This window comes from Trematomus bernacchii, unplaced genomic scaffold (assembly GCF_902827165.1).
Source record: "Trematomus bernacchii unplaced genomic scaffold, fTreBer1.1, whole genome shotgun sequence".
Lineage (NCBI taxonomy): Eukaryota > Metazoa > Chordata > Actinopteri > Perciformes > Nototheniidae > Trematomus > Trematomus bernacchii.
In genome coordinates this window covers 6,667,379-6,810,208 of record NW_022987839.1, presented here as the reverse complement: position 1 = coordinate 6,810,208, position 142,830 = coordinate 6,667,379, and the positions used below count along the sequence as shown (strand labels likewise).

Here is a 142,830-nt window from a genome sequence, read left to right as displayed (position 1 = left end):
AGTAAGTATAAATTAAATAAGATTTCTATAATATTTGTATTATTATATTTTCTTGAATGTATTTGACAAAAAGTCAAATAAAATGTAAAGTATTTATATTCAAGATTTTCCATTTACCCAAACACTAATAATAATAATAATAATAATAATAATAATACAAATAAATCAATAATTTCTCTTAAATTAGAGTCTGATATGTTTTGTAAGATTTGGAATAAAATATAAATATATATCTAACATTTTAAAGTGTTAAAAGTAATGCAAATAAAGGGAGGAAATGGGGTTCAATATGCTAATAAATAATTAATTAATTAAAATGAATCACATTAAGATTTAAGAAGTATTACTAATGGTAGGGGGGGAAAGGGGGTTCTACATCCTAGAAATATTAAACGTTTTTGTGATGTAATCTTGTGCTTTCCTGCGTAATCTGTGTTCAGTCCAGGTTTCACAGATTTTCTGTCACGTGGCTGTTAGTCTCAGTCGAATCAATCGTGGCTTTAAGGTTGCGCTGAGGAGAGCAGAATTTAATGTTTTTTACAGGACCTGGTTAGTGCAAACCGTTTATTTTTAAGACATTTAAATCACTGAACTATAAGCTGTGATTCTGTCTCTGTTCCTATAGGAAGCATTTGTCACACGTGTCTCATTCAAAGACTGTGGGAAAGCTGAAAACTACTTGTGTGATTTTGGCGTTTTTTCTATTTTCCTGGGGGTAAACTATCCTTTAACACTTTTGTGTGCACTTCAGTCAAAGGACAACGTACACACACATCATGTAAAGACACAAACAGTCAAAGGACAACGTACACACACATCATGTAAAGACACAAACAGTCAAAGGACAACGTACACACACATCATGTAAGGACACAAACAGTCAAAGGACAACGTACACACACATCATGTAAAGACACAAACAGTCACTATCAGTGTTTCTGAGATTGTACTTACTTGGAGATCCGGTCCATGTTAGCGATTTGTTTCTGGTTTCGGACGACCTCGATGGCCGCCCACACGTACTGCACCACCTTCGGGTCCGCCAGCCTCTTCTTCACCACGCGGGACATGATTTCCTTATTCATCTTCACTGCGGGGAAACAAAGGACAACAACAATCATTAAAATCAGCGTTACATCTTTTGTTCCGTGGATGAAAAGTAGGTTGAAGTATAGTTCATTCTCACAGCAAAAATACTGACAAAAGGCATTTTCTAGTGTTATTAATATCAATTTAAGAATACCAGTGAAGATAATGAATCCACTGTTTTGTTTCCAAGTGATTTGGGCAAGATAGGAGCACACGGTGGTCAGGTGGACAACAGACGGTGAGCATGAGCATCACATGTGAGGGTCTCTAAAGAAACGACTGACCCTCGATCATCAGGTGGGTCAATTAGACATTTGACACTTAATTAGCGTCATGTCAAACCTAACAAGAGTTCCTATTATTAAGGAGCAAAGGATGCTTTGAGTAGTGAATCAGTTGCATTTTGGACAATAGCTGCAATATATCAGATAATTCATTCAACAAATCAGCAAGAATATCAAAATAAATCCAAAATATGTAATAATCAAACTGTCTTCTTGTTAAATGAGATGGCCAGAATATTAAGACACAGAAAACATGATTTATAGTAAGATACAAAAAAGAAAAGTCCTTATCATTTGGATATATTTCTGGAAAGGTTTGCTTATTTATTATTTATTCAGACACCTTGGATTACAGCAAAGAAACTAAAAATACATCTTTCATCATATTTTTTTTGGGTTGGTATTCTGGTCTCTGTCTTTTTTCCTTGAAATTCCTTAAGTTAATTCAGCTATTATAACTGTTGCTATGGTTTTTAATGACTGATTCAATATCAAGTTGTTAGCAGATCCTCTGGTGGTTTTACTGACCAACAACTGACCCATTCAGAGTATAAAAGGAAAGATATTTGAGGTGTTTGTGCCTAACTTCACACAAACGTTGGAGATGTTTTGAAATAAAGTTTAAGACATATGTGTTGTGACCTTTGTTGTGATCACTCATCACATGCTAGGTGTTTGATGTTGGTCAAAATGAAGCTGCAAACACCAGACATACATTCAGATGATGCTTAAAAGTCAGATCAAAGCACCATTTATTTTAAAGAAATCATACATCTAAGCCATAATTCTCCTGGAAGGCATTCAGAGCCATGTTTATATTAAGCATTATTGTCATTACGAGGACATTCTTAATACTTCAAGCCCCCTCTGTGACATGGGGACATCAAAACAAATACATGAACCGTGATGGATGCTGAGGAATATGACGAGTAAAGCCTAGAGACCTTCAAAGCTTCTGAATAAAGCCGGCTGCTTCTTTCCTGTGGTGCTCAGGCCCGGCCTTACTCCTGGAATATCTACGAATCCAATTTAATGCGGTTCTCCTCCAAAGCATCCGTGAAACCTAAGATGTCACTTGCATAAACCGCGGCCAAAAGCTAACCGTAATAAAGCTCGGAGCGTTTTGGTGTACTTTGTAGTAGAAAAGGCGACGACAGATGTTGACAGAGGATGTTCATTTTCACACTTTTTTCTCAGGAGAGTATGAACTGTGGATCCGCGTGGGGGGGGGTAACATGGTCAGATGCAGCAAAAAAAGGCAACTCTACAAATGCACTATTTTGGGTCAAAGTAAAGGGTCCTTAAACTGAGATGGATTGGGATCTCTTTACGCATATTATTTTTAATATTTCTGCTATCTTACAGACTCGTGGATAGACATCATCTGAGCTTGAGTACACATATATCAGCCTGATGCATTTGATATTAAGTTTGCAAGGCAGGCGAACCTAAAGCACTTATTGTGATCATAAGGGGTCCCTTTAAATGTAACAAAAATGCCTGTTTTTACTATTAAAAACAGTATATCCTTAAATAACATCATATAAAACAAGGATCTTGAAAAGGACATAGGGGTCACTTTAAAAACACTGAAATGTAAAGGTTTTGAGGCTGTGAAAAAAGTCGAAATGCTGTTATTTTTATACCTTGGATGTGCACTTGTTTAATTAACACGTGTTTCTTAAGTGAATATGTTAATGAAGTCATTATTTCTGCACTGTTTTTCTTTTCCTAGGATTTCTGATTGTTGGTAATGGTATGATTACATTACAAATATGTAAACATTAATTTACTCAGATTTGGGATGACTGGGGGACGAGTTTTTCCACCGTAATTGGGTTAAACCGACCGGCACTCTCGGCTAAGATAGTGAAATTGTAAAGAAAGTGGTTGGGCAGACTTCACAGTGTCACAACACAGATGAAGGTAAAACAGGGACATGAAGGAGTAACGGTTCATTAGTAATGTGATCCCTCCTCATTCTGTGTCAGGAGGTGTGAAGGAGGGCCATCTGTGCCATAAGGATCTTGAAAAGGACGCATGTGTCAATTTAAAAACATTGCTATTTTAAGGTTTTGAGGCTGTGAAAAAAATGCTGTTATTTGTATACCTTGAATGTGCACTTGTTTAATTAACACCTGTGCCATGATGCCAAAGCAGCAGCAGCATTCTGGGCTTGCATGAATACAGCACACAGCTAACTTTGTCTTGGCTTTTATTATTAGGATCCCCACAAAGATAATGAAAGTCTGAACCAATCTTTAGTATTCTCTTGTGCATCGGCAATGAGTGACCATGGCTCTGTACATGACTGTTTTCTGTATCATATTTGTATTCACTTTAGGCAACATGAACCTTCTTTATGGTGCATATCATAAACAAGTTTGTGTTGAGCGTACCGAGATAAAATACGTTTTACATAATATCTTAATGGATGTGTCACTGTTACAGTTCTGACACATTTCAACAAAGCATAAGTAGATCTCTGCCTAAGAGTTACGCAAGTCAATTGTTCATGCATGTATATTACACTAGTTCTGTAAGAGCAGTATAATGCACATTATTTTAAGCTACATGTATTGTTTCACTTTTCCATAGGACCACATTTCAAAACAGTAATCAAGCTATGACAGAACCAATGCATTTGAACCATATCTAATGACATCTGGTGGTATAACTTTTACAATTCTTCTTGTAATTGACACACTCCTTTCCATTTTTTTCACAATGTTATCCACATCTGTCTGCAGAGGATCACACTACAGTATGAACAAATGCTACCTAAGCAATTAGTCCGACAAAGGGAGCCAATTAGAGGACAGGTTGAGGGGGATTCGGCTCCCAGGGGAAATGACAGCTCCTCAAAAACGTGTCTCCATGTCAACAGAGATGGGAGTTAAGTACTTTAATGTTGTACTTAAGTAGAAGTACTCAGATCTTGTACTTGAGTAAAAGTAGAAGTACCAGAGTCTAGGAATACTCTGTTACAGTAAAAGTAGTCATTGTGCAGATTGGTCCATTTCAGAATAATATATATGATATGTTTTATAATGATTGATCATTAAAGTGTTCTCAAAGCTGGTAAAGGTGCAGCTAGTTTGAATGACTTTGTATACTGCAGGGTAGCTTGTGGATTTACTCCAGGTGGAACTAAAGTCTGATTTAACACTTGATTATATTTCACATCATTCATCCACATCTGTAAAGTAACTAATAATAATAATAATACATTTAATTTATATAGAGGTATTAAATACATGTAGTGGAGTACAAGTACAGGATTTACCCCAGAATTGTAGTGGAGTACAAGTACAAAGTAGCACAAGTTTGAAATCCTCAAGTAAAGTACAAGTACCTCAAAATGGTACTTAGTTACTTTACACCACTGCATATCAAGAATCATGTATATTTGTTATGATATCGATTAAATGACAGTAGCACAGTTAACACAGGATGCAGCATTGTCAATATCAACCATGCTGATGAGGAGAACACATCTGTCTATGACTCCTGGATTACATATATTATATGAAATAGCATCTGGATAATCAGACTTCAAACAACGCATGTCAAAATAAATGCCACATTTAACACAACTGGTAGATTTGGCAACAAAGAGGGAAGGCCACGGGCTTTTGCCAATGTGTATTTTAAATTATCTTTTTTCAGCGACTGTCTTTGTTAAGTGTGCCTTTTGTAAAAAAAAAATGGTCTATGTATATTTAAAAACGCACTATATAAATTAAAAATAAATGCATTATTGTTAAACGAGCTGTATTTAGCTACAAGCATGCTAGATAACGTCAAAGCACATCAAGACAAAATAACCGATTTAACTTGCACTTAATAACACCAAACAGCCACTTTAGATGTAATGTGTCATAATTAATAACATAAATTCCCCATAATAACATTACATGTATGGTTGGCGAGTTATTTATTTTTCAGTCAGCGATGCTACGTTGCTAGCATTAGCTTATCGGTAGCTAAACCAAAGCTAGTCAACTTGTCAACAACAAAAATACACAATAAAAGCGACATAGGAGGTGTTTTTTGGCTTCACTTCAAGCTAAAAAATCCGTCACAAACAAAGTCTGCTAATAAGCAAACGGCTCGCTTGTTTTGGAGGCGCCATGTTCACAATCCTCCATCACGGGATAAGGAGCTACTGCTAAGCTAATGCTAAGCTAACAGTGCTAACTAGCCGCAGTGTTGTCACTTTTTCTTGCCATTTTTCTTGAAAATAATACAAAAATAAAACTCACCTTTTGCTCCGGTGTCACTAACACACAAATCCTTGAAGGATGGAGCACCAGAAAGCTCACATTAGTGATTTTCCGGCTGGTTTGGAGACTGGTGGTTTGTGTGTGAACACTCAGAGGTAAACAGAGGGAGAACTCTAGTGGTGGAATCCGATTTACTGCACCTAAAACCCGGGGAATTAAAGGGGCAGTCCGCCCATCTTCCATGTCAGAGTCAATTTACTGGTCATCAGCAATGGTGAAGAAATTCACAAGAAGAAATCGACTGACTTTTGCACACGTTTACTTAAAATTACAACAATATGGCACCACTATTAAAAAAAACATCACCTGTGGCTGCCAGAGAACTCACTGCCCCATAGTTTTAGTTTTTCCCTCTCAATAACTATGCAGCCACCTTGCACATCTGTCATTTCATTTATATTATATCATATGTATACATGTCTCTGCTCCTGTAGTATAAATCTATATTTCTGTTGCTGCATTTTTTTTGTCTTTTATCAAAGATTTTAACTATTCAGAATATTTTATATTGTATGGGCTTTCTACTGTTATATGTTTATATTTGCTGTTTATTTCTGATTGTGTTATTATTCCACCTTTTAAATAGTGTATTGCCTGAACACTCTGCTGCTGTAACACAAGAAATCCCTAAATTGGGATCCAATAAGTATCTATCCATAAAATACGAAGGAAGTCAAAACCAAATGTGTATCGGATAAATATATTTACCTGAAATGTTACATTTTGTTTTTAATCACAATTGTCTTTATATTTCGTTCTCCATTTACTTATATGTATGTATATACCAGTGGCGGCCGGTCCATAGGGGCGCTAGGGGCGCCGCCCCACCTCTTCCCATATTGAAAAAAAATAATAATAATAATAATTAAAATTAAAATTAAAAAAAAAAAATATGTTTAAAAAAATATATATGTTTTTATTTTTATTTTTAATGAACAAGGTAAATATTATATAATTGGTATCAGTAAAATGTATAATCTACAATAAAATCTCGTTTAAAATTGTGTTACGATGTCTAAAGTTACTGATAAGTCACATGTTTCCTGCCTGGCCTTGCCCATGCACCTTCTCTCGTCTGGGCGCTAAGAGAGGAGCCTTCAACCAGTGCAGCAGCAGCCACCAGCAGCTGACTGTTGCTATCTGTAACGTGTAAACTATGCCGCGAAAATATAATTTCAGCCAATCAGCGTCGTCAAAGATGACGGTCACCGGGCGCCAATGTCAGCGCCCAGTGCAGTCTGTGAGTAGTTTGGACAGTGACTCGTATCCGGTTGACGCAGTAGTTGATGAGGATGGCTTCGTGTGCAGGTGGAGTCTCCGGACCTCGGTCCCCGGCTAATTCTGTTCAAGAGCTAATCTCCAATCCTTTCGAAAGGAGAAGTTTGGCAGATAAATTGTTGCTTAAAGACCTTGCACCGGACCAACCCGATTTGAATATATCGCAGCAATCTCGTGAAAAAGACAACATTTATACACGAGGCTTCACAAGTAGCTGGTACACAAGAAAGGCTTGGCTAGCTGGATGCAAACAGGTAAATGCTGTCTTTTGTTTCCCATGCTTGGATATCACTTTATATGTAGAGAGGAGGTTTCCCATGGTTGTTAGAAGTTTATTAATAAGTGGGCATTTATCACAGAAGTGATTGTTCTGTCTCCACGTTTGTTGCATTGTCTGTGATGTATTTTCCAACGGTTATAGCTCCTGTTCTGTCCCAGCAACACTACACGGTTTGCAGCTCCACCACATTTTTGGTTTATCTTCGGTGTCGCTTAAAATCTGCTTCCCATCGGACTAAAACCTCCACGTAATCTGAAGACAGATACTTGAAGTTATTTAAACCTTTTGCAAACTTTATGTTCTTTCTTGCTCTAGCCTTGCCAGTTACATTGTACATAACACATATATTATCATTATGCTAAGTGGTTGTTCGTGTTAGACGATGTAGCTTTTTCATTTCTGAGTTATTGCTATATGTAAATAAGCCTGTTTGTAAATAATCCTCAGAGAAACAAAGAAAAAACACAATTTATGACATTTTGTGCTGTGGTTATTTTTTTTAAATTGCATTTATTCACAGTTCAGTTTGAAATGCTGTAGTGACTTGTATTGAACCACTTAAATATTTATAATTAATGCTACTGAAAAGATGCTATTAATTTGATATCTCACATGCAGTTCACTGTAAAGCTACTTGGTGAAGGTGTTGGTTCATAAAACATGAACAGTTTTAAGAAAGAAAAAAACAGACCAGTTCTGAGAACACAAATTCCTGGTAAAGTAGTAGATGTTCAGGTTGATAAATAATATTTTCCACACTGAAGATTATGGAGGTATTGATCCGTCTTCTCATATTTTTAAGCCTCGATTTCTCCTTTCCCCCCCCCCCTCTAACATCACCAGAAGTCATCATTTAAGGGGTCATTTCTCGAAAAAAGTTTCCGGGGGGAAACCCCCCGGACCCCCCGGGTAGGTCACTTACGGTACGTCAAGAGCCCCACCAAAAAAAAAGACCACCGGCCGCCACTGGTATATACATATACAACAATCACCTCCAGCTCAACATCAGCAAGACTAAGGAGCTGGTGGTGGGCTTCAGGCGGAGCAGGAAGAGGCCTCTGACCCCCATCACCATCAGGGGGGAGGATGTGGAGGTGGTGAACAGCTACAAGTTCCTGGGAGTGCACTTACACAATAAACTGGACTGGTCAGACAACACTGATGCTCTCTTCAGGAAGGGACAGAGCAAGCTGTTCTTCCTGAGGAGGCTCAGGTCATTCAACGTGTGCACGAGGCTGCTGCAGATGTTTTCCCAGTCTGTGGTGGCCAGTGTGCTCTTCTTTGCCGTGGTGTGCTGGGGGGGAAACACCAACACAAGGGATGGTGAGGAAGGCTAGCTCTGTAGTTGGAGTACAACTGGACAATCTGGAGGAGGTGGCAGAGGGGAGGACGAGGAGGAAGCTCGACAGCATCCTAGAGAACCCCTCCCACATACTCCATGCAGAGCTAGTGAAGATGAGGAGTACGTTCAGCCACAGACTCATCCCTCCACGACACAGCACCAAGCGCCTCGGACAGTCTTTTGTGCCTGTAGCCATCAGGCTGCACAACAAGGGGTCAATAATGCACAGTTTCCACAACCCATGTTAATATATCTAATATGTAATATGTTTATATGACCCAATATGTATGTTCATTTTCATTCATTTCTTACTTCATAGTTTATATGACCCAATATGTATGCTCATTTTTATTTTTTATTCATTTCTTATTTCATAGTTTTTCATTATAATTTGTATCTTTGATTTAATTTTTGATATCTTTAATCTGTGCTGTCCTGTTTTTCACCCTTACCCTGTTGCTGTTTGAACTACTGAATTTAAATGAGTATATGTACAATATATATATATATATATATAAAATATATATATAATATATATAATATAATATATATATATATAATATATTATATATATTTTTCTTGAATAAAGGAGGAAAAACAGTAAAAAAGTCATTTTCAATGTGCTAATTTCCCCCCAAAAAGTATTCATATGTATACATTTATGTACAAAACTTCAACATTGTTTTTATGTGAATTTATTGAAACCTCACGCACTTTCAGGTTGTATGCAAACTGCATTTAATTGTACTTGCAATGGGCAATGACAATAAAGTTGAATGTAATCAAATATCCTATAACATTCACACATTTGTATGACACCCTGGGACGAAGAAAAGGAGACAAAACTTCAATCATTCTTCAATAAAAAAAACGTTATTGATTATGTAAGCCTTCAGTTTTGTTCACACATCCCATCATACATTCAGCATGGTAAAAAAGAACAAAAAACATTAGCACAAATTCAACCAAAACGATAGGCAGTTTGATTGACAGCTGATCTCTGTGGGGTCAGCACTCTCAGCAAAGAGACAAAATGAGTTAAACGAAACATCCACACAACATTTAACCCAAGTACTTTATACGGCTAGTTAGAGTTAGACGATCTCAGCATAGTCTCCAGCATTGTCATAAAATGTAAACCCCAGATAGAGAGGCTCAGTGAAGGTGGTCTGGACTCTGTGGAGGAGGGTCATGGTGTCACCCTTGATCTTGTAGAAACACAGAACACCTGCATTGTGATCCAGGAAAATTCCTACTCTGTTGAACTCAATAGCTGGGTACTTAACGGTCTCACAATTGTGTGCAAAATGGAAGCCCCCTTCGGTACAACGTAGTACCCAAGATTTTTGGTTGAATCCAAATCTAACTTCATTGTTGTCCCCTTTTCTTTCATTACTCCAGTATGCGAGAGCAAAATCAACCATAGACCCTCCCCACTCTATCTCCACGTAACAGCGTCCAACAATCGCCTCTTCGTTCAGGACCTGCTTGTGAACCTCGAATCTGTCAGGATGATCAGCACATGGACGCCGGAGTTGGTTTATGTCTGTGACTCTCGTGTCCTCCATAGATAAGTCCAGATGTGGGTGTGCCGTGTCTGGATCCATGGTGAGTCTACAAGTATGTGTTCTGAATTCAGCTTTGGTCGTGGGCTCTGGTTTCAACATCAAAACGTCCACCTCGCTCACAAGCATTAAGAGATTTGCCGACATACTATCCATGAACTCATCCAATTGTTCAATGGCGGATGACGCCTCTACTGCCACTCCGTCAAAGTATCTCAGAGGACGGATTTTGATGCTGGATGTGTCTGTAGATTCACTGAGAGGTGGCAGGGAGTTGTAGATTTGTTGAAGCTGGTTGAGATCCTCTCCCTGTGAGTTTTTTCAGCTCAGCTTCTCTGCTCTTCAGCTCAGAGATCTCCTTCTCCAGCTTCTTCTGAAGATTTCTGACCCGATTTCGTTCAATTTCCCGCTGGGATATGATCTTCTGCTTCACATCAGAGCATATTTTCATCATGATAATGTTCCACACTGCGAATTTTCCCTGACTGTCCTTCATTGCTTTATTAGCAAACCTGTTGATAGCCTTCTCTTCCTCTTTAAGCAGCTTCACATATGTCTCTCTGTCCTGGATCCTCTTCTGAATGTTCTGTCGACTCACCCCCAGCTCTTTCTGTGTTTCAGTCCTCTCAACATCCAGGAGTCCAGTCTTCTTCAGCTGCTCCACCAGGAATGCTAACATGGTGTTTTTAACCAGGTCAGGTCTGGGTGTGAAGGCCTTCCTACACTGAGGACAGCTCTCCTTTTCATTCTGTTTCTCTCCATCCCAGTAGTTTTTAATACAGCCCATGCAGTAGCTGTGTCCACAGGGAATAGTGACCGGATCCTTCATCACATCCAGACATATCGAACAGGAAATGGAGTCCAGGTCCAGCTGAGCTCCTTTCTGAGACATTTCTCCTCGTTGTAGTCACTGTGAGAGAGTTTCTGAGATCAGAGAAGTAGTGTGCTCTGACACAAAAACAAACACGGGGCCTTTACTTCCCTCTCATTGGCTGATCTGCACCAATGGGTGTTCAGAGCGGGAGGAAGAGGGCGGAGTTATCAAACTTGCATGCGTTTCAGAAGGCCTTCTCTTAAAGGGGCAGTACATCTTTATTATGAGAAGATAAAATATACTCTATTGATCCACATTTGACCGTTTTTTGTCACAGTAGCATAGATAAGACATTGCACATGAGTTAGAAGTAAATCACAAAATAATGTAATTGCCCCTTTCATATTTGAGAGATGTATATATTAGGGCTGTCAAGTTAACGCGTTAATAACGCGTTAACGCAAAAAAAAATTAACGCCACTAATTATTTTAACGCGATTAACGCATGTGTATTTTTTGTCCTCGGCCGCCCCGTAGTTTCAGAGCGCATCGAGTTTAAAATACCATCTACAAGCTGATGCTGACAGCTCCTGCCGCTCGCTTGTGGCAGACCACACTTCCACGCTCACCGGCAGGCCCGGACTGGCCATCGGGAGGACCGGGAGGGAGTGCGTATGCGTGGCGCGACTCGTGCGAGCGAGGCACACCTTACGTGTTGTTGTTGTTAGCATCTGGTGCTAGCTAGCTGCGCTAACGGATATATGGAGCTGTTTCGATGACATTTCGCCGACAACTGCGCCGAGCACTTGACTTTATGCAGGTAGCCAGACAGTGGGACATTGTACGAAAAGTCAGCGCACTCAGCACGGATAGTACGCGCAACATGATTGCAGCGTCCAGGCAGCACACGTTCGAGCATATATGCCTTGAGCGGCACATAGCTCCAACGATCCATCACAGTGTCTCCACATTCTCACACACACACACACACACACACACACACACACACACACACACACACACACACACACACACACACACACACACACACACACACACACACACACACACACACACACACACACACTTTGTATTGTATGAGAGAGGTTCCAGGTTGAATTGAGGCGAATATTTGTAATGTTCAGAGGTTGTTGTGTTTAATATTCATGAGAATATTTGTCATTGTTCAAATGATAATAAACAAACATATAAAGCATATTTGTCCACTCATATGTTGATAAGAGTATTAAAAACTTGAAAAATATCCCTCTAAGGTACATTTAGAACAGATAAAAAATGTGCGATTAATTTGCGATTAATCGCGATTAACTATGGACAATCATGCGATTAATCGCGATTAAATATTTTAATCGACTGACAGCCCTAGTATATATATATATAGTGTAATTGAAGTGGTGGTGGTGTAACTAAGTGCATTAAGTCAAGTACTGTACTTATGTAAAATGTTAAGGGTCTGTATACTTTACTTGAGTATTTCCATGTTATGCTACTTTGTACTTCTACTCCTACTACAATTCAGAGGTAAATGGTTTACTTTTACTCCACTGTACTGTAGTAGTAGTAGTAGTAGTAGTAGTAGTAGTAGTAGTAGTAGTAGTAGTAGTAGTAGTAGTAGTAGTAGTAGTAGTAGTAGTAGTAGTATTAGTGACTTTACAGATCTGGATTATTGATGTGAAATATATTCAACTCTTAAATCAGACTTTAGTTCCACCTGGAGTAAATTCACAAGCTACCCTGCAGTATACAAAGTCATTCAAACCGCTGATAACACGGGCATTTGACTTGGCAGTTTGTCAATATATATAACAATAAATATGCAGCACAAAGCACCAACAGTTTGACAGATTTAAAGTTTAAGAGTTGTATTTATTTATTCAAATGCCTAAACACCATCCTTGGTTCACAGCTCAGACAAATAAAGTTGGAAAAGAAGAGTTTGGAAACTGGGGACAAGTTTCAAATATTCAAATAACAGGTTTAGCGAGGCAGTGAGAGACACTGAACGACTCTAAAGAAACTCCAGCACAGTTCTCAGTAAACGACTCCTCTTCTGTCTCAAAGGGTCTCAGATTGATCACCAAATGCAAACCTGAAGCACCAATAACGACTTGTAGGAAAGCTGAAAGAAATCTGCAGTTATTTTGGAAGACAATGGGACAGTCCTGACTCCAGGGATGATTCTCTTTATTCTGGAGAGGGACGTAAATGGGCTGTTGAAGAGAAGCTACTTTATTCTACAGTTAGTGTGCACATTGATATGAATGTTTAAGTCTGTAGCCTTTCCTTTTATTTTTTTTGCAATTTACCAAAAAACACCACTCTCAAACTTAACATTTTAGAGTAAAAAGTGCAAAATGAACTGTACCATTATCAGTGTGGTCTGCAGAGGTCCCAATGGGATGATAACACTTTAAAATTGTCTTTACGTATGTCAGGTTTTGCAAAGTAAACACTGGTTAGGCAAATATGTCAGATATTGAGTCTGTTAAATGGCTTCTACTTTACTCTGTATGTAAATCATTTATATATATGCCATTATGTTACAATGTGCCTGTGTTTAATATATCTAACTTATTCTATACCAAAGTCTACAGTGATTTCACAAATATGTAACAAGACCGTGTGGTACTTATGGTTAGAATAGTTTAGTTTTAGGGCTTTTTGGTTAGTGTTTTGGTTTGTAATGTTTCTGTATAATACAAGAACTCCATGTCCCATTTCACATTTCGCCTTATTATGAACTTGATTTTTCCACAACCTGGCAAAAATCCCTGTATTATTGTTACTGGCAATTTAAAAGCATCTAAAAAGCCACTATAAAGCAACGTTTGTTTTCCAGAGGAACTGCTTTAAAAATGTGCGAAGGCTCGACAACACTGCTTTCCAAAATAATCTCTGTCTGTCTATCAAATATACACTATAAGGGCCAATTGCATTATTTTTTTATTTACTTCAAATGTATGTGCAATGTCTTATCTATGCTACTGTTACGAAAATAAATCCCAAATGTGGATCAATAGAGTATTTTATCTTCTCTCATAATAATAAAAAAGGACTGCCCCTTTAAGAGAAGGCCTTCTGAAACGCGTGCAAGTTTGATAACTCCGCCCTCTTCCTCCCGCTCTGAACACCCATTGGTGCAGATCAGCCAATGAGAGGGAAGTAAAGGCCCCGTGTTTGTTTTTGAGTCAGAGCACACTACGGGTGTTTCTCAATCGCGAGTAAAGCTGCTCCAGAGCCACTATTTCAAGCATACTACGTCATCGAGTGCCGCCGAAGTACTGTTCCAATCTCCAGCATACTTGGAAATCTACCGAGCCCGGCGTACTCCGTTTGGAGAGATATCGAGGCTGCACATGAGTAGACTCTGCGGTCTTAAAATCCCCACAATGCTTTGCGCACGGACCAATTTCCCCAAATATGTGACGGAAAATGTAAGGCGGGGCCTCTCATATGACGCACACCTGCACACTTGCTAGCCTGTTCCACTCTTTGTTTTCCGAATGCCAGGAAGTATTCTTGACTCGCTTCTGAAGCAAGATGCTCGGCAGACATGTGCTACCAAGCAAGCGTACTCGCGATTGAGAAACACCCTACTTCTCTGATCTCAGAAACTCTCTCACAGTGACTACAACGAGGAGAAATGTCTCAGAAAGGAGCTCAGCTGGACCTGGACTCCATTTCCTGTTCGATATGTCTGGATGTGATGAAGGATCCGGTCACTATTCCCTGTGGACACAGCTACTGCATGGGCTGTATTAAAAACTACTGGGATGGAGAGAAACAGAATCAAAAGGAGAGCTGTCTTCAGTGTAGGAAGGCCTTCACACCCAGACCTGACCTGGTTAAAGACACCATGTTAGCATTCCTGGTGGAGCAGCTGAAGAAGACTGGACTCCTGGATGTTGAGAGGACTGAAACACAGAAAGAGCTGGAGGTGAGTCGACAGAACATTCAGAAGAGGATCCAGGACAGAGATAAATATGTGAAGCTGCTTGAAGAGGAAGAGGAGGCTATCAACTGTTCTGCTAATAAAGCAGTGGAGCACAGTGAGGAAAAATATACAGAGGTGCTCACGGCCATGGTGAACATGAGATCTATGATGAAGGAGCGGATCAGAATCCAACAGGAATCTGAAGGAAATCAGGTCAGAGATTTTCATAAGAAGCTGGAGAAGGAGATCTCTGAGCTGAAGAGCAGAGACGCTGAGCTGAAAAAACTCTCACAGGAAGAGGATCTCAACCAGCTTCAACAAATCTACGACTCCCTGCCACCTCTCAGTGGATCTACAGACACATCCAGCATCAAACCCCGTCCTCTGGGATACTTTAACGAAGTGACAGCATCCGTGACAAAAGACCTGAATAAACTTCTGGACATTGTGACGGAGGATTGGTGTGGAATTGCTCTGGCTTTGAGTAAAGTGGACATGTTACTGCCCAAACCAGAGCCCAGATCCAGAGCTGAGTTCATCCAATTGTCCCGTGTTATCACTCTGGATCCAAACACAGCAAACAGACGGCTGTTGTTATCTGAGGGGAACAGAAAGGCAACAGCCACGGAGCGACAGCAGGTGTACTTCTGTCACCCCGACAGATTCGATGTTCACACCCAGGCCCTGAGCGGAGAGGCTCTGACTGGACGCTGTTACCTGGAGATGGAGTGGAAAGGCCTTCAGGTGTGCTTCAGCCTCGCTTACAAGAGCAACGAGAGGAAAGGGCACCAGGATCTGGCTGTGTTCGGACACAGCGACAAGTCGTGGTCATTGCATTGTGGCACTATCTATTTCTCCTTATGGCACAAAGGTGAATCCACTGCCATCTCAGGTCCTCTCTCCTCCAGGATAGGAGTTTACCTGGATCACAGTGCAGGTGTTCTGATCTACTACAGCATCATCGATGGAAAAATGATCCCTGTCCACAAAGTCCAGACCACCTTCACTGAGCCTCTGTACGCCGGAGTGGGGCTTCCTTACGCTTCAGCAGAATACATTGAGTTCATTAAACTCACATGAAGTCCTTTGAGGGACTGTGTGGTTTTAATACTGACTCTGATACTGATACTTTGATATCTCATCAGTTTGGTAAATGTTTGATAATCTTTAGATGCTACTTCCTCCTGTCTATGTTTACCTATGGGTCTACCATGGGGTCATTTCTCTGCATCGAAATGAAAACAAACTGCTCTTATCATTTCAAGAAGTATGTTTTGATGCATGTTATGCAGGTGTTTCTTACGGTTCTGCAGAATACATTGAGTTCTGTAAACATGTGTGGTTTTAATACTGACTCGTCATGTCGGTGGTTCTTTGAAATCTTCTCATCAGTTTGGTAATGTTTGATCGTCTTTAGATGCTACTTCCTCCTGTGTAGGTTTAGCTATCTCTACCACAGGTCATGATGGTGTTTGTTTTGATGCGTTTTATGTAGGTGTTCCCTTCTGTTCTGTAAACTCACATAGACTGAGGTCATTTCAAAGGACAATGGGTTACACTCTGTGTTTTTAATTGTTGTTTTTTTTCCGTTGAATTCTTCTCATCAGTTTGGTACAAGTTTAATCGTATTAAGATGCTACTGTTAACTCCTGAGTTATGGTGTTACTAAAACCAACATTTCTCTGCATTGAAATGAAAACAAACTTCTCTTAAAATGTCACAAAGTATGTTTTGATGTAGGTGTTTCTTACGAGTTTCTTACGAGTCCTTACCTGAGAATATACTGAGTTCTGTAAACTCACATGGAGTTCATTTAGGAGACAGTGGGTTAAACTCAGTGTTTGAAATCAGTTTGTTTTATGATTGACCGAAAAGTGAAGCTCAGATATCATTTTCTGTATGCACCCAGGGTTAAACCATGATGTATAACAGAGGAATAATTATACATACTTTGGATACCTTATTGGTGTCCATCAACATGTATTGTAGATGTATGTCAACTTGCTGTCACATTTGTGAGTCTTCTCAAAGCAAATATTATAAGGTTCTCTAGTACCACCTTCTGGTCTGTATATGCTACTTCCTCCTGTCTGTGTTTAACTATGGAGTTTACCACAGCTCCTTTTACCTAAACGGACATTTATCTGCCTCAAAATGTAAACAAACTGCTCTTAAACATGTCAAGAAGTATGTTTTAAGCATTTTGTGTAGTTGTTTCTCTGTGACTGCATGGGACACTCAAATGTTCTTCAGTCATTTAACTGTGTGTGTGTGAACTGAAGCTTTACATGATAAATAAAAATAACTTTGCAAAATATCTTCTTGTGCTCTGTTTTCTATTTACACAAGTGTGTACATCATCATTTAATGATATTGCAGCCTAAAGGTGTTTTTTAATGTACCACTAATTAGTAAAATGTCCTTAAAGTGAAGTGAGAGAAGTTATAGTTAAATGTTATTTTAATTTGTTTGCCATCCCTGTTGGTAAAACAGTGTTGACTGTAGACAGCATTTAACTTTAGGCTATTTCCTTAATTTATTTATCAAAAATAGTTTAAATTAAAATAGTGTAGAAATGGGACACCCAGATGAGCTTGAAAATAAGGACCCAGACATTAAACATAAAGTATTATCTTTAAATATAGAATCAGAGAGACTTCATGTACAATACAGAAACATTACAAGCCAAAGCACTAACCCAGAAGCCCTCAAACTAAACTATTCTATAGGTACTAAATGGTCCTAAATGTATTTTTTAAATCAGTCTAGACATTGGTTTAAGTTAGATAGTTTTAACTCAGACACATTGTATGGGAAAATAATGGCATCTATAAATGCATTCCATACAGAGTCAAGTAGAAGCCTTTAACGTATCTCTGACATATTTAACCAGTGTTGCTTGAAGCGCTTTGCAAAAACAGACATAAGTCCACAACCATTTAAAGTATTTAATATCTGACATATTTGCCTAACCAGTGTTTACTTTGCAAAAAAAGATTTTTAAAGTGTTATCATCCCATTAAATAAACGAGGACCTCTGCAGACCACACTGATACACAATAGATTTTGCACTTTTAACTCTAAAAATGTGAAATGTTTGAAGCTAAGTCACTCAAAAACTAAAAGGAAAGACTTAAACCTTGACAAGACTGAACTGCTTTTTCTTCCGGGAAAAGATTGTCCCACTCTTGACCTAACAATCAACATCGGCACCTCTATTGTTTCCCCGACTCGGACTGCAAGGAATCTGGGTGTGACCCTAGATAACAAACTGTCCTTCACTGCAAACATCGCTGCTACAACCCGCTGCTGCAGATACACGCTTTACAACATCAGGAGGATACTTCCCCATCTGACCCAGAAAGCGACGCAGCTTCTGGTCCAAGCTCTCGTCATCTCACGCCTAGACTACTGCAACTCCCTCCTGGCTGGTCTACCTGCATGTGCCATCCCACCTCTGCAGCTCATCCAGAATGCAGCGGCTCGTCTGGTCTTCAACCTTCCAAAATGTTCCCACACCACGCCGCTCCTCCGCTCACTTCACTGGCTTCCAGTAACTGCTAGAATCCACTTCAAGACACTGGTACTTGCGTACCATGCTGTGAATGGATCTGGCCCTTCCTACATCCAGGACATGGTTAAACCATACACCCCAGCACGTGCACTCCGCTCTGCATCAGCCAAACGGCTTGCTGCACCCGCACTGCGAGGGGGACCCAAGTTCCCATCAGCAAAAACACGTGGGTTTGCTATCCTGGCTCCAAAATGGTGGAATGAGCTCCCCATTGAAATCAGGACAGCAGATAGCTTACACATCTTCCGGCGCAGACTGAAAACTCATCTCTTTCGACTCCGCTTCGAGCGATAGAAGCACTAACAAAGAATTGCTAACAAAGCACTTATATACTAATAAAGGACTGGCTTATCTAAAGCCAGTTGAGTAGCACTAAATGTTTTAGCTCTATGAAACCTGATGTACTTATATGATTCTGTTTTCTTCAAGTTTGTATCTTGTTGGTCGAATGCACTTATTGTAAGTCGCTTTGGATAAAAGCGTCAGCTAAATGCAATGTAATGTTAAACATTCATATCAATGTACACACTAACTGTAGAAGCACCTGGTGTATTCCTCTTCCATTGATTGAGTAACAGCTGTTTGTGCAGACAGTGTAAAGTAGCTTCTCTCCAACAGCCCATTAACGTCCCTCTCCAGAATAAAGAGAATCATCCCTGGAGTCAGGACTGTCCCATTGTCTTCCAAAATAACTGCAGATTTCTTTCAGCTTTCCTACAAGTCGTTATTAGTGCTTCAGGTTTGCATTTGGTGATCAATCTGAGACCCTTTGAGACAGAAGAGGAGTTGTTTACTGAGAACTGTGCTGGAGTTTCTTTAGAGTCGTTCAGTGTCTCTCACTGCCTCGCTAAACCTGTTATTTGAATATTTGAAACTCGTCCCCAGTTTTCAAACTCTTCTACCTTTAGACTTTGTCCTAGGTGCTGTATATTTATCATTCTATATTGATAAAAGTACACTTGAAAATGCTTGTTTTCTTCAAGTAAAGAGAGCTCTGGAACAGTAGAAGCACTCAGATCTTGTACTTGAGTAAAAGTAGAAGTACTCAGATCTTGTACTTGAGTAAAAGTAGAAGTACTCAGATCTTGTACTTGGGTTAAAGTAGAAGTACTCAGATGTTGTACTTGGGTTAAAGTAGAAGTACTCAGATGTTGTACTTGGGTTAAAGTAGAAGTACTCAGATCTTGCCATGAGCCATTCCATAATTCTGTATTCAGGTCACATTGGAACTTTTACAAGACTTCTGATCAACATTGGAAATATATTTTAACCAGTGTTAAGAAAATTGGAAATGTCTATGGTCTCAATTCTTCAGTAAATATTTGTACACCATGCCAAATGAATCCTGTCTTTCTCATACATGTATTTGATCAACTAAGGGTACAAAGATTGTGTAGGTTTATATTACATAATACTTTTGAAATATTGTCCCTTTATAGTCAAAAGTCAATCTATGAGCGATACCGAGTTTAAGCATTAGAGTCACAACATGATGCTTTATTCAGATCACATTAGAAAGAAAGACATATTGGTTACATCAGCTTTAAATCTAAAAACATGGAAATGTTCTAAAGTGTTTAAAACAATATCTGTTTCTTATGGCGCGTTTCCACTACAGCGCGGAGCACGGTTTAAGAGGGCTGTGACGTCAGCGGCCCGTCTTTGGTTGCGTTTCCACTTGGCCTAGTACCGGCCGGCGGGTCCTAATTCACAGTTTTTCTGGCCTCATAAAATCGTGGGTCTAGGGCCAGAGACAACGAGGCTGAGTCGGGCTGAGTATGCTAAACTAGAGAGAGAATCGCTGGCAAGGGGGCTACAACTACAACAAGATGGACATATTTGACTGTGATTTAATTGTAATACACGTTTCAAAATGATGCCGAAGTAACAACATACTGATACCGGTTAGTAAAAACCATGAATTAATGCTTTGACAAGTCTGCAGACAGACGGCAGGCGAAAAACCTTTTAAAATGTGTGTTTTCTAAATGGAGATTGGCTAAGCTAACGCAGTATATGCTCCGACCGTCCACACTCACAACAACGGCCTAGACAGACATAAATAAAGCAGCGACTGTATTCGCCATGACACAGGCAGTCTGTGGTTTGTACTTGTTTAACTTTTGTCTAGTTTCTGAACATATATGAGGAGCTGTGAGCTCTGAGTGCTAACAGCTAACGGCTGTGTTGTTTTTCTGGGGTTCTCATTGAAGATGACGTCACGGCTCCGCCTACACTGCGTTACTATAGATACTACCCCAGTTCCTAAACTGTAATGGAAATGCGCCATAAAGTGAGCCAGTCCTAACGAGGCCTAGCCATACCGAGCGAGGCCGAGCGAGGCCGTGTAGTGGAAACGCACGGCCAGCAGCAGCCTGGTCCTCGTCCTTCAGCCCAGCAGCCCGGTCCCGGTCCTGGTCCTTCAGCCCAGCAGCAGCCCGGTCCCGGTCCTAGACCTGCAACCCAGCAGCAGCCTGGTCCTCGTCCTTCAGCCCAGCAGCCCGGTCCCGGTCCTTCAGCCCAGCAGCAGCCTGGTCCCGGTCCTGGCCCTTCAGTCCAGCAGCAGCCTGGTCCTGGTCCTCGTACTTCAGCCCAGCAGCCCGGTCCCGGTCCCGGACCTGCAAGCAGAAACTTGAACGATATAGAAAAACGGGCTAATTTAGAGATGTAGAGTGTAAGATGTGGCACGGGGGAGAATGTGTTGTCTCCGTCGGAGATGGCGGAGCTGATGAAGTTGGCATTTGTGGCTTGTGATGGATTGTTTTTGTGGAAATGAAAAATGTCTACTTGTTGGTATTTATACTGCCCCTGACGCAACAAGTGGGTTACAGGTATTTAGAAAACTTGGAGAGGTTTTAACGGTGGGTTATATAGAATTGTATTGGGTGGAGATTTTAATGCAGTAACGGAAGACATAGATAAGAATGTGATATAGATAATTACAGACGTTTAACTATGAATACTGATTATAAGATACTAGCAAAAATAATAATGAATAGATTAACAGATATACTAGATAAAATAATAGATAAAGAGCAAACATGTGCTGTAAAAGGTCGCCTCATGTGGGACAACTTATCAACGAACTAAGAAGAAAAACCCTGGACAAATGTTGAGTCTCTGACCGAACTCGCTGGAATATGGACGTGCTCTCTGTTTATGTTATTTATATATGTATGCATTGTGAGTTATGTGTATTATTAATGTAACTTGTGTATATCATGTACTGCCAAATAATTTAAAATAAAGTTTTATAAAAAGAAAAAAAAGAAACGCGCCATTAATGTCTGTCAGGCCTCAATGAGACTAAACTAATTAGCCTCCCAGTTTCTTAACATTTGTAGGTCATAAAGGTTTTTGATTTAGTTGGGTGTAAGTAAGATTTGAGTATATCTGTTTATGTATAATATAACTTTATGGCAGTTTTTTTCACTGGAGTCTCACTTATTTCTGTATTCAGGTCTTTACAAGACTTCTGATCTGATCTGACAACATGGAAATACATTTTAACTGGAAACTATACACTTTATATTGACAGCTTTCTGTCACGACTCAACTTCTCTGCGCCTTCCCTTATTAATGATCAGCTTTCCCCAGTTTCTTTAAGTCTTGGTCATAAATGTTCTTTACCAACTAAGGGTACAAAGCTTGTGTTGCAAACAAATAACACCATAAGACAATGTAAAGACAGAAAGAAGATATTTTGTAATGTTTATTTGTCATGTAAAGCTCCAGTTTGTTCACACACACACACAAACATCAGTAAAGTCTGTTAAATGACATGCGGTCACAGACTACTGATATGCTTTAAAACACAATTCTAGACATTTTAAGAGCACACATTGTTAACATTTTGATGTAGAGGAAGGTCCTTTGAGGTAAAAGTCATCATGATAGTCTCCATCAGTTTATACACATATATAATGAGAAAGAAGCATTTTAAAGTAATCCAACAATTACCAAGCAGATCAGAAGATTTCAAAGAACCACTGACACATCTAGCAGTATTGAAAACACTGTTTAGCCCACTTTAAGTCCTTTTAAATGACTTCAGTCGATTTAATCTGCAGGATTGTAAGGAAGCCTACAACTTCTATAGAGTCTGAACATCCAATCAATCTGTCAGGGGGACGAATATAAGTCTGTATATATATCCGTTTCTTCTCCGTACCCCTCTGAGAACAGACAGTTGGCTGTGTTTGCTTTAAGTGTGATTATATCTGAATATCCTGAGACTTCAGCTCTGGTTTTGGGCTCTGGTTTCACGTCCACTTTACTCAAAGTCAGAGAGATGTCTGACCTCAGAGCGCCCTGTAGTATATCTCTCACTTCTGTCACGGCTGCTGTCACATCCTCAAAGTATCTCAGAGGACGGGTTTTGATGCTGGATGTGTTTGTAGATTCACTGAGAGGTGTCACTAAGTTGTAGCTTTGTAAAAACTCAGTGTGATCGGGATGGCCTGGAATCTCATTCAGCTCAGTTTCTCTGCTCTTCAGCTCAAAGATCTCCTCCTCCAGATTCTTCTGAAAATCTCTGACTCGAGTCACTTCAGTTTCCTGCTCGGTTTTGATCTGCTGCTTCACTTCTGATCTTCTTTTCTCCAGGAGACGGATCAGCTCACTGAAGATCGTCTCACTGTCCTCCAGTGCTTTATCAGCAGAGCAGTTGATAGCGTCCTCTTCCTCTTGAAGCAGCTTCACCTCTTCCTCTCTGTCCTGGATCCTCTGCTGGGTTTTCTGTAGACTCACATTGAGCTCTTTCTGCGCCTGAGACCTTTTGAGAATAAGGAGTTCAGTCCTGTTCAGCTGCTCCACCAGGAATGATAATATGGTGTTCTTCACCAGAGCAGGCCTGGGTTTGAAGGCCTTCCTACACTGAGGACAGCTCTTCTTTTTATTCTGTTCCTCTCCATCCCAGTAGTGTTTAATACAGTCCATGCAGTAGCTGTGTCCACAGGGAATAGTGACCGGATCCTTCATCACATCCAGACATATCGAACAGGAAATGGAGTCCATGTCCAGCTGAGATCTTGTCTGTGCCATTTCACCTTGTAGCAGTAACTGAGAGAGTGTTTCTGAGAGCAGATGAGTCCTTGCTCTGGTTTAAATACAAACTCTGGGGCTTTGGTCCCTTTTCATTGGCCAATCTTCAACCAATCCCCAGTGCCCTATCACTTGTTGGTCACACCTATCTTCACACCTGCAATCAGTGAGGAAGAAGGGGGAGGAGTCATCAAGCCTTCATGCATTTTAGGCCCCGCTCACACGGGAACGTTTGCGTTTATGCACAGTATGCGTATTCAAAAAAGTCTTCCGTTCACATGCATTCGTTTCATTTAACGTGTCTGTTCAAACGAGGCCGCTGGAAACGCTGTAGTACATATGCCGGGACTGTAAGTGGCGCTGTAACTTCCGCCACAAAATACACCAAAAGCAGTGAAGAAGACTCCGCAGCAGCCCCGCAGCAATGTTGCCATGGCTACCCTTCTGTTTACGCCCCGCCGTGGATTTAGCAACATGTAGTTAATGTAATTCTCCATGTCCACTTGTTGCTGATGGTTGTGGTAGAGGAGCTGTATATTTTTGCACTAATATCTGTAGCATGGTCAGTAGCAGTAGCACTAGCAGTAGCTACTGACAGGAGGAGGAGCATGTCTCCGTGGAGAGGACTCGCTCAGAGAGATATTCTCTACAAACACCGGGTGAGATCCTCCTTTGTCAATATAATGGATCAATGCATGAAATCTGACTCTGTTTATTTTGTTTAAGGAGTATATTGGGCGTTAACAATTCTGGTTATTTCATTCAAGAACCCCTTGTGCGTTTAATTAACACAGCCATGCTACAGCAGTGAGCAGGAGAGGTGGGGAAAGGTGAGGCTATCGATATTTTTTCAGGAAATATTCGTATAGAGGTGATTACACGGACTCGGTTGACCCCCCAGAGCGTTTCGTTTGCAAATCTATCCACCTTGGGACCCGTTATCGTTTGTGGGGTCAGTTTCTATCGGCCTCGTGTAAATAATAGGGCTATACGCACGCGAAACTATGCAGATACAAGCAGTTTTCTCCTGTGTAAATGGCGCCTTAGAAGGGTTTCTCTTAAAGGGGCAGTACATCTTATCTTTTCTATCATGCTTAACAAAACATTTACTATATTTCTTTGTTTAATCATGTTTAATGTTGAAATACTAGTAGTTACTTGTATCTCAGGGGGGAGATCATATAAATACATGTGATCATGGGCGTAATTTCCACTGGGGACAGGGGGGACATGTCCCCCCCACTTTTCAAAATCCCATTTGTGTCCCCCCCACTTTTCAAATGTGTTTATTTTTTATGCAAGCGGTCCTCGTCACGGAGGAGCATCTGTGTGTGTGGCACGAGCGCATTTTGTGAGAGAGAGATAGAAAGAGAGAGAGACATAGAGAGTTACGGGGGTTGTTGTTAGCATTTGGTGCTAGCTCGGAGCTAACGGAGATTAGTAGCTGTTTCAACAATAAGGAGAGGGAGAGCTCTTTCCTGTCGGACTTTGAGAGACTGAGAGAGAGAGAGAGAAATAGAGAGAGAGAGACAGAGGGACAGAGAGAGAGACTGAGAGAGTTACGTGGGTTGTTGTTAGCATCTGGTGCTAGCTCGGAGCTAACGGAGATTAGTAGCTGTTTCAACAATAAGGAGAGGGAGAGCTCTCTCCTGTCGGACTTTGAGAGACTGAGAGAGAGAAATAGAGAGAGAGACAGAGGGACAGAGAGAGAGACTGAGAGAGTTACGTGGGTTGTTGTTAGCATCTGGTGCTACCTCGGAGCTAACGGAGATTATAAACTGTTTCAACAGTTCAACAGTAAGGAGAGGGAGAGCTCTCTCCTGGGGGACTGAGAGAGATCACGTCCGCTCAGTGAGCTAAAGGACTCTCTGAGGGATTAGATTGTAAACTGTAGTCTAAATTATCTCAGTGGGTCTCAAACGGTTTGGTCATCTATGTAAACAAATATTTCCATCTATGTAATATTAGTTGTATATAAAATAAGTTAAGAAATCCTTCCAATGTGTACTATAGGTCAGTACAAAAATAAAAAACACAGTTTGAAAGAGGAGTGATTAGTCAAATATGCATAAATAAAAAGAAAGAATGCAGACTAGGTAAGATAAAGATATAGAGAGGAGTTTATCAAATATGTGTTATTGCTTGTGAGCATATTATAATGGTTTTTTGATTATTGAAATATATACAGTTCTGTTTCATTTGAGTGTTGAGAGCTGTATCCAGACATCTCTTAATGTTGCCCTCAAAGTGCACCAGATTGATGCATTCAACTTCAATTTAAAGACAAAAATCTTCCCGGGGGTGCATGCCCCCGGACCCCCCAACAGGAGGTAAGGTCATCTCAAATAAAACAGGTTCACATGGATAGGATACTAGATAAGTGTGCACACTCATTATATACACTACACATTTTTCTTGGATTTGTTAACACTATAGTCCCTAATATATTTGTAGAAAGGCAGGAAATGGAATTAAATTGAGAAAATGTTTCATTGCGGAGGACCCCCTGTTTTGTGTCCCCCCCACTTCTCAAACCAAAGTTACACCCTTGCATGTGATACACTGTAACTTTTATTCATGTATTTTTTCTGTAATGTTTATTTTATTATCTTTGCTTTTTAATGACTGTTTTTAAATGCCATTTTCTGATGTCTTTCATTTTTGTAAAGCACTTTGAATTGCCTTGTGTTGAATATAAATATATGTGCCTTGCCTTGTGGTATTGTAATAAAAGAATGCATGTGAAACTGGTAATATAAATCAGCTGGGTTTTTTACTTTATTCAAAACATATTGGCTGAGTTTTGAACATTTCTGAATTAATGGAATGAAGGCCGACACATTTCTATATCTATCTAGATATATATTGTAAATATGTTATCTGCAAGCCACACTGTGTCTGTTTCAATAGGGGCTATTCAAATGAAAAACATCAATACTCCAAAATGGATAGTCTATTTTGAGCTCACAACTCATTCTTTGTCCCCTACCATACATGTTTTTGGGTGGTAATAAGCTAAGCATATAAGTTATATAGACAAAATGTCTGAAGGAGATACAGAAGGAATTAAAAAAGTTAAGGTCACCTCCTTCGCGTAGAAAGGAGCCAGTTGAGGAGGTTCGGGCACCTAGTAAGGATGCCACCTGGGCGCCTCCCTAGGGAGGTGTTCCAGGCACGTCCAGCTGGGAGGAGACCGAGGGGTGGGATTATATATCTTCGCTGGCCTGGGAGCGCCTTGGGATCCCCCAGTCAGAGCTGGTTGATGTGGCCAGGGAAAGGAGAGTTTGGGGCTCTCTGCTGGAACTGATACCTCCGCGACCCGACCACGGAAAAGCGGGAGAAGATGGATGGATGGATGGAAAGTCACCTTACTCTTTACTTGCAGAAAACACAAGCAGTTGCCAGTGCACTTTTATCCATATATCATGATAAATGTGCAGCATATAGCACCAACAGATGGATGAAATACACATTTGTATGCATTTATTCAAACATGTAAAGATCAAACTTGGTTCATAGCTAAATTATATTGGAAAATATGTGAGAGTTTGGGATTTGCAACAGGTTCAAATGCCCCTTTCACACCAACGCAACTCCGGTTCAAGCTCCGTGCTAGAGCTTTTCTGGTTCAGAACCGGTTCTTCGGTTTAGCGCCGGCTCTTTTCACACCGCTCAGAGCCCGACTGGTGCTGCCGCTGCTGCGTCATGACGTCACAGTTTACGTCGCTGAGTTTCTCCCCAACGCCGGAGCTCACCTCACAACAACAACGGGCCGGGGACTGCGTTGCTTTTAATCATACGAAGCCAGATTAAATTAAATAACGACTTCTCCAACCTTATACTTTTCTCCAGAGTGCCGTGGTTCATTGTTTATTAATGTGTTTCAGCGGCATTTACCGACCGCTGCAGTGCTGGCTGCTCGTCAACGGGAGTGTATTCTCCCGTTAGCTCCGGGTTAGCTCACACGGCTCTAAAGTATTCACTGTCTGACTGTCACACAAGCAGCTGTTACATATCCCCAGTTCCCCTTAAGTGAATGTGTGTCAGTCTGAATTGACGCTGTTTGGCATCACAACGCTGTTATGAAAGTTTCTCTGGTATAACATGGGTGATGTTAGCATAGCAACCGAAGCTAAACTGACTACTTGCTAAGCAGTTTTCTACAGGCTACTTTTTACCGACGTATTTTTCATTATGATTCTACTTGTGATAGTCGGACATGACAACCTGTGCAGCCCATGTATTGATTCCATCCGATAGCTGCTATAATAACAAACAAAACGTCTGCCTGCTCTCCACAATGATCAATAACAGCGAACGGATGGTCAAAGTAAGGTACAAATAAACAGAATCACACGAAGCCTGGTTAGTGTTGCCTGACTTTATAAAGTGTGTTTTTTTTAACAAGTGTGTGGTTGCGTTCTAGTCACTTTGCTCAGCACTACTGCTGGTTACAACTTTTATTTGCCGTACTCGCCTTAAGTGTTAGCTCAGGTTAATCTCGCCCCCCTCCGACGTAAGCGTGACGTATGCGGTTCTTGCTTCTAGACGGACAACTTTTTGGTGCTCGAAACGAACCGGATTCCGGAGCTATGACGCTGCTCCGCTGCGGTGTGAACAGGAAAACCCGGTGCTTTTCAAGCACCAGCACCGAACCGGCCCTGAAACACCGTTGGTGTGAAAGGGGTAAAAGAGACAAAGAACAGGTTTTTTTCAGGCAGTGTGAGACACTGAACGACCTTAAGAAACTCTGAGAGGGTCTCAAACTCTCCACTAACGACGTGCACCTGGCCAACGACCTGTATTATTTTAATGAGGGTTTGAGAGCCAATGGGACACAGAGGGACGTTAGCAGGCTGTTCAAGAGAAGCTACACACAACATCTATTGCTCGTCTGTCCGTCCTCTGTGGCTCTCCTTGATGTTAATACCCCATTAACTGTGGGGTTTCTTTGGGAATCTTTCTCTCCATTAAGTCCTTGCGCTGGACACACTTTTTAAATGTATAATTTAAATGTTCAAAAAAAAATAGCGTACACAAAGAAATTCAATAAACAAGAACATTGATTTAGCGTCGAGATGTGCAGTTTGGACATGTTAATAAACTTTTAATAGAAAATGTAAAAAAAAACATTGATAAATAAAGAAATAACAAAATTAATTAAATATATAATGTGTTCTGTTTTATTCTCAACTTATAATTTTGTATTTATACATTTATTTGTATATTTATATATATATATATTTATTCTTGTGTTTATTTATTAATGTATTTTTTTCTCCACATTTATTGATTTATTCCTGTATTTATTTCCATATTGATTTATTTCAGTTTTTTTCACAGTTATTTATTGTTTTATATATTTGTTCCTCTATTTATGTATTTATTTATTTGTTACTCATGTCATGTTCTGTCCTCCATACCTGTGTGTTCTCTGGAGATTTATCAGGGATTCTTTTCACAGAATGGCCTCACACTCCTCACTCCAAGTTCTCCATCAATATATCTGTACCAGTCGCACATCATTTGAGCTTTAAGTGATGACATAATGCTCTTTAACTCCACAGGTTTTGATCAGTCTGTAAACATGTCCCAGTGATCTGAGGTGTTTTAAGAATCCCTCTTGTGTTCGCATCAGTTTTCACATTTCACTTAACAAGCTGCAGGAAGACAAAACTTGATGGAGCAGCTTCAAATAATAGTAATGAGAGATTTCAACATATAAAATAAATCCCACAGCGTCCCCAAGGAGTCTCACTGTTGGAAAGATGTGATTTGGGAATGGGATAATTGAGGTTATCGATAACAATTCCTCTAAGTCCAATTAAAACAATGTTGAAACTAAAATTAACGAAATATAAAGAAACATACAGTATATTCATTTTGTGATTTAATTTTCATTCATTGATCTTGTTGTTATTGTCTTAATGACTCAGAATAAGACTGCACATGTTGTTATGTTATAGAACAAGCAGAAAAATGAACCTGTGATGATAAAAAAAGGAAGTCCTTCACAGTTTTAGGAAGCAGTGGGAATAACTTGGTGGATTGTCTGGTACGTCCTTGGTCAGAACTAATCTCTACTCTAAACGCTGCAGCAACATGACATTTGGAAGTTTGAGCTGCATGGAAAGCCTCTATTTTACAACACCTAATACAAATGTTGTCTTATGTTCAGACACAAACTTTTCCAAATCCTTTCTGACTTTTTGTTTGTCCGTCTCTGTAACTCCTGTTGAAAAAGATGCTGGTTGTAAAAATCATCACAATTTGAAAAAGCTGCTTATATCTCTGTGTTGCAAACCCATTGTTTTAAGAGTAAAAGTATTACGGTCATATTGGTTTCACATTTTGACTGCAGTTTTGTGATACCCTAAAATGAAGACATGAAGAAAATACTTTCTGTTGTTTTATTCATCATGTAAACCACTTCTGCCTGAAAGGGTCTCAGATTGATCACCAATAGCAAACCTAAAGCACCAATCCAATAACGACTCGTGCCGGTCCAACGACCTGAAAAGTTGAGAAACTCCAACAGCATTTCCAAACAAACGACTGTTGAGTGACCTGGATAGAAACCAAAAAAGGTACCTCTGTTTTTATTCATACTTTCAAAAGTGTAAATAGCTAGCTTGCATCCCAGCACAGAAACATAAGGTTGGAAGGGTAGAAGAGTTTGGGAAGTGAGGACAAGTTTGAAGAGTCAAAGAACTGGTTTAGCGAGGCAGTGAGAGACGCTGAACGACTCTAAAGAAACTCCAGCAAAGTTCTCAGTAAACGACTCCTCTTCTGTCTGAAAGGGTCTCAGATTGATCACCAATAGCAAACCTAAAGCACTCCGGTCCAATAACGACTTGAGCTGGTCCAACGACCTGAAAGAAATCTACATCCATTTTGAAAGACAATGGGACAGTTCTGGTACCATTAAGACTTTTCTTTATCATGGAGAGAGTCGTTAACAGGCTGTTCAACAGAAGCTACTGTACTAAACCTGCCCAGCCACAAGCAGAAGACCCTCATGAGAAAGGCATTTCATTGGTTGATTGATGAAAATTGATGAGCCTTTTGTGTATTTAAGTTTTACTGATATTTGTAAGGAAGTTGTATTAAAGTATCCGTATTCTTTAAGCACATCTTGGGAATCTCAATCATTTCAGACTTTGTTAACACACTCTGAAAAATGGTGTATAAGAATCTGCTGCAAAGTATTTCGATTTTTCAACTTGAAGATCACAATGTTAGGAATAAATAAAATTACAGAAAATGGTAAATGTAGCTAGGGAAACCAACCAAGACCAACCGAAGTGATAAATAATTAGTAAAGACATAAGATATCACTTCTACCTTATAGGAATCACAGCTTTTACCCGTACAAAAGACACTGTTTACGAGTAAGAGCTGTACAGCAAATACTTTCTAAAAATATAATTATACATCTGATTGTAAAACTGGCTCGATTCCCCCATGTTAATTCATTTTTCAGTTTCACTTTGTCCCTGCTGTTTTTCACCATAAACTGCCCTGTGTGTAGAAGATGAAGTGTACTACATGTAAAGAGATTTAAATAGTTTTACTCTGAGGAAACATTACTGCTATTTTCTTACAACTGGATGTAGACTTGTTATACTGCTTACTAAAAAAACACTTGTAGGTACACCATGAACTCCATTTAATGTCTATGCACACATTAGTGGAGGTCCGTTCTCTTTGTGTTGAATACTGCTTGATGCACATGCAGCAGATTCCACAGTACTTATTTATTGATATTGACAATTCTGTTTGAATTTCTGTCCCTTTTTCTTGTTATTTCTGATAAAGCGACACTGTTATTAAGTATAATTGGTCATATATTTGCATACGTACCTAGGCTGAGAATCTGTGCTATGTATTATGGATAATATTGGATAATGGAAATGGCTTTGCCAAATTCCCTTCTTCCATTTCTTAGTCTTTCTCATACATTTTCCTCATCAACTATAAAGATATTGTTGTTACATATTTGTATACGTACCTAGGCTGAGAATGACTATCTGTGCTATGTATTATGGATTGCACATCAGGACTGTTTGGCATAATATTGGATAATGGAAATGGCTTGGCCAAATTCCCTTCTTCCATTTCATAGTCTTCCTCATCAACTATAAAGATATTGTTGGTAAGAAGCAACAAAGTTATATATATATATATTTATATTTAATCCCTTTTTAAAATAGAAACCGTGTTGATATTAATGCTAAGGAGAGTTGCATTTCAAGAGAAAATGCTTCAGAGCCTCTTCTAGGAATGAATTGCCTATCTTTGCATTGTAACTTAGCCTAACAGTTAGATAAAACTCAGTGAATTGTCTCCCCATGTAGATAGACAATCTAGTATTTGTTCTAAGCATGAGTTGTATGAAAGCTTGATAACTCCTCCCTCTTCGTCCCCTCTGGCGGCCCTGTTCCCTCCCCCTTAATGATATGCAAGATGGGCGTAAACCATCCCTATTGGTGAATATTAGCCAATGAAAAGGGACAACCAGACCAGCGTGTGTACTTAAGGCACAGCACAGGCATTTCTCAGAATCTCTCACACAGTTACTGCAAGGAGGTGAAATGGCAGAGAAAGAAATTGAGCTGGACTCCATCTCCTGTAAGATATGTTGGGACGTACTGAAGGATCCGGTGACTACTCCCTGTGGACACAGCTACTGCATGGACTGCCTTCAGTGCTTCTGGGATAAAGAGAAACCACCAGTCAGCTGTCCTGAGTGTAAGCAGACCTTCAGACGCAGACCTGACCTGTTGAAAAACACCATGTTAGCATGTCTGGTGGAGGAACTGAAGACGGGACTCCTGCCTATGGAATCAACTGAGATGTACGGTGAGATTAGACGTACTTCACTTGATATCCAGCAAATAATCCAGGAGGGAGAGGAAGATGTGAAGCTACTTCGACAGGAGGTGGAGGCCATCAACTGCTCTGCTGATAAAGCAGTGGAGGACAGTGAGAAGATGTTCACTGAGCTGACCCGTCTCCTCGAGAAGAGAAGATCTGATGTGAAGCAGCAGATCAAAACCGAGCAGGAAACTGGAGTGAGGCGAGTCAAAGATCATCAGGAGAAGCTGGAGCAGAGGATCACCGACCTGAGGGGAAAAGTTGCAGACCTGGAGAAGGTCTTTCTCCAAGCTCATCGACTAAAGAACACTGACCTGGAGGACCTGTTTGACTCTATAGAACTAACCAGCAGCGACATCTCTCCCACGCCAAAGTTTGAGGAGGTGAAAGCAGCCGTCTCAGAACTCAGAGATAGAATTACGGATGCTCTGAGAGAGACAGAAATCTCAAAGATGGAGACTCAGGATGTTTCACTGACCAATCTAGAGCCAGAGACCAGAGTTGAATGCCTTAAATATGCTCGTAGAGTCACCATGGACCCTAACACAATAAATAACAGATTGAGATTATCCATGGGGAACAGATTAGTGACATTAGGGGATAAGGAACTGTCGTATCGAAGCAACGTAGAAAGATTCACCAAAGGTTGGCAGGCCCTGAGCCGCCAGAGTCTGACTGGACGTTGTTACTTCGAGGTGGAGATTTGGGGAGCAGCTACTATTGCACTTTCGTACAAGAGCATCAGCAGAGACTTACTTTTTGAGGACGACAGCCTGTCCTGGAAAGTGTTTTGCTGTAATCATGGTCCTACATTTGAGTTTTTAGACTCCAGGAAAGTGGACATGGGGGACATTACATTTGGATTCAATGACCTCTGCAGCTATTCATTAAATGATCACACTATGCTTGGTGTATTTGAGTCTGAAATCTCAGGTCCTCAGTCCTCCAGAGTAGGAGTGTACCTGGATCACGATGCAGGTATCCTGTGCTTCTACAGACTCTCTGAAACCATGACCCTCCTCCACCGAGTGGAGACCAGATTCACTGAGCCTCTCCACGCCGGAGTTGCATTGTATGGTCCTGGTGGTCCTCATGGTGACAGAGTTGAGTTCAGCAAACTCTCAGAACGAAAGTAATTGAAGGTTTCAAATCTGTAATCACTCTTTTGTCTTCATGGTTGTCGCTGACAGCTGATAGTTGTATCAGATAATAACGGTCAATCACACCAAACGATTGTGTTGAAGAAGTGACTTTGTACATATCATTGAACAGCAAGACTTTACTGATGTATGTTGGAACAAATTAAACTGTGAAAGATGAATAAAAACACAAACAGAATAAACAATGTCTACTTGTCCTTATGTTCTTTCACTGTTGCTTTTTTACCAACACTATATTTATAGTTAATGAATAAAATGTATGAAAAAGACTGCAAGAAAAGGAAAATCTGGCCAATGCATTTCCATTATGCCAAAGCCCCCTGATGGTCAAACACACAATACATACATAGTACACATAATCATTTTCAGCCTGTTTATAAAAAATGATATTCAGGTGTACTCAATAACAGCTTTCTTCAGTGTCGCTTTATCAGAAATATAAAATAAAAGGGACAAAACTCAAACAATTAACCCTCCTGTTGTGTTCGGGTCAAATTTGACCGATTTACTACTTCAATCATAACTCATAACCTCAATAACATCAATCATAACTTTTTTTGTTTTACATTCGATTGCATTAAGGCTTTATGATATCCTTCACAGTAGACATTTGAACATATCAAATTGCTGATCACCACTTTCATTGAATTTTGGATGATTTAGTCAACTTTGTAACACCCATGGTGTTCCCGGTCAAAAATGACCGCCATAAAGAAAAGGAATTAGTAACCATCCACATCAGATAAAACAAACATGCACACACACACACACACACACACACACACACACACACACACACACACACACACACACACACACACACACACACACATACATACACTAGATGTGTTTCCCCCCTTATGTGCCCATCCCCCCACATGGATCACACCTGGCACATGCAATACATGTTCAGTGTCTATTCTTTGTATTTACTGCAGTTTTTCATGTATACCAGTAGTCTGATACAATATGTACAGTTTGAAAGGGTGTTAAATGAAATTTGGTGATGATTAATGGTTTTTATGTTAATGTAATAGCAGTTAAAATAGGACCGGTGAAATTTTACCTCGAACACAGAAGTAAGGGGGGGAAAGCGAACACAACAGGAGGGTTAAACAGAAATGCCAATATCAATAAATAAGTACCGTGGTATCTGCTGCATGTGCATCAAGCATTATTAACTCTGTGATCAGACACTAAATTAATGTGTGCATAGATAGTTTAATGGAGTTCATGGTATACCTACAAGTGTTTTTTTAGTAAGCAGTATAACAAGTCTACATCCAGTTGTAAGAAAATAGCAGTAATGTTTCCTCAGAGTAAAACTTTGAAAATCTCTTTACATGTAGTACACTTCATCTTCTACACACAGTGGTATAGGGCAGTTTATGATGGAAAACAGCAGGAAACTGAAAAATGAATTAACATGGGAGAATCGAGCCAGTTTTACAATCAGATGTATAATTATATTTTTCAGAAAGTATTTGCTGTACAGCTCTTACTCGTAAACAGTGTCTTTCTTAAGGCTAAAAGCTGTGATTCCTATAGGAGTGATATCTAATGTCTTTACTAATTATTTATCACTTGGTTGGTCTTGGTTGGTTTCCCTAGCTACATTTACCATTTTCTGTAATTGTATTTATTCCTAACATTGTGATCTTCAAGTCGAAAAATGTAATACTTTCCGTCTGATTCTTATACATCATTTTTCAGAGTGTGTTAACAAAGTTTGCAATGATTGAGATTCCCAAGATGTGCTTAAAGAATATGGATACTTTAATACAACTTCCTTACAAATATCAGTGAAACTTAAATACAAATAACTTTACAAACGCCACATGAGTCATCAATTCATATCAATCAACCAATGAAATGCCTTTCTCATGAGGGTCTTCTGCTTGTTGCTGGGCAGGTTTTGTACAGTAGCTTCTGTTGAACAGCCTGTTAACGACTCTCTCCATAATAATGAAAAGTCTTAATTGGTACCAGAACTGTCCCATTGTCTTTCAAAATGGACCTAGCTTTCTTTCAGGTCGTTGGACCGGCTCAAGTTGTTATTGGACCGGAGTGCTTTGGGTTTGCTATTGGTGATCAATCTGAGACCCTTTCAGGCAGAAGTGGTTTACATGATGAATACAAAAACAGAAAGTATTTTCTTCATGTCTTCATTTCAGGGTATCACAAAACTGCAGTCAAAATGTGAAACCAATATGAACGTAATACTTTTACTCTTAAAACAACGGGTTTGCAACACAGAGATATAAGCAGCTTTTTCAAATTGTGATGATTTTTACAACCAGCATCTTTTTCAACAGGAGTTACAGAAACGGACAAACAAAAAGTCAGAAAGGATTTGGAAAAGTTTGTGTCTGAACATAAGACAACATTTGTATTTGTAGTTGTAAAAGAGAGGCTTTCCATGCAGCTCAAACTTTCAAATGTCATGTTGCTGCAGCGTTTAGAGTAGAGATTAGTTCTGACCAAGGACGTACCAGACAATCCACCAAGTTATTCCCACTGCTTCCTAAAACTGTGAAGGACTTCCTTTTTTATCATCACAGGTTCATTCATCCGCTTATTCTATAACATAACAACATGTGCAGTCTTATTCTGAGTCATTAAGACAATAACAACAAAATCAATTAATGAAAATTCAATCACAAAATGAATATACTGTATGTTTCTTTACATTTCGTTAATTTTAGTTTCAACATTGTTTTAATTGGACTTAGAGGAATTGTTATCGATAACCTCAATTATCCCATTCCCAAATCACATCTTTCCAACAGTGAGACTCCTTGGGGACGCTGTGGGATTTATTTTATATGTTGAAATCTCTCATTACTATTATTTGAAGCTGTTCCATCAAGTTTTGTCTTCCTGCAGCTTGTTAAGTGAAATGTGAAAACTGATGCGAACACAAGAGGGATTCTTAAAACACCTCAGATCACTGGGACATGTTTACAGACTGATCAAAACCTGTGGAGTTAAAGAGCATTATGTCATCACTTAAAGCTCAAATGATGTTACGACTGGTACAGATATATTGATGGAGAACTTGGAGTGAGGAGTGTGAGGCCATTCTGTGAAAAGAATCCCTGATCAATCTTCAGAGAACACACAGGTATGGAGGACAGAACATGACATCGGCAAAAACACGTCGGTTTGCTATCCTGGCTCCAAAATGGTGGAATGAGCAGTTGAGAATAAAACAGAACACATTCAATCTTTAATGTATTTCTATATTTATTTTGTTATTTCTTTATTTATCAATGTTTTTCTTTACATTTTCTATTAAAAGTTTATTAACATGTCCAAACTGCACATCTCGACACTAAATCAATGTTCTTGTTTATTGACTTTCTTTGTGCACGCTACTTTTCAGAACTTTTATATTATACATTTAAAAAGTGTGCCCAGTGCAAATGACGCCTCTTTCTGCAGCAAATTAGCAAAGGACTTAATGGAGAGAAAGACTCCCAAAGTAACCCCACAGTTAATGGGGTATTAACATCAAGGAGAGCCACAGAGGACGGACAGACGAGCAATATATGTTGTGTGTAAATTAAAAAGAGAATGCATTTACAACATAGGTAGTCCAAGATCAGAAAGATAGAAAGATCATGCGTCTATATATAAGAAGATGAGTGATCCAGGTGGATGTCAACAATCCTCCAGTTGCCCCATTCTGTCTTCAATGTGGACAAATATTCAACTTCACAGCGTTATAGGACAACTAAGGAGAAGACAAAGTATTACCATAAGACGTTATTTGAGTCTTTTGTTTGCAGATGATCATGTGGTGTACATTAGCGTCTCTTGAACAGCCTGCTAACATCCCTCTGTGTCCCATTGTCTTTCAAACCCTCATTAAAATAATACAGGTCGTTGGCCAGGTGCACGTCGTTAGTGGAGAGTTTGAGACCCTTTCAGAGTCGTTCACTTACTGGAGTTTCTTAAGGTACAGTCGTTCAGCGTCTCACACTGCCTGGCAAAACCTGTTCTCTGACTCTTTAAACCTGTTCCCAAACTCTTACATATTTTCCAACATAATTCAGCTATGAACCAAGTTTGATGTTTACATGTTTGAATAAATGCATACAAATGTATATTTCATCCATCTTTTGGTGCACATTTATCATGATATATGGGTATAGGTGCACTCTGCTTGTGTTTTCTGCAAGTAAAGAGAGCTCTGCAGCTGAACAACTGTAAGGTGACTTTAACTTTTTTAATTCCTACTGTATCTCCTTCAGACATTTTGTCCTTATAACTTATAATAACTACCCAACAAAACATGCATGGTAGGGGACAAAGAATGGGATGTGAGCTTAAAAATTGAACATCAATTTTTCACAATTCTGCAAAACCATGGAGTATTGATGTTTGCAATTTTCCAGATATTTGGAGCATAATAACTGAACGCTGCTTTACCATGTTTAGTTTTGACTCTGGGGACAGAAAGCTGACCAGTCGCTGAAGACCTGAGAGATCTGGATGGTTCATAATTTAGCAGTAGATCAGAAATTTATTTTGGGGATAAACCATTCAATGCTTTATAAACTAGCAGCAGTATTTTTGAATGTATTAATATTGGCATTTCTGTTCCCTTTTTCTTGTTATTTCTGATGAAGCTACACTGTTATTAAGTATAATTGGTAACATATTTGTATACGTACCTAGGCTGAGAATGACTATCTGTGCTATGTATTATGGATTGCACATCAGGACTGTTTGGCATAATATTGGATAATGGAAATGGCTTGGCCAAATTCCCTTCTTCCATTTCTTAGTCTTCCTCATCAACTATAAAGATATTGTTGGTAAAAAGCAACAAAGTTATATATATATTTATATTTAATCCCTTTTTAAAATAGAAACCGTGTTGATATTAATGCTAAGGAGAGTTGCATTTCAAGAGAAAATGCTTCAGAGCCTCTTCTAGGAATGAATTGCCTATCTTTGCATTGTAACTTAGCCTAACAGTTAGATACAACTCAGTGAATTGTCTCCCCATGTAGATAGACAATCTAGTATTTGTTCTAAGCATGAGTTGTATGAAAGCTTGATAACTCCTCCCTCTTCGTCCCCTCTGGCGGCCCTTTTCCCTCCCCCTTAATGATATGCAAGATGGGCGTAACCATGCCTATTGGTGAAGATTAACCAATGAAAAGGAACAATCAGACCAGCGTTTGTACTTAAGGCACAGCACAGGCATTTCTCACAATCTCTCACACAGTTACTGCAAGGAGGTGAAATGTGGGAAGAAGAAATCGAGCTGGACTCCATCTCCTGTAAGATATGTTGGGACGTACTGAAGGATCCAGTGACTATTCCCTGTGGACACAGCTACTGCATGGACTGCCTTCAGTGCTTCTGGGATAAAGAGAAACCACCAGTCAGCTGTCCTGAGTGTAAGCAGACCTTCAGACCGAGACCTGACCTTTTGAAAAACACCATGTTAGCATGTCTGGTGGAGGAACTGAAGACGGGACTCCTGCCTATGGAATCAACTGAGATGCACGGTGAGATTAGACGTACTTCACTTGATATCCAGGAAATAATCCAGGGGGGAGAAGAAGATGTGAAGCTACTTCGACAGGAGGTGGAGGCCATCAACTGCTCTGCTGATAAAGCAGTGGAGGACAGTGAGAAGATGTTCACTGAGCTGACCCGTCTCCTCGAGAAGAGAAAATCTGATGTGAAGCAGCAGATCAAAACCGAGCAGGAAACTGGAGTGAGGCGAGTAAAAGATCATCAGGAGAAGCTGGAGCAGAGGATCACCGATCTGAGGGGAAAAGTTGCAGACCTGGAGAAGGTCTATCTCCAAGCTCATCAACTGAAGAGCAATGACCTGGAGGACCTGTTGGACTCTATAGAACTAACCAGCAGCGACATCTCTCCCACGCCAAAATTTGAGGAGGTGAAAGCAGCCGTCTCAGAACTCAGAGATAGAATTACGGATGCTCTGAGAGAGACAGAAATCTCAAAGATGGAGACTCAGGATGTTTCATTGACCAATCCAGAGCCAGAGACCAGAGTTGAATGCCTTAAATATGCTCGTAGAGTCACCATGGACCCTAACACAGTAAATAACAGATTGAGATTATCCATGGGGAACAGATTAGTGACATTAGGGGATAAGGAACTGTCGTATCGAAGCAACGTAGAAAGATTCACCAAAGGTTGGCAGGTCCAGAGCCGCGAGAGTCTGACTGGACGTTGTTACTTCGAGGTGGAGATTTGGGGAGCAGCTACTATTGCACTTTCGTACAAGAGCATCAGCAGAGACAGTCTTTTTATGGACGACAGCCTGTCCTGGAAAGTGTTTTGCTTTAATCATGGTCCTACATTTGAGTTTTTAGACTCCAGGAAAGTGGACATGGGGGACATTACATTTGGATTCAATGAGCTCTACAGCTATTTATTACATCGGGGTGACGATTACACTATGCTTGGTGCATTTGAGTCTGAAATCTCAGGTCCTCAGTCCTCCAGAGTAGGAGTGTACCTGGATCACGATGCAGGTATCCTGTGCTTCTACAGACTCTCTGAAACCATGACCCTCCTCCACCGAGTGGAGACCAGATTCACTGAGCCTCTCCACGCCGGAGTTGCATTGTATGGTCCTGGTGGTCCTCATGGTGACAGAGTTGAGTTCAGCAAACTCTCAGAATGAAAGTAATTGAAGGTTTCAAATCTGTAATCACTCTTTTGTCTTCATGGTTGTCGCTGACAGCTGATAGTTGTATCAGATAATAACGGTGAATCACACCAAACGATTGTGTTGAAGAAGTGACTTTGTACATATCATTGAACAGCAAGACTTTACTGATGTATGTTTGAACAAATGAAAACTGTGGAAGATGAATAAAAACACAAACAGAATAAACAATGTCTACTTGTTCTTATGTTCTTTCACTGTTGCTTTTTCCCAACAATATATTTATATTTAATGAATAAAATGTATGAAAAAGACTGTGAGAAAAGGAAAATATGGACAATGCATTTCCATTATTCCCCCTGATGGTAAAACCCACAATACATACAAAGTACAGATAATCATTTTCAGCCTGTTTATAAAAAATGATATTCAGGTGTACTCAATAACAGCTTTCTTCAGTGTCGCTTTATCAGAAATATAAAATAAAAGGGACAAAACGCAAACAATTAACCCTCCTGTTGTGTTCGGGTCAAATCTGACCGATTTACTACTTTCATCAATCATAACTTTTTTGTTTTACATTCGATTGCATTAAAGGTAGGGTACGTAAGTTTGAGAAACCGGCTCGAGATCGCTAGAATTTGAAAATACACAACCGGAGAAAATCTGCCACTTCCTTACAGAGCCCCTCCTCCAACACACACGAACGCGCACACAACCAATGAGGGCACGAGATAAGTTTGTGCACAGATGGAAGGCTGACAGGCAGGTAGGCCATCCAGTTATTTTAGCCGGGCCGGCTAAAATGATTGGCCGTACTTTTTACAGTATTACAGCTTCCACAGATGACATTTTTTTATGGATTTTTTGTCAAAGCACTTAATATATTCATTGCTATCGGGATGTTAAGAGCATTCCATGGAATATAACAAAAAGTGTATCTCGAGCCGGTTTCTCAAACTTACCTACCCCACCTTTAAGACTTTATGTTATCCTTTACAGTAGACATTTGAACATATGAAATTGCTGATCACCACTTTCATTGCATTTTCCAAACTCTTCTTTCAACCTTATTTTTCTGAGCTGTAAAACATGGTTGATATATCAACATTTGAACCTATACATACAAATAGATGTACATTTTGGGGTTTCCATCAAAACTTCTGTTGGGTGCTACGTGCAGCATATTTCTTGTTATATGTAGATAATTGTGCATTGGTGAATGCTGAGTTTAAAGGACAGTAAAAGTGACAAAAGCTTTGGAAATGGTTCTGGACTCCTGAGTTTTCTCACTCCTTTTGCAATCTTATAAAAACATATGGCACAATGATGGACAAACGTAACGTGGGAGAAAATATGTTTCTCGAAGATATGTAGAAAATAAACGTATTTGAGAGACGTTCATAACAAACGTAACGTGTGGGAGAAAATATGTTTCTAGAAGATATGTAGAAAATAAACGTATTTGAGATACGTTCATAACAAACGTAACGTGGGAGAAAATACGTTTCTAGCTAAACGTAATTGAGAATGCAGTTTAGTTCTGTGGGAACGTAATTTGTAGGAGACAGGGTTGCAAAATATGACCGTAATACTTTTACTCTTAAAACAACGGGTTTGCAACACAGAGAGATATAAGCAGCTTTTTCAAATTGTGATGATTTTTACAACCCGCATCTTTTTCAATAGGAGTTACAGAGACGGACAAACAAAAAGTCAGAAAGGATTTGGAAAAGTTTGTGTCTGAACATAAGACAACATTTGTATTAGGTGTTGTAAAATAGAGGCTTTCCATGCAGATTCAATTTCCAAATGTCATTCAACATTGTTTTAATTGGACTTAGACATTGGACACCGTAATGCTGTGTCCCACCGTCCCAAAGATACAAATATATAAATGTATCTTTATATAAATACATACACAAAATACAAATTAAAAAAAGGCACAACAATGAATATATAAAAGTAGCAGTCTGGTGGACAAAAATTGATGCATATATGGCAGTGAATGAATATGTATGACAACAGTACACATCTATACAAGTAGAGAAATAACTGTCAATAGCAGCTGGTAGAAAAAAAGTGTCTTTTAGGAATGCAACATTTGAGATTGTTTCCAATCATGGTAGAACAGCAACTCTCCTCTGGATCCTCTGTTAACAGGGGTTTCTAAAAACTGAAATAAAGATTGGAGACATTAAAATACAAATAATTAATAACAGAATTGGAAATAAAAGAAAAACTACAATACAACTCAACATCCTAGACAAAGTATGGGCCATTAAAGCATAGAATAGATACTTCTTCAAAATAAACGTAGCGAAATATCAACAATTATACATACACTAAAACATACAATACAAGATTATGCTAATTATTGTGTTCATCAAAAAAAGCAGAGGGAATATGGTTGATGCCATTAAATCAAGACAAATACAATATGTTTATAAAGGTAAAACATGAATTTGATCAATCAAAAATTGCAATGATGTGCTCTGTGAAAAGAAATGTTTTCTGACAATTGTATTGTGTTGGATTCTCATGTTTATAGTAGTTTATAAGAACTGTGTCCAATAGTTAACTGCTGCAGGTCTTGACAGTCCAATCTTAGAACCAGGCCTCTCCTGAATACATATATAGCTCAGATAGGACAAATCAATGTCTAACATAGTCATTTAATTTAAACAGGATTCGAGTCGATATAAATAAGCCTTTTTTCATTAATGTTAAAGTGTGACAATACATTAATTGCAATTCAGACAACCAATAACGATGCTCTGAGAAATCCCTTTCCTGACTATGGAAATACATTTGGACTTAATTATTGATTGATGGTATTTATTTGAGAGCTTTCCAAAGTCACAAAGCACCTTACATTAGCTAATATTAGTGATGTGTCGGTCGCGAACGAGCCGATTCTTTTGAACGGCTCTTTGGTACGAACGAGGGGAACCGAGTCCTACTTGGTGAGAGCCGTTCTTGTTATCGTTCAATCGTTGGTCCGCACTCACTGCCTGCCAAAATCCACTCGCCTTTTAAAAAGCTTGATTTTGTTCCCCAAACGTATTCTGTGAAGATCCGCCCCTACTCTGTTTGGTAGGTTTCAGCACGAGGAGTGAGATGGGGTGGGTGTTAACGGAATACGCGAGAGAGAGAAGTCATAACAAGTGGTACAGGACAGGTAGACGACGTGTTTTTCGGATGGAAAATGAGCCAAACGCGAAAACGCAGCAGCATTTGGATTCACTTCAACCAAAACCCAGGCAGTGATAAAGCGCACCATTTGTAAAGGCAAAATATCCTTTAAAGCAGGATCAACAAATAATCTCCATCGCCACTTAAAAACACAGTATCTAATATTAAGAGTTGCATGAATTTCATTCAAGGCAAGGCAACTTTATTTACTTAACACATACAGAGGGTAAATTCAAAGTACATTCACTGACATGATGACATGGATATGGCGCCACCTTGTGTCATGTTTACAATGCCGATTATTGACATTAGGTCTGGCAATACAGTCAATCATTATCCTGGTGATTATTTTGCAAATAAACCTAGTAACCTTAAAAAAACGGCTCTTTTAAAGGAACGGAGCCATAAGATCCGGCTCCTTTCAAAGAGCCATAATTCCCATCACTAGCTAATATTAGACATGTTATACGTTGATTACTTTGGACATTACCCAGTCCGACTTGTGTCAAAACCCTGTGGTATTTAGAACATAGAATTGATTTGTATATCTTGGATGTCGGATAAAAAACATTGTCCAATAGGTAACATTTTTAATATCAAGTATACTAGCAAGAACTCTGCTTTAGAGATGGAATTTAGGTTTTATATAAATGTTCATAGATGTGTTTTTGCCGATATCGAAAGGAAACAGACTTTCAGTAATTTGGGTGGCTCTTAAAAGAGCCGTTGTTTTTCCAGGTATATCAGGGTGTAGATGTTTAACCTCCGAAGCCGTACAGAGTGCGGCCCTGCCTCTTCAGGGCATACACCACATCCATGGCGGTCACGGTCTTCCTCTTGGCGTGCTCGGTGTAGGTGACGGCATCACGGATCACATTCTCCAGGAAGACCTTCAGCACCCCACGGGTCTCCTCGTAGATCAGACCGGAGATACGCTTCACTCCGCCACGGCGAGCCAGACGGCGGATAGCGGGCTTGGTGATGCCCTGAATGTTATCACGGAGCACTTTGCGGTGACGCTTGGCGCCTCCTTTGCCGAGTCCCTTTCCTCCTTTTCCTCTTCCACTCATTTTCAGGTATCGTTATGTCGGCTCGTACAGAACGAATGGATAGAAGCAGAATGACCGGCAGTATTTAAATATTCACTGCGGACCTAAGAGAAGTCGGAGAGCGGGAAAGCTGCTAGGCGGGGCCAACGCTGCAGCCTCCATCTAGCCTTATCTTTCAACACATTTAAGTCTTCCTTTAAATATTGTTTATATAATTCAGTCAGGCTTTATACTAAGCGTTTGATGATTAAACGTTTGATAATATGTAATAAACCCTCACATGCTTAATAACATTTATAATTTAAATAAGACCCTTTGTGAGATTAACATTACATTTAAAGTTGATCAAAGTATTCAAAAATACTCTTTATAGGAGACATTCATTCTAAACTGTTTCTGATGAGTCAAGACACACATTTGTATATAACATGTCAACAATTTGACATAAAAGTAAGAATTAGTCCAATAGAAACACCTGAATCTATACACTGTATTTAGGTTTGGTTGTGTGGCCATCATCAAAATGATTAAATACAAAAATCCAGAAATGTACCAAATAGTTAATGGTAAATATAAAATATAAAGTAACAAACAAATAACCATGGACTTCTTCAACTTATAACATATTTCAGCTCTCACAAAATGTTATAAGTTTGGTCAATTAAAGCTTTTCATTTACACATTTAAAAGATACTTTTGTAGAGAAAATTATTTATTAGAAAATGGTATTGCCTTATGGAAACATTTTTGACAGAATGTATTTTTAACTACTCTTTGGCTCTGATAATTATACTCAGCGTAATTTATTATTTAAAAGAAGGGACTATGGAGGCATGGGAGCCATAGACCTAGATATTAAACTTCAAATTACTTTTGTTAAAATGTTTACAGCGGCAATATCAAGGAAAGCACCCTGGATTGGGGATATATCAAGGTGGAAAAAAAGGAGAAGTAGAGCAAGACATGGCCCATATTACAAATTAGTATATGCTGATTTCATAAATGAATACACACCTTTAAATGGAATGGACTTCCAAGTATATATATATTTGTTTTTAAATAAATGAATACAAATATGGCGGATAAATTATATAAAAAATCACTTATTGAAAGCACCCAAGTTGTTTCTTCTGCATCCCTTGTATGCAGATATAGAAGACCAGATGCACCGTGGTAATACATCAAACAATAATTAACAGTTGTACCATAACAAAACATATCGGAACCGAGCTAAGGAGAAGAAAAAGCCTCGACAAGTCACAGACTACCATGGAGCATACTGAGTCTGTGATTGAACAAAGGCTGATCGGACTATTCCCTTTCTGCTGTCTGAAATACTGTTCTTTTGTGTTTAAGTATGTATTTATTAGTGATGTGTCGGTCGCGAACGAGCCGGCTCTTTTAAGTGAACGACGGGAGCCGGCTCGCGCCCGCGAACGAGCCGTTTTTTAGTTTTTGTTATTTTTTGTTAAGTAATACAAGACAGAATGATATGATGATCTCCGCGCTACAGCTGCTCCGTGCATGCATGCAGTGACATGTAATATCCAAGGATTAGAGACTGTGGGATGCTGCTGTTTTGAGCATTGCAATACATTTATTTGTATTATGTTTTTTTATGAATAGAGACGTTTGGATGCTGCTGTACTGAGCATTGCAATATATTTATTTTCACTATGTTATTTATTTATGATTATCTTTGGGCTCAGCAAAGATTTGATGTCAGCTGTTGCTGTCTTTTTTCTATAGTTAATACTGAAATAGAGCCCTGCTGTTTTGTCAGGGCCTTTTCTTTAAATATAAATTTAAAATGTCGATACAGTAGCCCCTTTTTTTAAATGTCTATGCTTAAGTTTTTATAGGTGTTGCTATCTGCTTTGTGTAGCGTGGTTCTACAAGCAAGTCTGTGCATTCATTGGGTGGTATCAGAGAGATACAAGGGTCTGTAAATGCAATGAAAACAATTGGCCACATGCAGCAAATAATTGATATTAAAAATGTCATTTTTACTTTTGAATGCTTCAGTACAAAGGATGTATTGAATAATTTAAGTGATATGTGTACACATATAAATCATTAGTCAAAACAGAGCTACATTTGATTGAATTATAAAAGGTATAATATGTGGTAAACTGAAGAGCCGTTTGGGAGCCGAAAGAGCCGGCTGTTCTTGGTGAGCCGAGCCAAATGATCCGGCTCACCAAGAAGAGCTGGAATTCCCATCACTAGTATTTATGTGTCGTGTGTACATTTTTTTATGTAGTGGTTTGTGTATGTCTATTATGTATTGACAAAACAATTTAAAAGTTTTCAAAATAAAAAAAGTAAAATCTTCTAATTGAAGTGGTGTATAAAAGGTTGCCTAGAGTTGTGTGGCATGACACCCAAAAAAGAAAAATTGATAATCTTTCCAGGGTCAATGAAAGCTTACGGCTTTCCTGATGCTGATATTAAATATAAAAATGACCACGTGTTGTATCCTGTTGTAGCCAGAGGGTGCTGTTGGACAGATATATTGCATTGAGATGAAAAATAAAGAGGAAGTAAAGCACGGCATATGTCTCTACGACTATTTAAGTATCAAATATATATTTAATGTCAAGTGATTTACATATGATGTATGCGAATCATGGATCGTGCATAACACTTATTCAAAACAGAGGAACACGTCTATAGATGTAGTGGGTGGCTCTTAAAAGAGCCTTTGTGTTGTTGGTATATCAGCAGCAGAGTTTACTTGGAGCTGGTGTACTTGGTCACGGCCTTGGTGCCCTCAGACACGGCGTGTTTAGCCAGCTCTCCGGGCAGCAGCAGGCGGACAGCGGTCTGGATCTCCCTGGAGGTGATGGTGCGGCGCTTGTTGTAGTGAGCCAGGCGAGAGGCCTCACCTGCGATGCGCTCGAAGATGTCGCTCACGAAGCAGTTCATGATACCCATGGCCTTGGAGGAGATGCCGGTGTCGGGGTGGACCTGCTTCATCACCTTGTAGACGTAGATGGCGTAGCTCTCCTTCCTGGACTTTCTCCTCTTCTTTCCAGTCTTGCTGACGGTCTTAGCGACGGCTTTCTTTGAGCCTTTCTTGGCCGCTTTGACGGGGGGTGCGTCTGCAGGCATGATTAGAGAGTGAGGTTGGTCAGACTCGGTGCCGCACAAGACACAGCGCGGTCTATTTATATCCCCTCGATGCAAATACTGCTGTGCTGTTGCTCGCACGGGATTGGTTATCGTCTGCGCATGACTGAGCCTACGATGTACTTTGATCAGATGTAGCCTATCTACTGTATTGGATTGTAAGAAGGGGAAACAAGTATTTGTATTCGTGTTATTTCGATAGCACATATAATAAAATTGGTTCGATACAGAGAAGATTAGCATGGCCCCTGCGCAAGGATGACAAAAAAAAAAGAAACAAGTATTTGAAACATTATTCTGAACACCCCCCCCGTTTTATGTCTTATCCCTGTAGTTTGGTAGCCGCTGGAATGAGCATGTTAAACACTTTTGTCTTTGTCTGATTGAATCAAGGGATCTTATTTAGCTGTGATGTAATACAACATTATATAATTTAATTAATGATATATATATATATAAATATATATATTTAGTAAAATAGCTATTTACATTTATATTCATGTTTAAATGTTGTTATGGAAATGTCTTCAGTCATTAACTGTCTCCATTTTATTATTCCCATTTTCATCACTCATTGTGTTCATATATTGTCAAAGATAAGACACAAATGAGTGAACTCCAACCCTTTAGCACTGCATTAAATGCATTTATGAAGGTTAATTAATGTTCTTTGGTTCATGTGGTAATATATAGAACAGCGAGAGATTTAAAAATTATATATGAAAGCGCGTTGAGCATCGGGAAAAACGGCTTTATAAAAGAGAGGTATTATTATTATATAGCTAATGTATTAAATGTCTATGTCCCAGCAGAGTGGCTCTACAAGACAGTTCAAACATCAGAATAATGCGCATGGTAGCCTACCATATCGGTGTGGGAATTAAATGTGCAGTAGATATGTGTTCCTTCAGTTGGCCATCATAACAAGGTGAATGATTGATGAACAGTGGGATATTTCTAATGTATAATGGAAGGAGAATTCCCCACGAAACTTTTATAAAACTATAAATAATAAAAGGAAGGCGATCTTTAGTTAGAGGTGAGTGTGGCTCTTAAAAGAGCCCTTGGTTTGTTTGAGAGGATGGTTCCTGTGGTTTACTTCTTGGCGGCCTTCTCGGTCTTCTTGGGCAGCAGCACAGCCTGGATGTTGGGCAGCACACCGCCCTGAGCGATGGTCACTCCTCCCAGCAGCTTGTTGAGCTCCTCGTCGTTGCGGACAGCCAGCTGCAGGTGACGGGGGATGATACGGGTCTTCTTGTTGTCGCGGGCAGCGTTTCCAGCCAGCTCCAGGATCTCAGCGGTCAGGTACTCCAGCACAGCCGCCAGGTAGACGGGGGCTCCGGCTCCGACGCGATGAGCATAGTTACCCTTCCTCAGATGTCTGTGGACACGGCCGACAGGGAACTGGAGCCCGGCACGAGAGGAGCGGGTCTTAGCCTTTGCTCTGGCTTTTCCGCCGGTTTTGCCTCTTCCACTCATTTTTAGATGTACTTTCGAAGTCGGAACAAAATAAAGTACTAATTCGACCGAAGAAACCCTCCTTTATATGTTAGAGGAGCGCGGGATGGTTCGCAGCAGAGGGCGGCACTTTTTGAAAGGATTTTCCTCCAATAAGCGGCGGATTCTGGCTGAGTGTCGCTCCTCTGGGCGGAGCTGAGCTCCAAAACGAGCCTTGACCAATTAGAAGTCGAAGGACTGAAGCTGCGTCACCATTTCACAGCCGGTCCAAAAGCTTAATATAAATAATGAGGCGAAAGTAGCCAGCAAAATAATAGGAGGGTTAAAAAACAAAGCATTTTGGAGCAGTATTGTAAACAGTTCACAATACAGAAGCTAATGAGCTGGCTTATTTAGTACAGGGAGGAATGACCACAGGCCATAACACTATTACACACCTAAGCCATACACATTCATCTGTTTGCATCTTGCAAATTATGTATCTATATCTTATTCCATTTACTTGTATATAGACTCTTCTTGCAATGTTTCTATTTAAAAATAGAAACATTGCAAGAAGTTTGCATTTTTGTCACTCCTTCAAGAGTGACAAGATTAGAAATATATTAAAAATAAGAGAGAAGACTTACTTTTGGTCTACCCATGGTATATCACATGTCATTTTTTTTTTTTTTTTTTTTTAGAAAACTTTATTTTAAATTATTTGGGCAGTACATGATATACAAAAGTTACATTAATAATACACACGACACACAATGCATAAATATATAAATAACATAAAGAGAGCACGTTTATATTCCAATGAGACTCAGTTCGGTCACAGACTCAAAATGCCCCATGGCTGAGTCTGGGATTTGTCCATGGTTTTTCTTCTCCTTAGTTCAGTAAGTATTTGTTTCACGATGGTGCCACTGTTTATTATCGTCTGATTTAGTATCATCTTGCACCTTGTTTTCCAGATTTTCATACATGTTATACAAATTTCCAGCTGAAAAAGTTCCCTGTGTTTATCCAGAATACAATACATAATTGAGACATATTCTACATTGACCTCCAAACCGATGCCCCGTAGGAGCGACCACACCTCCTCGGCTCTGTAGCAGTCCATGAGGAGGTGCTGTAAAGTTTCGTCTTCCTCACAGTTAATCATGGGGCATGTTCTAGTTTTCACATAGCAGCTCCATGAGACTACAGCTCTGACCGCAAGTCTGTTAACCGATATCAGCCACCTCACGTCTCTCATGCTCTCCGATAACTGTTTCCTTTTAACTAATTTCAAGACTTCGTTACCTTTGTCAGAGGCCTGAAGCCTGTACTACGAAGCCGGATTTTCCTAACCTGGATATGTTTGAGTTAGCCGGTTGGCCCAATCCAAAACATACGTGCTCTCGCTAAGCTGTACTACGACGCTGGTTATCAAGTGGATCGCTCAAACCAGCCGTGTCCTATCTAGTTAGGTGCACGTTCACATGAAAGGGGTGGTATTTGGAGCATTCGACCAATCACAAACATGGACAAGCGTACTGACAGCGCAGCGTCATACTTCCTGAATGAAAAGTGAACTTTAATATTAGTCAAATGTGAAGAAGTTAAACTTTAAACATCCATGACTTAAACACTTTATCCAGGATAAAAGCCACATAGCTGCACCTGCAAGGTGAATACAGCTGGTAAAAGAAAAAGCGTTTGAATACGTTCATTAACAGGTTTATGATATCACTGCCCCGTCCAAGACACGAGTGGATCTGACTTTAATTACATTTGACTCGGGTGTTTCGTCAACTTAATGTGTTGCTTAAAATAATACTTCTGCATACAGTATGTGACACTGTGAGTGTTGCAGGGCCAGATACGGCTCAAGAAGCTGACTCAAATAAGGAAATATATGATACATTATGATGTGATATGATATGAATGGGACATATCGACGTCTGCACTCACAGGACTGTACTTAATGTTACTCTGATCCGGTTACTTATGTTGTGGCAGATATTTAAGTAAGCTTTCTTAACGCTAATGTTATAATAGTCAGATTGCTCTGAAGATGGGAGGGGATATTCTATTAATTTTCACGTTCACACAGTCAGTTGATTTTGGCCGGCCGTCTTTCCTGCAATGGCAGTTTTTCTGTATTTCCTCTATCCTGTAATATGACTTGATAGCTTTAAACTCCGCACACGGAGCTCTGATTGGTCAGCAGGCGGTGCTTTCACTGAGTTGATCTCTTAGCCTGCAACCTAACCTCCTCCCGAGGAGGTTAGCCGCTCAGCATAAGTTACCATGGAGATCTAGCCCGCTAAAAAGAGAACCAGCGTCGTAGGACCGGAAAGCCAGAGTTTTCCCTGAAGTTAGCCGGCTAAGCGAAAATACGGCTTTGTAGTACAGGCCTCAGGTGTTAGGTTTTTGTATGTTTACTTATAACACCTCCATATTTGAAATCGTTTACCATTTTAAAAATTACTCTATTCGGTAGTCCGATCCAATCAATCCCTAAATGTTGAACTTCAGTTGTGAAATCACCATAAACTAATTTGTAATATGGCCCATTTCTAGCTCTGCCTCTTCTTTTTTGCCATCCCATTTTTCCATCCTCGACCCAAGGTGCTTTCCTATTTATTGCAGCCGAGATGTTTTTTACAAAGGTAATTTTTAGTTTAATGCCCAGGTCTATGGCTCCCAGGCCTCCATATTCCCTACTTTTAAATAACAAATTACGTTTAGTAACCTCCCTTGTTGTACCCCACACCAAATTGACACACTGTTTGTTTAATTGCATAATTATTTGGGCTGGTGGGGGGAAAATGTTTGCTAGAAAAAGGATCTTGCTAAGTATGAATGATTTTATTATGTTTATTCTTGATTTATAATTTGCATTTTTATTCTCCCATTGTTTAACTTGTTCTTTAACTTCACTTAGTTTGTTCTCCCAATTGAGTTCAGCACAGTTGTAGCTACAAATAGTTATTCCAAGTATTTTAATTTCTTTTTTCACTTGAATGTTTATGTCGCATTTGGCATCGTCGGTGCCGATCCAGACACCTTCAGTTTTGTTGTGGTTTAATTTAGCTCCTGATGCCAATTCATATACGTTTAGGTGATTTGTTAAAACATCCATTTCTTGTTGGTTTTTTATAATAACAGTGACATCGTCTGCATAGGCGATGGCAGTTATTTTGGGCGCATGGCCAACTGGTGTTCCTGATATTAACCTGTCATTGTTTATTATTTTAATTAATGGACTTATGGCTAGCACGTACAGAGCTGCGCTTAAAGGGCAGCCCTGCTTAACCCCTCTTTCAACATTAAATGCATTTGTTAACACACTGTTTACATTTACACAGACACAATATTTAAAATACAGACACTTAATCATGTTTATGAAGGCTTCAGGAAATCCGTAGGCCTTCATCACCGACCATAAATAATCTCTGGATAAATAGTCGAAGGCTTTTTTTTTATCAAGCCCAATAATAAAAAACCTTTTTCTTCTTTTGGTTTATTTATGATTTCTCTTAAAATTGATAAGTTGTCCCACATGAGGCGACCTTTTATAGCACATGTTTGCTCTTTATCTATTATTTTATCTAGTATATCTGTTAATCTATTCATTATTATTTTTGCTAGTATCTTATAATCAGTATTCATTATAGTTAAATGTCTGTAATTATCTATATCAGTTTCATCGTTTTTTTTATATAGTAGAGTTAAGACACCTTCATAAAATGAGTCACCCATACAACCACTGCTGAGACCTTCATTAAACATAGAGGTTAGTACGTTTAAAACATCATCAGATAATAGTTGATAAAACTCAGTGGGCAGGCCATCAGGACCGGGGCTCTTACCGACATTCAGCTCTTTCACCGCCTGGATCACCTCGTCTTTTCTAATTTCACAGAGAAGGAAATCAAATTCTTGGATGTTGTACGGAGGGATAGTTCCCAAAAGAGTTTTAACACAGTCCGTTTCAATGTCTATTTTTTTATATGCTTCAGAACATGCATCTCTTATCACTTCTCGTTTCTGTTTTTCATTATACACAATACAACCTTCTTGATTTTTTATACATTTGATGAATTTACTTTGAATTTGCTTTTGGTTGGTTTTAATGGCTTGAGCCACGTTGCCTCTTTGATCTATTTCAGATGTTGTATGAATATTATATAATGATTCCTGGTTTAATTGATCAATTTCAGTTTTTAATTTAAATACATGTTTCCCCTTCTTACAATCCAATACAGTAGATAGGCTACATCTGATCAAAGTACATCGTAGGCTCAGTCATGCGCAGACGATAACCAATCCCGTGCGAGCAACAGCACAGCAGTATTTGCATCGAGGGGATATAAATAGACCGCGCTGTGTCTGTGTGGCACCGAGTCTGACCAACCTCACTCTCTAATCATGCCTGCAGACGCACCCCCCGTTAAAGCGGCCAAGAAGGGCTCAAAGAAAGCCGTCGCTAAGACCGTCAGCAAGACTGGAAAGAAGAGGAGAAAGTCCAGGAAGGAGAGCTACGCCATCTACGTCTACAAGGTGATGAAGCAGGTCCACCCCGACACCGGCATCTCCTCCAAGGCCATGGGTATCATGAACTGCTTCGTGAGCGACATCTTTGAGCGCATCGCCGGTGAGGCCTCTCGCCTGGCTCACTACAACAAGCGCCGCACAATCACCTCCAGGGAGATCCAGACCGCTGTCCGCCTGCTGCTTCCCGGAGAGCTGGCTAAACACGCCGTGTCTGAGGGCACCAAGGCCGTGACCAAGTACACCAGCTCCAAGTAAACTCTGCTGCTGATATACCATCAACACAAAGGCTCTTTTAAGAGCCACCCACTACATCTATAGACGTGTTCCTCTGTTTTGAATGAGTGTCATGCACGATCCATGCATCGCATACGTAAATCACTTGAAATACATATTTGATATGTAAACTGTTCAGAGGCCTTGTTTACACACCACTTTCCACAATGGCTCAAGCAGAACACAACTTGTGCATGATTTAAAGAGGATGTGGTGTTTTTTCTCTCGCAGTGTAAATACAAATTATTAGCCGTAGAGACATATGCCGTGCTTTACTTCCTCTTTATTTTTCATCTCAATGCAATATATCTATCCAACAGCACCCTCTGGCTACAACAGGACACAACACGTGGTTATTTTCATATTTAATTTTTTTTTTTTGGGTGTCATGCCACACAACGCTAGGCAACCTTTTATACACCACTTCAATTAGAAGATTTTACTTTTTTATTTTTAAAACTCATAAATTGTTTTGTCAATACATAATAGACATACACAAACCACTACATAAAAACATGTACACACGACACATAAATGCATACTTAAACACAAAAGAACAGTTTTTCAGACAGCAGAAAGTGAATTGTCCGATCAGCCTTTGTTCAATCACAGACTCCGTATGCTCCATGGTAGTCTGACTTGTCGAGGCTTTTTCTTCTCCTTAGCTCGGTTCCGATATGTTTTGTTATGTTACAACTTTTAATCATTGTTTGATGTATTACCACGGTGCATCTGGTCTTCTATATCTGCATACAAGGGATGCAGAAGAAACAACTTGGGTGCTTTCAATAAGTGATAGGTTTTTGTATATAATATATCTACCATATTTGTATTAATTTATTTAAAACAAATATATATATACTTGGAAGTCCATTCCATTTAAAGGTGTATATTCATTTATGAAATCAGCATATACTAATTTGTAATATGGGCCATGTCTTGCTCTACCTCTCCTTTTTTTCCACCTTGATATATCCCCAACCCAGGGTGCTTTCCTTGATATTGCCGCTGTAAACATTTTAACAAAAGTAATTTGAAGTTTAATATCTAGGTCTATGGCTCCCATGCCTCCATAGTCCCTTCTTTTAAATAATAAATTACGTTGAGTAACCTCCCTCGTTGTGCCCCACACCAAATGTACGCAATGTTTGTTTAATTGTTTAATTATTTGGGAGGGTGGGGGGAAAATGTTTGGCAAGAAAAGGATCTTTCCTAGTATGAATGTTTTAACGATGTTAATTATTTTTTTATAATTTGTGTTTGAAGTCAAAGAAGTAGTAAAAAAAGGGGAAAATACAATCAGTTTATTCTCCCAATTTAGGTCAGCACAGTTTTCATTACAGTCAAACCAAGTATTTTTATTTCTTGTTTAATTTAACTTAAACGTTAATGGCATAAGTTAAGTTTCCTCTATTATATATTTCAGATATTGTATATGATACTTCCTGGTTTAGTTTATCAATTTCAGTTTTTAAATGAGAAATATTTTCTTCACCCGTTTTAGATTTAACTTTAATCTGTTTTAAAATGATATACTGTTTGATTAGAGTAACATATTTACTATTTTAGCTTTATTTAATTCTCTACATTTGAATTTAAATAAATGTTTTTTCCTATGTTTTAATGTTTCCCATAATCTACAGGATTGTACCATTATCACATCCTGAGAAATTGTGGATTCTTTCACATTTTAGTATCACTAATTCTTATAAATATGTCCTTTATCGAATATGGATCTTTAAGTTCTCTAAGTCAGCACTAATGTACTTTGAACATAGGTTTCCCTGCCAACTGAATTTCAGTGGATACACAAGAGGTATTTTTATTGCTCGAAGCAATCGAAGAGAAATGTCAGTTCAGAATTTTGATAAAATGCTGCAATAACTTACCATTTATATACAATATGTTATACTATTGTCATGCAGTTTAGTAACACTATGGAGTGTCCTTGGCTCCATACTTGCTCCATCCTGTGTCATTCCAGTGCCTTGCAAAAGTATTCAACCCCTCTGGCCTTTTTCTTGTTTTATTGCACAAAAACATTTAATTTAATTCGATTTTTGCAGATGTTGTTTTTATTGATGTACACAACATGCATCTTTGATGATCAAAACATATTTTTCATTGTGGAAAAAACAAGAAATAATAATGAATAAGAAAAAACGTTCGCGTGCATAACTATTCAGCCAAAGTCAATACTTAGTAGATCCACCTTTTGCAGCAATTACAGCTGCAATTCTCTTGGGGTATGTGTCTATAAGCTTGGCACATCAATTTTGGGGAATCTTCAACATGCCTTTTGGCGAACTCCAAACGTGTTTTCTTATTTTTTTCCTTAAGCAATGGCTTCTTTCTGGCGACTCTTCCATAAAGCCAAGCTCTGTGGAGTGTACGGCTTACTGTGGTCCTATGTACAGATTATCCTCTCTCTACTCCACTTGTTAAGTGGTGTGGGAGATTTGGGCCTTCTACAACAAGTGTATACATACAGATATAATCAGACATTTGATTGCACACGGGTTAAGTTAACTTTATATAAATAATGTTTTGACTCTGAAGGTCATTGTTGGGGCTAAATAGCAAAGAGAGTGAATACATGTGCACACACAACTTTTCAGTTTTTCATTTTTTTAAATATGATATTTTTTATTTTCACTTCACCAATCTTGATTGACTTTGTGCGGGTTCATGACATAAAATCCCAATCAAAATATTGAATTATTATTGGCTTTAATGCTAGAAAATAGAAAAAAGGCCAAGGGGGTGAATACTTTTGCATGGCACTGTATGCCCTGTTTTCATTTGGCTCTACTGTAGACTGTGAATCTACCTCCACCCACTGCATCTGAACACCTATTCCAAACATTTCCTTTCGAGGCATGTCCCTATATGATTAATGAAATCGACTTATTTTTCAATCTCATAAGTGACACAAATCATGAATATGTTTTGTTTTTATGCTTCTGTCAGAAATATAAACCGGATAAATAAATACTTTTTTAATCGTAATCATACTCTCAGAAAAGGAGTTTGACCCTTCTCAATTTTTTCTATCTAAACCCTGCTAAAGACTCGATACGATAGCATATCATTATCAGAGCTAAACAGTAGTTATATTGTTTTTATTTTATTTAAAAAAATACAATCTGTCAAAAATGTTTCCATAAGGCAATACCATTTTCTAATAAATAATTTTCTCTACAAAAGTATCTTTTAAATGTGTAAATGAAAAGCTTTAATTGACCAGACTTATAACATTTTGTGAGAGCTGAAATATGTTATAAATTGAAGAAGTCCATGGTTATTTGTCTGTTACTTTATATGTTATATTTACCATTAACTATTTGGTAGATTTCTTGATGGCCACACAACCAAGCCTAAATACAGTGTATAGATGCAGGTGTTTCTATTCTAATTCTTACTTTTATGTCGAATTGTTGACATGTGTTATGTATACAAATGTATGTCTTGACTCATCAGAAACAGAATGAATGTCTCCTATAAAGAGTATTTTTGAATACTTTGATCAACTTTAAATGTAATGTTAATCTCAGAACGGGTCTTATTTAAATTATAAATGTTATTAAGCATGTGAGGGTTTTATTACATATTATCAAACGTTTAATCATCAAACGCTTAGTATAAAGCCTGACTGAATTATATAAACAATATTAGAAGGAAGAGAAAATGTTTTGAAAGATAATGTGGAGGCTGCAGCGTTGGCCCCGCCTAGCAGCTTTCTCGCTCTCCGTCTTCTCTTAGGTCCGCAGTGAATATTTAAATACTGCCGGTCACACAGCTTCTATCCATTCGTTCTGTACGAGCCGACATAACAATACCTGAAAATGAGTGGTAGAGGGAAAGGAGGAAAGGGACTCGGCAAAGGAGGCGCCAAGCGTCACCGCAAAGTTCTCCGTGATAACATCCAGGGCATCACCAAGCCAGCTATCCGCCGTCTGGCTCGCCGTGGCGGAGTGAAGCGTATCTCCGGTCTGATCTACGAGGAGACCCGTGGGGTGCTGAAGGTCTTCCTTGAGAACGTGATCCGTGATGCCGTCACCTACACCGAGCACGCCAAGAGAAAGACTGTGACCGCCATGGATGTGGTGTATGCCCTGAAGAGGCAGGGCCGCACGCTGTACGGCTTCGGAGGTTAAACATCTACACCCTGATATACCTGGAAAAACAACGGCTCTTTTAAGAGCCACCCACATTACTGAAAGAGTCTGTTTCCTTTCGATTTCGGAAACCTCACACATTTTCAGTCGATGAACATTATAACAAACTTAAATCCATCTCCAAAACGGAACTCTTGCTAGGATACTTGACATAAAAAATGTTGACTATTGGTGTTAGAGCCATTTTCCTTGAGTTATTGTCTGATAGTTAGGCTTGATAATAATATAAATTAGATTAAACGCACCATCTAAAGGTATTTTTGTGAGTCATATTATGGTTTAAAATGTATTAATTTAAGGCTCACTTATTATTTGTTATATGTGCGTCAGTATCACGTGCATGGCTATATGCCTATATATGGTAGGTTGTAGTGATGGGAATTCCGGCTCTTCTTGGTGAGCCGGATCATTTGGCTCGGCTCACCAAGAAGAGCCGGCTCTTTCGGCTCCCAAACGGCTCTTCAGTTTACCACATATTATACCTTTTATAATTCAATCAAATGTAGCCTTGTTTTGACTAATGATTTATATGTGTACACATATCACTTAAATTATTCAATACATCCTTTGTACTGAAGTATTCAAAAGTAAAAATGACATGTTTAATATCAATTATTTGATGTGGCCAATTGTTTTCATTGCATTTACAGACCCTTGTATCTCTGATACCACCCAATGAATGCACAGACTTGCTTGTAGAACCACGCTACACAAAGCAGATAGCAACACCTATAACAAAACCCGAGGTGACAGGGCTTTCAGTGTTGCAGCTCCTAGACTGTGGAACAGCCTCCCAGTACATATCCGGACTGCTGAGTCTATTGAACTTTTTAAATCTCAGCTAAAAACTCACCTCTTTGCACTGGCTTTTAATACTAGTTGAACATTACATTTTTACATTTGTATGTGTTTTTTTAAAAATATTTTTCTAGTTATTGTGCTTTTTATCATGTTTTTAATTATTGTTTTATTATTGTACTCCCATTGTGTTATTTAATATGTATTGCCTGTACAGCACTTTGGTCAACTGAAGGTTGTTTTAAATGTGCTATATAAATAAATAAAGATTGAGATTGAGATAAAAACGTAAGCATAGACATTTTAAAAAAGGGGCTACTGTATCGACATTTTAAAATTATATTTAAAGAAAAGGCCCTGACAAAACAGCAGGGCTCTATTTCAGTAGTAACTATAGAAAAAAAGACAGCAACAGCTGACATCAAATCTTTGCTGAGCCCAAGGATAATCATAAATAAATAACATAGTGAAAATAAATATATTGCAATGCTCAGTACAGCAGCATCCAACCGTCTCTAATCATAAAAAAACATAATACAAATAAATGTATTGCAATGCTCAAAACAGCAGCATCCAACAGTCTCTAATCCTTGGATATTACATGTCACTGCATGCATGCACGGAGCAGCTGTAGCGCGGAGATCATATCATTCTGTCTTGTATTACTTAACAACAACAAAATAACAAAAAAAAACGGCTCGTTCGCGGGCGCGAGCCGGCTCCCGTCGTTCACTTAAAAGAGCCGGCTCTTTGAGCCGGCTCGTTCGCGACCGACACATCACTAGTAGGTTGATAGGACACAGCGGAGGGTGATGAGACGGGGAAACGGAAAAGTCTTTTGACCGTGTTCTTTTTGTTCTTTTGGAGACTATTAACTTTGATTTAGGATGAAGCGAAGAAATGTGTCCTGCTGGTTATATGCCGTCTGGACTAACGAATAAAGTTCATCAGACTCAACCATGTTCTCAGCTCATTTGTTTGGAAACAAAGAGAGGCGCGTCAAAACCCACAACCCGATAGAGGTGGCTATTAAATTGTAGACAAGGATTAAAACGCCACCACAATTGGACAATGCTGTTTATCCGACATCCAAGATATACAAATCAATGATATGTTCAAAAGCAGTGGTTCTAAACTGGTCAGGCCTCAGACCCACTTGGTCAATAAATCGCGACCCAACATTTTGAAGCACTCAAATCTAGTCAACAAAAGATAGTGCTGTAATATACGCTTTTCAGCATACATATTAAAGTGAAGTACAGCAGTGGCGGTTCTAGACCAATTTGACTGGGGGGGGGCATGCTGGGGCCAGTTATTTTCAAAGGGGGGCACAATAAATGCAGGACGAAAAAGACGAAGACAGTATGAAGTAATTGCGCATAAGAAAACAATGCAAAACAGTTATTGGTATTTGTTTCAGTAAACATTATATGCTTACCTTTAACCTTTCTGTGCTGTTTGGGTCTGTGGGACCCGTTTTCAGTGTTTACTAAAAGAACATGTATGCAATTTAATTATTTTAACCTGCTTTATTTGGGGGTGGACCTCACCTCCTCTAGGGGGGTCCCCGGGAAGATTTTTTTTTTTTTTTTTTTTTTTTAATAAAATGTTGAAGTTAAATGCATCAATCTGGTGCACTTTGAGCACAACATGCATTTATGGATACAGCTCTCAACACTCAAATGAAAGGGAGCTGTATACTTTTAAATAATCCAAACATATTTAGAATATAATCACAACCAATAATACATAATTTAAACTTGTTCTACACCAAGCCTGTTTTTCAGGTCTCAGGTTCAAAAATGACATTCCCAGAACAAATGACCATATCTTCCCTTTTAAAAGGGTTAAATTAATAATCTTTTTTCTCAAAGTAATGATAAACCTGTGAGTTGGATGTAGAAAAATCAGAATCAATATAGATGTTTTTTATTTTGAAGAAAATTCAGATTGAACATAGTAAAAAAAACTCCACCTCTGGGGTGATTTGGGTGGAAATGGGCGTTTTTACCATTTCTCTGGAACCCATTGGTCGATTTTGGTGATTGACATCTCTTTTTGACCGTTAGAGCCAATAGAATCGAAGGGGAATTTCCACATACACACACACGTTACCATTGAGAAATGAGAGCTATGCACACACAGTTTTGCATGAGAGCGAACCTATCTCTCGCTCTGACATCTGGAAACGGAAAAGCAGGTTTATTGTTTATGGATTATCAGAAATCATTTCAAAGGGACACAGACACTTTGGAATAACCTATGGATTAACCTTCAGCAACGTTTTTATCGTTTTTATGCCATTGAAGACCACTTTTGACTAGACAACGACCAACGACTAGCACTTAATTTCAGACGCCTACCCGTGCGGGTCCGTGATCTGCACGGAGCGGGCCCCTGCTGAAAAGGAAAACCCCCCGCTGGACTTGATACGCCCCCTTGATAAATAAATGTAGTTATAATGAAACCAGCTGGGGGTGCAGTGATTAAAAAGCTGCCACAGTGGAACTCATGTGAAATACAAAATAAACAGCTGATAGATCTACAGTAGAGGTATCTGATATAGCGGATATTTGTTAACCTGTTAAGCCCGAGAGACCCCGGTACCGGGGCTCTGCCGCAACATCTTGCAAGAAACAGTGTCTGAGGGAATGTTAATTTAATAAACTATGAATGTTTTATATCCACGTAACGGGAAGAAACTCATCTAACTGATCATTTTAAAAACATTTTCAAAAAAAACCCCACAATGCTAACGCTGAGCCTCTGAATTAGCAACGAGCGAAAAATGCTAACAGATTACTGCACCGAATATCACTCACAAAACCTTATTATTTATCTTTTCTCCACATCCATGACATCGTTTCACATCGTGAGGTGACACAGAATCGAAGGGTACCCTCATTATCACTCAATTATACGAAATCGCGACGTTATAAAGAAAAACAGACATCAAAACATGTTGCGCTAGGTAGCTAAAAATGCTAACATGGTTACCTTGTCTCTGTAGTCTGCTCCAAAGTGGTCTTCAATGGCATTAAAACGATAAAAAATGCTGCTGAAGTTAATCCATAGGTTAATCCAATGTGTCTGTGTCCCTTTTGAATTAAATACATTTAATAAATCATATTGAAGTTCTAGTTGTAAATCACTACTATCATCTGAGCAGATCTAATGGACCTAAAGGCAGCTTTATTCTTTGTTGAGAAAAGGCTCATTGATTTTCGAACAGAACAGGAAGCTTAGGCGCCGTTTACACGAGGAGAAAACTGCTTGTATCTGCATAGTTTCGCGTGCGTATAGCCCTATTATTTACACGAGGCCGATAGAAACTGACCCCACAAACGATAACGGGTCCCAAGGTGGATAGATTTGCAAACGAAACGCTCTGGGGGGTCAACCGAGTCCGTGTAATCACCTCTATACGAATATTTCCTGAAAAAATAACGATAGCCCCACCTCTCCTGCTCACTGCTGTAGCAACTATCAAAAATAGCTGTGTTAATTAAACGCACAAGGGGTTCTTGAATGAAATAATATTATAAAAGGCAAACCAGAATTGTTAACGCCCAATATACTCCTTAAACAAAATAAACAGAGTCAGATTTCATGCATTGATCCATTATATTGACAAAGGTGCGATCTCACCCGGTGTTTGTAGAGAATATCTCTCTTTCTGAGCCGTCCTCTCCACAGAGACGTGCTTCTTGGTCGGTCGATGCAATATCCACAGATTCGGTTTCTTTCAGTTAACTTCCCCGTTGCATTTATCCATATGCTGAGGAAATTACTATATCCCGCTGAATACCAGCAATCGCCACACACTTCCTCCTGTCAGTAGCTACTGCTAGTGCTACTGCTACTGACCATGCTACAGATATTAGTGCAACATCTACAGCTCCTCTACCACAACCATCAGCAACAAGTGGACATGGAGAATTACATGAACTACATGTTGCTAAATACACCGCGGGGCTTAAACAGAAGGGTAGCCATGGCAACATTGCGCGGGGCTGCTCGGGCTGCTCTTCTTCGCGGCTTTTGGTGTATTTTGGCGGAAGTTACAGCGCCACTTACAGTCCCGGCATATGTACTACAGCGTTTCCAGCGGCCTCATTTGAACAGACACGTTAAATGAAACGAATGCATGTGAACGGAAGACTTTTTTGAATACGCATACTGTGCATAAACGCAAACGTTCCCGTGTGAAGGAGGCCTTAATCTTCTTGTTAAGATAATGTGTATTTAGAAACACTGATTATATAAAGTGCGTCTTCTCCGACTAAAATAAAAAAACGAGTCAGTGAATGATGGAGATAATCAGAATAAATGATGGACCACACTGTATGAAGTAATAAACTAGAAGTAAATGCTATGCAGTAAACATGTTCCTTCAAGTGTTTACATTATCATGAAAAGGTGGATAAGGATGTCCCAGACTGAGTGTTATATAATTATATATAATATCACTTATTAGTACTACTTCTACATGTAAGAGCAGGATGTTATGAAACTGTTTAGTTCTGATTAATTCTTGTTTCATTTATTTGTTACCTCATGAAAATCTCTTTCCACATTGTTGTGCGAGACATTCCTCGTTGAAATTATTACTGATACTGCCTGCTTCTTAGTTATTCCATCTTTTGCTGGTACAAGAATCTGTATCTAACTCTATATTTACTTGTTATCTGCCACACTTCCTTCTGCATGTTACACTTATTTCATAAATAAGGTAGGATAAGATGGACCTTTATTCATCCCTGTTTGTGGGTGGCTGTGGCTAAGTGGATAGAGTGCTGGACTTCAAATCAGGGGATAGCAGGTTCGAGTCCCACTGCAGTCAGCATGTCGTTGTGTCCCTGAGACACTTCACCCCAAATTGCTCCTGTGGGGATTGCCCACAGTACTGAATGTATGTAAGTCGCTTTGGATAAAAGTATCTAACAAGTGACATGTAATGTAATGTGGATATTAAAGCAGAAACAGAGTGAGAGTGAAACACAACACAGGACAGTACAGATTCACAAGGATAAAAAATGATACACAAATACAATTATATAGTAACTGTTAAGATAAATACATATTTGGGTTCGGATTGTTAGATATATTTACATGTAAGTGTGCAGGTCTTTGTACAAACAGTAAAGTTACTGTTACTGGGTTACAGGTTTGGCCCCTGGCTGTTCAGCCTGATGGCTCCAGGCACACAGGACTGTCCGAGGAGGGATGAGTCTGAGGGTGGACGTACTCCTCATATTTATATCCCCCTGAATGTATTCCTGTTTTTTTATCATGTTTTATTTTAAAATTGTAGTCCTGTATTGTGTATTATGTAACTTTGCTGTCTGGGACAAATAAAGGTCTTCTGATGTACCCCAAAGCTGTTTGTCATTTTCAATTTCTTTGACGATATTTAATAAAATAAATGTGTATTGTCAATAGGTGTCTATAAAGTCTAAATATATCTGAACTATTTTTGAAAAAAACTGAAATGAACATGGTGTAATTTAAATAGTCTAAAGTTTATATTAATAATAACAAAATACACCTCTTTATACCCACAGTTTTAATACAAACTTATCATATCTGTGAACAAGTTATGTTTCATACAATATGATAGAAATCACCAATAATACTTACATGTGTTTTGTACATTTTTTATTATCAGGAAGTCTTAAGCATATTCTTCATCATAACAATTGTTCCATTATGAGATTGATGTCATATTCTTTATGGAAATAGTTGACTCTGTTGTGAAATGAATCTAAAACGTGCTTTCTTATTTTACTGATGCATCAAACATCTTGGTGGTAGATCAATTTAACTAAAGCAAAATACAGTAAAGTAATCCATAATTATCCGTTTGGTCACTTTGCCTTAATCACAATATGAACTTTTTGGTGTTATTGGTATAGTAACAAACTATATCATGGCCTTTTATTATTTTAGAACTGTTTATACCTTTACATTAATTAAAGTTTATATTCAATGTTCTGTTGTAAATTGTTAAATGAATGGTTCTTGGCTTGATTACATTTAAAATAATAATATATGAGTTAATAAGGATAAACCAATCAAATGAAACGTTGGACTAAACTACAACTATGCCTTTAAATCTCTATCCGACTGTTTTTCAGTAGGATGGCAAGTTCCCATCTATAAACAATTTTTTTTTTCTCATAACAGATTTGATTATCTGAAGCGAATCTAACTTTGGCGACCATGTACGGTCATTATTAAAAAGGTACAATTAATTTGTTTAGGGTTGACTAAAATTATGAAAAACATTTCATTTGGATAATTTACTGACAGAATAAAAAACTCAATAATGACCTCACCACCTTCAAAGAACTCACCTCTTCAATCTGGCTTTTAATGTGTGGCTGTTATATTGCTTGGTTTTAATTTGACAATTTAATTTAATTTAATTATTTTCACCATCTCTGTAAAGCGACTTTGAGCACCTGTAAGAGTGGTTACAAAAAAATCTGTTATTACTCACCTGTTCTCAGTCTCAAGTGAAACAGTTGTAACGGTAACCTTTAGTAAACTTAAAAACAACCTTCACCCAAATTTATTAAGGAATATACGTATTCATGGTGGCTCTTGGGTTTTAGAACTTTATCACATATTTGTATTTAAATAGTTTGAATGATCCAGAATTGACATAAGCTTGCGTTTACACTGACCTGTTGGTCACATATAAATGCTAACAGATTACTACACATCCAACACATCGATTCGCATCGTGAGATGACACAGAATCGATGTGTACATACATTATCACTCTATGATAAGAACTCGCGACTTTGTAAACAAAAACAGACATCAAAACATGTGGCGCTAGGTAGCTAAAAACGCTAACATGGCTTACCTGTGTCGTTGTCTGGTCAAAAGTGGTCTACAATGGCATTAAAACGATAAAAACGCTGCTGAAGTTAATCCATAGGTTAATCCAATGTGTCTGTGTCCCTTTGAAATGATTTCTGATAATCCATAAGCAATAAACCTGCTTTTCCATTTCCAGATGTCAGAGCGAGAGATAAAGATTATTATTTAACCCTTTTAGAAGGGAAGATAGGGTCATTTGTTCTGGGAATGTCATTTTCGAGCCTGAGACCTGAAAAACAGGCTCAGGGCTTAACAGGTTAAACATTTTTCAGATTTTTTAACTGTGAGCAAATTAAGTGATTAAATAATAATATTTTAGTATCATCGTGGTGAAAATCTAAAGATTAAAGCATTGATTAACCACTTTTTCAGAGCCAGCTCCAATTATAATACAAGATAAACATGAAAGCAAACAGTAATTATAATATTGTGATTATACAAGTGTGAGGATTATTAAAGCGATAAACAATCAATGATGTAGACACAATATATATTTCAAAAACAATGCAACAGGCTTACATGGTTTACTGCACAAGAAAAGTTCAAAGTAAAGAATAAGTTGTATAAATAAACATGAGTTGTATGTGCATTCACTTGAATGTGTAAGAAATACTTGTACATAATCTTACATTTCGAGATTTCTAAAGCAGAAATAAACAAAACGCACTGACTCTCCATCAGAGCAGGAGCACATACCTAAGCCTCTTTTGAGTGTGTTTGCAGAGTACAAATGAACCTCTGTTTTATACAGATTCAATCAAAACTATTAATGTGTTTTACCTTAAATCTATAAACAAACATATACTCTCAACATATATCTAGTTTGAATGAGATTACAAAGTATTTTAAAGTATTTAGGAAGACATTTAGAGAGGAAAGTCACAGATTAGCGACTCACACGGCAGTAGTTTGGGAAGGTTCAGGTCTTCCCAGTAATAATATACAAATATATAATGGTTTATTTCCCTTTTACAAGAACATAAACTCGTTCGCTATCGTTTAGGGTGAAGTTTACAATATATGGTTCCCTCCAGGTGTAATTTTATTACATTTGTTCGTGAAGAGAAAACACAAAGTGACACAGTATGCCTGCTGCTCCTGTGAGACAGGCTGAGATTGAGTCTCTACGGTTCTCATGGTGTGTTTAAGTTCCGCTCTTTGCTGGGATTTCTCTATCAGTCTCACCAAGACCAGAGAATCCACTTTGAAAGCAACATGGCAGAATCCGCTCCCGCAGCACCCGCCAAGTCCCCGAAGAAGAGAGCCACAAAGCCGAAGAAGGCGGGCCCCAGCGCCGCTGATCTCGTGCTGAATGCCGTCGCCGCCTCCAAGGAGCGTAAAGGGATTTCCTATGTCGCCCTGAAGAAGGAGCTGGCCGTTAAAGGCATCGACAACGCCAACCAGGTGAAACGCGCCGTGAAGAAGTTGGTTGAGAATGGAGCCCTGGTGCAGGTCAAGGGATCCGGAGCCAGCGGCTCCTTCAAGGCAGCCAAGCCCACCGAGAAGCCCAAGAAGGTAGCTAAGAAGCCCGCAGTCAAAGCCAAGAAGCCGGCAGCAGCAGCAGCGAAGAAACCGGCTGCTAAGAAGGCAGTAACACCCAAGAAGGCGAAGAAGCCTGCTACTCCAGCCAAGAAAACCCCCGTGAAGAAGATCACAAAGAGCCCGAAGAAGGTGGCCAAGAAGGCAGCACCCAAGAAGGCAGCGACCCCCAAGAAGGCAGCGACCCCCAAGAAGACCGCAACCCCCAAGAAAGCTGTGAAGAAGGTGGTTAAACCAGCTGCCAAACCAGCGAAGAAGGCACCAGCCAGGAAAGCAGCGAAGAAGTAAACAGATAATCTACTTCATCTACAAAAGGCTCTTTTAAGAGCCACCCACATACACCAAAAGAGCACTCTCCAGTTGTAATATTGTATTTTTGTATAAATGCAACTATATGAAGGAAACATTCCTCACATATTTGGTATTTCGAACTTCACATGATTGAATGAAACAACATACTGCTCCCATGTGTTATTGAACACGTTCCATGATCATATATTTTAATATTATGATCTCATACCACACCCGCAACACCCATATATCAGTTATATCAAACATAATAGTCACATAACTGAAACATATCTAAAGTACCCTACCTTGATAAAAGTTTGCTTTACTTTATCATCACTTTCTATATTATGTGACAGCATACAATACTAAAGTGTTTTATAGAAAATATATTATAATTATATTACATTAGACATTTACATATAAATGGGTTATTATATACTGGATTACTATTTCTAAGTAATGTATTCCTCACAATCACTAGCTACAAAATATGGTCATTTTAAAATATTATAAATGTGAGTATGGCCAGTAGAAAAGCAGGACCAATGTCAATGTGTTATTGTAGGGATTAATTTAATAAAATTAATAAATAATACATTCAATATTATCTTTTTAATACAAATGTATTTTTATTAAAATAAAGTCAACCAATAATAGATAATGGATGTGTATATTTATAACAATCATTTAGTCAAGCAGAAAATAGTAAAGCCATAAACAGTATTTAAAAAATATAATTGATATATGATGAGTGATGTTATTCATAATATACTAATCGAGTGTTTAATCCTAATTATATCGTTTTTATTTAATGTAAAGAAAACTCCTTGTTTATTGTTATATAATTTAAATTATTTGACGCTTGTACTTTGAGTTTTTCTAGGCGCGCTGCTGTATCACGTGATAATCAGCGGACCAATCAGTGTCGTTGCCGCCCCAGCTCTCACTATATAAAGGCGACGGAGACCAGTCGATATCATCCCGACTTTTCTTTCCGAGGAGTTTACTCGCTAACCATGGCAAGAACCAAGCAGACCGCTCGTAAATCCACCGGAGGAAAGGCTCCCAGGAAGCAGCTGGCCACCAAGGCTGCTCGTAAGAGCGCCCCGGCCACCGGCGGCGTGAAGAAACCTCACCGTTACAGGCCCGGTACCGTGGCTCTGAGAGAGATCCGCCGCTACCAGAAGTCCACCGAGCTGCTGATCCGCAAGCTGCCCTTCCAGCGCCTGGTGAGGGAGATCGCCCAGGACTTCAAGACCGACCTGCGCTTCCAGAGCTCCGCCGTCATGGCTCTGCAGGAGTCCAGCGAGGCCTATTTGGTCGGGCTGTTCGAAGACACCAACTTGTGTGCCATCCACGCCAAGAGGGTCACCATCATGCCCAAAGACATCCAGCTGGCCCGCCGCATCCGCGGGGAGAGGGCTTAAACTGACCTGAGACCAGGACACCCAAACACAACGGCTCTTTTAAGAGCCACACAAACACACTTACAGAGCAGAACGTCCGAAATACATGTGTGGATATACTTCATAAACTGATTGGCCCATGCTATAAAGGGGACAAAGTAACACATGATAACATATAGTATATAAACGCCTACAATGTTGATCCATATTGCTACTACCACTGTGTTGTAATGCAGGCTCTAGTGGTTTGTTGAGAAAAAGCCCATACAAACAACTAATCTGATATATAATTTTGGTCTTTAAAAACTTGTTTATAATGATTTATTCTGAGATATATGTATATGTACCCATTTATGGGTGTATATATATTTAAAGCAACATATCAGGTGTACACACTAGTGTTTGAACATTATAGTCGATAATGGTGTATACATCGAGTGGACACTGCAGTGTGTCATTTCATAAGACACTTGCATCTAACTGTGGGATGTCTAAAATACAGTTTATTACTATTTAGATGCTTATCTAATCTTGAAATAGTGCTGTATAATAGTTTGTGCCATGTATGTTTTAGAGCGACTACACTCCTAACGGTATAATATACAATGGTCACATTAAAGAACTGCTAATTGGCTAAGAGATAATAACATCATTAATATATGTACCTAGATGTACCTAATTTCTTAAAATGCTAATACAAAATAAATAAAGAACTGTTAGAAAGACAAATGTGTTCATATGTAATCCACTACAATAGAGCCACTATTTTCTTTCTGCTCCAAACATTTGTTGGTGAACACTGACATCTGGTGGATAGAGGCTGGAACTAAATATAACCTGTATTCATTTCAATGTGCGTGTGGGCAAAAGATACAATTGAGTGCTTAAATGTTACGGTACGCTATTGATCGGTGAACTGCAGACACCTGCCAATAAGTAATACTGATATAGTGTAGTGTAAACTGAGTTACACATTAATGATGGGTCCAACAAACGTTGGGGCTTTATTTATGTGGACAGACAGATGTAGAAACCATACCGCTATTCATTTGAGAATGTGGTGATTAACCTGCTGGATGTACGAAGGAAAGTGTGAAAAGGAGTTTGCTTTAGTTGAAATACGGCTTTACTTTAGAGGCTAAAACCCAACAAATACAATTATCATTAATAGTAATTTAGGGTTATGTTTAAAGTGTATATTGCTCTATAATGTGGGTGTTTTTAGTTGAGTGACTTGGTGTAATATGACATGTTGTATAGGTTGTACACCTCAATACATATAGGGCAAGGGGGGAGATTACTGTTCTGGGCCATTAAGTAGTTGTGTAGTGAAGAGGGAAATGTTCTTTAGTTAGAAGTGGGTGGCTCTTAAAAGAGCCTTTGGGGTGTTTATTGAAGCGGGATCAGGGTGTTCACTTCTTGGCGGCCTTCTCGGTCTTCTTGGGCAGCAGCACAGCCTGGATGTTGGGCAGCACACCTCCCTGAGCGATGGTCACTCCTCCCAGCAGCTTGTTGAGCTCCTCGTCGTTGCGGACGGCGAGCTGCAGGTGACGGGGGATGATACGGCTCTTCTTGTTGTCCCGGGCGGCGTTTCCAGCCAGCTCCAGGATCTCAGCGGTCAGGTACTCCAGCACAGCGGCCAGGTACACCGGGGCTCCAGCACCGACACGATGGGCGTAGTTACCCTTCCTCAGATGCCTGTGGACACGGCCGACGGGGAACTGGAGCCCGGCACGGGATGAGCGAGTCTTGGCCTTCGCCCTAACCTTTCCTGCACCTTTGCCTCGGCCTGACATTTTCTATGTGATTATTCTTCGACGTTAAGAAGAAAGTAACTCGATCATAGTTCTCACCAGTTTATATTGAGCTGCAGCTGTACGCTCATTGGTCAGATTGATCCGTAACTGTGATCGTCCAATCAGAAAACAGGTTGGTCTGCCGCCTGAATTCTTTTCAGAATGAGACTGAATTTTTTGAAATTGTTTTCACCCGTTCACAGATGAATATAAACTCCTGTAATTTAAGAAGCGAAAGTCTCAATGTGTAGATGACATTAAGACATTCAAAAAGCTGTCATACTTAATGATTATTTACAGTGTGTAATTAACTTATTAAATAATATATTTCGTATTATAACTCAAATTACACACCCACCTAAATACATGCATGTACATGTAACGTTTGGGCTAAATATTTAAAGGGGAAAAAATGATCATCAGTTGTAACTTGCCCCTCAGCTGTCAAGGACTCCTTGTCTTCACTAGCAACACTTTTATCACAACTAGACTACAAGGAAATAGTGCTACTTGGAGATTTTAACTGGGACTGGTTAACTGCAGTATCAGAGGATTTTAAAAACCTTTGTATCTCTTTGAATGTTACTCAGATTGTTGACAGTCCTACTCGCCCTAACGTTAAGTCCCCTAATAAATCATCCCTAATTGATCTCATTCTAACTAATGTTCCCTATAAATACCTATCTGTGGGAGTATTTGCAAATGATGTGAGTGACCACTGTGTTGTAGCCACAATTAGGGACACTAAGGTCCAAAAGGTTAAACCCTGTATTATTATTAAGAGACACATAAAACATTTTGTGGAGCAGGGTTTTGTTCATGATCTGTTTGGGTTTGATTGGGGAAAAATCGATCTGTGTGCTGATGTTGAAACTGCATGGTCTTATTTTTATCTTGGTTTTATGGAAATTATAGATAGACATGCACCCCTACGTACTTTTAGAGTAAAGGGACGAGACATTCCTTGGTTTTCTGCTGAACTGTCCAGTCTCCTACATGAGAGAAACAAGGCCTGGGCAAAGGCTAGGAAATCAGGCTCAGAGGTTGGATGGCTGCGTTTTAGGCAACTAAGAAATAGCTTCACTTCACAGGTCAAAAATGCTAAGTCGAAGTACTATTTGTCAGTTACTACAGAAAACCTAAATAATCCTAGGAAATTTTGGAAAGCCATAAAATCGCTATCCACCGGTGAGATCTGAAATGAGCTACCTCCGTGCATTACCACAGCATCTGGCTCTATATCGGACAGGGCTACTATGTTAAATTGTTTTAATGAGCATTTTGTGTCCTGCGGTTCTATGTTTGATTCTGTGACTTAACTCTGCTTTTGTGAACACCACAGTCGGTGACTCTGAACAATGTGGTCTGGAAAACCCTTTCAGTTTTACTCCTTTTACTGTTGATGTTGTTCGTGAAGCTTTAACCAAGTTAGATCCTAAGAAACCGGCCGGCCCGGACAACGTGGAACCTTTCTTTTTAAAGATAGCTGCAGATTTTATTGCTCTACCTCTCACTACTCTTTTTAACCTCTCCCTCAGCACAAACACAATTCCAAAACTGTGGAAGTCAGCGTATGTCCTGCCTTTGCTGAAAGGAGGGGAGGCAACTGTTTTAAATAACTATAGGCCCATCTCTAAATTGTCAGTTCTGGCTAAGGTTCTTGAACGCCTCGTGAGTGAACAGGTAAAGGTGTTTTTATGTACAAATGACATCCTGTCAAAACATCAGTCAGGCTTCAGAAAGCAACATAGCACCATCACTGCCACAATGAAAGTGGTGAATGACATTACAAGTATTTTAGATAATAAGCAGAGTTGTGCAGCTCTATTTATTGACCTTTCCAAAGCGTTTGATACCGTCGATCATCACATCTTAAAGCAAAGGCTACTCAGTATTGGCTTATCCAGCCATGCAGTGGGGTGGTTTGTGAACTACCTCTCTGAAAGGTCCCAATGTGTTCACTTTGATGGGCTGTCTTCTGAGTGGTTGAACATTGCTAATGGTGTTCCTCAAGGTTCTGTTTTAGGTCCACTTTTATTCTCCATCTACATCAATAGTTTAGGTGAAAATGTGGATGAAGCTACTTTGCATTTTTATGCGGATGACACCGTGATGTACTGTGCAGGTCCCTCCATTAAGGAGGCTGTTGTTAAATTACAGGCTGTTTTTAACATTATTCAGACTCAGCTCTCTGAACTAAAGCTTCTTTTAAATGTTGAGAAAACCAAGGTAATGCTCTTTTCTAAAGCTAAAAAGACTCCAGAGACTGCTTTGGATATTGTGACTATGCAAGGACAAGTACTCCAAGTGGTTAGCTATTATAAATACCTTGGTATCTGGCTTGATGATTGTCTTACTTTTAAACTTCACGTCACTAATCTGCTTAAAAAGCTGAGGGTTAGATTAGGTTTCTTTTTCAGAAACAAGTCCTGTTTCTCTTTTGAAGCCAGGAAAAGGCTCTGTGACCTTTTTACCTGTGCTAGACTATGGTGATTTGATCTACATGAATGCACCTGCCCATTGCCTGGAAAGGTTAGATGCCGCCTATCACAGTGCTCTGAGATTTGTTACTAACTGTAAAGTACTTACTCATCACTGTACCCTGTATGCCAAGGCAGGTCGGCCCCTTCACTTACTGTTCGGAGGCTCAGTCATTGGTACATGTTCATCTACAAAGCCATGCTGGGTAAACTACCTTCTTATATCTGCTCCTTGATCTCACGGAGAGTGGCAAGTAGCTATTGCCTGAGATCACAGGATGTGTTTTTATTACATGTGCAAAGTGCTAGGACTGTTTTAGGTGCTAAAGCTTTTATGTGCGCTGCTCCTCTAGCTTGGAACACTATGCAAAAAATATTGAAACTCAGCATTTTGATTCCCTTGCATCATTTTAAAGCACGACTGGATGAAATATTATTGGATACCTGTAAATGTAAATAGATGCTAATGTATATCCCTGTAATTATGTTGTGATGTCCTTTTTGTTTTCTGTTTGTTTTTATATGTGTAACTCAATGTACCACAGGTCTCCCTTGTAAAAGAGATCGTTGATCTCAATGGGATTTTTAACCTGGATAAATAAAGGCTACAAACAAACAAACAAAACTTATTTGTGTAGATTGTAATTTGTGTAATGTCTATTTTTTTATCTTTAATATTTTGAGGACATCTCTTATTTCATATTTTGATTTTAATTGTTTTGCTAGGTATTATTCATTATGTGTCTTTGTATGCACCAAATATACCAAAGCAAATACCTTTTTGTGTTAAAGGCTTTATATATACAGTCTATGGTTAAAGGTAGGGTAGGTACATTTGAGAAACCGGCTTGAGATCGCTAGAATTTGAAAATACACAACCGGAGAAAATCTGCCACTTCCTTACAGAGCCCCTCCTCCAACACACACGAACGCGCACATGACCAATGAGGGCACGAGATAAGTTTGTGTTTGTGTTTGTGTCCAGTTATTTTAGCCGGGCTGGCTAAAATGATTGGTCGTACTTTTTACAGTATTACGGCTTCCACAGATGACATTTTTTTAATGGATTTTTTGTCAAAGCATTTAAGATATTCATTGCTATCGGGATGTTAAGAGCATTCCATGGAATATAACAAAAAGTGTATCTCGAGCCAGTTTCTCAAACTTACCTACCCTACTTGGTAATAAAACCTATTCTCATTCGATCACTGTACATCAATTATATTTGCAGCACTTAATATAGCTTTATTTGGAAAGCATTTTAAAACCTCCAGGTAGAAGTGATGTACAACACAAACAAAAATATGTAAAAATACTGCCAAATAAGTCAAATGTAAATAGTAAAAGCCAGATCACAGGAAGATGATCCAAGTGAGCATGGCAGTTTAATGTCATTACCACCAATAAATAATTTAAAAACCAGCTTTAAAAAAAAAAAAGAAGGGTCTTTACTTGCACAATGTATTATTTTAGTTGTATTAAAATGGCAATTATGTTGACGTAGACACTTTGTAAGAGGAAAACAGCAGTAGAGTGATTCTACAATTTAGGGTACATTCCATGTCCATTGATGATAATTATAACTATTCTAACTATTTTCTTCAAAAATATCATATTTTGCCTATTATTGGAAAGCATGTTATAATATCACACAAACATTATGTGCATCCTATGCTTTATTTAGCTTGAAATGTGTCATGATGTTCTTAAATTGTCAGTTTTTGCTCTGTCCGTTTTTCAGTTGAGGGTGTCTTGGATTCAAAATAATGAATAAAAACCATTAAAGTAAATAAAAAAAAGTATTCATTTATTTCAAAAGTCTAAATACTAAAGAATAATAACATCTTTTTCATTGATTTCCTCCTTTAAATAATTTAAATATCTTAATATATGAATGTCCGCAAAAGTTCTGTCAACTATGTTACTAAGAGAACTCCCCCCTTTAACTCAAAAATGGTTTGTCCCAATACCATGTCACCAGCATCACATGATGCCATGTTCCTCTTTGGCAGACATTTTGAACACACTGTGGTGATTGTCCTCTAATTTTTTACAATATTTTATGTATAATAGCACATTGTCAATGAGTATATTAATTGACCATCAACAATGTTACGTACATTGTTATGGTTTACAATTGTTTAATGATTTTAATTCAATTATATGTTCAAATGTGATGTTAACCTGTTCAAGAAAATGACATGTGATCATCCAGGCAAGGCCTACCATTGAAATGATGGGTCAAAATAGGGAAATTGTCAACTAGGTTACCTGTCAACTAAGTTACCCAGTACTGTAATAACTGTAGTAACTTAGTTGACAGGTAACCTAGTTGACAATTTGTATGACATGTAGACGTCATTACACATCATTATCAATGGAATTTTGCACTTCTGCCTTGAAATGAACATAGTGCTGATGGTTAATAATGTGTCCAGTCAACTATGTTATTTGCGTCAAATGTTTGACTTTCATTGTCAACTATGTTGCACCTCATTTTTTCAAATTTAAAATATCTAAAATAGTGCTTCTGATATCCTTTATGGTATAATGTATATCTACACAGGTTGGAGTTTTACATGACATCTCTTAAAACTATCAAAATGACCTGTATGGTAGTTTTATAATACAAAATATCCCTAAACTTAATGACAGTGCTGAACATATCACATGAAAAAACAAAACTTTAATACAATTATTTTTTAAACTTTAAAAAATCTTTGGATATATGGTAGAATAGACTCAAGAGCCTTTCAAATTTGATTTTACTTGAAGTGCAGGACTTAATCAAATGATTGTAATGACATCAAGTTTGTCCGTAACATAGTTGACAAACTGAGTAGTGAAAACATCCTTTCCCTTCAAATAAAAAAAAAAATAAAAATGTTTAAGCTTTGCAACTAGTGGATATGTTACACTGAGGAATATACTAACTTGAACCACTGATTGTTCTATTGAGAAAGAACACTTTCTTTGTACTGTTTTGTTGATGTGAAATGCACCCTAAATTATAGAATCAGTCAGTAGATGAAGTGTGTGGCTCTTAAAAGAGCCGTTGGTTTGTAGCAGTAGCGGCAGCAGTTTACTTGGAGCTGGTGTACTTGGTCACGGCCTTGGTGCCCTCAGACACGGCGTGTTTAGCCAGCTCTCCGGGCAGTAGCAGGCGGACAGCGGTCTGGATCTCCCTGGAGGTGATGGTGGAGCGCTTGTTGTAGTGAGCCAGACGAGAGGCCTCCCCGGCGATGCGCTCAAAGATGTCGCTCACGAAGCAGTTCATGATGCCCATGGCCTTGGAGGAGATGCCGGTGTCGGGGTGGACCTGCTTCATCACCTTGTAAACGTAGATGGCGTAGCTTTCCTTCCTGGACTTTCTCCTCTTCTTGCCGGTCTTGGTGGCGGTCTTGGAGACGGCTTTCTTTGAGCCCTTCTTGGGCGCTTTGACGCTGGCTGCTTCAGGCATGATCAACGGTTGAGGGTTTACAAAATAGAATGAATTCGCCAAGTCACAGCGTGGTCTATTTATATTCATCCGATGCAAATGTCATTGTGCTGTTGCTCTCACGGGATTGGTTGGGTACTGAGCATGCGCTAAATAAATCACCCTTTGAGCATAGTTTTTGAGAATAGAAGAGAAACATTTTTCTTAATTGAAATCTAAATAATGAAATAAACCAAAAAAGACTTGATACATTACAGTATATTGTTTGTTCAGATTAAGATAACATATAAAACGGTTGAAGAACGACGAAAGTACGTTTTAACCGTTTGTTCAGCTTGTACAGCATCAGGGCAATATCTCTATGGAGTCAGACACTGAAAGTGTGCTGGAGGCTGATGCGTTGACTGGGACTGATGGAAAGATGAGGATGAGACTGAAGAATCTGCGAGGAACGAACTAGGGGCAGATAAATAATCATATTTTGACACAGCATGAGAACCGTAGAGACTCAACTCAGCCGGTCTCTCACAGGAGCAGCAGGAACACTGGGCCGCTTTGTGTTTTCTCTTCAACAATAAATGTATAAAAAGCACATCTAAATGAACAGTTAGAGGGTAATTTTGTATTGAACATATGGTGATTAAGTTCATTTTCGTATAAAATTCTAATAAAGTTTGTACATGTATTGTGTTTTGATAGGGAAGACTATAAACCTGCTCCAACTACTGCAATGAGAGGGGCTGCACGGTGACTTTTTCCCTCTAATTTCTCTCCTAAATGCTTAAATATACTATATAACATAATTTGTATTGTTTATATGGAGAGAGTAAGTGTTCATTTAGAAACCAGAAATAAAATCAGACAGCTTCTTGGTGACAGATGATCACTAGATACCAAATATTAAGCTTTATCTGTTTTATAGGAAAGCATAAGAGACACTCATTATTTAAATTACAAACAAAAAAACTAAATCGAACATGGTGTAATTGAAATAGTCTAAAGTTTATATTAATAATAACAAAATACACCTCTTTCTACCCTGTTTTAATACAAACTTATCATATATGTGAACAAGTTCTGTTTCAAGGTAATACAATATGATAGAAATCACCAATAATACTTAAATGTGTTTTGTAAATTTGTTATTATCAAGTCCTAAGCATATTCTTCATCATAACAATTGTTCAATTATGAGATTGATGTTATATTCTTTAGGGAAATAGTTGACTCTGTTGTGAAATGAATCAAAAACGTGCTTTCTTATTTTACTGATGCATCAAACATCTTGGTGGTAGATCAATTAAACTAAAATTAATTTGTTTAGGGTTAACTAAAACTATGAAAAACATTTCATTTGGATAATTTACTGACAGAATAAAAAACTCAATACTGACCTCACCACCTTCAAAGAACTCACCTCTTCAATCTGGCTTTTAATGTGTGGCTGTTATATTGCTTGATTTTAACTTCAACCATATGTATTTGTTCTTTTCTTTTCAATATCTCTGTAAAGCGACTTTGAGCACCTGTAAAAGCACTTACACAATACATCTATTATTATTACTCACCTGTTCTCAGTTTTTTAAAGTGAAACATTTGGAACGATAGATTTGAGTAAACTTAAAAACAACCTTTCCCCAGTTATTAAGGAATATACGTGTAATATATGTGGCTCTTGGGTTTTAGAACGTTATTACATATTTTTTATATAAAGTTTTTATGATCCATAATTGACATAAGTGTGCATTTACACTGACCTGTTACTCACATATTAATGTCTATGTAACTTCAGCAAACAACTAGTTTCATTCATCACGGTACAGTAAACCAACAATAATATGAACCAGTGTCATCATAATAATGAGTAGGATTGTAACTCTTTGAAAGTGTAGGTGGCTCTTAAAAGAGCCGTTGTGTTTGGGTGTCCTGGTCTCAGGTCAGTTTAAGCCCTCTCTCCGCGGATGCGGCGGGCCAGCTGGATGTCTTTGGGCATGATGGTGACCCTCTTGGCGTGGATGGCGCACAGGTTGGTGTCCTCGAACAGGCCGACCAGGTAAGCCTCGCTGGACTCCTGCAGAGCCATGACGGCGGAGCTCTGGAAGCGCAGGTCGGTCTTGAAATCCTGAGCGATCTCCCTCACCAGGCGCTGGAAGGGCAGCTTGCGGATCAGCAGCTCGGTGGACTTCTGGTAGCGGCGAATTTCCCTCAGAGCCACGGTACCGGGCCTGTAACGGTGAGGTTTCTTCACTCCTCCGGTGGCCGGAGCACTCTTACGAGCAGCCTTGGTGGCCAGCTGCTTCCTGGGAGCCTTTCCTCCGGTGGATTTACGGGCGGTCTGCTTGGTTCTGGCCATTGTAGTTTCTCAGTGTTCACAGCGAGAGGAGTGCTGTATAACTGAGAGCAGCGGCTTTATAAAGGAGCTGCTGGAGCAGGGCAGCGCTGATTGGTGCAGGCCGGGAGACACTAGCGCTGTAGCTGCTTTACTATTGGACAATGTAAAGCACTCCTCCACAGGGGATGATCCGGGGGCTCCTCAAAATGAACTTTTGTTTAGTTAAGGGAAAAATAAATATGATTAAATATAATATAACCCTGTCATTTTCTAATGTATAACTATGATTTAATTTGTAGTGAAAAATTCGCCCTGAAATAAAGGAATAATTTAGTCAACAACACTAAACTTGTGCCCAAAAGTTAAATATGAGAATTAACATCAGTTACAACCCAAACGAATTAATTCATTAATAATTTAGTGTACAGAAACAGTCTTTAAATGGCACCAGCTTTTAGTATGAGTGTAAGACGTAAAATGAATACCTATTAGCAAATGAATCATGATCTTCTGCAGTAAAAATGAGATCACCTTATAAAAGTATTTGAGTTTATTTGTGTTTAAGATGTAGGTATATAGCATACTTGTTCATATTAAATGTATGTGCCCATATGAATGTTGTTTATATGTATTATTTATTTCACAAGCATTTGCAAAGCATTTTTCGTTTGTGTTTTTGACATTACTGATTGGTGAAATTATTCTCTTCTCTTATTAAACCCCATAACTTTGTATTGCCGGTATCAATAATTCAAGGGAGGCTTTAAGTGTTAGCCAGAAACATCATTTGGATTGTTGTTACAGCACATTTGAGTATGTGGTGGCAGAGGGATAACATTTAATAATAAATGTGTTCATTTGTCCCCTCTAGATAAATATTACCATTTAACATTTTCTCTCAGGATTGTAGTAAAATAACCACCACCATATTCCCTTCATATTGTGAAATGTATTTATTTTTGTTTTGGAAAAACAAACACCACGGTGGTATTTACGTCAAAAGAATGGACGATATAAAATCATGGTTTATCTTGCTTTACCAAGCATTCTGTATAAATAAAATGTTTACATTAGTGTAATAAGTTATTTAGGTTTCTGGTAGAATAGTTATAGAGTATAACAGGATGAGTTCTTTGGATGGGTTGGGTGGCTCTTAAAAGAGCCGTTTGTTTGCGGTGTGTTGGGTTTGGGTTTACTTGGAGCTGGTGTACTTGGTCACGGCCTTGGTTCCCTCAGACACGGCGTGTTTAGCCAGCTCTCCGGGCAGCAGCAGGCGGACAGCGGTCTGGATCTCCCTGGAGGTGATGGTGGAGCGCTTGTTGTAGTGAGCCAGGCGAGAGGCCTCACCGGCGATGCGCTCAAAGATGTCGCTCACGAAGCAGTTCATGATACCCATGGCCTTGGAGGAGATGCCGGTGTCGGGGTGGACCTGCTTCATCACCTTGTAAACGTAGATGGCGTAGCTTTCCTTCCTGGACTTTCTCCTCTTCTTTCCAGTCTTGCTGACGGTCTTAGCGACGGCTTTCTTTGAGCCCTTCTTGGCCGCTTTAACGGGGGGTGCGTCGGCAGGCATGATTAGAGAGTGAGGTTAACAGACTCGGGTGATTCCTTTGTCACAGAGCGGTCTCTTTATATTCACCAAATGCAAATATGACTGTGCTGTTGCTCCCACGGGATTGGTTGTCTTCTGAGCAGGACGGAGCATGCGCTTAACGAGTTTTAGAATCAAAACAGATTGGATGACAAAATGTAAAATGAACCCCCCATTGATTATGTATTTGTATTATTGGGGTTTTATAATGTGTTGTACATGAGTAAATCAAAATATCGGTTGGGATCAGTGGCGGCTCCAGAGTATTTTTGGTGGGGCTCAAGTCAGTATTTGCAATTTAATTACATACACGCTATATCGCCCCCATTGACAGTGAAACGCCATGCGTGAGGTTTAGATAATTTCCCTGTCTCAATAAAAATGTAACTGTATGAAATAAAAAGGCACATTTGTCTTGTAGTAAATAAAAAGGGCGACCTGGAGCCAATCCTGCAATTTCCCCACAGGTGAAAGAGTTGACATGCTGAAAACCTGTATAGGGGGGTCTGAGGGGATTCTCCCCAAGGAGATTTTTTGAAATACTAACATAAAATACACATTCTGGTACTGTCTTGAGAATAAAAAATAAAAAATCTATTACTACACGACATATTTAAAAAAATGAATGCCATCTTTGTAACTGCACGGTCATTGAACAACACTGACCTCATTTTTTATCTCCAAATCAGAAAGGTAGCAGAAGTCCGTTAATCCACCAAAGGCAAATATTATTAAAACGTTATATTCAAGATTCAAGGCTTTATTGTCATGTGCACAGTAGCTACAGTGTAGATATCGCAATGAAAAACTATAGTCAGGCTCCTCCAACAGTGCAAAAATAGGTATGTATAGGGCATGAAACAAATAAAACAGTGCAATGTTTTGAGATTTGCAAGGTCATTCCAGAATTGGAGGACATTTCATGTCCCACATATAAAAAATCAAATAGTCCATGCCCAAAAAGCTAAAACATGCACTTGTTGTGTTAAATATACTTGTCTTGAGACAAGATGTATATAAAGTTGTAGAAAAAGTGGTTTCAAAATATTATTTAAAATATCAAATAGCTCTCGAACATCCCCTAAAATGGCATTTTTCTTTTGTCCCAGCTTCTTGGTGACCAACCTGCATGTCAAATATAACATTTAAAATAGGGTTTTTATTTACTTTTTTTGTATTATTCTATTGATATATGTCTCTTGTAATGGTAAAATCTATTTGTTAAATAATAAACATATTTTAAATAACAGTAATTTTACACTGAAAGTGTGTCCCACAACATGCGCGCAACCCTGTTACCGATCCCTTTTTAGCTTGGCAGAGGAAGTGAAAAAACTGTTTGTCACATGACACAGTGGAAATGACATCAGCAAGCAATGTGCTACTACCATGGGTAGACCAAAAGTAAGTCCTCTCTTATTTTTATTATTTCTAATGTTGTCACTCTTGAAGGAGTGTGGCACTCACACAAACGCAAACTTATTGCACAGAAACATTGCAAGAAAAGTATATATACAAGTAAATGGAATATGATATATGGATAAATAATTTGCAAGATGCAAACAGATGAATGTTTATGGATGTTCTTTACATAGCTTATGTGTAATAGTGGTATGCCTGTGGTCATTCCTCCCTGTACTAAATAAGCCAGCTCATTAGCTTCTGTATTGTGAATTGTTTACAATACTACTCCAAAATGCTTTGTTTTTTAACCCTCCTATTATTTTGCTGGCTACTTTCGCCTCATTATTTGTTTTACTATTATATAGAGAGGCGAAGTCCCTCCCCTTCTGGTTGAGCTCCATGGGACCTTATTTCGGAAAAGTTATGCATTGAAGTCAATGGAGAGAGAAAGATTATCTTTCGATCCCGTTTGAATTGTGCCACGAATTACACATATGATGTTTGTCTATTTAAAAGATAATTTTACAAGTCAAAAAAATAAAAATATGTCGTAAAAATGTGAAGTAACACTTTTTTTGTGTGAAACCGCTCAATGAACTACATCTCCCGTCTCGCACCACACACCAAGGCGGCCGTCACGTTGGCACATTTCACTTCTTTCTTTCAGAATGAGGCGAAAGTTAAAAGAGGTGAAAATCACTACAAGTCTGGGCATGTTGAGAGCTGCACATACACACAAGGGGAGTTAGTCGGTTCCGTAAGAGCCAGCATGCGGGCACAATTCAAACAGGATCGAAAGATTATCTTTCGATCCCATTTGAATTGTGCCACGAATTACACATATGATGTTTGTCAATCTTAAATAATAATTTCCATGTAAAAAAAGACACAGTTTGTCGTAAAACTGTTGAATTATAAGACTATGAAAAATACGCAACTAGAAAGACTACAAATCCCAGAGTCCCGGTCCCGCATGCTGGCTCTTACGAACCGACTAACTCCCCTTGTGTGTATGTACAGCTCTCAACATGCCCAGACTTGGAGTGATTTTCACCTCTTTTAATACTTTTCGCCTCATTCTGAAAGAAAGAAGTGAAATGTGCCAACGTGACGGCCGTCTTGGTGTGTGGTGCGAGACGGCAGATGTAGTTCATTGAGCGGTTTCACACAAAAAAAGTATTACTTTTACGACACATTTTTATTTTTTTGACTTGTAAAATTATCTTTTAAATTGACAAACATCATATGTGTAATTTGTGAAGTCCCTCCCCTTCCGGTGGACCTCCATGGGACCTTATTTCGGAAAAATTATGTATTGAAGTCAATGGAGAGAGAAAGATTATCTTTCGATCCCGTTTGAATTGTGCCACAAATTACACATATGATGTTTGTCAATTTAAAAGATAATTTTGCAAGTAAAAAAAAAAAAAATGTGTTGTAAAACTTTGAAGTAACACATTTGTTTGTGTGAAACGCTCAATGAACTACATCTCTGGTCTCACAGACCAACACACGTCACCAAGATGGCCGTCACTACTGTCTTGTCAACAAAACGATTGACTACCCTCACTATCACTACAATGAAACACGTCCTGAAGAATGTCATGCAAAGCTGCCTGCCTGCCTTCCTTTGATTCTCTCTGAACTGCCTGGTCGTTTTAATGTTTAATGTCAACCATTTGTGCAGATAGCATGAAGTAGAGAAGATCGCTAGCGTTAGCGTTAGCATTTCTCCCCCGGGCTTAAATTGTGTATTATAGAATGATCACACCGGTGTGACAGTACTCTTCAAAGGGTTCACGAAATATGACTACTACTCTTACTGTTTAACATGTTGGGTTACTTAATGTTACTTCATGTTAAGGCTAATACAAATGACAAGGCTGTAATGCTAACTAACGTGCTAGCTACTAGCTAGCTTGATCCAGACACTCCTGGTCCTTTCATCAGACGGGAAGCGAAAGAACGAGCAAGACCCATTGCTGGTATGAACAACCTGGTAGCACACAGGCATCTTGTTAAAGTTATCTTATCTTAGCCAGCGCCATATAGATAGATTATATCTATATGGCGCTGATCTTATATCTCTTAGTGGAGGAAAACAATTGTGGCATCACTTACGCGACTCTGGGATTTGTAGTCTTTCTAGTTGCGTATTTTTCATAGTCTTATATTTCAACAGTTTTACGACAAACTGTGACTTTTTTGACATGGAAATGCTTTTTTAAGATTGACAAACATCATATGTGTAATTCATGGCACAATTCAAACGGGATCGAAAGATAAGTTTTCTCTCTCCATTGACTTCAATACATTATTTTTCCGAAATAAGGTCCCATGGGGCAGAAGTAGATGGGCGTGACTTTGCCACTCTATTAAGCATTGGAACCGGCTGTGAAATGGTGACGCAGCTTCAGTCCTTCGACTTCTAATTGGTCAAGGCTCGTTTTGGAGCTCAGCTCCGCCCAGAGGAGCGACACTCAGCCAGAATCCGCCGCTTATTGGAGGAAAATCCTTTAAAAAAGTGCCGCCCTCTGCTGCGAACCATCCCGCGCTCCTCTAACATATAAAGGAGGGTTTCTTCGGTCCGATTAGTACTTTATTTTGTTCCGACTTCGAAAGTACATCTGAAAATGAGTGGAAGAGGCAAAACCGGCGGAAAAGCCAGAGCAAAGGCTAAGACCCGCTCCTCTCGTGCCGGGCTCCAGTTCCCTGTCGGCCGTGTCCACAGACATCTGAGGAAGGGTAACTATGCTCATCGCGTCGGAGCCGGAGCCCCCGTCTACCTGGCGGCTGTGCTGGAGTACCTGACCGCTGAGATCCTGGAGCTGGCTGGAAACGCTGCCCGCGACAACAAGAAGACCCGTATCATCCCCCGTCACCTGCAGCTGGCTGTCCGCAACGACGAGGAGCTCAACAAGCTGCTGGGAGGAGTGACCATCGCTCAGGGCGGTGTGCTGCCCAACATCCAGGCTGTGCTGCTGCCCAAGAAGACCGAGAAGGCCGCCAAGAAGTAAACTACAGGAACCATCCTCTCAAAAAAACCAACGGCTCTTTTAAGAGCCACACTCACCCCTAACTAAAGATCGCCTTCCTTTTATTATTTATAGTTTTATAAAGGTTTCATGGGGAATTCTCCTTCCATTATACATTAGAAATATCCCACTGTTCATCAATCATTCACCTTGTTATGATGGCCAACTGAAGGAACACATATCTACTGCACATTTAATTCCCACACAGATATGGTAGGCTACCATGTGCATTATTCTGATGTTTGAACTGTCTTGTAGAGCCACTCTGCTGGGACATAGACATTTAATACATTAGCTATATAATAATACCTGTCATTTATATAGCCGTTTTTCCCGATGCTCAACGCGCTTTCATATATAATTTTTAAATCTCTCGCTGTTCTATATATTACCACATGAACCAAAGAACATTAATTAACCTTCATAAATGCATTTAATGCAGTGCTAAAGGGTTGGAGTTCACTCATTTGTGTCTTATCTTTAACAATATATGAGTGATGAAAATGGGAATAATAAAACATTGTTACCAAAAAAATTGACAGTTAATGACTGAAGACATTTCCATAAAAGCTTGTCACTTTACTTAATCACAAAGCACTGCAACAGTGTTGCATTATTAACTTTATTTAAATATGGAAGTTTACATTTAAATGTCTTTAAATTAAATATCTTTAAAAAAGGTAAATCATACAGTCAGGAGAGAAGAGTCATAATTTGTTTTACTTGATTGGAGCAAAAATAATGCTCAGCATCAAAAACGCTGAAAAGGCGTTTAAGCTTATTTTTACTAAGTGTTTTCACGGCTCAGTCCAAAAATCAAGCACGTCTGAATAAATGCATGTGCTCAATTAAAATGATGAACAAGTTTGAATTATAAAAAAGACACTTCAGCAGAGGTGCTACTTGAGGTGGAAATACAGCCCACTAGAATAATTTAAATGAAAAAAACACATAAAATACCTACATAATAAATATATTGTTGTTGATTTTATAACAACATTTAAACATATGAATATAAATGTGAATAGCTATTTTACTATATGTTAAACTCATACCAGCGGCTACCAAACTACAGGGATAAGACATAAAAGGGGGGGGGGGGGTGCAGATCAAAGTACATCGTAGGCTCAGTCATGCGCAGACGATAACCAATCCCGTGCGAGCAACAGCACAGCAGTATTTGCATCGAGGGGATATAAATAGGCCGCGCTGTGTCTGTGTGGCACAGAGTCTGACCAACCTCACTCTCTAATCATGCCTGCAGACGCACCCCCCGTTAAAGCGGCCAAGAAGGGCTCAAAGAAAGCCGTCGCTAAGAGCGTCAGCAAGACTGGAAAGAAGAGGAGAAAGTCCAGGAAGGAGAGCTACGCCATCTACGTCTACAAGGTGATGAAGCAGGTCCACCCCGACACCGGCATCTCCTCCAAGGCCATGGGTATCATGAACTGCTTCGTGAGCGACATCTTTGAGCGCATCGCCGGTGAGGCCTCTCGCCTGGCTCACTACAACAAGCGCCGCACCATCACCTCCAGGGAGATCCAGACCGCTGTCCGCCTGCTGCTGCCCGGAGAGCTGGCTAAACACGCCGTGTCCGAGGGCACCAAGGCCGTGACCAAGTACACCAGCTCCAAGTAAACTCTACTGCTGATATACCAACAACACAAAGGCTCTTTTAAGAGCCACCCACTACATCTATAGACTTGTTCCTCTGTTTTGAATGAGTGTCATGCACGATCCATGATTCGCATACATGATATGTAAATCACTTGAAATACATATTTGATACGTAAACCGTTCAAAGAGGCCTTGTTTACACACCACTTTCCACAATGGCTCAGGCAAAACACAACTTGTGAATCATTTAAAGACTTTTTTTTTCTCTCGCAGTGTAAGTACAAATTATTAGCCGTAGAGACATGCCGTGCTTTACTTTCCCTTTATTTTTCATCTCAATGCAATATATCTGTCCAACAGCACCCTCTGGCTACAACAGGACACAACATGTGGTTATTTTCATATTTAATTTTTTTATTTTGGGTGTCATGCCAGACAACGCTAGGCAACCTTTTATACACCACTTCAATTAGAAGATTTTACTTTTATATTTTTAAAACTCATAAATTGTTTTGTCAATACATAATAGACATACACAAACCACTACATAAAAACATGTACACACGACACATAAATACATACTTAAACACAAAAGAACAGTATTTCTGACAGCAGAAAGAGAATAGTCCGATCAGCCTTTGTTCAATCACACACTCCGTATGCTCCATGGTAGTCTGTGACTTGTCGAGGCTTTTTCTTCTCCTTAGCTCGGTTCCGATATGTTTTGTTATGGTACAACTGTTAATCATTGTTTGATGTATTACCACGGTGCATCTGGTCTTCTATATCTGCATACAAGGGATGCAGAAGAAACAACTTGGGTGCTTTCAATAAGTGATAGGTTTTTTTATATAATATATCCACCATATTTGTATTCATTTATTTAAAAACAAATATATATATATATATTTGGAGGTCCATTTCATTTAACCCTTGTGTTATGTTCACATTTCGCACCCTCTGGTAATGTTCGGGTCAAATTGACCCGGGACATATTTCAGGGTTTAAAAAAAATACAGAACTAAATTCAACATGCACAATTCCTTATATATATTGTCTTTAACTCATTCCCCAACAATATAAATGAAATGTATGATTAGTTTTTGAAAATACTCTTTGCTAGATCAAATTTAACAATGGAAGTGTCCATTGTTTTTTGTGATAAAAATGTGTAATTTATGTAAAAAAAAATACACTGTAATAAAAACTAGGTTTACATTTTGCTCATGCTTTTCTAGGACAAATGTAAATTTAAAACAAATTCATTAATGTTTATTATTTGTAATCTGTCATATAATAAGGAAGCCTGACTGAATTATATAAACAATATTTAAAGGAAGACTTAAATGTGTTGAAAGATAATGTGGAGGCTGCAGCGTTGGCCCCGCCTAGCAGCTTTACCGCTCTCCGTCTTCTCTTAGGTCCGCAGTGAATATTTAAATACTGCCGGTCATGCTGCTTCTATCCATTCGTTCTGTACGAGCCGACATAACAATACCTGAAAATGAGTGGAAGAGGAAAAGGAGGAAAGGGACTCGGCAAAGGAGGCGCCAAGCGTCACCGTAAAGTTCTTCGTGATAACATCCAGGGCATCACCAAGCCAGCTATCCGCCGTCTGGCTCGCCGTGGCGGAGTGAAGCGTATCTCTGGTCTGATCTACGAGGAGACCCGTGGGGTGCTGAAGGTCTTCCTTGAGAATGTGATCCGTGATGCCGTCACCTACACCGAGCATGCCAAGAGAAAGACTGTGACCGCCATGGATGTGGTGTATGCCCTGAAGAGGCAGGGCCGCACTCTGTACGGCTTCGGAGGTTAGACATCTACACCCTGATATACCTGGAAAAACAAAGGCTCTTTTAAGAGCCACCCAAATTACTTAAAGAGTCTGTTTCCTTTCGATATCGGCAATATCACACATTTTTCAGTCGATTAACATCAAACCTGAATTCCATCTCCAAACAGAACTCTTGCTAGGATACTGGATATAAAAAATGTCACATATTGGACAATGTTGTTTATTTGACATCAAAGATGTTCAAAATGTTCTGTTTTTTTTGTTCAGTGTAGGAGGGTTCATTCAAAGACAGAAGGATAATGGTTGATGGCCAAAGAAAAAAACAACAGCATAGGGATGGGAGTAGCTTAAGAGCATCCGCATGAATAGTAGACAACACTAAAGTCAGTAGAAAATCTAACCAACATAGGAGAAAGTCTCAATAAATTGTCAAAACATTGGAATTAGAATTTGAAGATAGAAAAAAAGGAAAAGCCTGTTCACATCTTTGGTCCGGAGACTGGCCCAGGTTTTCATTCTCTTAGGAATGAAACTCTATGCACCAAACTCTGATCGCCTGCAGTGCATTTTGTGAACCAGATGAGACTCAGATTGCTACTGAACAGCTGAAGATTAAAAGTGTTGAAGAGATCCGTGTTCATATTCTAGCCCAAGCGTGGAGGTTTTGACTCTCACATACTCCACTGTATCTCAATGTTCTGCTCTTAAGCCACAGTATGTCATTTTAAACTATGCAGATGAATGTGGTGTGTGTTAGTAACAGTGTCCCTGTCTGTGGAATCCTCTGGATCTGAACTAATCTTCACCAGCAGATGTCAGTAACACACAGTTCCTCCCGGCTAGGAATAAGATATATATAATGAAAAAATTCAGACTTGAGACAGAAATAGCAAATGGTCCATCTTGAGGTGCTATATGACAGGTAATGTGTCAAATGTCAAATAATGTATTTTTGATTTTGCTGATGTTAACCAAAATGCATCCTCCAACCCCTCCAGAAAGCATCCAATAATCTCAGTGATGAACATGCCTCCATTGCTCATCACTGTGTAGTGTAGCTCACTTAAATGGCCTCCGCTCAATATAAGAAGACATATTCATTGGCTGCAACTCATATTCATATTAAAACTATCCACATTATCTACAACAGTTATTAGTAGCACAGGCATTCTACACAATGCTTTTACTCCACTCCCTTGATCCAAAGATCATTTATAGCCAGGGGTGCACATAACTGGTACGCAGGTACGCATGCGCGGCACAAATCTGAATTGCGTAACGTCACTTGTGTCACTACGCGCCTTTGCGTACCTCAAAACATCAAAACAAAACACATATTTCGTCTACACGTGTTTCTTGTCAACACTCAATGGAATAAACTACTAGGCATGTCAAAAAACCCAAAGACATTAAGCAGCTACGTTGCCGTTTCGCTCCCTGCAAAAAATCTTTCTCTGACTGATTGAACTGGAGCTGGGTGAGCCGCGCAGGACATAACCGACGGACCTGTGAAGCTTTCCAGGAGGCAGAGGCTTAGATCACTGGACGACAGAGTTGGTCGCCGTGTGCACAGACAGGGTTAACGTCGGTATAAACAACAGAATTGTGCCAAAAGTCCGCCAACTGGCTGCGGTGGGAGACTCCCCTGTGCACATTCTGTGCCCCGCGCACACACTGGAGAACTGCGCAAAATCATCTGATCACAACGTTCACGCTCTGTGGTCAAGCTGCTGCAGTTTTATTTACACCAAAGTGGAGTGAAACATACAGCTGCAAACTTACTCAGGGTGTTATGGAAGAGTTTGAAATCAGACAGAGGTGGAAGAAGTACTCAGATCTTGTGTAGGAATACTCTGTTACAGTAAAAGTCCTGCATTCAAAATGTTACTCAAGTAAAATTAGAAAAGTATTATCAAAATATAGTGAAATTAGCGACAGTAAAAGTATTCATTGTGCAGATTGGTCCATTTCAGAATAATATATATGATATGTTTTATAATGATTGATCATGAAAGTGTTCTCAAAGCTGGTAAAGGAGCAGCTAGTTTGAATGACTTTGTATACTGCAGGGTAGCTTGTGGATTTACTCCAGGTGGAACTAAAGTCTGATTTAACACTTGATTAGATTTCACATCATTCATCCACATCTGTAAAGTAACTAAAGGTATTAAATACATGTAGTGGAGTAAAAGTAGAAGTACAAAGTAGCATAAAATAGAAATACTCAAGTCAACTACAAGTATCTCAAAATTGTACTTGAGTAAATAAGTGTGCTTTGTTACTTCCCACATTTGAAATCAGATATGACTTCAAGTCATGTGATCATTTCTTAGTATTTGATCCTTCAACTTGGCCTCAGGAAATGCAAGGACTTCACAGTTTTGGCAACAAGTTTTGGAGAAAGCAAATCGGAGGCTTAAAAAGAGACAGGGAGGTGCATCTTCATCATCTAGCATGCAAGAAGTGTAAATTGAGGACAGTGAAGGAGACACTGAGGAGGACCACGCTTCGTGTGGGGTGAGTACCAAACGCTGTCTCTTGGTACTCATCTGAGTAACTCACTAAAAAAGTTATGTGCACCCCTGTTTATAGCACCTTCAGACTGGAATCATTTACCAGAAAACAACCCATGCTTAACTTCTTTTCTAATGTATAAAATGCTTGGTCTTCTTATTTGTAGGTGAATTGTACATGCTATTTATGATTTAATACGTACAAAACACTACGTTTGTATTTATTTTATTGCCAGTCAAACGTATTTGTTCATGGCCTCTCTGTGGCCATTATTGTTGTATTGTTTTAAGTGTCGGACCCCAGGAAGAGTAGCTTTTGTCAAAAGTTAATGGGGATCCTAAATAAACATAAACAGTGGTTATTTTCAAATGTGTAATCTCAATTTTGTATAATAATATTAATTAACTTTATTTACAGTATCGAGCGCCTTTCATGCAAGATGCAGCGCAAAGTGCTTTACAGAGTAAGACAGACTATAAACTCCAAAGGCGCCATAAAAACAGAAAGCAGCCTCCCCTTGTATAATACCTTCGGCCCTTCTAAAAGAAATGCATTAGAGGATCTGAATGTCCTTGTTATAAAATGAAAGGCACTTTAAAATCAATTCTGAAAGAATCCGGTAACCAGTGCAGTGATGCCAGCACAGGGGAAATGTGATCCCTATTTTGTGTGTTTGTTAAAATCCTGGCCGCAGCATTCTGAATGAATTACAATTTCTTTATTAAAGATTTTTTTGGGAGACCAGTAAAAAGAGAATTTCAGTAGTCCAAGCGACTAGTAATAAAAGCATGTACAACCATTTCAGCAGCAACAAAAATGGTCTGATCCTGGCAATGTTCCAAAGGTGGAAAAGTTTTAGCAACCTTGTTAAAACGGCTTAAAAAATGTATATCTCAGACTAAAATTAGTAACTTGTGTTATAATATATTTGGACATGCTGGAAAACACTGACTCTACTCTCTGCCGTTTTGATTTTAGACGTACTAGTAGAATTTCCTTTTCGCTAATTTATTTAAAAAAAAGTTATCATTCATCCAATTGTTTATCTCATTGAGACAGGTAAAAAGGTTATTTACAGAACCAGGGTTTTCAGGTGAAAGGGAAAGTGATACTCAACATTGTAATGTTTATTATGTAGCCCAGAGGGAGCATGAATACGGATTAGAGTAACATATTTACTATTCGTAGCTTTATTTAATTCTCTACATTTGAATTTAAATAAATGTGTTATCCTATGTTTTAATGTTTCCCATAATCTACAGGATTTTACCATCATCACATCCTGAGAAATTGTGGATTTTTTCACATTTTAGTATCACTAATTCTTATAAATATTTCCTTTATCGGATATGGAATTTTAAGTTCTCTTAACCTATTAAGCCCGAGAGACCCCGGTACCGGGGCACTGCCGCAACATCTTGCAGGAAACAGTGTCTGAGGGCATGTTCATTTAATAAACTATGAATGTTTTATATCCATGTAACGGGAAGAAACTCATCTAACTGATCATTTTTATTTTGTTTTCAAAATAAAACCCACAATGAGCCTCTGAATTAGCAACTGTCTGTTTATCTATCTATCTATCTATCTATCTATCTATCTATCTGTGATATCCATCTATGATATCCATCTATTTATCTGCCTGTCTGTCTGTCTGTCTGTCTGTCTGTCTGTCTATCTATCTATCTATCTATCTATCTATCTATCTATCTATCTATCTATCTATCTATCTATCTATCTATCTATCTATCTATCTATCTATCCATCCATCTATCTATCTATCTATCTATCTATCTATCTATCTATCTATCTATCTATCTATCTATCTATCTATCTATCTATCTATCTATCTATCTATCTATCTATCTGTCTATCCATCTATCTGTCTATCCATCTATGATATCCATCTGTCTGTCTGTCTGTCTGTCTGTCTGTCTGTCTGTCTTGTCTGTCTGTATCTATCTATATATCTATATCTATATCTATCTATCTATCTATCTATCTATCTATCTATCTATCTATCTATCTATCTATCTATCTATCTATCTATCTATCTATCTATCTGCACCTGCAGAGTACAGGACTTTATACATTGTACATATTATATCAATCCTATAATATTTGTTTCTAACATATAATTTGAAAGTGCTTAAAACAAATGTGGGATATTCATTTGATAAAAGTAATTGACAAAGAAATTCACGATTGTCATATTTTATTATGTAGGATACAGAACTGGACTGTAGTCAAGTAAACGTACTTACACATTCTAAATACGTGTTCTTTGCGTCAGTGTTTCGATGTTATATTTTATAACCATATCAATTATTCAAACAATTAAAATACATGCCCTACCGTTGATTGTGCACACTTTTGCCTGAAATGAATCTGCCACTGCCAGGCCCACGCACAGTCAAGTAATTATATTCTTTCATCTGATTTAACCAAATGCTGATAGGTTATAGCTACTGAGTGTTCTAGTTTTACTCATGCAATAATACATAACACAAAAACACTGCAGCCAGTAGATGGCGGTAGTACCCTCGGGGCTTAGAACAGCCCTGTTTCCAGCATTGTGACTATGTATTTGCAAAGGATGACACAAGCAAAACAATCTAATCATAAAATTAAATAAAGTTGTTGCATAAATGAAGTGAGAATAATTCCCTCTTAATCCATAAAATGGAAATACTAATAAGTAAAGTAAGTTTACTTGACTACAGTCCAGTCCTGTATCCTACATAATAAAATATGACAATCATGAATGTCTTTCTTTTTATGAAATCAGTATCCCACATTTGTTTTAAACACTTGCAAATGATATATGCTAGAAACCAATATTATAGGATTGATATAATATTTACAATGTAAAGTCCTGTACTCTGCAGGTGCTGGTAAAGAGCAATACAATGACAACCTTTCCAAACAAAACAACTAGTAGGTAGGTAGGTAAGTAGGTAGCCAGGCAGATAGGTAGGTAGGTAGGTAGGTAGGTAGGTAGACAGACAGACAGACAGACAGACAGACAGACAGACAGACAGATAGATGGATAGATAGATAGACAGACAGACAGATAGATAGATAGATATAGACAGACAGACAGACAGATAGATAGATAGATAGATATAGACAGACAGACAGACAGACAGACACACAGACAGACAGACAGACAGACAGACAGACAGACAGACAGACAGACAGACAGACAGACAGACAGACAGACAGACAGACAGACAGACAGACAGGCAGATAAATAGATGGATATCATAGATGGATATCACAGATAGATAGATAGATAGATAAACAGACAGACAGACAGACAGATAGATAAACAGACAGACAGACAGATAGATGGATAGATAGATAGACAGACAGACAGATAGATAGATAGATATAGACAGACAGACAGATAGATAGATAGATAGATAGATAGATAGATAGATATAGACAGACAGACAGACAGACAGACACACAGACAGACAGACAGACAGACAGACAGACAGGCAGATAAATAGATGGATATCATAGATGGATATCACAGATAGATAGATAGATAGATAGATAATCAGACAGACAGACAGACAGACAGACAGACAGACAGATAGATAAACAGACAGACAGACAGACAGACAGACAGACAGACAGACAGACAGACAGACAGATAGATAGATATCATATATAGATAGATACTTCATTCATCCCAAATTGTGAAATGTGTGGAAACAAGTATAAACATAATAACATGAAATACAAATGAAAGCAATAGACAGGAATATATGCATATACAGTAGAAAGGACACGATGAATATTATAACATTTAATGTAGCCTTACTATGAAGGCTGACCTAAATACAGTGCTTTTCTACAGATTACTTTATTACTGCACTGGTAAGGTAAAATTAGGCCGATTAATAAAATGTGAAGTGCTTTGTAACTTTGACTGAATACACAAAAAACAATGAAGAAATAATTATCTCTGGGCTGCTTCGCTGCCAGCTGCTCCCCCGGGACCCGAAGTGGCGAAGCCTGTACTTCAACATCAATGCCTACGAAAGTGCTCGATATATGCTGTATTGAACCAATAAACTAACACAAACTAACTGTATCACCATAACATGATGATGATGATGGTGATAAAGAATGCATCTAATGTTTCGCTGTTCATTATAATAAAAAAACAGAGCATTAAACAAGCCATCATGCTCTTACTTTGAAATCATGCGGAAATGTCGTCATCAGCAGGCCATCACGTGGTTTCCAAAAATAACCGAGTTACACGAGTAGATTTTAGCTGAGACCAGAGGAAAGTTTGTCTCAAAATTCCGTGTGTGTAAAAAGACGATCCACAAGCAGAAATTTGAAATCCACGAGCAGAGAGTTGAGATCCACAAGCGCATTTTTGGTCGACAAATACAAAATGGATTCACAAATGCCTGATCGAAAGTTGTAAATGTTAAAGAGATATTCACAGATCTTTTTTTTAATTTGTGAACATGTTTAGCGTATTTGCAGATCCGTTTTACATTTGTAAATTTATTTGTGAGTTTGCAAATCTTTTAAATGCATTTGTGGATTGTGTTTTACATTTCCAAATCACATATTTACACACAAATAATTTTTATGTTCACACAAATGATTATGAGACATATCTATGCCCATAGTTTTGCATCAATCTTGATACAGGGTACTTATTATATGTTGTACTTTGGATTCCTAAAGCTTTTAGTCTACCTTACCATCATCCAAGGGTAGTTTTCACTATAAGTACAAAATAATTTACAAGTACAAAAAAACTCTATTTTCCTCCATACCCAAATCTCTAAAAAAGGGGCTGCAACGGATCTGATAAAAACTGATCCAGATTTGAACACTGTCCTGACGTCAGGACGGTGGCGCTACGGCTATTGGGCCAACTCCACCAATCAGGAGGAGACAGCCACGGCCATTGCCGTTCGAAAGCGCTGGAGACGCTGTAGTACATATGCCAGGCCAGTAGATGGTGCTGTTCTGCCCTTATCTGCCCTTACACAAACAGAGCTAAAAAATGTCAAATTGAGCAAAATGAGGCATGGCTAAAATGCATGATCTGTTTGGTATTTTGAAAATAAAAAAGTATAAATATGCCTTAAATAGGTATGGTCCTACACTATATTATTCAAATATAGCATGATAGGTCCACTTTAAGCAATGGCTTCTTTCTGGCCAAGGGGGTGAATACTTTTGCATGGCACTGTATGCCCTGTTTGCATTTGGCTCTACTGTAGACCTGCAAGTGAATCTACCTCTTATGATACACCAACAACACAAAGGCTCTGCCACCCACTGCATCTGAACACCTATTCCAAACATTTCCTTTCGAGGCATGTCCCTATATGATTAATGAAATCGGCTTATTTTTTACACAAATCATGAATATGTTTTGTTTTTATGCTTCTGTCAGAAGTATAAACTGGATAAATAAACGCTTTTTGAATCGTAATCATACTCTCAGAAAAGAAGTTTGACCCTTCTCAATTGTTTCTATCTAAACCCTGCTAAAGACTCGATACGATAGCATATCATTATCAGAGCTAAACAGTAGTTATATTGTTTTTATTTTATTTAAAAAAATACAATCTGTCAAAAATGTTTCCATAAGGCAATACCATTTTCTAACAAATAATTTTCTCTACAAAAGTACCTTTTAAATGTGTAAATGAAAAGCTTTAATTGACCAGACTTATAACATTTTGTGAGAGCTGAAATATGTTATAAGTTGAAGAAGTCCATGGTTATTTGTCTGTTACTTTATATGTTATATTTACCATTAACTATTTGGTACATTTCTTGATTTTTTTATTTAATCATTTTGATGATGGCCACAAAACCACACCTAAATACAGTGTATAGATTCAGGTGTTTCTATTGAACTAATTCTTACTTTTATGTCAAATTGTTGACATTTTTTATACAAATGTATGTCTTGACTCATCAGAAACAGTTTAGAATGAATGTCTCCTATAAAGAGTATTTTTTGAATACTTTGATCAACTTTAAATGTAATGTTAATCTCAGAAAGGGTCTTATTTCAATTATGTTTATGTTTATGTTTATTAAGGATCCCCATTAGCTTTTGCTCTTGACAAAAGCTACTCTTCCTGGGGTCCGACACTTAAAACAATACAACAATAATACAACAATAATACAAAAACATTCAAGACATAACTCCTGACATCATTAACAATATTAACAACATCACCAATATCATCAACAATTTCCAACATCATCAACAATCTCATCCACTTACAACATCAATCTCAGCCAAGGATGAGTGCATAAGACACCCACCAGTACAAAGCATGAGATCAAATTAAATTAGGGATCACAGCTCACAAGGGTACATGGTCATTAGTAGATGGCCCTTCAATCTCTTCTTGAAAGAGGCTCTGGACTCTATTTCAGCAAGGTAGTTTGGCAATGAGTTCCATTCCTTTATAGCTCTATAAGTCACAGAAGATTTCAGAAGATTGGTCCTGGGTTTAGGTGCCAGTAGATGGCCTGATGTAGCTTGTCTAGTCCTATGGTCATGCTCGTCTCTTGTATAAACTATTTGATCATAAAAATACAGTGGTTTTTTGCTAAATTGGACATTTTTTAGAAAAGTGATAACACGAGATTGCAGACGTTTCTCAACCGGAAGCCATAATAGGTTTCTATGCATAACTCCAATATGAGTGCGCTTCGAACAGTGGAAGGCTAGTCTGGCAGCCTTGTTTTGAGCTATTTGTAATTTCTGTATATGTGTTTTTGCTGCTGATGACCATATGACCGGACAGTACTCAAGATGTGACAAAACCAGAGACTGAATGACTTGTTTCAACGTGGTTGGTGTTACATACTTTGTACATTTTCCCCTCACAGCTATGCTCCTTCCCATTTTAGTTACGCTACTGTCTATTTGCTTTGTCCACTGTAAACCAGAATCAAGAACAATGCCAAGCAACTTAGTCTCGTTTACCTGTTCCACTGGCTGACCAGCCAGTGTCAGGCTTAATTGAGGATTGCTGCTTAACATATGTCTGGATCGGAACACCATTGCTTTTGTTTTTGCAATGTTGAGTACCAGTTTGTTATTGTTGACCCAGTCAGTCAATTATAAATGTTATTAAGCATGTGAGGGTTTTATTACATATTAATAAACGTTTAATCATCAAACGCTTAGTATAAAGCCTGACTGAATGATATAAACAATATTAGAAGGAAGACAAAATGTTTTGAAAGATCATGTGGAGGCTGCAGCGTTGGCCCCGCCTAGCATCTTTCCCCCTCTCCGTCTTCTCTTAGGTCCGCAGTGAATATTTAAATACTGCCGGTCATGCTGCTTTTACCCATTCGTTCTGTACGAACCTACATAGCAATACCCGAAAATGAGTGGTAGAGGAAAAGGAGGAAAGGGACTCGGCAAAGGAGGCGCTAAGCGTCACCGTAAAGTTCTCCGTGATAACATCCAAGGAATCACCAAGCCCGCTATTCGCCGTCTGGCTCGCCGCGGCGGAGTGAAGCGTATCTCCGGTCTGATCTACGAGGAGACCCGTGGGGTGCTGAAGGTCTTCCTGGAGAATGTGATCCGTGATGCCGTCACCTACACCGAGCACGCCAAGAGGAAGACCGTGACCGCCATGGATGTGGTGTATGCCCTGAAGAGGCAGGGCCGCACTCTGTACGGCTTCGGAGGTTAGACATCTACACCCTGATATACCTGGAAAAACAACGGCTCTTTTAAGAGCCACCCAAATTACTTAAAGAGTCTGTTTCCTTTCGATTTTCAGCAATATCACACATGAACAGATAACTTGTCAGATATCACACATTATCAGTTTAGATAACAGGACTGATTTACAGGTAATGGTGTTTTAGGCACCAAAATGTATGCTTTTAAGGCTAAACATGTCATGGAAAGAACTAGGTCTGTATTATCTTCCCTGAATTTGAGGATGAACACCTAACTCAATAATGGGCCTGTGAACATCCACTCATACCTGTAGAGGAAATTAATTACAAGCATTTCATCAAAAAACTACATTAACCAGCTACAACAAGCTGATGTCCACCAATAATAGTAAAAGACAGCTCTTCCCACTACCCTTTCGTTCGTTCTTTCTATTTTTACACTGAATCTTCTACATCATATCCATACATTATCAACTAATTATGTTTCCCACATTCTTTAAGTCTCACATTTTATGTGATGTTATATGGTTTCATTGAGTCCTGATCTACAACATTCTACATTCACCTATATTATTTGACATTGACAGATTTAAATGATGTTATTATCTCTACACTCAGTTATTCAAGATATCCTGCCAAGTTGTCATTATACCATGCTCTGTTAGTGCTTATACTTCAGATATCCAAAAACAAATGTCGAAAATATTGTTAGCATTGTTGTCCACTCTCACCTCTTTTCTGTTATTTCAATATTTACATTAGGTTTTGGAAATGTCTATGGGTATATATTATCTAATGTGTACCTTTTCCCTATTCTATTTATTACGTTTAAAGCCCTTCTCTCCACATGGAATCATTAGCTTAATACATCGATCACATAAATAAATAAATATAAAAATAAAGCCCTTTACTTAAAAAACATTTTCATTAATGCACACACTCGATTCAATTCAGACATTTACAGGTTTTTTTATAAAGGCATCAGGACAGCCTTCATGTAATCTCTAGAAATATATGAAATGCTTTCTTTTTGGACCAGTTTGAATGGCTTGCACTAGATTGCCTTGGGTAATATAGTATCTGATTGTTTATGTATGATATCATATTTCTTGATTTAGGTTATCATTTTCAGTTTTTAAAATAGACAAAGTTCTTCAACCGTTTTATATTTTATCTTAATCTGAACTAACAATATACTGTAATGTATCAAGTCTTTTTTGGTTTATTTCATTATTTAGATTTCAATTAAAAACAATGTTTCTCTTCTATTCTCAAAAACTATGCTCAACGGGTGAGTTGTTTAGCACATGCTCAGTACCCAAACAATCCTGTGCGAGCAACAGCACAGTCACATTTGCATCGGATGAATATAAATAGACCACGCTGTGTCTCTGTGCATTATTTCAACTTTGTCAACCTTCAACCGTCGATCATGCCTGAAGCAGCCAGCGTCAAAGCGCCCAAGAAGGGCTCCAAGAAAGCCGTCTCTAATGGTGCATTTCCACCGGAGGGCCTCGCTCGACTTATGGCACGTTTCCACTACAGCCCGCAGCCCGGTTTAAGAGGGCTGTGACGTCAGCGGCCCGTCTTTGGTTGCGTTTCCACTTGGCCTAGTACCGGCCGGCGGGTCCTAATTCACAGTTTTTCTGGCCTCATAAAATCGTGGGGCCAGGGCCAGAGGCAACGAGGCTGAGTCGGGCTGAGTATGCTAAACTAGAGAGAGCGTCGCTGGCAAGGGGGCAACAACTACAACAAGATGGACATATTTGACCGTGATTTAATTGTAATACACGTTTCAAAATGATGCCGAAGTAACAACATACTGATACCGGTTAGTAAAAACCATGAATTAATGCTTTGTCAAGTCTGCAGACAGACAGCAGGGGAAAAACCTTTTAAAATGCTTGTTTTCTAAATGGAGATTGGCTAAGCTAACGCAGTATATGCCCCGACCGTCCACACTCACAACAACGGCCTATACAGACATAAATAAAGCAGCGACTGTATTCACCATGACACAGGCAGTCTGTGGTTTGTACTTGTTTAACTTTTGTCTAGTTTCTGAACATATATGAGGAGCTGTGAGCTCTGAGTGCTAACAGCTAACGGCTGTGTTGTTTTTCTGGGGTCCTCTGAAGATCACGTCACGGCTCCGCCTACACTGCGTTACTATAGATACTGCCCCAGTTCCTAAACTGTAATGGAAATGCGCCATAAAGTGAGCCAGTCCTAACGAGGCCCAGCCATACCGAGCGGGGCCGAGCGAGGCCGTGTAGTGGAAACGCGACATTAGTACGGTTTTGTTAGGCCTTGTTAGGCCTTGATAGGCCCAGCTCACTTTAATGCTGAGCTTCCATTACAGTTTAGGAACTGGGGCAGTATCTATAGTAACGCAGTGTAGGCGGAGCCGTGACGTCATCTTCAATGAGAACCCCAGAAAAACAACATCAGCCGTTAGCTGTTAGCACTCAAGCTCACAGCTCCTCATATGTTCAGAAACTAGACAAAAGTTAAACAAGTACAAACCACAGACTGTCTGTGTCATGGCGAATACAGTCGCTGGTTTATTTATGTCTGTAGGCCGTTGTTGTGAGTGTGGACGGTCGGAGCATATATTGCGTTAGCTTAGCCGATCTCCATTTAGACAACGCGCATTTTAAAAGGTTTTTCGCCTGCCGTCTGTCTGCAGACTTGTCAAAGCATTAATTCATGGTTTTTACTAACCGGTATCAGTATGTTGTTATTAAACATGTATTACAATTAAATCACGGTCAAATATGTTCATCTTGTTGTAGTTGTAGCCCCCTTGCCAGCGATTCTCTCTCTAGTTTAGCAAACTCAGCCCGACTCAGCCCTGTTTGTTGGCCCCGATAGAACCACGATTTTGTCGGGCCAGAAAAGAGGTGAAAAAGTACCCCCGGGCCGGAACTAGGCCTAGTGGAAGCGCAACCAAAAACGGGCCCGGCACGACACGGCACGCTTAAACCGCGCTCCGCGCCATGGTGGAAATGCACCAAGACTGGAAAGAAGAGGAGAAAGTCCAGGAAGGAAAGCTACGTCTACAAGAGCCGCGTTCACACCGGAGTACTTTCACCGTACTTTTCGCGTTTTAGTTCCGTGAGTCGCGTTCACACCAAAAATCGTACTTAATCTCGGGTACTTTTACCCCCATTTTTAGAGCCAACTCAGAGAGCGTACTTTTCTGTGGGTGAAAAGTTCTCCAAAAGTGCCCCAGTGCTGATTGGCTGGGCGAATTGCAAACCACGCCCGTACAACTCTGAAAATGTTGTGTAGAGCCGCCATTGTTTTTCCTCGCTACAAAAACACAACGCTCCGTGCGTTGTGTTTGTTTTTGAAAGCAGTTATGGCAAGCATCAAGAAATGATGAGGAGGTGTCGGCGCTTCTGGAGATCTACGCAGAGGACGCGACCCAGGGAATGCACTGAAGCCAGTTCAGTAGCTTTCACTCGACCTGGGAATGTGCACAGCCCCACGGCACACCGGCTAAAAATAAAGAAACTCGGGCAGGACTACAAACGGCGGATTCAGTGGCCAACGATGACGACCACGACGAAGGTAAAATCAACTACATGCACTGGGGTTTTAATCTGCACAATAATGGTCTCAGATGTACTTTTATTTGCTCAGTAGATCAAGCTAGCCATGCTAGCCATAATAGGCTAACACCGGCCCCGAGCACACAGTACACACACACTGTAACTTTGTCTTGAAAGAACGTTACGCATCGAACTGATGTTCACAATCATGTTTATTTCATAATATTCATCATATTTTATGTTTAACTTGCCTCAACAACATTAAACAAAGTTCAAGCATACATGAAGCACTCTTCAAAAAGGAACAATCCTCCGTGTTTGAACCTCTTAAATCGCTGCATAGCCGATTTATTTGGACTGGATTATCCCAGAGGGTCTAAACATTCTTTATAACACAGTTTCAGATTTGTGAAACCTTAATTCTATTTTTGAAAATACAAAAAACACATTCCTAGTATGTTGTAAAACTACATGGCGACTAAACTTGTATATTGTATATTGCTTATTTTCCCCTCTTAGGAAAGCGGACACGGGATGCGAATTTCTTTGACACCGCCCAGGCGTTGGAGGACCGGCGTGCCGTGGTGAATGAGTCGCTGCGTGGAGATCAGATGGTGCTGTTCACCAAGGCCCAGAAAACGGAGGACAAGATGCTCACCTCGATGGAGCGCCAGGCAGAAGTGTTCAAGCAGCAGATGGAGCGCCAGCAGCACCAGGATGAAGTGTGGGCGCTGCGCCATGAGGAAGCGTCGGCGCAGCGGCAGGATGAGCGACAAACTGCATTTAATAACAGTTTATTTGGTATAGTTTTTGTAAATACTGACACACGACACACAACGTTGCACTAAGGTGTGCATGCTGCTGAGAATATCCCTACACCTGGGACAGTTTATTTTATATTGTTATTACTGTTATGACTTTATTTTATATATAATGTTTACTGACATGTACAACTGACACTTTATTTACATTTAAAATTGTTCTATTTAATGTTATGTCTTGAGAGTGCAATAAAGAAAACCGACATGGCGATTAAGCTTATTTCTCTTGACACTTTATCTTTTGTGACCTGTGTAGCATCCTATACATCACATGTAAGTGATTATTCTGATACCATCATGTTTCATCGGTTATAAACTGGCAAAGCTTTATTTGTCATTTATTTATCATCAATGTTGCAACCTTGTGGGGGAATGGCAGGGGCACATACACAAATATGATAATTTATATCATTTTAAATATTATTTTACCTAAACTTTTAATTCCCCCCCATTTCACACAACACAACATGGAGTCCACTATGGGCCAAAACTAACATGTATGTTTGCATAGTGTTTATGGCAGACGGATGCAGTGGGTCTCAGGAAGATATATAATAAAGGTGGGTTTGCTGCTGAGACTCCCTACAGCTGGGAGTTTATTTTATATTGTTATTACTGTTATTATATAGTACAACTGACACTTTATTTTATATTGACAATGTTTACTGACATGTACAACTGACACTTTAGTTACATTTAAAATATTTCTATTTAATGTTATGTCTTGAGAGTGCAATAAAGAAAACCGACATGGCGATTAAACAGATCCTGTATCAGTTTTTCTTCTTCTCTTGTTTTGTAGCGGGTTGCAAACAACTTTAAGGTGCTTACCGCCACCTACTGTACTTGTAATCTTCCCTCAGGGAAAAGTACTCCGGTGTGAACGCGATCTGTACTAAGTACCCTGGGGTTAAAAGCGCCAGGGCTCTTAGTGCCGGAACTAAGTACAGGAAAGTACTTGGTGTGAACGCGGCTATTGTGATGAAGCAGGTCCACCCCGACACCGGCATCTCCTCCAAGGCCATGGGCATCATGAACTGCTTCGTGAGCGACATCTTTGAGCGCATCGCCGGTGAGGCCTCTCGTCTGGCTCACTACAACAAGCGCTCCACCATCACCTCCAGGGAGATCCAGACCGCTGTCCGCCTGCTACTCCCCGGAGAGCTGGCTAAACACGCCGTGTCTGAGGGCACCAAGGCCGTGACCAAGTACACCAGCTCCAAGTAAACTGCGCCGCTACTGCTACAAACCAACGGCTCTTTTAAGAGCCACCCACTTCATCTCATCGACCAATCAGAGAAGCGTTAGTCCATTCACTGTGTCAAGTACAATAGACCTCACATTAAATAATCGAATATCAAATACTATGAAATAGATCTATACACATATACAATATAGTGTATTCTTAGAGAAATATTATCAAATAAAGTGTACTTTTCAAAGTGAAGCACACTATAAGATAGTTTGGCACGCTGATGTGACAAAACTAATGTACAATTTGCGGCCATTAAAGTATATCCAATCAAATGTAATTATTAAACATAACATTAATTATCAAAATCAGGAGCTAATCTGATCTCCTCAAGTAAAAGTGCATTAATGTGTAATAATATAAAGTCACAATGATAAAATTAAATAATTTTCGATCCACACATATTAAAATAAAATGTAAAATGATGTACTATGTACATTTATATGAAGTTATATAGGCCTATACAACATATAGGGTTTATACACAATCAAGTGTTTGGGAAAATATGTATTTTGTGAGTGACTTTTGTGAGAGCCTTCTGTGGAGCAGATGTCTACTAAAATAGCAAAATAATAAAATGTGTTGTAAAAACAATGTAAAACGATTGACAGCATTAATGATATAGCATTCAATGTTACAATGTTAATACATGTCGTATTGATTGAAGTCATCTACTAATTAACTAAATTAACTTATTGCATATGATAATAATAAATAAACACAATGTCTTCTGGTTTTGCGAATAAATATGTAGCAGGTGTAAACAAATGTAATATTAAAACAGGAGAAGTGCTCTTTTGGTGTATGTGGGTGGCTCTTAAAAGAGCCTTTTGTAGAGGAAGTAGATTATCTGTTTACTCTTCTTCGCTGCTTTCCTGGCTGGTGCCTTCTTCACAGCTTTCTTGGGAGTAGCTGCCTTCTTGGGAGTCGCTGCGTTCTTGGGTGCTGCCTTCTTGGCCACCACCTTCTTCTTCGGGCTCTTTGTTATCTTCTTCACGGGGGTTTTTCTTGGCAGCAGTAGCAGGCTTCTTCGCCTTCTTGGGTGTTACTGCCTTCTTTGCTGCTGGCTTCTTAGCGGCGGGTTTCTTCGCTGCTGCTGCTGCTGCTGCTGCCGGCTTCTTGGCTTTGGCTGCGGGCTTCTTCGCTACCTTCTTGGGCTTCTCGGCTGCCTTGAAGGAGCCGGTGGCTCCGATTCCCTTGACCTGCACAAGTGATCCATTCTCGAGTAACCTCTTCACGGCGCGTTTAATGTGAGAGGTGTGTTCGTAGCCCTGAGCGGCCAGCGCCTTCTTCACAGCGATGTAAGAGATCCCTTTACGGTCCTTGGAGGCGGTGACCGCCTTCAAGATGAGCTCAGCGGCTCCGGGACCAACCTTCTTGGCCGGCTTGGCTGCCTTCTTCTTCGGGGACTTGGCTGGTGCCTTTGCTGGTGCCTTTGCTTTTTTTTTTTTTTTAATAAAACTTTATTTTAAATTATTTGGCAGTACATGATATACACAAGTTACATTAATAATACATATAAATCGCAATGCATACATATATAAATAACATAAACAGAGAGAACGTCCATATTCCAGAGAGGCTTAGTTCGGTCACAGCTTCAAAATGCCCCATGGCAGAGTCTGGGATTTGTCCAGGGTTTTTCTTCTCCTTAGTTCAGAGATTATTTGTTTCACGATGGTGCCACTGTTTATTATCGTCTGATTTAGTATCATCTTGCACCTTGTCTTCCAGATTTTCATACATGTTATACAAATTACTAACTGAAAAAGTTCCCTGTGTTTTATGACCATACCCTCATCCAGAATACAATACATGATTGAGGCATATTCTACGTCGAACTCCAAACCGATGCCCCGTAGGAGCGACCACACCTCCTCGGCTCTGTGGCAGTCCATGAGGAGGTGCTGTAAGGTCTCATCTTCCTCACAGTTTATCATGGGGCATGTTTTAGTTTTCACATAGCAGCTCCATGAAACCACAGCTCTGACGGCAAGTCTGTTAACCGATATCAGCCACCTCACGTCTCTCATGCTCTCTGATATCTGTTTACATTTCACTAATTTCAGGACTTCTTTACCTTCGTCAGGGTTTAGGTTTTTGTATGTTATAAAACCTCCATATTTGAAATCATTTACCATTTTAAAAATCACTCTATTCTGTAGTCCGATCCAATCAATCCCTAAATGTTGAACTTCAGTTGTGAAATCACCATAAACTAATTTATAATATGGACTATTTCTAGCTCTGCCTCTTCTTTTGTTCCATCCCTTTTTTCCATCCTCGACCCAAGGTGCTTTCCTATTTATAGCAGCCGAGATGTTTTTTACAAAGGTAATTTTTAGTTTAATGTCCAGGTCTATGGCTCCCAGGCCTCCATATTCCCTACTTTTAAATAACAAATTACGTTTAGTAACCTCCCTTGTTGTACCCCACACCAAATTGACACACTGTTTGTTTAGTTGCATAATTATTTGGGCTGATGGGGGAAAGATGTTTGCTAGAAAAAGGATCTTGCTAAGTATGAATGATTTTATTATGTTTATTCTTGATTTATAATTTGTATTTTTATTCTCCCATTGTTTAACTTGTTCTTTGACTTCTCTTAGTTTGTTCTCCCAATTGAGTTCAGCACAGTTGTCGCTACAAATAGTTATTCCAAGTATTTTAATTTCTTTTTTCACTTGAATGTTGATGTCGCGTTTGGTATCGTCGGCGCCGATCCAAACACCTTCAGTTTTGTTGTGGTTTAATTTAGCTCCTGATGCCAATTCATATAGGTTTAGGTGATTTGTTAGAACATCCATTTCTTGTTGGTTTTTTATAATAACAGTGACATCGTCTGCATAGGCGATGGCAGTTATTTTGGGCGCATGGCCAACTGGTGTTCCTGATATTAAACTGTCATTGTTTATTATTTAATTAATGGATTTATGGCTAGCACGTATAGAGCTGCGCTTAGAGGGCACCCCTGCTTAACCCCTCTTTCAACATTAAATGCATTTGTCAACACACCGTTTACATTTACACAGACACAAGACTTAAAATACAGACACTTAATCATGTTTATGAAGGCTTCAGGAAATCCGTAGGACTTCATCACCGACCATAAATAATCTCTGGATAAATAGTCGAAGGCTTTTTTTTGATCAAGTCCAATAATAAAGAAACCTTTTTCTTTTTTTGGTTTATTTATGATTTCTCTTAAAATTGATAAGTTGTCCCACATGAGGCGACCTTTTATAGCACATGTTTGCTCTTTATCTATTATTTTATCTAATATATCTGTTAATCTATTCATTATTATTTTTGCTAGTATCTTATAATCGGTATTCATAATAGTTAAATGTCTGTAATTATCTATATCAGTTTCATCATTTTTTTTATATAGTAGAGACAAGACACCTTCATAAAATGAGTCACCCATACAACCACTGCTGAGACCTTCATTAAACATAGAGGTCAGTAAGTTTAAAACATCATCAGATAATAATTGATAAAACTCAGTGGGCAGACCATCAGGACCGGGGCTCTTACCGACATTCAGCTCTTTCACCGCCTGGATCACCTCGTCTTTTTTAATTTCACCGAGAAGGAAATCAAATTCTTGGATGTTGTACGGAGGGATAGTTCCCAACAGAATTTCAACACAGTCCGTTTCAATGTCTATTTTTTTATATGCTTCAGAACATAAATCTCTTATCACTTCCCGTTTCTGTTTTTCATTATACACAATACAACCTTCTTGATTTTTTATACATTTGATGAATTTACTTTGGATTTTCTTTTGGTTGGTTTTAATGGCTTGAGCCAAGTTGCCTCTTTGATCTATTTCAGATGTATGCATATTATATGATTCCTGGTTTAATTGATCAATTTCAGTTTTTAATTTAGATATATTTTCTTTTACCGTTTTAGTTTTAACTTTCATCTGCTTTAAATGAATGTATTGTTTGATTAATGATTCATATTTAATATTTTTTGCTTTATTGAGTTCCCTACATTTAAATTTGAAAAAACATTTTAAACCTACTTTTTAATGTTTCCCATAATTTGATGTCAGAGTTTGTTAAGCATCTCAATTGTATAATTTTTTGTATTTCCAGTTTTAATTCTGTTGAAACACAAGTATTTTTTAGGCACTGTGTGTTCAGTTTCCAGAAGCCTCTAATGGAAGGGGCTCCGGAGGACAACGACGTTTGGGCCAAAAGATGATCAGAAAAGTCACTAAAAATGGTTCTGTAGTTGGTTACAGAGAAGTGATTCGATACATAAATCCTGTCTATACGGGTTTTAGTCGTTTTGTCATATCTCGTGAAATCCATTCCAAAGGGATTCAGTGAGCGACAGACATCGATTAGGCCTGCATCGCTGCAGATTTCTTTCAGCAGTTTTCCTTCCGCCCTCAGTTTAAAGACAACTGTACTACACCTATCTATATCTTCCGTTATTGTATTAAAATCTCCACATAATATAATTTTATAACCAACTGTTAAAACTTCTCTAAGTTTTCTAAATATGTGTAACTTATTTGTTGCGTCAGGGGCAGTATAAATATTAATAAGACGATATTTTTCATTTTTATAAAAACAATCCACCAAAAGCAGCCTTCCTGGAATTATGTCCCTTCTTCTAATAATAGTTATGTATTTTTCCTTGAAGAAGATGCCAACTCCATCAGCTCTGCTATCTCCGATGGAGATAATACACTCTCCTTTGTGCCACATTTTACACACATCGTCAACATCTCCGGTGGTACTCAGTCTAAGTTCCTGCGCAAAGAGGAAGTCATAATCAGTGTCCAATAAATATTTCATTTTCTTCTCTCGAAAGTTCTTAGACTGAATACCACGTACATTCCAAGTAGCGACGTTTATGAAGCTCATGTTGGATTTATATTGTCTCTAAATTAGCCCGTTTGTCTATTTCGTTCAAGTTTCTACTTGCAGGTCTCTTTTTTTTAGAGACCTCAAACGGGGCTTCCCTCTGAGCCTCACTCGGGGGGTCTAGATAATCCGGAGTAGGTGAAAAAGACCCAGAGTGACTCTCAGGGGGAGAATAGAGGGGCATGTTGACTCGCTGACCAGCTGTAAGGCTGTCAGAGCTAGAGTCAGAACCTGGGCTTTCGCTCACACTCTCATAGTATTTATCATCTCCAATCTCACTGTCAGAGCTGTACTCACTCTCTACATCACTGTCAATGGTTAGTTTGCCTTCACCTGACAGGGGTGTAGAGTCGTCTTCAGGAGATGAAGGGAGAGGGACATCCTTGCTGGCAGGACGACGATCAGGCTGCTGCTGGGCTGAAGGACGAGGACCAGGACCAGGCTGCTGCTGGGCTGAAGGACCGGGACCGGGAGCGGGCTGCTGGGCTGAAGGACGAGGACCAGGACCAGGCTGCTGCTGGGCTGAAGGACCGGGACTGGGACCGGGCTGCTGGGCTGAAGTACGAGGCTGGGCTGCCGGTCGAGGGCCGGGACCGGGCTGCTGGGCTGAAGGACCGGGAACGGGCTCGGGCTGGTGCTGGGCTGCAGGATGAGGACCGGGACCGGGCTGCTGGGCTGAAGGCATCTGGGCATCTCCTCCAAGGCCATGGGCATCATGAACTGCTTCGTGAGCGACATCTTTGAGCGCATCGCCGGTGAGGCCTCTCGTCTGGCTCACTACAACAAGCGCTCCACCATCACCTCCAGGGAGATCCAGACCGCTGTCCGCCTGCTACTCCCCGGAGAGCTGGCTAAACACGCCGTGTCTGAGGGCACCAAGGCCGTGACCAAGTACACCAGCTCCAAGTAAACTGCGCCGCTACTGCTACAAACCAACGGCTCTTTTAAGAGCCACCCACTTCATCTCATCGACCAATCAGAGAAGCGTTAGTCCATTCACTGTGTCAAGTACAATAGACCTCACATTAAATAATCGAATATCAAATACTATGAAATAGATCTATACACATATACAATATAGTGTATTCTTAGAGAAATATTATCAAATAAAGTGTACTTTTCAAAGTGAAGCACACTATAAGATAGTTTGGCACGCTGATGTGACAAAACTAATGTACAATTTGCGGCCATTAAAGTATATCCAATCAAATGTAATTATTAAACATAACATTAATTATCAAAATCAGGAGCTAATCTGATCTCCTCAAGTAAAAGTGCATTAATGTGTAATAATATAAAGTCACAATGATAAAATTAAATAATTTTCGATCCACACATATTAAAATAAAATGTAAAATGATGTACTATGTACATTTATATGAAGTTATATAGGCCTATACAACATATAGGGTTTATACACAATCAAGTGTTTGGGAAAATATGTATTTTGTGAGTGACTTTTGTGAGAGCCTTCTGTGGAGCAGATGTCTACTAAAATAGCAAAATAATAAAATGTGTTGTAAAAACAATGTAAAACGATTGACAGCATTAATGATATAGCATTCAATGTTACAATGTTAATACATGTCGTATTGATTGAAGTCATCTACTAATTAACTAAGTTAACTTATTGCATATGATAATAATAAATAAACACAATGTCTTCTGGTTTTGCGAATAAATATGTAGCAGGTGTAAACAAATGTAATATTAAAACAGGAGAAGTGCTCTTTTGGTGTATGTGGGTGGCTCTTAAAAGAGCCTTTTGTAGAGGAAGTAGATTATCTGTTTACTTCTTCGCTGCTTTCCTGGCTGGTGCCTTCTTCACAGCTTTCTTGGGAGTAGCTGCCTTCTTGGGAGTCGCTGCGTTCTTGGGTGCTGCCTTCTTGGCCACCACCTTCTTCTTCGGGCTCTTTGTTATCTTCTTCACGGGGGTTTTCTTGGCAGCAGTAGCAGGCTTCTTCGCCTTCTTGGGTGTTACTGCCTTCTTTGCTGCTGGCTTCTTAGCGGCGGGTTTCTTCGCTGCTGCTGCTGCTGCTGCTGCCGGCTTCTTGGCTTTGGCTGCGGGCTTCTTCGCTACCTTCTTGGGCTTCTCGGCTGCCTTGAAGGAGCCGGTGGCTCCGATTCCCTTGACCTGCACAAGTGATCCATTCTCGAGTAACCTCTTCACGGCGCGTTTAATGTGAGAGGTGTGTTCGTAGCCCTGAGCGGCCAGCGCCTTCTTCACAGCGATGTAAGAGATCCCTTTACGGTCCTTGGAGGCGGTGACCGCCTTCAAGATGAGCTCAGCGGCTCCGGGACCAACCTTCTTGGCCGGCTTGGCTGCCTTCTTCTTCGGGGACTTGGCTGGTGCCTTTGCTGGTGCCTTTGCTTTTTTTTTTTTTTAATAAAACTTTATTTTAAATTATTTGGCAGTACATGATATACACAAGTTACATTAATAATACATATAAATCGCAATGCATACATATATAAATAACATAAACAGAGAGAACGTCCATATTCCAGAGAGGCTTAGTTCGGTCACAGCTTCAAAATGCCCCATGGCAGAGTCTGGGATTTGTCCAGGGTTTTTCTTCTCCTTAGTTCAGAGATTATTTGTTTCACGATGGTGCCACTGTTTATTATCGTCTGATTTAGTATCATCTTGCACCTTGTCTTCCAGATTTTCATACATGTTATACAAATTACTAACTGAAAAAGTTCCCTGTGTTTTATGACCATACCCTCATCCAGAATACAATACATGATTGAGGCATATTCTACGTCGAACTCCAAACCGATGCCCCGTAGGAGCGACCACACCTCCTCGGCTCTGTGGCAGTCCATGAGGAGGTGCTGTAAGGTCTCATCTTCCTCACAGTTTATCATGGGGCATGTTTTAGTTTTCACATAGCAGCTCCATGAAACCACAGCTCTGACGGCAAGTCTGTTAACCGATATCAGCCACCTCACGTCTCTCATGCTCTCTGATATCTGTTTACATTTCACTAATTTCAGGACTTCTTTACCTTCGTCAGGGTTTAGGTTTTTGTATGTTATAAAACCTCCATATTTGAAATCATTTACCATTTTAAAAATCACTCTATTCTGTAGTCCGATCCAATCAATCCCTAAATGTTGAACTTCAGTTGTGAAATCACCATAAACTAATTTATAATATGGACTATTTCTAGCTCTGCCTCTTCTTTTGTTCCATCCCTTTTTTCCATCCTCGACCCAAGGTGCTTTCCTATTTATAGCAGCCGAGATGTTTTTTACAAAGGTAATTTTTAGTTTAATGTCCAGGTCTATGGCTCCCAGGCCTCCATATTCCCTACTTTTAAATAACAAATTACGTTTAGTAACCTCCCTTGTTGTACCCCACACCAAATTGACACACTGTTTGTTTAGTTGCATAATTATTTGGGCTGATGGGGGAAAGATGTTTGCTAGAAAAAGGATCTTGCTAAGTATGAATGATTTTATTATGTTTATTCTTGATTTATAATTTGTATTTTTATTCTCCCATTGTTTAACTTGTTCTTTGACTTCTCTTAGTTTGTTCTCCCAATTGAGTTCAGCACAGTTGTCGCTACAAATAGTTATTCCAAGTATTTTAATTTCTTTTTTCACTTGAATGTTGATGTCGCGTTTGGTATCGTCGGCGCCGATCCAAACACCTTCAGTTTTGTTGTGGTTTAATTTAGCTCCTGATGCCAATTCATATAGGTTTAGGTGATTTGTTAGAACATCCATTTCTTGTTGGTTTTTTATAATAACAGTGACATCGTCTGCATAGGCGATGGCAGTTATTTTGGGCGCATGGCCAACTGGTGTTCCTGATATTAAACTGTCATTGTTTATTATTTTAATTAATGGATTTATGGCTAGCACGTATAGAGCTGCGCTTAGAGGGCACCCCTGCTTAACCCCTCTTTCAACATTAAATGCATTTGTCAACACACCGTTTACATTTACACAGACACAAGACTTAAAATACAGACACTTAATCATGTTTATGAAGGCTTCAGGAAATCCGTAGGACTTCATCACCGACCATAAATAATCTCTGGATAAATAGTCGAAGGCTTTTTTTTGATCAAGTCCAATAATAAAGAAACCTTTTTCTTTTTTTGGTTTATTTATGATTTCTCTTAAAATTGATAAGTTGTCCCACATGAGGCGACCTTTTATAGCACATGTTTGCTCTTTATCTATTATTTTATCTAATATATCTGTTAATCTATTCATTATTATTTTTGCTAGTATCTTATAATCGGTATTCATAATAGTTAAATGTCTGTAATTATCTATATCAGTTTCATCATTTTTTTTATATAGTAGAGACAAGACACCTTCATAAAATGAGTCACCCATACAACCACTGCTGAGACCTTCATTAAACATAGAGGTCAGTAAGTTTAAAACATCATCAGATAATAATTGATAAAACTCAGTGGGCAGACCATCAGGACCGGGGCTCTTACCGACATTCAGCTCTTTCACCGCCTGGATCACCTCGTCTTTTTTAATTTCACCGAGAAGGAAATCAAATTCTTGGATGTTGTACGGAGGGATAGTTCCCAACAGAATTTCAACACAGTCCGTTTCAATGTCTATTTTTTTATATGCTTCAGAACATAAATCTCTTATCACTTCCCGTTCTGTTTTTCATTATACACAATACAACCTTCTTGATTTTTTATACATTTGATGAATTTACTTTGGATTTTCTTTTGGTTGGTTTTAATGGCTTGAGCCAAGTTGCCTCTTTGATCTATTTCAGATGTATGCATATTATATGATTCCTGGTTTAATTGATCAATTTCAGTTTTTAATTTAGATATATTTTCTTTTACCGTTTTAGTTTTAACTTTCATCTGCTTTAAATGAATGTATTGTTTGATTAATGATTCATATTTAATATTTTTTGCTTTATTGAGTTCCCTACATTTAAATTTGAAAAAACATTTTAACCTACTTTTTAATGTTTCCCATAATTTGATGTCAGAGTTTGTTAAGCATCTCAATTGTATAATTTTTTGTATTTCCAGTTTTAATTCTGTTGAAACACAAGTATTTTTTAGGCACTGTGTGTTCAGTTTCCAGAAGCCTCTAATGGAAGGGGCTCCGGAGGACAACGACGTTTGGGCCAAAAGATGATCAGAAAAGTCACTAAAAATGGTTCTGTAGTTGGTTACAGAGAAGTGATTCGATACATAAATCCTGTCTATACGGGTTTTAGTTGTTTTGTCATATCTCGTGAAATCCATTCCAAAGGGATTCAGTGAGCGACAGACATCGATTAGGCCTGCATCGCTGCAGATTTCTTTCAGCAGTTTTCCTTCCGCCCTCAGTTTAAAGACAACTGTACTACACCTATCTATATCTTCCGTTATTGTATTAAAATCTCCACATAATATAATTTTATAACCAACTGTTAAAACTTCTCTAAGTTTTCTAAATATGTGTAACTTATTTGTTGCGTCAGGGGCAGTATAAATATTAATAAGACGATATTTTTCATTTTTATAAAAACAATCCACCAAAAGCAGCCTTCCTGGAATTATGTCCCTTCTTCTAATAATAGTTATGTATTTTTCCTTGAAGAAGATGCCAACTCCATCAGCTCTGCTATCTCCGATGGAGATAATACACTCTCCTTTGTGCCACATTTTACACACATCGTCAACATCTCCGGTGGTACTCAGTCTAAGTTCCTGCGCAAAGAGGAAGTCATAATCAGTGTCCAATAAATATTTCATTTTCTTCTCTCGAAAGTTCTTAGACTGAATACCACGTACATTCCAAGTAGCGACGTTTATGAAGCTCATGTTGGATTTATATTGTCTCTAAATTAGCCCGTTTGTCTATTTCGTTCAAGTTTCTACTTGCAGGTCTCTTTTTTTTAGAGACCTCAAACGGGGCTTCCCTCTGAGCCTCACTCGGGGGGTCTAGATAATCCGGAGTAGGTGAAAAAGACCCAGAGTGACTCTCAGGGGGAGAATAGAGGGGCATGTTGACTCGCTGACCAGCTGTAAGGCTGTCAGAGCTAGAGTCAGAACCTGGGCTTTCGCTCACACTCTCATAGTATTTATCATCTCCAATCTCACTGTCAGAGCTGTACTCACTCTCTACATCACTGTCGATGGTTAGTTTGCCTTCACCTGACAGGGGTGTAGAGTCGTCTTCAGGAGATGAAGGGAGAGGGACATCCTTGCTGGCAGGACGACGATCAGGCTGCTGCTGGGCTGAAGGACGAGGACCAGGACCAGGCTGCTGCTGGGCTGAAGGACCGGGACCGGGAGCGGGCTGCTGGGCTGAAGGACGAGGACCAGGACCAGGCTGCTGCTGGGCTGAAGGACCGGGACTGGGACCGGGCTGCTGGGCTGAAGTACGAGGCTGGGCTGCCGGTCGAGGGCCGGGACCGGGCTGCTGGGCTGAAGGACCGGGAACGGGCTCGGGCTGGTGCTGGGCTGCAGGATGAGGACCGGGACCGGGCTGCTGGGCTGAAGGCATCTGGGCATCTCCTCCAAGGCCATGGGCATCATGAACTGCTTCGTGAGCGACATCTTTGAGCGCATCGCCGGTGAGGCCTCTCGTCTGGCTCACTACAACAAGCGCTCCACCATCACCTCCAGGGAGATCCAGACCGCTGTCCCGCCTGCTACTCCCCGGAGAGCTGGCTAAACACGCCGTGTCTGAGGGCACCAAGGCCGTGACCAAGTACACCAGCTCCAAGTAAACTGCGCCGCTACTGCTACAAACCAACGGCTCTTTTAAGAGCCACCCACTTCATCTCATCGACCAATCAGAGAAGCGTTAGTCCATTCACTGTGTCAAGTACAATAGACCTCACATTAAATAATCGAATATCAAATACTATGAAATAGATCTATACACATATACAATATAGTGTATTCTTAGAGAAATATTATCAAATAAAGTGTACTTTTCAAAGTGAAGCACACTATAAGATAGTTTGGCACGCTGATGTGACAAAACTAATGTACAATTTGCGGCCATTAAAGTATATCCAATCAAATGTAATTATTAAACATAACATTAATTATCAAAATCAGGAGCTAATCTGATCTCCTCAAGTAAAAGTGCATTAATGTGTAATAATATAAAGTCACAATGATAAAATTAAATAATTTTCGATCCACACATATTAAAATAAAATGTAAAATGATGTACTATGTACATTTATATGAAGTTATATAGGCCTATACAACATATAGGGTTTATACACAATCAAGTGTTTGGGAAAATATGTATTTTGTGAGTGACTTTTGTGAGAGCCTTCTGTGGAGCAGATGTCTACTAAAATAGCAAAATAATAAAATGTGTTGTAAAAACAATGTAAAACGATTGACAGCATTAATGATATAGCATTCAATGTTACAATGTTAATACATGTCGTATTGATTGAAGTCATCTACTAATTAACTAAGTTAACTTATTGCATATGATAATAATAAATAAACACAATGTCTTCTGGTTTTGCGAATAAATATGTAGCAGGTGTAAACAAATGTAATATTAAAACAGGAGAAGTGCTCTTTTGGTGTATGTGGGTGGCTCTTAAAAGAGCCTTTTGTAGAGGAAGTAGATTATCTGTTTACTTCTTCGCTGCTTTCCTGGCTGGTGCCTTCTTCACAGCTTTCTTGGGAGTAGCTGCCTTCTTGGGAGTCGCTGCGTTCTTGGGTGCTGCCTTCTTGGCCACCACCTTCTTCTTCGGGCTCTTTGTTATCTTCTTCACGGGGGTTTTCTTGGCAGCAGTAGCAGGCTTCTTCGCCTTCTTGGGTGTTACTGCCTTCTTTGCTGCTGGCTTCTTAGCGGCGGGTTTCTTCGCTGCTGCTGCTGCTGCTGCTGCCGGCTTCTTGGCTTTGGCTGCGGGCTTCTTCGCTACCTTCTTGGGCTTCTCGGCTGCCTTGAAGGAGCCGGTGGCTCCGATTCCCTTGACCTGCACAAGTGATCCATTCTCGAGTAACCTCTTCACGGCGCGTTTAATGTGAGAGGTGTGTTCGTAGCCCTGAGCGGCCAGCGCCTTCTTCACAGCGATGTAAGAGATCCCTTTACGGTCCTTGGAGGCGGTGACCGCCTTCAAGATGAGCTCAGCGGCTCCGGGACCAACCTTCTTGGCCGGCTTGGCTGCCTTCTTCTTCGGGGACTTGGCTGGTGCCTTTGCTGGTGCCTTTGCCGGGGCGGCGGCGACTTCAGTGGGAGCTTCTTCTGTTGCCATGATGCTATCAGGAGGATTCTCGGGTCTGATGAGACGGATAGAGAAATCCCAGCGAAGAGAGGAACTTAAACACACCATGAGAACCGTAGAGACTCAACTCAGTGTGGCTCACACAGGAGCTGCCGAAAAACTGTGCCACTTTGTGTTTTCTCTTCAGCGAAAACTGTAAAAAATACACATTTAGAGAACGAGTTGAATTTCAAAGGTTAATCGAATTGATAGCAGATGACTTTATCTTCATATAGAAGCCAAATAAAGCTTTAAATATTGTTGTTTTTCCATTGGGAAGGCTTTAAACCTCCTAAAACTGCTGCCGTGAGTGGTACAGATCTGCGACTTTTCTCTGTAATCTCTCTCTTAAAGGATTTAAAATACATTATAATCCCACTAAAACTTGTAATATAGTGAAATGAAATGTTGGATTAAAGACTCAATGTGAAACAAATCCAAATTTGTCAACACCTTTTAGTTAAACAGAGGTAATTCTGCTGTCTGCAAACACACTCAGGACAGGCCCTGGCTGTGTTCTAAATACAGTCTATTACTCAACAGTGAGAGACCTTGATTTAGCACAGCTTTTCTCATGTATCACAATACAACTATATTGATATAGTATGAGTATTATCATATATTTTTACATTCTGAAATGTGTTGGACAGATAGATCTAAACCTGTAAGGTCACAAAGGCTCTCAAACAGACACTAACTCTTGGTAGCAGAACTCCCACTGACTGTCAACATCAGACAAGTATTATCACTTTATTATTTGTAGAAAATCAGAGAAACATACACTTAAGTGAAGGAATTAGAACCATACACCAGCACAAAGGCTTGGAATTAGTTATGAAATAATATTTTTCATTAACACTAGACTGTTAAATCTCAATTTTATCCTAAATGGATTATTAGAATCTCAAATAATTTCCTAAATGTGAGGCAAACTAAATTGAATATAAACATAATGGTGTATACAACTTATCCTGTTTAACAAGTCATTGTTTTAACCACATTTTCAAATAAATAACATGACCTCTTAAGCGTCTCATAATATTAGCTTTATCTCCATCCCTCACAAGGGAAGGTGTTTTACATTACAAATTAAAGGAATAAATATAGGATATTTTAATACAAAAAACAGTAAATCAAACAATCAAATGTCCATAGGATATATCAGGGTTTGTTGTTATATGTGACACAAAATAAAGGAAATAGACCTCATAAATGTAAAGAGACAACACATAGTTTGATCATGGAACTTGTTAATGAATTTCATGTCAATTTTTTCATCTTATTTTGGTCATTAATGTAGGCTTCTGCTCTTCTTACTTTTATTCGTAATGAAATACCTATTATGTAGTAGTTCGGAAAGCTCAAAATAAGGTACCCAAACAGAGAATATCACAAAATTGAAAAATGAAATGGGTAAAAATAACCAAATCATAACGAGAAAAAAGTGCTCTTTATAAAGAGAACCACATTTAACCTTAAGAGGGAGATTATATAATAATAGAGCTTTATATATATAGCACTTTTCATACAGCACGTGCTGCTCAAAGTGTTTTACAAAATGGCAGACATCACAAGTAAAAAATAAACAAGAAATTCCCCTCAGATCAGATGTGAAGACCTTTACAGATACATGCAGCAACATATAACATTTTAACAGGTTAAGAGACACAAGGAGGCAAAAGGTATACAATCATATTAATAAGGTAATACAATCAAGTAAATAATGATTCATCTCGGAAAGATAATAAATAATATAAGATAAAACCCTTTAAGATAAATAAATATATACTTATAAAAGTAGGTGAATAATAAAGACTAAAATACTTTAAAGGGCGGCTGTCGCTAATAAAAAGCCAATCTAAAAAGATGTGTCTTTAGCTGTCGTTTAAACACGTCCACTGAGTCCTCTCTGATATTTCCTGGTGTTCCACAGTTTGGGAGCGTAGTGGATGAAAGCCTCACCCATTTTATTTTGGGGGACTTTAGGATATTTAAAAAGTTGAAGTGGACCTCAGGGCTCGTCCAGGGCAACACATCCCAGGGACATACAACGAGACTCTGTGAGATACGTGGCTGCCAAACCATTAAGAGCTTTAAAAACCACTAAACATTTTTTTAAATAAATTCTAAAAGACACTGGCAGCCGATGTAGTTCAGATAAAACAGGAGTAATGTGCTCTCTTTTTCTGTTTTTTGTTAAAAGCCTGCGGCGGAGTTCTAGATAAGTTGAAGCTTTTCTATTGATTTTTTTTGGAAGACCAGCGAAGAGTGCATTTCAGTAGTCCAACTTACTTGATATGAATGTATGAGCTTTTCAGCCTCTGGTCGGTTTAAAAATGAGCGTACTTTGGCAATATTTCTTAGGTGAAAGAAGGCTGTCTTAGTCACCCTGCTTATATGAGGTATACTATTTAAGTCTGAATCTAATTTCTTTATATACTTGATATACTTTAAATACTTGATAAAGAAGGCATGCATCAGTACTACCATACATTTATTATGGCAGAAGATGACATGGTATTTTACATGCAGAAGGCAAAGAATATGTTGTACTGCATCTGGTTGTATTGTGTAGCATCATTTTTGGGGATTTTCTGTCCCTCAATTCTTTGCATGCATACATTTGAGAAAGAGGGTCAACCCAGTTGCAATTGTGCTTCTCCATATCCATACTACATATGTGCTGTAATAGGAGGAGACCTGAAACTAAAATGTATTCCCACATTGGGATTTAAAGAGAGCAATCTCTGAATTTAGATAAGTAGATACTGTGGAAGCTAAACCCAACAACAAATATATTATTTGTTTAATGTTCAAAATGGGTGTTGCAACATGCACAAATGAAACCTAAAAGGGACAAGGAATCAATCAGATCTTGCCACAGATCACATCAAATATATAAGAATATATGATAAAGTATTGCAAACTGTTTAGATTTAATGTTTAATTAGTGTTAATGTTATCTTTTAGACGCTTCATAACATGTCATTTGAAACAACAATTAGTTATTTTCAGGTTCAACTGAGACATCAAAATACAGTTACCATTTGTGCAAAGAGCTGTAAAGAGTAAATCATGTATGGAAAAGGACCAGTGGGGGTGGTAGATTCAACATGCAAAGGCTTTATTGTCATATGCACAGTACAGTGTAGACATGGCAATGCAAATCTTAAGTCCCAGGCTCCTCCAACATTGCAACATATTTATATAGGACAAAAAACAATAAAACTGATAAAAAAACTAATTAAATTAAAATAGTGCAAAAAGAAACCGTAGAATCGATTAGAATAAAATAGTGCATTTTATGTTGCAAGACAAATGTGAGGTGAAGTAAACTTGATACATAAATAATAATAATAATAATAAAACATAAATAATAATTAAAGGTGGGGTAGGTAAGTTTGAGAAACCGGCTCGAGATACACTTTTTGTTATATTCCATGGAATGCTCTTAACATCCCGATAGCAATGAATATCTTAAGTGCTTTGACAAAAAATCCATAAAAAAATGTCATCTGTGGAAGCTGTAATACTGTAAAAAGCACGACCAATCATCTGAGCCAGCCCGGCTAAAATAACTGGATGGCCTACCTGCCTGTCAGCCTTCCATCTGTGCACAAACTTATCTCGTGCCCTCATTGGTCATGTGCGCGTTCGTGTGTGTTGGAGGAGGGGCTCTGTAAGGAAGTGGCAGATTTTCTCCGGTTGTGTATTTTCAAATTCTAGCGATCTCGAGCCGGTTTCTCAAATGTACCTACCCCACCTTTAATACATTATCTCAATAATGCAGAGATTGTTTTAAGTGACCAAGCTAATGAAAGAGTCTATATAGATGTAAATAGAATAAGATGGACAAAAACAGAATGTACAATTGTTTATTGTAATGATATTTATTTGGACTCAGGCATTAAGCAGAGGCTGTCTGTTTCAAGACCCGAATCACCCAATTACGGGTGTGTTCAAGTTGGTGCATCACAAGATTCATGTAAGAAGTATTTAAAGGCAAAACACAAAAACATACATAGATTAAGTTATTTTAAAAGGTTTTCAGGTTATGCGTCGACTAAATACAGAAAAGTATACATCTTCTTGTCCTGCAATTTATGTTATTTCTAATGTTATTTGGTTAACATTTCTGAATAAAAACAATATAGGCCTATTGTGGTGAAACTGCTGGTCATTCATCGTGACCTTGAGAATATATGTGATAAACAGTCAGAAGATAATGCTTTATTTTAAGAGTATGCAGAATACCAATACATGAGAGAAAGAAACAAGCACCTTTAACCTGTGTTAAATAATAAATAAAGTTAAAATCCTAGTCAGACATGTGTGGAGCCAAAACACCTAAGAAGCCTATTTAAAGTCTCTAATTTTCTGAGTCTAAAGTTTATTAAAGGTGTTTCTTGGAGCAGATTTTGTGAACTATTGTATTGTAATAGTCTTTAATGAGTGTAACAAATAACTCAAGTAATCAAGTTTCTCAAAAACAGCCTCCGATTTAAATGTTCCAACTGTTTGTGTGTTTTTTGTAAATGCGTTTCTGCTGTGTCTTTTAAAGTTAAACATACGAAATTAAAAGACGCAAAATGTATAAATAAAAATCATAAAAGTGATATGATAAAGTATAGAGGAATACACTTTATATGATTGACGTGTTATCGGAAAAAATAGATGTACTGGCATATAGCCTACTGTAAATCACTCCAGCAGGCAAACGGCAGGTTACTTAGTTTTCTGAAGAAGAACAGATAGGCCTACATGTTATCAAAGTGTTACATTAAGTTAAATTATCCTAAATGAGTGAAGTGTAAAAGAAAACATACCGACTCTCTATCAGAACCGGAGTACAATCCCACGACTCTTTTGAGTGTGTTTGCAGAGACAAAACTAACCTCTGTTTAACATTAACATATTTATATTTGTAAACTTTGTTTAGGTTAGGTCTTTAACCAAACATCTTATTTCTATGCCCAACTAGTTTAAGTCGAATTTGAAAGTATTTTAAAGCGTTTAAGAGGGAAATTAGAGAGGAAAGTCACATATTTATGACTCAAACGGCAGCATTTGAGGGAGGTCGAAAGGCTTCCCATTAAAATAATAACACAATATTGAGGTCAATTTCACTTTTACATGAAGATAAACTCCTTTGCTATCGTTTAAGGTGAAGTTTACAATATATGGTTCCCTCCAGGTGTGATTTTATTACATTTGTTCGTGAAGAGAAAACACAAAGTGGCACAGTATGCCTGCTGCTCCTGTGAGACAGGCTGCGATTGAGTCTCTACGGTTCTCATGGTGTGTTTAAGTTCCGCTCTTTGCTGGGATTTCTCTATCAGTCTCACCAAGACCAGAGAATCTACTTTGAAAGCAACATGGCAGAATCCGCTCCCGCCGCCGCCGCACCGGCCAAGTCCCCGAAGAAGAGAGCCACCAAGCCGAAGAAGGCAGGCCCCAGCGCCGCTGATCTCGTGCTGAATGCCGTCACCGCCTCCAAGGAGCGTAAAGGGATTTCCTATGTCGCCCTGAAGAAGGAGCTGGCCGTTAAAGGCATCGACAACGCCAACCAGGTGAAACGCGCCGTGAAGAAGTTGGTTGAGAATGGAGCCCTGGTGCAGGTCAAGGGATCCGGAGCCAGCGGCTCCTTCAAGGCAGCCAAGCCCGCCGAGAAGCCCAAGAAGGTAGCGAAGAAGCCCGCAGTCAAAGCCAAGAAGCCGGCAGCAGCAGCGAAGAAACCCGCCGCTAAGAAGCCAGCCGCCAAGAAGCCATCCGCCAAGAAGGCAGTAACACCCAAGAGGGTGAAGAAGCCTGCTACTCCTGCCAAGAAAACCCCCGTGAAGATCACTAAGAGCCCGAAGAAGAAGGTGGCGGCCAAGAAGGCAGCACCCAAGAAGGCAGCGACCCCCAAGAAGACCGCAACCCCCAAGAAAGCTGTGAAGAAGGTGGTTAAACCAGCTGCCAAACCAGCGAAGAAGGCACCAGCCAGGAAAGCAGCGAAGAAGTAAACAGATCATCTACTTCATCTACAAAAGGCTCTTTTAAGAGCCACCCACATACACCAAAAGAGCACTTCTCCTGTTTTAATATGACATGTTTATATTTTGCAACACCAGAGTACCTTATGTTTTACAAGAAGTTAATTAACTGATATAAAGATGACTTGTATGAAACATGACTAACATGTTACCTGATATACTACATTCATCTATTTCCTCTTAGTACAATACATTTTTATTATATTGTTATAAAGACATCTACTTACATATTCTCTCTAAAACATTATCCCTTACATGTATATCATCAGCCTATCATAACAACCTAGTGAGGCTGTCCAACAACATAATCTCTGACCCAAACCATGTTCTGAACAGTGAATATGAACTGCTACCATCTAATTGGAGATACAGGGTCCCACGATTCAATAAAGTCAGACTGAAGCACTCCTTTGTGCATCAGTCAATCCTCACAGTAAATACAGAGCTACATCCCAGATCAAATGCACGTTGAAGGCTCTTTGAGCAGCTTTTCTCTCACTGATTGTGCTGTTATGTTAAATGTTTGTTGTTTGTGTTTCATGTATTTTTGTCTGGATATTTGTCTGTTGATGTTGGACATGGAGCTGCTGTGACGCAAGTCAAATTTCAGTCTTGATCTGACAAATAAAGTAATATCGTATCGTATCGCATTGTACATAAGAGAAATTAAAAGACTAGAAATAAAACATCCAGAGAACAAGGAGATGTAACAGCTAAACAAGGAGATGTAACAGCTAAACGGACAAAATTAGACCGTTTTTTTGGTCATACATCGTCCTCGAAATCGAGCGCTAACGTTAGCAATAGGCGCGTTCACACCGGAGTACTTTTCACCGTACTTTTCGCGTTTAGTTCCGTTAGTACCCCTTATGTTGCGTTCACACCAAAAAGAGCACTTAATCCCGGGAACTTTTACCCCCATTTTTAGTGCCTGCTGAGAGATGGTACTTTCCTGGGGGAAAAAAGTGCCCCAGTTCTGATTGGCTGGGCGAATTGCAAACCACGCCCCGTAAAACTCTGAAATGTTTTGTAGAGCCGCCATTTTATTATCCTCGCATTGGCATTATTAGCATTAGCATTCGCCCAGCGCACAAACGCAGAGAGACTAACTTATGGCAACACAAAATAAAACATGGGAGCGGTGGAGATGAGGAGGTGTCGGCGTTCTGGTGATTTACTCGGAAGGCTTCAGTAGAAACTGCTGGGAGTCCCAGCAGCTTCTACTGAAGCCAGTCCCCAACTCCGGGGACTTCCGGCCGGGGACTCCGGGTGGCAGTATACGCCGTGAAGTTGTTTGCGGCCTGCCGGTAAACCCAAAGCAGAAGAAGACGAAGTGACGTCAGGGGCTCATTTGCGTAATCTTCCCCCAGGGAATTTATTCCGGTGTGAACGCGGGGTAATAAGTGCCGGGGCACTGAGTGCCGGCACTGAGTACGGCAAAGTACTTGGTGTGAACGCGGCTTTTGTTGACGTGCAGCGGCAGCCGGAGCCGGAGGCTATTGATAGCTCACCTGCCTCACCACCATCATTGCCATCTAGCTCCACAAGTGTAGCTGTATCCGTGCCGTGGCCGTGGCTGTGCAACCTTCTTCTCCAGCCAGCCAGGAGGAGAGGCTGGATTTGGCTGTGCCCAGCGGTGGTCCAACAGTTCCCCCAAGGGCCCCAACCGATAGGGGACTCTATGGCGCTATTGAGACCCCCGACGCCAAGATCAAAAGCTATATTATAGCAACCGGTCTATGTAGGCCTACAGGCCCATTCCCCAGAGACAAACATCAAGGAAACAGGTTTAATCCTCTTCTTAGTTCGCTGTGCCGTTGTCAGGCTGTGGTGGTCTGAGTTAGCCTATACATGTGGCGCTTCTGAGTGGTTGTGTATAGAGAGGCGAAGTCCCTCCCTTTCCGGGGGAGCTCCATGGGACCTTATTTCGGAAAAAGTATGTATTGAAGTCAATGGGGAGAGAAAGATTATCTTTCGATCCCGTTTGACTTCAATACATATTTTTTCCGAAATAAGGTCCCATGGGTCGGAAGTAGATGGGCGGGACTTCGCCTCTCTATGTCCGTGCGTGTGTGAGCGCATCAGTGTGCGCTTATGTTTGGGGCGATGGGGGGATGGGGCCCCAAAACAATATTTGCACCGGGGCCAATCACAACCTTGTTACGCCACTGATAAGGCACCTCTTGTTGCTAGAGAACTATTATTTTGTGCGAACCTAAACTGAAAATGTCTGGAAGAGGCAAGACCGGAGGAAAAGCCTGAGCAAAGGCCAAGGCTGAAGTCGAATAGTCCATTTAGCTTAGGAACCTTCCTAACGGAGTGAAATGACCCGGAAGTCCCTCAGTGGCAGCCATGATAAGTGCCGTTCGAATTCTCTAGATGAAAGGAAAGGAGGTTTCAAACTTCCTTTATAACCTCCTTTAGCTTAGGAACCACTGGACCTCCCTCACCGAAAGGAGAGGAGAAAATGCTGCCCCACAATGCCTTGCAGCCGCAGCATTTGCCGTCACACAACAGTCGGCCGTTCACGGAAACAACCGATTATGACCGAGAAATTATATCATGAAAGTTACGGTGCTTATTAAGCTTTTTAAAACGTATGTGGTAACTTGCCAAAGTGCTTTGTTTTGAACGTTCATCAGTATTATAATCTTTTTATAATATTACTGAAATGATCAAATAAAGTCAACATTTCACAGTCTTTACTGAGCTGTGTGGGGTTTGTTCATCTTTTAAAAGATGTTTGAATGGTGATATACACAGTGATAGATGTTAAAGACTAACGTTTATAATAAATACATTTGCATTGATTTTAAGATATTTTCATAGTTCATACAATCATACGTATTGGGATCATTTGTATTAATGTGGACCGGAGGGAGAGGGTGACGAGCATAAGTTTCACTTTCCTTTTTTATTTCAATTCCAACTTTGGTCATGAAGAATATGTTTCTCTGTTGTCCACGTTCATAAAGCATAAAACAACAGCATCAGAGACACTGCTGCACTTGCAGTGTGTCATTTCATGATAAGACACTTGAATCTAACTGGGGGCTGTCTATAACATACAGTTTAGTTTAAACAATATTCTTCAAGATGTTAATATTTACATGCTTATCTCATCTTGAAATAGTGCTGTAATAGTTTGTGCCATGTATGTTTTAGAGCTACTAAACTAACTCCTAACGGTATAATATACAATGGTCACATTAAAGAACTGCTAATTGGCTAAAAGATAATAACTTCATTAATATATGTACCTAGATGTACCTAATTTCTTAAAATGCTAATACAAAATAAATAAAGAACTGTTAGAAAGACCAAATGTGTTAATATGTAATCCACTACAATAGAGCCACTATTTTCGTTCTGCTCCAAACATTTGTTGGTGAACACTGACATCTGGTGGATAAAGGCTGGAACGAAATATAACCTGTTGTATTCATTTCAAAGTGCGTGTGGGCAAAAGATACAATTGAGTGCTTAAATGTTACGGTACGCTATTGATCGGTGAACTGCAGACACCTGCCAATAAGTAATACTGATATAGTGTAGTGTAAACTGAGTTAAACACTAATGATGGGTCCAACAAACGTTGTGGCTTTATTTATGTGGAATGACAGAATTGTATTAATAATATTGTAGAATAAATTGTAAATAAGCCATCTGTATGTCAAATATGTCTTATATGTCTTAAATGATATGATGAATTGGAAATGGGGGACCCTGATGTAAACAAGACGAAAGTCTTTCTCTGGTCTGCATCCCCTTAACAATTGTATGTTTTGAGCTGTACTGTACTGTACCCAATATACAAGCTGTTAATAAACTTTTCAATCAATCAATCAATCACAGATGTAGAAACCATACCGCTATTCATTTGAGAATGTGGTGATTAACCTGCTGGATGTACGAAGGAAATTGTGAAAAGGAGTTTGCTTTCGTTGAAATTAGGCTTTACTTTAGAGGCTACAACCCAACAAATACAATTATATCATTAATAGTAATTTAGGGTTATGTTTCAAGTTTATATTGCTCTATAATGTGGGTGTTTTTAGTCGAGTGACTTGGTGTAATATACGAAATGTTGTATATGTTGTACACCTCAATACATATCGGGCGAGATCACTGTTCTGGGCCATTAAGCATTTCTGTAGTGAAGGGGGGAATATTCTTTAGTTGAAGTGGGTGGCTCTTAAAAGAGCCTTTGTTGTTTGTTGAAGCGGGATCAGGGTGTTTACTTCTTGGCGGGTTTCTCGGTCTTCTTGGGCAGCAGCACAGCCTGGATGTTGGGCAGCACGCCTCCCTGAGCGATGGTCACTCCTCCCAGCAGCTTGTTTAGCTCCTCGTCGTTGCGGACAGGGAGCTGCAGGTGGCGGGGGATGATGCGGCTCTTCTTGTTGTCCCGGGCGGCGTTTCCAGCCAGCTCCAGGATCTCAGCGGTCAGGTACTCCAGCACAGCGGCCAGGTACACCGGGGCTCCTGCACCGACACGATGAGCATAGTTACCCTTCCTCAGATGCCTGTGGACACGGCCGACGGGGAACTGGAGCCCGGCCCGGGAGGAGCGAGTCTTGGCCTTCGCCCTAACCTTTCCTGCACCTTTTCTTTTTCTTTTTTTTTCTTTAGAAAACTTTATTTTAAATTATTAGGGCAGTACATTATATACAAGTTACATCAATAATACACACATCACACTAAGTATAAATATATAAATAACATAAGGAGAGCACGTTTTACTTATGAGGCTCAGTTAGGTCACAGACTCAAGATGCCCCATGGCAGAGTCTGGGATTTGTCCAGGGTCTTTTTTCTCCTTAGTTCAGTAAGTATCTGTTTCACTATGGTGTTACTGCCGATTACTGTCTGGTTCAGTATCATTTTACACCTTGTTTTCTACATTTTCATACATGCGATACAAATTATCATCTGAAAAAGTTCCCTCTGCTTTATGCCCATCCCCTCATCTAGAATACAAAACATAATTGAGGCATATCTTACATTGAATACTAAACCGATGCCCCGCAGGAGCGACCACACCTCCTCGGCTCTGTAGCAGTCCATGAGGAGGTGCTCTTTAGGTCTCGTCTTCCTCACAGTTAATCATGGGGCATGTTTTAGTTTTGACATAACAGCTCCATGAGACCACAGCTCTGACCGCAAGTCTGTTGACAGATATCAGCCACCTCACGTCTCTCATGCTCTCCGACAATTGTTTACATTTTATTAATTTTAAAACTTCGTTGCCTTCGACAGGTGTGAGGTTTTTATACATTACATTACCTCCATATTTAAAATCGTTTACTATTTTAAAAATTACTCTATTCGGGAGTCCGATCCAATCAATCGCTAAATGTTGAACTTCAGTTGTGAAATCACCATAAACTAATTTATAATATGGTCCATTTCTAGCTCTGCCTCTTCTTTTGTTCCATCCCATTTTTCCATCCTCAACCCAAGGTGCTTTCCTATTTATTGCAGCCGAGATGTTTTTTACAAAGGTAATCTGTAGTTTAATGCCCAGGTCTACGGCTCCCAGGCCTCCATATTCCCTACTTTTAAACAATAAATTCCGTTTTGCAACCTCCCTGGTTGTACCCCACTTCAAATTGACGCACTGTTTGTTTAATTGCATAATTATTTGGGTAGGTGGGGGGAAAATGTTTGCCAGAAAAAGGATCTTGCTAAGAATGAAAGATTTGATTATATTTATTCTTGATTTATAATTTGTATTATGTATTGTAATCTCTGGATAAATAGTCGAAGGCTTTTTTTTTGATCAAGTCCAATAATAAAAAAAACTTTTTCTTCTTTTGGTTTATTTATGATTTCTCTTAAAATTGATAAGTTGTCCCACATAAGGCGACCTTTTATAGCACATGTTTGCTCTTTATCTATTATTTTATCTAATATATCTGTTAATCTATTCATTATTATTTTTGCTAGTATCTTATAATCAGTATTCATAATAGTTAAATGTCTGTAATTATCTATATCAGTTTCATCGTTTTTTTTATATAGTAGACCTAGAGACAAGACACCTTCATAAAATGAGTCACCCATACAACCACTGCTGAGACCTTCATTAAACATAGAGGTCAGTAAGTTTAAAACATCATCAGATAATAATTGATAAAACTCAGTGGGCAGGCCATCAGGACCGGGGCTCTTACCGACATTCAGCTCTTTCACCGCCTGGATCACCTCGTCTTTTCTAATTTCACCAAGAAGGAAATCAAATTATTGGATGTTGTGCGGAGGGATTATTCCCAACAGAATTTCAACACAGTCCGTTTCAATGTCTATTTTTTGATATGCTTCAGAACATAAATCTCTTATCACTTCCCGTTTCTGTTTTTCATTATACACAATACAACCTTCTTGATTTTTTATACATTTGATGAATTTACTTTGGATTTTCTTTTGGTTGGTTTTAATGGCTTGAGCCAAGTTGCCTCTTTGATCTATTTCAGATGTATGTATATTATATGATTCCTGGTTTAATTGATCAATTTCAGTTTTTAATTTAGATATATTTTCTTTTACCGTTTTAGTTTTAACTTTCATCTGCTTTAAATGAATGTATTGTTTGATTAATGATTCATATTTAATATTTTTTGCTTTATTGAGTTCCCTACATTTAAATTTGAAAAAACATTTTAACCTACTTTTTAATGTTTCCCATAATTTGATGTCAGAGTTTGTTAAGCATCTCAATTGTATAATTTTTTGTATTTCCAGTTTTAATTCTGTTGAAACACAAGTATTTTTTAGGCACCGTGTGTTCAGTTTCCAGAAGCCTCTAGTGCAGGGGTCTCCAACCTTTCTTCATCTGAGAGCTACTTTCAAAAAATGAAAGTGGCCAAGAGCTACTTGCATCACATCGCTTACATTTATTCACATAGCCCTCATCAGTTGAATTAAGCTATACTTTTGTACACGTGTGAAATTGCAATACCTAAAGCTTATCAAAAATAAGGTCCAAGAAAACGAAGATTTCTCACATATTATTATGGCCCACATAATAAGTACATCACTGAACACACATTCACATAAGTGTCCTTAATCACCACCTTACAAGCATTTCACTCTTTTGTTAGTGAGATTAATGGCACTGCATACAGTCCACCATAGAGGTGTATGCTGGACCCACTTAGGTTCACTTAATAGAGTCATTTAAATGTTCATCAGTCGGTCTTGTTCTGTATTTAGATTTCATTCATGTCAGAAAAAGCTGCTTCACAAAGGTATGTAGAACAGAACCAAATAAAGCAGAAATTTTCAGTGCTGCTTGGTGAATGTTCTTATAGTTTTCTGGGTCTACAAGGCTCCAGAAATGTTGTGAGTTTTGCTGAGACTTAAGCTGAACATTATTTTGGAGATCTCCACAGGATTGACACTGAACAGTTGTTCAGCCATCTTTTTCTTCTTCTTCTTCGTCTTGACATTAAATTATAAACCATAATAAATCAATTGTATAGGTCTAGCCTCCCTATATCTGTGTGTGAAAATGGTTCCATCCTCAAAAACAAAAAACTAATACTTCTGCAGTCTAGCTGCAGCTTCTAGCTAGGTCTTCTGTTAAAAAAAAGACACACATGACTTGAGTCTGAAAACAGCAGGAGTATTTACAATAGCATTATAAAAACAAAAATAGTGCATGTGGGTGCACACTTACATTCTCTGTCTAACGGGCCGTCTCCACGGCAGCGTTAAAAAAATCTTGGAGGTGGGCGTATCTGAGGCTTGGGGATTTTTTTGCGATCAACCAATCACATGAATCTCCCGCCCGCGACATATGAAGCCAAAAAGCCCGAAGTAAACTGGATATAAACTCCCCAAAACAGGCGAAAACATACCACTGTCTCTGCCAGCTCCCTCCATGCCTGGCTCCTCCGGTTTATATCCCGGTAGGTCTGGTCATAAAGCACCGGGTGATTGATTCGCTACCGCTAATTTCTCCTCCATGTTTTGGAATATGAGGAAATGACCTGCGGTCTGTCTCTCCCAGCATACACGCCGTTTGATTGGCTAGAGCTTGAACTGTCAGATTTGCGTACACGGGATTTGATTGGCTGACGCTTCCTCCTCAGCTTCAAAAGTTGAACATTGTTCAACTTTGGATCTTGAAAATCCTGAGAATCTCCGCTCGCCTGCCCACAATGCATTTCGGCGAAAGCGAAAAAAAGTGACGTCACCCCATTCAAAGTGAATGGGCAGAAGCGTTTCAAGATTTTTTAACGCTGCCGTGGAGACGGCCCGTTACTGTTACATAAATCCCATGAATGTATGAGATTAAGTTAGCTTCATCATATCTCAATCAGTGATTAAGTGAATAATAAAGTTTCTATCGGGTCACTATCAGCCTGTCACTCATTATTTTCAGGGAGGGGGCGGGGTTTGGAGGAACGGAGAGGAGACGGTGATCGCGGAAGCTTTCCTCCTGCCTTCACAAACTTTACACAAGTATTTATCAACTGAAAATAGCAAGAGGACATTCATACTCTGCAATCCAAGACTTGATTAAATCCACCAAAAACCTGACATGACGATAACGAGTGTTTTTCAAAAAACACAAATCCCTCCCTGTGTGTCTCTGAGGCGCAGCGACAGGGCCTGATTCAGAGCGGGTCATTCTGCTGTTAGTTCTGGACTCGTGCTGGTGGAGAAAGCAGACTGCTCCGTGTGTGTTGTCGCTGTGCTGCTGTCACGTCTGTTCCTTGATCTCTGCGTCACCGACCATTTGATATTCGTGTGACAGAAAAAAATCTAAAATAAAAAAACGTTATTGTCCAGCCGCGGCCGAAAAATCAATAAGCAACCTTACTACGCTATAATCGATAATCGAGCGGCGAGCTACTGAAAAGCTGCCCGCGAGCTACCGGTAGCTCGCGATCGACGTGTTGGAGAGCCCTGCTCTAGTGGAAGGGGCTCCGGAGGACAACGACGTTTGGACCAAAAGATGATCCGAAAAGTCACTAAAAATGGTTTTATAGGTTGTAACAGAGAAGTGATTAGATACATACATCCTGTCTATACGGGTTTTTGTCGTTTTATCGTATCTCGTAAAATCTATTCCTGCGGGGTTAAGTGAGCGACAGACATCGATGAGGCCTGCATCGCTGCAGATTTCTTTTAGCAGTTTTCCTTCCGCCCTCAGTTTAAAAACAGCTGTACTACACCTATCTATATCTTCCGTTACTGTATTAAAATCTCCACCTAATATAATTTTATAACCCACTGTTAAAATTTCTTTAAGTTTTCTAAATATTTGTAACTTATTTGTTGCGTCAGGGGCAGTATAAATATTAATAAGTCGATATTTTCATTTTTATAAAAACAATCCACCATAAGCAGCCTTCCTGGAATTATGTCCCTTCTTCTAATAATAGTAATGTCCCTTTCCTTGAAGAAAATGCCAACTCCATCAGCTCTGCTATCTCCGATGGAGATAATACATTCTCCTTTGTGCCACATTTTACATACATCGTCAACATCCCCGGTGGTATTCAGTCTAAGTTCCTGCGTAAAGAGGAAGTCATAGTTAGTGTCCAATAAATATTTCATGTTCCTCTCTCGAAAGTTCTTAGACTGAATACCACGTACATTCCAAGTAGCGACGTTTATGAAGCTCATGTTGGTTTTATATTGTCTCTAAATTTAGCCCGTTTTTCTATTTCGTTCAAGTTTCTGCTTGCAGGTCTCTTTTTTTTATGCCGCAGTTCCACTACAGCGCGGAGCTCGCTTTAAGCGTGCCGTGTCGTGCCGTACCCGTTTTTGGTTGCGCTTCCACTAGGCCTAGTCACGGCCCGGCCCGGCCCGGGGCCACTTTTTCACCTCTTTTCTGGCCCGACAAAATTGTGGTTCTATCGGGGCCAACAAACAGGGCTGAGTCGGGCTGAGTATGCTAAACTAGAGAGAGGAGCGCTGGCAACAGGGCTAGAACTACAAGATGGACATATTTGACCGTGATTTAATTGTAATACACGTTTCAAAATGATGCCGAAGTAACAACATACTGATACCGGTTAGTAAAAACCATGAATTAATGCTTTGTCAAGTCTGCAGACAGATGGCAGGCGAAAAACCTTTTAAAATGCGTGTTTTTCTAGATGGAGATTGGCTAAGCTAACGCAGTATATGCTCTGACCGTCCACACTCACAACAACGGCCTATACAGACATAAATAAAGCAGCGACTGTATTCACCATGACACAGGCAGTCTCTGGTGTGTACTTGTTTAACTTTTGTCGAGTTTCTGAACATATATGGGGCATTCTACCGAATTTGTGCAAAGTGCAGTCCCACAACAAGAAAAACTATTTAACAAAACAATTAAGTATTCAGACATAGATATTTACTAAGAATATGTTATGTTCTATTAAACACAAGGCATTAAATTAGATAGTGATAAGCTTAATATATACAAAAACATCATTTATAGGGTACTTTCTATTGGGAAGTAGCTGTCCCCAACCCTGACATCTAAATTTCATGTTCTGTAAATAACACTTAAAACATTTTTTTTAATTTTGTTCGATGGTGTATTTAGAAGATCTTTATGATTACATTCAAACAGAAGTCGGAATATTTAGATTTATTGTGGGTTTAATTTTTTAATAAAAAAACTATACTCAAAAAATCATGTCCCCAGTTTTCATGTCACTACCGAAACACAAGGGGTTTTAGTCCAATGGCTGAGCCTGGTTTTTAGCCACACCCCTGCATTTTTGACAAGGCAGTGACACTGCATCCCTGTCCCTCATGGCTGAATGGTAAGTAGCTCGATCCCATACTTTTGATATAAATCTGTTCCAAAATCTGAAAATCGGCGTGTAACCTTAAGAATTGTCACTACCAAACACATATTCTCTTCTATTAAGTAAACTTTTTGGGGGTTTTATGCAAAGTATTAGGTTTTTATGTGTGTAAACCTCTTCAAAAACGTGTATGCTAGCCATGTAGTTGCTAGCATTCTTTAGTTATGCTCAAATTTAGCTAGAATCGTCACTACCGAAACAGTCACTACCGAAACATATGGTTACGTTTCGGTAGTGACATGATTATTTCGGTAGTGACAAAAATGAATGGTAAGCAGGTTATTTTGAAATAAATGTTTTAAAGTTCTCCTATTATAGTATTTTTAAGCATATATTATAGGTCTTGGATATATAAAAAACAAGTCTATGAAGTGTTTTGCTCAAAATACTAAGCAGATTACCCATTCTAGCCTCATCCCCCTCTATTTCAGTCCTGTTACTAAAGTGCTAGCTAGGGCTACATACCTAAATAGTGTGACCACAGTTTAGTCTATGTCTTCTGATGTAAGTAACTATGTAGGCTAACATTAGCTAGGCTATGTTTTGTGGACTAAAGTTTAAACATGTAGATAATGCTAATTTCTGTCTGAAATTGTTCAGGGAGAGAGAATCATAAGACACCAACATACCAAAAGGAATTAGAAAAAGTGGATCAGAGAGGCTGAGAGAATACAGACAAAGAGTGAGGGATGACCCACTGAAACACGAAGAATATGTAAGAAAGGATAGAGAAAGAAATAAAAACCGAAAGGAAGAAGGAAAATTGAAATGTATCAGCGATTTATCGAACAGGGAACAAAGGAAGGTCAGAAAATCATGGAGGAAAAGACAGCAAAAGCACAGGGTGTCTGTGAAACGACAGAGCGAGATAGAGACATTTTGCAGGGCTTCCACACCACCTAGCACTTCTAGTGAGGCTGATCAGACACCAGAGCATAGGCCTGCAGACCAGAAAAGGACGAGAAGTGCAACTAGCACTTCTAGCGAGGCTGATCAGACACCAGAACATAGACCTGCAGACAAGAAAAGGAGAAAGGAAAAAATGTGTAGCTCCAGAAAATTACAGAAGCTAGAGCAGAAGGTCCAAGACATGCAGCGGAGGGAAGCAAAATATAAAAAAAGGTGTCAGAGGTTAAGGTTGAAGTTGACATCAGATGGGTCAAATTGTTCCCCAAGAACAAAAACATGGAACAATGTACAGAAGCACAGAGTTCCTGCTAATATCAGAAAGACCCTTCTTTTTCACAATACACTTCAACACCAAATTAAGAAAAAATACAAGTCTGTCAGCTACAAAGAGAAAAATGCATTAAGAAGAGCTGTCTCAGACAGATTGCTCAGAAAATACAAACTTGTTAATTTGCTAAAAAAAACTGTAGGTATCGGCCACAGAGAGTTAAACAAGACTTTAGACAAGCCACAATCGAGGTTCACCTATCAGAGAAGTAGTAATAAAAAGACCATGGAGATAGTCAAAATGTTCTTAAGTCGAGATGACAATAGTCTGGAGCGGTGGAGTGATGAGGATGTGTCGGCGCTTCTGGCGATTTACTCGGAGGACGCGAAGCGCCGCATTCAGAAGCTTCTACTGAATGCAGTTTCCGTGGCTCAGCAAAGTTAGCAGACCTGGCAAAGTCATGTCGGGACGACTACGAAGGTAAAATAAAATACATGCACTGCACTGTTTTAATCTGCACAATACTGGTCTTAGATGTACTTTTATTTGCTCAGTAGATCGAGCTAGCCATGCTAGAACTTGCTATCATAGGTCCAAGCTGGCTAACAACATCTAGCTAGCTAGCTATTCTCAGCCATCTCCGCTATGAACACGTTTTGACTTGTGAATAAGTGTGCAATGTTCTGTAACTTGCTTCACTAACTCATGGCACTAATCGTGTGTTTCAGGCGAGGTGTTTCTCTCTGGATTAGAAACTAGTTTTCCCCTCCGGGATAAAACAATAATATAACGTTAGCAATTAGCATGCTAGCTGGACATAATGCTACCTCTAACAATACATTGTAGTTGCTATAATGTCAAGTCATTTGCAACATTCATTCTACATGTTAATGGTAAAAGCTTAAACAGTTGATTACCTGCATGCCACTAAGACTGATGTTCTAATATTTTTGCACATTTAAGTAGAAATGTAATTGAAATTCTATTTATTTTTCCTTTTTTTTATTGATTGTTATAATTGTACTCAATCCACTTACACTGTAACTACTCTGGCCTTGAAAGAAGGTTACACATCTAACTGATGTCCACTAATCCCTATAAAACAAAGTTTAAGCATACATTAAGCACAAAACAATAAATAAGGGCACTTTGATATTTATTTTTTATTTGATATTATTTGATCCTATCTTATCTTCTACTTTACACCTGCATTTTGTACACTGTCCCTGCCTGCACCATGTCCAATGTTGTCTCTGTTGACAACCTACTAGGCGATTAAACTGATCTTGTATCTTGCTTATTTCTCCTTAGGAAAGCGGGCACGGGATGACAGCTTCCTTGACACCATCATGGCGATGGACTGCCGTGCCATGATCAGCAAGGAGAATGAGGACCTGCGTGCCAAGGAGATGCACGACGAACGGCTGCTGCATTCACACAAGGCCCAGGAATCGGACGACCAGCTGCTCATGGTGATGCAGCGCCATGCTGACTCGGCGGCGCGCCAGGTGGAGGTGTCGGCGCGCCAGGTGGAGCAACAAAATACCTTTCAGGCTGGGCTTCTGGCAGTGCTAAGCGAGCTGATTAAATCCAACAGGCCTTCAATTAAAAAATTAAGAAAAACTTGTCGTCGTTGATAAACTGTACAATGACTTGTTGGGAGGCGTGTGGTGCAGTAGTCTGGTGCGTTGGTGTTCGGATCAGGGGAGCACAGGTTCAAACCCCACTGCAGTCAGTATGTCGTTGTGTCCCTGGGCAAGACACTTCACCCCAAATTGCCTACACCTGGGACAGTTAATTTTGTATTATTGTGATTATAAATATATATGCCACTGTTAATAATACTGACACTTCACTTTGCACTAAGGTGTGTCTGCTGCTGAGCCTATCTATTGTTATTATATATATATATATATATATGTTTTGATACTACTGACACTTTATTTGATATTGGTTAGCGTTCAGAAGCCTGACAGCAACAGCATAATATCAATTATGTCAATGTTTTCTTCTGAACCCACCTGGGTAATTATTTTCTGTGTACTTTAAATGTACTTTTATGGATGAACAATTGTTATGTCTTCAAAAATAAAATGATTCTATTGACCCCAAAACATTTGTGTTTGTAATATTTCCAACATAAGGCATGTAATGAGTTAAGATTAAGCAATAAGGTTGAGGGAATATGATACAACCTTGAGAACAAAATACTGTGGTCACTACCGAAACAGTGCAGTCACTACCGAAACAGTGCAGTCACTACCGAAACACTGGATGTTTTTGTAAAAAATAAAGTATATTGAGTTATCAACTAAAATGATATGATACTGATTGGTTTAATGTATGTTCAATTTCAACAATCATCAACTCTGGAATCAATATGATCAGTATTATGCATTTTACAAAGAAAGATTGCATTAAGATTTTTATGAATTGTATAAATTGAACTTTGAAATTTGATTAAAAATTCACTTTTATTGATTTAATTGTTAAATATTTGTTAAAATACTATTTAGAGAAGGGAAGGTAAAACAATTTTAACAGGTTAATATAATACCTTTTTACTACAGTGTATGTATTATGTTTCGGTAGTGACCATTTTTGGGAGAGGAAGATCATTCCAATACAGTCTGAAAATACGATATAAACATGTACGGTTCTTTTACTAGATATGTGTAATTTAGATATGGGACAAAATATATATGGACAAAGTTTTGGGGAAAAAACTTGAAAATGCACCTTGAAAATGCACCTTGAAAAGTGCTTGAATTTGACTTTGGAAAAGGTGTAAGAACCCTGTACATTTTCCCTTCATTATGTAATAACACCTCCTTTTGTAATAATTTGCCCATTATGTAGTAAACAAGTTCAATGCAAATATGTAATACATGTTGCCACATTTTGAAATATATTATTACATATTGCTGTGGTTATTACAAAATGAGTTGCAAACAATAACATTACAACTGTTTATTTATTTATTCAACCATGAATCATCCTTAATCATAATTTAAAAATATTTCAGTAGAATATCTTTCATTGGTCAAAACTAGATCAAGTGTTACCATATTCATTAGCCAACATGTATATCAACATCAATTTTGGGATATATTTACAGTTTGGTTATGGTTACATAATGAATATTACAGTTTTTTAAAAGGGCAACTCACGCATTTTGTAATAACCATTGCAAAATGTAATAATTTATTACAAAATGCAGGGAAATTTATTTTATATTGCGTTCAGGCTGTTACAGAATGCAGCAGATTATTACAAAATGTGGGTTTTATTACATAATTACATGAAAATGTTCTTGAGTCATTACATAATGTGTTGTTTATAGGCCTTTTCTTTTATTCTTTCCTTGTCCTTCTTTTAATGAGTATTTTGATAACTGTTACACATTGATAGAAAAAAACAGATTAAGCTTCTCATTATTCAGACTCAGCTCTCAGCGCATAAGCTTCTTTTAAATGTTGATAAAACCAAGGTAATGCTCTTTTCAAAAACTAAAAAGACACCAGAGCCTGTTTTAGATATTGTAACTACGCAAGGGATAAAACTTGAAGTGGTTACCTGTTACAAATACCTTGGTATCTGGCTTGATGATTGTCTCACTTTTAAACTTCATGTCAATAACCTGCTTAAAAAACTGAGGGTTAGGCTAGGTTTCTTCTACAGGAACAAGTCCTGTTTCTCACTTGAGGCCAGAAAAAGGCTAGTCACTGTGACCTTTTTACCTGTACTGGACTATGGTGATCTGATCTATATGAATGCACCTGCCCATTACCTGATCAAGTTAGATGCCGCCTATCACAGTGCACTGAGATTTGTGACAAACTGTAAAGCATTAACCCATCACTGTACCCTGTATGCAAGGGCAGGTTTGCCTTCACTAACTGTACGGAAGCTCAGTCACTGGTACATTTTTATATACAAAGCCATGTTAGGGAAACTTCCATCCTACATCTGCTCCCTGATCTCACGGCGAATTGTAAGTGGCTACTGCCTGAGATCGAATGCTGTGGTTTTATTAAATGTGCCAACTGCTTGGACTGTCTTAGGGAAAATAGCTTTTAGATGCGCAGCTCCGCTAACTTGGAACAGTCTGCAAAAGGAATGGAAGCTGAGCAATTTGGTTCCACTAAATGTTTTTAAAGCAAGGATAGATGCTATCCAATCGGAAACTGTTGGAACCTGTAAATGTTACTAGCTATGTAAACTGTAGTCACTGTAAATATGCTGTATGATGTCCTTTTTTGTTTTTCTGTTATGTTTATATGTATTCATGTGGAACCTACTTGTAGCAGGTCACCCTTGAAAAAGAGATCAATGATCTCAATGGGATTCACCTGCATAAATAAAGGTTTGAAATGAAATGAAAGATTTTTTTTTATCAGAACATGCATTTCTCCTCATTGTGAACATATATTGCACTCATGTTCAGAATATATGGTACGTACATGGTCTTTTATAAATCTGAATATATATAGTGCATACATGTCCCCATATAATTGTGAATATATAGCGCATACATGTCCCCATATAATTGTGAATATATATAGTACATGTCCCCATATAATTGTGAATATATTCTACATACATGTCCCCATATAAATCTGAATATATAGTGCATACATGTCCCCATATATTTGTGAATATATATAGTACATGTGCCCATATAATTGTGAATATATTCTACATACATGTCCCCATATAAATCTGAATATATAGTACATACATGTCCCCATATATTTGTGAATATATATAGTACATGTCCCCATATAAATGTTAATATATAGTAAATGTATGTTCACATATATACACAACCAATATATTATATATATTTACATATATTACTCAATATATGGAAAGCGGCAATTACTGATGTATTATCACATATATTACAATATATTATCACAATATATTATTCAATATATATATATATATTGTAATATATTAACACAATATATTATTCTATATATCTTCAATATATTTTCAATATATTTTGTAGATATGAATAAATATGTTTTTCATGTTGATTATTAATCAGTATCACTTGGTGTAGCCAACAGCAAGATTTCCTTTATTAAATCTTTTCAATTAACCAGTAAATCAGAAAACAAAATAATGCAATATATTGACAGTTAATATATGGGGAAATATATTTTCTTTGCGTAAGGGCAGCGGCGCTGGGGCCTGCCTTCTTCGGCTTGGTGGCTCTCTTCTTCGGGGACTTGGCCGGTGCGGCGGCAGCGGGAGCGGATTCTGCCATGTTGCTTTCAAAGTAGATTCTCTGGTCTTGGTGAGACTGATAGAGAAATCCCAGCAAAGAGCGGAACTTAAACACACCATGAGAACCGTAGAGACTCAATCTCAGCCTTTCTCACAGGAGCAGCAGGCATACTGTGCCACTTTGTGTTTTCTCTTCACGAACAAATGTAATAAAATCACACCTGGAGGGAACCATATATTGTAAACTTCACCTTAAACGATAGCAAAGGAGTTTATCTTCATGTAAAAGTGAAATTGACCTCAATATTGTGTTATTATTTTAATGGGAAGCCTTTCGACCTCCCTCAAATGCTGCCGTGTGAGTCATAAATATGTGACTTTCCTCTCTAATTTCCCTCTTAAACGCTTTAAAATACTTTCAAATTCGACTTAAACTAGTTGGGCATAGAAATAAGATGTTTGGTTAAAGACCTAACCTAAACAAAGTTTACAAATATAAATATTTTAATGTTAAACAGAGGTTAGTTTTGTCTCTGCAAACACACTCAAAAGAGTCGTGGGATTGTACTCGGTTCTGATAGAGAGTCGGTATGTTTTCTTTTACACTTCACTCATTTAGGATAATTTAACTTAATGTAACACTTTGATAACATGTAGGCCTATCTGTTCTTCTTCAGAAAACTAAGTAACCTGCCGTTTGCCTGTTGGAGTGATTTACAGTATGCCAGTACATTTATTTTTTCCGATAACACGTCAATCATATAAAGTGTATTCCTCTATAGCAGGGGTAGGCAAGTAAGTTTGGCCGTGGGCCAATTTTTTGCTGAGCCACAAGATGGCGGGCCAGAACATAATCAAAGCCTAATTCAAGGAATTGATTTTGGTAAGAGGGCGCAGCACCCCTGTTCCCCGGTTCAGAAAAAACTCTGATATCGCTGATAACCCTCCCCATCAACACTCTGATGCCCAGTCAGATCCGCTGATTGGTTCACTGATGATATAGGCGCCCAATCCAGAGCCTCTGGATAGACCCGCCCAAAGGGAGGATCGTCGTCTCTAGCCCCATTTCAGTCCCATGTTAAAAGTCAGGGCTATTATCTGTATTTTAACAGACTTATCTTTTAAATTGAGGTGCATTTATTGTTCTCTTCAAAGTAAAAAAATGTCTGAAATTTTAGGGAGGATGGTCCTCCCTTTCTTCACTGAGTGAGTTATTAACTAGGTAGCAGTGTTATTTAACATACTTTTATTCTGATAAGTATTGTCAAGTTCTCTGGGTTTTTGGCATTTATTTGAGTGTTTGCCCACATTTGAGAGGCTTGAGGGGTAACAGAGGACGCATGGACAACTGGAATCCTTTTTCCTTTTCTTTATTTCAACTTTTCAAGGACACATTAGGATTCTTTCAGGTTGAAAACCTTTAAAAAATACAAAATAAATAAATTACAGCATGTTTTGCTTTGCAATTTATTTAATATATTATAACCTAAATTAATCAGTAACCAAGTATTTTACTCAACTCAATGTATTTAATAGTTAAAGGGGACCTATCATGCAAAATGCACTTTAGTACGTCTTGTATACATGAATATGTGTCCCCGGTGTTCCAGGGAACTCACCAAGTGTCAGAAAACACAACCCTCTCTATTTTCCTCCATACCCAAATCTCTAAAAAAGGGGCTGCAACGGATCTGATAAAAACTGATCCAGATCTGAACACTGTCCTGGCGTCAGGACGGTGGCGCTACGGCTATTGGGCCAACTCTCCACCTATCAGGGGAATGTGGGGTTGGGCCACGGCCGGCCATTGCCGTTCGAAAGCGCTGGAGACGCTGTAGTACATATGCCAGGCCTGTAAGTGGCGCTGTAGTCTGCCACAAAAGCAGCGAAGAAGACTTCCCGCGCATGGTTGCCATGGTTACCCTTCTGTTTATTCTCCGCTGTGGCTTTTGTTCTCCCTCCCCGAGGCAAGCGTTTGCTCCCGCTGCTTTAATTCAATGCAATCCCTCCCAGTCGAGGCAAGCACTGTAATTCTCTCCGGTTAGCAGATGACAAACACCCACCTCTCCGCCTCTTCCAAGGAACGAGGGGACCGTGCGGCAGAGTTTCAGTTAGGTTTTCTTTCGCCGGTCAAGATGTCCGTTAAA

General features: G+C 39.2%; 21 protein-coding genes, 1 non-coding gene and 1 pseudogene across 28 annotated transcripts in view; 13 read left to right on the top strand and 10 right to left on the bottom strand.

The window, feature by feature from the left end:
- Window positions 1-5,763, bottom strand: part of zmynd11 (zinc finger, MYND-type containing 11) — a 36,634-nt gene extending 30,871 nt beyond the window's left edge. For all 5 annotated transcript variants that reach the window (XM_034153022.1, XM_034153025.1, XM_034153024.1 and 2 more), the window contains exons 1-2: window positions 5,639-5,763; window positions 955-1,090 (exon numbers count right to left, since the gene is read on the bottom strand). In XM_034153022.1, coding sequence (XP_034008913.1) covers window positions 955-1,085 — 131 coding nt within the window. In that variant the 5' untranslated portion in view covers window positions 1,086-1,090; window positions 5,639-5,763. The remainder of the gene's footprint in view (window positions 1-954; window positions 1,091-5,638) is intronic.
- A 4,600-nt stretch (window positions 5,764-10,363) lies between these two features.
- On the bottom strand, window positions 10,364-11,051 carry LOC117500307 (E3 ubiquitin-protein ligase TRIM38-like). Its single transcript, XM_034153130.1, has one exon. It carries the CDS (start codon window positions 11,014-11,016, stop codon window positions 10,378-10,380), a length of 639 nt encoding a protein of 212 aa, XP_034009021.1. The 5' UTR covers window positions 11,017-11,051; the 3' UTR covers window positions 10,364-10,377.
- Window positions 11,052-32,104: 21,053 nt separating this feature from the next.
- On the top strand, window positions 32,105-33,523 carry LOC117500123 (tripartite motif-containing protein 16-like protein). The gene is made up of 2 exons (XM_034152820.1): window positions 32,105-32,452; window positions 32,537-33,523. The coding sequence occupies exons 1-2, from the start codon at window positions 32,105-32,107 to the stop codon at window positions 33,521-33,523; spliced, it is 1,335 nt and encodes a 444-aa protein (XP_034008711.1).
- A 5,680-nt stretch (window positions 33,524-39,203) lies between these two features.
- Window positions 39,204-40,226, top strand: LOC117500122 (tripartite motif-containing protein 16-like). Its single transcript, XM_034152819.1, has one exon. It carries the CDS (start codon window positions 39,204-39,206, stop codon window positions 40,224-40,226), a length of 1,023 nt encoding a protein of 340 aa, XP_034008710.1.
- A 1,819-nt stretch (window positions 40,227-42,045) lies between these two features.
- On the bottom strand, window positions 42,046-47,583 carry LOC117500389 (histone H4-like). 2 transcript variants are annotated; one of them, XM_034153312.1, is made up of 2 exons: window positions 44,170-44,493; window positions 42,046-42,387 (listed from the first exon to the last, which is right to left on the bottom strand). In XM_034153312.1, the coding sequence occupies exons 1-2, from the start codon at window positions 44,474-44,476 to the stop codon at window positions 42,368-42,370; spliced, it is 327 nt and encodes a 108-aa protein (XP_034009203.1). In that variant the 5' UTR covers window positions 44,477-44,493; the 3' UTR covers window positions 42,046-42,367. The 2 variants fall into 2 exon arrangements, with proteins under 2 accessions (XP_034009203.1, XP_034009202.1); XM_034153311.1 differs by lacking the exon at window positions 44,170-44,493 and adding an exon at window positions 47,193-47,583 and having other exon boundaries at window positions 42,052-42,387.
- Window positions 47,584-47,774: 191 nt separating this feature from the next.
- LOC117500411 lies at window positions 47,775-47,884 on the top strand. The gene has a single exon (XR_004557781.1). It is a non-coding gene; the product is annotated as a U6 spliceosomal RNA (small nuclear RNA).
- Window positions 47,885-48,655: 771 nt separating this feature from the next.
- On the bottom strand, window positions 48,656-49,077 carry LOC117500391 (histone H2A-like). Its single transcript, XM_034153314.1, has one exon. The coding sequence runs from the start codon at window positions 49,064-49,066 to the stop codon at window positions 48,683-48,685; it is 384 nt and encodes a 127-aa protein (XP_034009205.1). The 5' UTR covers window positions 49,067-49,077; the 3' UTR covers window positions 48,656-48,682.
- A 4,359-nt stretch (window positions 49,078-53,436) lies between these two features.
- LOC117500397 (histone H2B 1.2-like) lies at window positions 53,437-53,857 on the top strand. The gene has a single exon (XM_034153321.1). The coding sequence runs from the start codon at window positions 53,450-53,452 to the stop codon at window positions 53,828-53,830; it is 381 nt and encodes a 126-aa protein (XP_034009212.1). The 5' UTR covers window positions 53,437-53,449; the 3' UTR covers window positions 53,831-53,857.
- A 3,820-nt stretch (window positions 53,858-57,677) lies between these two features.
- On the top strand, window positions 57,678-58,020 carry LOC117500405 (histone H4). The gene has a single exon (XM_034153330.1). The coding sequence runs from the start codon at window positions 57,694-57,696 to the stop codon at window positions 58,003-58,005; it is 312 nt and encodes a 103-aa protein (XP_034009221.1). The 5' UTR covers window positions 57,678-57,693; the 3' UTR covers window positions 58,006-58,020.
- Window positions 58,021-66,906: 8,886 nt separating this feature from the next.
- LOC117500385 (histone H1-like) lies at window positions 66,907-67,589 on the top strand. The gene has a single exon (XM_034153306.1). It carries the CDS (start codon window positions 66,931-66,933, stop codon window positions 67,540-67,542), a length of 612 nt encoding a protein of 203 aa, XP_034009197.1. The 5' UTR covers window positions 66,907-66,930; the 3' UTR covers window positions 67,543-67,589.
- Window positions 67,590-68,549: 960 nt separating this feature from the next.
- LOC117500388 (histone H3) lies at window positions 68,550-69,659 on the top strand. The gene has a single exon (XM_034153310.1). It carries the CDS (start codon window positions 68,562-68,564, stop codon window positions 68,970-68,972), a length of 411 nt encoding a protein of 136 aa, XP_034009201.1. The 5' UTR covers window positions 68,550-68,561; the 3' UTR covers window positions 68,973-69,659.
- Window positions 69,660-70,349: 690 nt separating this feature from the next.
- On the bottom strand, window positions 70,350-70,758 carry LOC117500393 (late histone H2A.L3-like). The gene has a single exon (XM_034153316.1). It carries the CDS (start codon window positions 70,745-70,747, stop codon window positions 70,364-70,366), a length of 384 nt encoding a protein of 127 aa, XP_034009207.1. The 5' UTR covers window positions 70,748-70,758; the 3' UTR covers window positions 70,350-70,363.
- Window positions 70,759-76,268: 5,510 nt separating this feature from the next.
- On the bottom strand, window positions 76,269-76,687 carry LOC117500401 (histone H2B 1.2-like). Its single transcript, XM_034153326.1, has one exon. The coding sequence runs from the start codon at window positions 76,685-76,687 to the stop codon at window positions 76,310-76,312; it is 378 nt and encodes a 125-aa protein (XP_034009217.1). The 3' UTR covers window positions 76,269-76,309.
- A 1,849-nt stretch (window positions 76,688-78,536) lies between these two features.
- LOC117500387 (histone H3) lies at window positions 78,537-79,032 on the bottom strand. Its single transcript, XM_034153308.1, has one exon. The coding sequence runs from the start codon at window positions 79,017-79,019 to the stop codon at window positions 78,609-78,611; it is 411 nt and encodes a 136-aa protein (XP_034009199.1). The 5' UTR covers window positions 79,020-79,032; the 3' UTR covers window positions 78,537-78,608.
- A 956-nt stretch (window positions 79,033-79,988) lies between these two features.
- LOC117500398 (histone H2B 1.2-like) lies at window positions 79,989-80,585 on the bottom strand. Its single transcript, XM_034153322.1, has one exon. The coding sequence runs from the start codon at window positions 80,569-80,571 to the stop codon at window positions 80,191-80,193; it is 381 nt and encodes a 126-aa protein (XP_034009213.1). The 5' UTR covers window positions 80,572-80,585; the 3' UTR covers window positions 79,989-80,190.
- Window positions 80,586-84,626: 4,041 nt separating this feature from the next.
- On the top strand, window positions 84,627-85,016 carry LOC117500390 (histone H2A-like). Its single transcript, XM_034153313.1, has one exon. It carries the CDS (start codon window positions 84,627-84,629, stop codon window positions 85,008-85,010), a length of 384 nt encoding a protein of 127 aa, XP_034009204.1. The 3' UTR covers window positions 85,011-85,016.
- Window positions 85,017-86,268: 1,252 nt separating this feature from the next.
- Window positions 86,269-86,693, top strand: LOC117500395 (histone H2B 1.2-like). Its single transcript, XM_034153319.1, has one exon. It carries the CDS (start codon window positions 86,283-86,285, stop codon window positions 86,661-86,663), a length of 381 nt encoding a protein of 126 aa, XP_034009210.1. The 5' UTR covers window positions 86,269-86,282; the 3' UTR covers window positions 86,664-86,693.
- A 1,439-nt stretch (window positions 86,694-88,132) lies between these two features.
- Window positions 88,133-88,478, top strand: LOC117500403 (histone H4). Its single transcript, XM_034153328.1, has one exon. The coding sequence runs from the start codon at window positions 88,147-88,149 to the stop codon at window positions 88,456-88,458; it is 312 nt and encodes a 103-aa protein (XP_034009219.1). The 5' UTR covers window positions 88,133-88,146; the 3' UTR covers window positions 88,459-88,478.
- Window positions 88,479-98,348: 9,870 nt separating this feature from the next.
- Window positions 98,349-98,684, top strand: LOC117500404 (histone H4). Its single transcript, XM_034153329.1, has one exon. It carries the CDS (start codon window positions 98,358-98,360, stop codon window positions 98,667-98,669), a length of 312 nt encoding a protein of 103 aa, XP_034009220.1. The 5' UTR covers window positions 98,349-98,357; the 3' UTR covers window positions 98,670-98,684.
- A 5,336-nt stretch (window positions 98,685-104,020) lies between these two features.
- LOC117500406 (histone H2B 1/2) lies at window positions 104,021-104,268 on the top strand. The gene has a single exon (XM_034153331.1). It carries the CDS (start codon window positions 104,021-104,023, stop codon window positions 104,264-104,266), a length of 246 nt encoding a protein of 81 aa, XP_034009222.1. The 3' UTR covers window positions 104,267-104,268.
- An 840-nt stretch (window positions 104,269-105,108) lies between these two features.
- LOC117500121 lies at window positions 105,109-106,231 on the bottom strand (annotated as a pseudogene).
- A 4,495-nt stretch (window positions 106,232-110,726) lies between these two features.
- On the bottom strand, window positions 110,727-117,833 carry LOC117500380 (histone H1-like). Of its 2 annotated transcripts, XM_034153300.1 has the most exons (2): window positions 117,360-117,833; window positions 110,727-111,542 (listed from the first exon to the last, which is right to left on the bottom strand). In XM_034153300.1, exons 1-2 carry the CDS (start codon window positions 117,483-117,485, stop codon window positions 110,967-110,969), a joined length of 702 nt encoding a protein of 233 aa, XP_034009191.1. In that variant the 5' UTR covers window positions 117,486-117,833; the 3' UTR covers window positions 110,727-110,966. The 2 variants fall into 2 exon arrangements, with proteins under 2 accessions (XP_034009191.1, XP_034009192.1); XM_034153301.1 differs by lacking the exon at window positions 110,727-111,542 and having other exon boundaries at window positions 116,542-117,833.
- Window positions 117,834-122,766: 4,933 nt separating this feature from the next.
- On the top strand, window positions 122,767-123,485 carry LOC117500383 (histone H1-like). Its single transcript, XM_034153305.1, has one exon. It carries the CDS (start codon window positions 122,792-122,794, stop codon window positions 123,419-123,421), a length of 630 nt encoding a protein of 209 aa, XP_034009196.1. The 5' UTR covers window positions 122,767-122,791; the 3' UTR covers window positions 123,422-123,485.
- The last annotated feature ends 19,345 nt before the right edge of the window (window positions 123,486-142,830 follow it).

Coding starts and splice junctions, on each gene's coding strand:
- LOC117500307 (XM_034153130.1), bottom strand. CDS start 11,016: ATGTCTCAGAAAGGAGCTCAGCTGGACCTGGACTCCATTTCCTGTTCG.
- LOC117500123 (XM_034152820.1), top strand. CDS start 32,105: ATGGCAGAGAAAGAAATTGAGCTGGACTCCATCTCCTGTAAGATATGT. Junction 32,453..32,536: donor TGAAGCTACTTCGACAGGAG/GTGGAGGCCATC, acceptor CTCCTCGAGAAG/AGAAGATCTGATGTGAAGCA.
- LOC117500122 (XM_034152819.1), top strand. CDS start 39,204: ATGTTCACTGAGCTGACCCGTCTCCTCGAGAAGAGAAAATCTGATGTG.
- LOC117500389 (XM_034153311.1), bottom strand. CDS start 47,569: ATGCCTGCAGACGCACCCCCCGTCAAAGCGGCCAAGAAAGGCTCAAAG.
- LOC117500391 (XM_034153314.1), bottom strand. CDS start 49,066: ATGAGTGGAAGAGGCAAAACCGGCGGAAAAGCCAGAGCAAAGGCTAAG.
- LOC117500397 (XM_034153321.1), top strand. CDS start 53,450: ATGCCTGCAGACGCACCCCCCGTTAAAGCGGCCAAGAAGGGCTCAAAG.
- LOC117500405 (XM_034153330.1), top strand. CDS start 57,694: ATGAGTGGTAGAGGGAAAGGAGGAAAGGGACTCGGCAAAGGAGGCGCC.
- LOC117500385 (XM_034153306.1), top strand. CDS start 66,931: ATGGCAGAATCCGCTCCCGCAGCACCCGCCAAGTCCCCGAAGAAGAGA.
- LOC117500388 (XM_034153310.1), top strand. CDS start 68,562: ATGGCAAGAACCAAGCAGACCGCTCGTAAATCCACCGGAGGAAAGGCT.
- LOC117500393 (XM_034153316.1), bottom strand. CDS start 70,747: ATGTCAGGCCGAGGCAAAGGTGCAGGAAAGGTTAGGGCGAAGGCCAAG.
- LOC117500401 (XM_034153326.1), bottom strand. CDS start 76,687: ATGCCTGAAGCAGCCAGCGTCAAAGCGCCCAAGAAGGGCTCAAAGAAA.
- LOC117500387 (XM_034153308.1), bottom strand. CDS start 79,019: ATGGCCAGAACCAAGCAGACCGCCCGTAAATCCACCGGAGGAAAGGCT.
- LOC117500398 (XM_034153322.1), bottom strand. CDS start 80,571: ATGCCTGCCGACGCACCCCCCGTTAAAGCGGCCAAGAAGGGCTCAAAG.
- LOC117500390 (XM_034153313.1), top strand. CDS start 84,627: ATGAGTGGAAGAGGCAAAACCGGCGGAAAAGCCAGAGCAAAGGCTAAG.
- LOC117500395 (XM_034153319.1), top strand. CDS start 86,283: ATGCCTGCAGACGCACCCCCCGTTAAAGCGGCCAAGAAGGGCTCAAAG.
- LOC117500403 (XM_034153328.1), top strand. CDS start 88,147: ATGAGTGGAAGAGGAAAAGGAGGAAAGGGACTCGGCAAAGGAGGCGCC.
- LOC117500404 (XM_034153329.1), top strand. CDS start 98,358: ATGAGTGGTAGAGGAAAAGGAGGAAAGGGACTCGGCAAAGGAGGCGCT.
- LOC117500406 (XM_034153331.1), top strand. CDS start 104,021: ATGAAGCAGGTCCACCCCGACACCGGCATCTCCTCCAAGGCCATGGGC.
- LOC117500380 (XM_034153300.1), bottom strand. CDS start 117,485: ATGGTGTGTTTAAGTTCCTCTCTTCGCTGGGATTTCTCTATCCGTCTC. Junction 111,543..117,359: donor TCGCCGCCGCCCCGGCAAAG/GCACCAGCAAAG, acceptor AAAAAAGCAAAG/GCACCAGCAAAGGCACCAGC.
- LOC117500383 (XM_034153305.1), top strand. CDS start 122,792: ATGGCAGAATCCGCTCCCGCCGCCGCCGCACCGGCCAAGTCCCCGAAG.